The sequence below is a fragment of the Rhinatrema bivittatum genome, chromosome 3, assembly GCF_901001135.1.
Source record: "Rhinatrema bivittatum chromosome 3, aRhiBiv1.1, whole genome shotgun sequence".
NCBI classification, from domain to species: Eukaryota; Metazoa; Chordata; class Amphibia; order Gymnophiona; family Rhinatrematidae; genus Rhinatrema; species Rhinatrema bivittatum.
In genome coordinates, this window is record NC_042617.1 from 464792652 (window position 1) to 464936830 (window position 144179).

The window sequence follows — 144179 nt, forward strand, 5'->3', positions numbered from 1 at the left end:
GAGAGATGTCAAATAGCTTGCACAAAGCCTTCCAGAAGTTTGCCATGAATTGCGATCCTCTATCAGAGACAATGTGCTTCGGTAGGCCATGTAGGCAAAAGATGTGGATGATGAAGAGCCTAGCAAGCTCCAAGGCTAAGGGTAAGCCAGGTAGCGCCATGAAATGGGCCATCTTACTGAAACGGTCAACCATCACCCAGATAGTATTCATTCCTCCAGAAAGAGGCAGATCAACTACAAAGTCTGTAGCGATGTGAGTCCATGGCTCCTCCGGAACTGGCAGCAGTTGCAGCAATCCCCAAGGCTGACCAGAAGTAGGTTTATGTTTGGCATAGTTGGAGCATGACGCTACATAGGAGTACGTGTTTTCCTTGATAGTAGGCCACCAATAGTACTTCTGTAATTTCAGCAGGGTATGGCGACCAGGATGGCCAGCCAGCTTGGAATCATGAGCCCAGTGTAAAAGTTTCTTTCTGAGGTTCTTCAGTACAATTGTTTTACCGGCAGGCATGGAATGGGTAGCCACCAAGATGACTTTCTTCGGGTCAATGACATGCTGTGGTTCTTCAGGAACATCCTCAGAGAGGAAAGAGCGAGACAGGGCATCTGCTCTGGTATTCTTGTCTCCAGGATGGTATTTGAGCACAAAGTCAAAGCGATTAAAAAACAAGGACCATCTGGCTTGTCTGTGGTTAAGACGTTACGCATGACAGAGATACTCTAGATTCTTATGGTCCGAGAATATGGTAATTTGATATTGGGCGCCTTTGAGCCAAGGCCGCCATTCCTCGAATGCCATTTTAATAGCCAGGAGCTCTTTATCTCCGATCCCATAGTTCTTCTCTGCAGGAGAAAAGCGCCTTGAGAAAAAGGAGCAGGGATGTAAGGCTATAGAATCTCCAGTTTGGCTCAACATGGCCCCTACTTCAACATCTGAAGCGTCAACCTCCACGATGAAGGGTCTGTTGGGGTCCTGGTGATGCAGACATGGCTCAGTGGAAAAGGCAGTATTTAATTTCTCGAATGCGGAAATGCCCTCCGCATACCATTTTGATGAATTAGCCCCTTTCCATGTCATAGCAAGTTAAGGGCACTGTCAAAGAAAAATAGTTCTTTATGAAGATTCTATTGCAGTTTGTGAACCCCAAAAATCATCTCAGGGCCTTCAGACTGGTAGGTTGAGACCAATTCTTGATACTCTCTAATTTTTGGGGATCCATCTGGAAGCCTTGTTTTGATACAATGTAGCCAAGAAAAGGCACAGATTCTTTGTGAAGCTCGCAATTCGACAATTTGGTGTAGAGATGGTGTTCTCGAAGTCTCAGTAATACTTGTTTGACATCTGCTAGATGAGTAGACATATCTTGTGAAAAGATCAAGATGTCATCTAGGTAGACAACGACACATTTGTACAGAAGGTCCTGCAGAATGTCGTTCATGTTCTGAAACACGGCGGGGGTGTTGCACAGGCCAAAAGGCATCACCAAATATTCGAAGTGTTGAAAGCTGTTTTCCGCTTGTCGCCTTCGCGAATGCGGTGCTCCCTTCAGGTTAAGTTTTGAGAATATCTTGGCTCCTTGAAGTCGATCAAACAGCTCCGAGATCAGAGGTAAGGGGTATCGGTCTTTAATCGTGATCTTGTTCAGACCTCAATAATCGATACAAGGACGCAGTGTACCATCCTTCTTCCCCATGAAGAAGAAGCCTGTGCCCGCAGGAGACTTAAATAGTCTAATGAAACCCTTTTGCAAATTCTCCTCAGTATACTCCGACATGGCTTTGTTCTCCACCACTGACAAGGGGTAGACACGTCCTTTAGGAGGTTCAGCATTAGGTTTCAGTCTTATGGCGCAGTCATAAGTTCTATGTGGCAGAAGGATGTCAGCAGCTTCTTTGGAGAAAACATCATGAAATGATGCATACTGAGGCAGCAGTCCTGGCATCACTGGAGAGTAGACATACAAACAATAGGAGTAACCTCCTTTAGGCATTTGCCATGGCATTCTGGGCCCCAACGGGAGAGTTCCAACGTGGACCAATTGAATTGCAGCATATGCAGCTGCAACCAGGGTAACCCCAGAACAATAGGGTGCATGGCCTTCTCCAATACAAAGAAAGAAATTGATTCAGTATGGAGAGCGCCGGTGCGGAGGGAAACCGGTTCGGTACAACAGGTAACAGCACCCAGTAAAGGCTCCCCGTGTATAGATGATAAGAGAAATGGAGTCTTCATAGTGATGAGGGAATCCTCAAGTGTTCCACTAGACGTTGAAGAATAAAATTACCTCTTGCCCCTGAGTCCACCAGGGCAAGGGTCTGAAACTCCAACAGTCCGCAGATCAGAGAGACAGGGAGAGAGCGCGGAGGAGAGGGCGTAGTGAGGCCTAAGAAGAGTCCTCCCACAAGACTTAGGCCTGTTCATTTCCCGGACATATTGGGCATGTTTGGACTGCATGACCAGCTTGTCCACAGTACATGCACAATCCATTCCTCTTCCGATGTCTTCTCTCTTATGTCAGGTGACTGCGACCAAGTTGCATCGGTTCTTCCTCACTGGCAACAGGAGTCAAAGGAACCATCCTGAGTGCCGGTTTAGCATGAACCTCCTTCTGAACAGGTCCTTTACAAGGCTTGAGCTCTAGCACCTTATCACAAAGCTGGTGATCAATTCTAGTAGCTAAGGCCACTAGCTCATCCAGCGAGTCAGGTGTTTCACGAGCAGCCAGCTTGTCCTTCAAGCGGGAATCCAAACCTTTGAAGAAGAGAGTTTTCAGGCATCTAGGGTTCCAATGCAATTCAGTCACAAGAGTCTTGAACTCTATAGCAAAATAAGCCAGGGGTCAGTTGCCTTGCTTCAGGTCCACCAATGTAGAACCAGCAACAGTATACCGGGCAGGATCATCAAAAACGGATTTAAACAAGTCCATAAATCCATGGAAGCCCATGGAAGCCCATGGAAGTCCATAAATCAGTGGAAGCCCAAGTCAGAGCCCCTCCATCCAGGTAGGATAGAATATAAGTAGTCTTGGTGTAGGCTGTAGGGAAATGAGTAGGTTGCAATGCCAAATGCATACAACACTGGTTTAAGATGTTATAATCGTGGACCCTTGAGCCGGTTGGAACAGAGGATGGAGTGCTGTAGAGGTCCACAGCGAATGTCCCAACCAGGAGGTGGTTCAGGGGCTCGGTGCCGGCTGACACACTGGACTAAGGTGAAGTCTTTTGCGACCAAGGACTAAATACCCACTGGATGGGTGGGCGACGTTGGACCTAGGTGGTAGAAGACTCTTCACCCTGGAGACCGGCACTCCCCCGGGAGGAGCCCTTAGGAGTCCAGCCGCTGGGACTTTTGGAGATTCACCCTGGAAGCCGAAGTCCCCCCAGGAGGAGCCCGTAGGGACACGGCCGCTGGGACTTAGGTGACTTCCTGAAGATGAAGGTGGTCCGGATGCAGGCACCTCCTGCAGGTCGTGGTTCTGGATGGCTGGCGCCTCCAGCAGGTCGTAGGTAATCCAGAAGTCGGTCCAGAAGTCGGAGTCCAAGAGCGGTCCACAGCCAGTCCAGGGGTTGGTATCCAGAGAGCGGTCCAAAGCCAATCCACGGGTTGAAGCCGGAGCAAGGTTCAAAGCCAGTCCATGGGTCGAAGCCGGAGCAAGGTCCAAAGCCAGTCCATGGGTCGAAGTCCAGAAGAATCAATCAGCGAAGGGAAGGCAGAAGTGGGACGAAGAATAACCAGGAACGCAGCAACAACACACCAAACCAGGAACCTTGTTGCAAGGCACTGGAGAGGTGTAGGTGCAGGGTATTAATACCCTGGGGCGTCTGACGTCATCCCAGGCACTTCCTGACATTTTCCCGCGCTGGCCCCTTTAAGAGCTTAGCCCCCCCACGCGCGCGCGTCTAGGGGGCGGGGCCAGCGACGGGAGTCGGCAGCGTCTCCGACGCTGTGCAGGAGCCACGGTAGACAGCGATTCCGGCTCTGGAGGTCGAGGGGCTCCTCTACCGGGCCGGGCCGGCCTCAAGGTAGGAGGGGGAACCGAGGCACGGCCCGGTTTTGTAACAGTACCCCCCCCTTACGCCCCCTCCCTGGAGGCTTGGGCCTCCCCGGATGGTCAACATGGAACTGATGAAGAAGGTTCTTATCCAAGATACTGGAAGCTGGCTCCCAGGAGTTTTCCTCAGGACCATATCCCTCCCAGGAGAGGAGGTACTCCCACCAGCGGCGATGAAATCGGACGTCCAAAACCTCCTTTACAGTATAAATGCCATCTACTTCAGCTTCGGTGGTAGTAGGCATGGGAGGTGTGTTATGGAAGGGGGAGAGCACCAGCGGTTTAAGCAAGGATACGTGAAATACGTTATGTATCCGCAAAGTGGAAGGTAAACGTAGACGGTAGGATACTGCCCCTACCCGTTCCAAGACCGTGAATGGGCCCACATACTTGGGAGCTAATTGCATAGACAGAATCCGTAGGCGAAGGTTCTTGGTACTTAACCAAACTTTACTTCCTGGGAGGAAGATCGGAGCCGGGCGTCTTCGGTGGTCGGCATATTTTTTCGCTTTAGCCGAGGCAAGTTGGAGCTTCTCCTGAGTGGACGTCCATAGGGAGTGCAGCTGCTGGGCGGTAAGCTGGACCGCCGGAGAGGTGACTGATAGAGGCAAAGGCAAAGGAGGCATAGGGGTTTTCCCATAAACAAGCTGAGATGGAGACTGGTCGGTGGCTGAATGCTTATTACGATTATAGGAAAATTCGGCCCAAGGTAAAAGGGTGACCCTTTCATCTTGTAGATCCCCAACAAATGCTCGAAGAAAGGCTTTCAGTGTCCGGTTGGTCCATTCGACTTGGCCATTGGCCTGTGGGTGGAAGGCCGTAGTAAGATCTAGGCGCACCCCAAATTTCCTGCACAAGGATTTCCAGTACTTAGCTGTAAACTGCGGCCCACGGTCAGAGGAAATATGCGACGGTAGACCATGTAAACGAAATACATGCTGTGTGAAGAGGTTGGCCAGTTCCGGTGCCGAGGGTAGTTTGGCGAGAGGCACGAAGTGAGCCATCTTAGAAAAGCGGTCGACCATGACCCAGATCACCGTCTTCCCATCAGAAACAGGTAAATCCACAATGAAATCGGTGGAGAGGTGCGTCCAGGGCTCCGTAGGAGTGGGCAGCGGCTGCAAAAGCCCCCAGGGGCGTCCTTGGAAAGGCTTGTGTTGAGCACAGTTGGGACACGACTGGACATACTGTCGTACGTCTTCCTTCATGCTAGGCCACCAGTAGAATTCGGTCAGGAGTTCCAAAGTCCGGGCGATTCCAGGATGTCCGGCGGTCAGTGAATCGTGAGCCCAGGCTAAGACCTTTTTTCGAGAACGCGTGGGAACCACTGTCTTACCCGCTGGAGCCACCTCAGAAGCTGCTAACAAGACCCTGGCTGGATCCAGGATGTATTGAGGCGGGTTATCTGCGTCTTCGGGTTCTGATGTCCGAGAGAGCGCGTCCGCACGTAGGTTCTTGGCTGCTGGTCGATATCGCAGGGAAAAATTGAAGCGACTAAAAAAGAGTGTCCATCTTGCCTGCCGCGGATTAAGACGCTGAGCCCGACACAAGTACTCAAGATTTTTGTGATCGGTGTAAACTATAACTGAATGCAGAGCTCCCTCCAACCACTGACGCCACTCATCGAAGGCGAGCTTAACCGCCAGCAGCTCTTTATCTCCAATGCCGTAGTTCCTCTCGGCCGGAGAAAATTTACGAGAGTAGAAAGAACAGGGCAGAGGTTTACCTTTGGCAGATAACTGGCTTAGCACGGCCCCCACAGCTGTATCTGAAGCATCTACCTCTACGATGAACTGATGTTGGGTATCAGGGTGGCGTAGGCAGGTGTCCTGGAGAAATGCTTCTTTCAAGTCATGAAAGGCCTGTATGGCCGTAGTCGGTCAATTCTTGGCATCAGACCCCTTCTTGGTGAGAGCAGTTAGAGGAGCCACCCGCTGGGAGTATTGCAGTATAAATTGCCAGTAAAAATTGGCGAACCCCAGGAAACGTTGGAGTGCTTTCACCCCCTGCGGTTGTGGCCAAGTCTTGATAGCAGCAACCTTCTCGGGGTCCATCCGAAAGCCAGTGGATGACACAATATACCCTAAGAAAGGTAACGACTCTTGCTCAAAAACACATTTCTCTAATTTAGCGTAGAGTTTGTTCTCTCGAAGCTTTAGCAGTACCTGTCGAACATGTTGTCGGTGCTTCTCTAGGTTCTTGGAGTAAATCAGGACGTCATCAAGGTAGATGATGACCGAAGAGTGTAACATGTCTCTAAGAACCTCATTCATGAGGTTTTGAAAAACCGCCAGGGCGTTACAGAGTCCAAATGGCATAACCAGGTATTCATAATGGCCGTCCCTCGTATTGAAAGCGGTCTTCCATTCATCGCCGGGACGAATTCTCACCAAGTTATAAGCTCCCCGCAGGTCCAATTTAGTAAAAATTTTAGCCCCCTGTAGTCTGTCCAGGAGCTCCAGTATCAGAGGCAGAGGGTACCGATCTCTCCGAGTGATGCTATTCAGGCCGCGGTAGTCGATGCAGGTGCGGAGCGACCCATCTTTCTTTGCCACAAAGAAGAAGCCTGCCCCTGCCGGGGACTTAGAGGGCCGAATGAATCCTCGCTCCAGATTCTCCCGGATGTACGTTGACATGGCTTGAGTCTCTGGAAGGGATAATGGATAAACCCGGCCTCGCGGTGGAGTGGCACCAGGCAAGAGGTTGATAGCACAGTCAAATGGGCGGTGTTCTGGAAGAATTTCAGCTTTCTCCTTAGAAAAAACATCATGGAACTCCCGGTACTGAGGAGGTAATGCCAGAGACGCTGTCAATAGTGCCACCGGAGCGCGAGGTAGGTCCGTCAGACAGGTACTAAAACAGGTATGACCCCAGGATGCCAACTGGAGAGAATCCCAAGCAATGACTGGAGAATGTTTCCTAAGCCAGGGCAACCCCAGGATGATCGGATGCATGGATCTCTCTAAGACGAGGAATGAAATCTCCTCCTGGTGCAAGACGCCCGTACGTAACACAAGGGGCGAAGTACGTGTGGCAATGGTACCCGGAAGAAGTTTTCCCTGGATAGAAGATATCCAAAGCGGAGGTTCTTGGGGTTGTACCCCAATCTGGAGTTGCTGCACCAGTTCCTGGAGGATGAAACTCTCCCCGGCCCCTGAGTCAATTAAGGCTTGAGTCTCGAACTCCCCGTCTGGGAGTAGCAGCGTTACCGGAACAAAACATGGGGAGTCGGTGGCGGCATGACCTAGGGTTAGCTCCCCCACAGTCCCTAGGTCCGAGCTTTTCCCGGACGCTCGCTGCAACGGGCAATGAAGTGGCCCCTGCCACCACAGTACAGACACAGGCCCAGCGAGCGACGTCTTCTTCTTTCCTCTTGGGAGAGCGGCCCCTGGCCCACCTGCATGGGTTCAACATCCTGGGACCTCAAAGATGCTGGAGGTGAACTTCCACGGTGTACGGAAGCGGGTCCAGCGGTATCAGTTCTATGGGGTGCTCTCCGCTCCCGAAAGCAACGCTGTATGCGACAGTCCACTCGTCCTGCTAATTCAATCAATTCGGGAAGATCATCGGGAAGATCTAGGGCCGCCAACTCATCTTGTAATCTAGAGGAAAGACTTTCCAAAAAGATACTGTGTAAACTGTCACTTCCCCAATTTAATTCGGCAGTGAGGGTCTGGAAGTCCATGGCATGGTCGGCTAAGGGCCGGTTGCCCTACCGTAGCTGTAGCAGTTCAGATGCAGCAGTGGGTTTACGAGCGGCTTCGTCAAAGACTTTCCGAAAAGCGGAAATGAAGTGTACCAGATTATTTAAACGAGGATCCTGGCACTCCAAAAGGTTGGAAGCCCAGGCCAAAGGTCTCCCATCCAGAAGGGAAATAATAAAGCTGGTTTTGACCCGATCCGTTGGGAACTGAAGTGGGAGAAGGTCGAACCGGATATAGCACTGGTTCAAGAAACCTTGGCAAAGCTTCGGTCTCCTGAGAATCGCGAAGGTACTGGCATCTGGATTGGGGCAGAAGCGGTATTAGAGACCCCAGCTCCGGGTACATTGGAACTAGCAGCCGAGGCTCCACCAACGCGGTCAGCAAAGGCTTGTACTGTAGCCGTCAGAGTGTCAAGGCATGCTTGCTGTTGTTGCAGTCTCTGGGCAATGCCGGGAATGGCCTTCAGGCCTGCAAGGTCCGCCGGGTCCATGGCCTTCCAAACTGTTATAATCGTGGACCCTTGAGCCGGTTGGAACAGAGGATGGAGTGCTGTAGAGGTCCACAGCGAATGTCCCAACCAGGAGGCGGTTCAGGGGCTCGGTGCCGGCTGACACACTGAACTAAGGTGAAGTCCTTTGCGACCAAGGACTAAATACCCACTGGACGGGTGGGCGACGTTGGACCTAGGTGGTAGAAGACTCTTCACCCTGGAGACCAGCACTCCCCCGGGAGGAGCCCTTAGGAGTCCAGCCGCTGGGACTTTTGGAGATTCACCCTGGAAGCCGAAGTCCCCCCAGGAGGAGCCCGTAGGGACACGGCCGCTGGGACTTAGGCGACTTCCTGAAGATGAAGGTGGTCCGGATGCAGGCGCCTCCTGCAGGTGGTGGTTCCGGACGGCTGGCGCCTCCAGCAGGTCGTAGGTAATCCAGAAGTCAGTCCAGAAGTCGGAGTCCAAGAGCGGTCCGCAGCCAGTCCAGGGGTTGGTATCCAGAGAGCGGTCCAAAGCCAGTCCACGGGTCGAAGTCAGAGCAAGGTCCAAAGCCAGTCCACGGGTCAAAGTCCAGAAGAATCAATCAGCGAAAGGAAGGCAGAAGCGGGACGAAGAACAACCAGGAACGCAGCAACAACACACCAAACCAGGAACCTTGTTGCAAGGCACTGGAGAGGTGTAGGTGCAGGGTATTAATACCCTGGGGTGTCTGACGTCATCCCAGGCACTTCCTGACATTTTCCCGCGCTGGCCCCTTTAAGAGCTTAGCCCCTCCACGCACGTGCGTCTAGGGGCGGGGCCAGTGACGGAAGTCGGCAGCGTCTCCGACGCTGTGCAGGCGCCACGGCAGACAGTGATTCCGGCTCTGGAGGTCGAGGGGCTCCTCTACCGGGCCGGGACGGCCTCGAGGTAGGAGGGGGAACCGAGGCACGGCCCGGTTTTGTAACATAAGAAGCCTATTGTTCTGTGAATTTCTCCAGAAAAACGTACTGGAGCAGCAAGAAGCACAATAGTCTTTATAGTTACTTCAGGTAACTGACCTTCATTACTGGATATAGAATCTTGATTCTTCTGTGCGTGCAGCTGATGAAACGCAGAAGTTAATTTCTCCAATGCATCTTGCTGTTCAGCAACGCGCCAGGCCAGGCCTGGAATGGTCTGCAAGGCGTTTTGCTGAGCCGTATCCATGGAGTTATCAATTTTTTATGGTTATTGGTGTTTGAGTGGATCCTTGGACACTGTGGCAGTTGACCACGCCCACGGGGGCAGTCCCGTGAGGGACCACAGTGTCAGGCTAAACTCCGGACAGACAAACACAGAGCAGAGAGACTCAGTGGTGTTGTACTCACTAGCAGTAGCAGAGATTCCACTAGATGAGAGGTTTGTCACCGGAGCAGAGGGCAGGCCCTTGAGGAGCGAGTACCTGATTTCAGTGAAGCAGTACTGTGGAGAGAGATGGTGATTGTACTCACAGATGGAAACTGTAGTTAGTTCTTCCAAGTAGAAGGTAGAGATTGCAGGCAGCAACACAGGGAACATGGGCCCTAAAGGAGCGAGTACCGGTTTCCTGATAGTACCTGAAAGAAGCAGAGAGGCCCCAGAGGAGTGGGTACCCCGTTAGTGACCCCAAAGGGTAGTAAGAGTTCCAGATAGAGCTGGAGTGGCAGAGTAGCTTAGGAACGGAGAGCGAATCCCATCCATACAAATTCCGATGCTAACTCAATGAGCTAGCAAATGCTGTAGGCAGATATACCCTGGCGTCGTGACGTCAGAACAGAGGAACGCCCCTGAGGTTCGCACCAACGTGGAAATAAAGATGAGGGCGGCATGCGCGCGCGCGCCCTAGAGGTAGCTTGAAGGAGAATGGTGAGAGGCAGCACTAAAGCCAGTCCGGGAACGCTGGAGAGGTCAGCAAGCAGACGCCGTGGCGGCCATCAGTCCAAGGTGAGCGGGAGGAACCACAAGTAGAGAGAGGTAAGCGGGGCGAAGCCGTGGAAGATCGACAGACGCAACACTAGGATGGCAAGATCAAAGCTAATTAATGTGGACCCATTTAAGGAGATCTTTATCTTTAATGTCATTATTAATTTGGATAAGATATGAAACATGTGAAGATTTGTTCACAACTGGAAACTGAACTTTCCAAATAGGTAAAAATGTTTTCTCCTTTGCCTTGTTCTTGCCAAAAATGTAATAAAACATTTCAACACCAATTTTGTAGTCTTTAAAGATAGACCTCAGATCATAGTAGGCTATTCTACCTCTGGCAGATTTTTCCAGGTTCTTTTGAGCAAAGGCAAAGGAACTCTGCAGATGTTATTTTAGGTGAGTAACATATTTCTATGCAGTTGTTGCATTCCGTAGATTAGCGTCTTATCTCCTGTAAACAAGATCCATAATTAAAATTCTCTCCCTATCATCATTTCAAATGGTACCACTCATCTAGAGCTATGGGGAGTGGTTCTAATAGCCATCAGAATCTATAGCACTTGGGTGACATATAAGTTAGTCGGGCCACAGTCATAAACATCAGCAGTAAAGAAGTCTTTCTACTGGTATAACAATTCTTTTGCTGAGCTTTCTCAGACTCATCTGTGAGCTATGCAGGCTTTAACTTCTGAAAGCTGGTTGTTTATCATTTCCTCAAATCCAGGGAAGGGTTGATTCTGAGGAAGCTCACTCTTTTCTGCTAGTGGTATGTTACAAGTACCAAACTTCAACATCTGGTATTGGTATCTTTACCCAGACATTGGTCTATTTAACGGATTACAGTACTGTTTTGTCTTTCTGTTGGTGAAAGAAAACCTCACTAATTAGTAAATAATCATTGTTCAGTAACAGGCTGGAACCTTCGGATTGGTTTCTAACAGGCGAATTTTAAAAGTCTGGCACGTGCCAAAGCTGGGAGATAAGCTCAGAAGTCAGTCCAGTGAGTACTGCGCAGATTTTAAAAGGCGCTCATGTGCAAGCGTATCACCTGGTACATGCACAAACCTTTTTTCCTGAAAAAGGGGCAGGGAGTGGGCATGGCCTGGCCAGGGCATTGGCATTCCTGGATTTATCATTGAAACCAGCGCATAAATACTTATGCGCTCAAGCGTGCACCGGGTCTCCTACCACATAACTTTACTTCTGCTATGGATGGCGTGTAAGACCTAAGAGGAAAAAAGTAACGGGGTGAGTGGGGTTTTAAGGGTTGGGGCTAACATGAGACTTATGAAAAGTGGGCACAAAAATGTTTCCTTTTATGAATATTAAGTTGATTATGTATAAAGTTTCTGAAATGTTTCCTTTACTGTTTATATCTCTATTAACATGGTTCATTTATGTGAGTGGGGGTGGGGTGCGGCACCCAATCACAAAATAATTGATCCTGCTCTCCCATTATTATAGAGGAGGTAAGAAGTGTGGGAATAACAGGGGGAAGATGGGAAGGGAGAGGGAGAGCATGAGGGCAGAGGGAGAGGGAAGATGGGAATACGGGAAGGGAAGGGGTTGGGGAAATCTATGGGGATAAAGGATGTGTGGGTGCTAGATTAAGACTGAAGTCTAAGAAGGGGAGAGGAGAATGATTTCAAAGGGTGGAAGTTTTAGAAATGTTATCTGTTTAGGAAGTTGGCAATGTTTGGTGGAAATATAGGAAAGGAGAAAGGTATAGCTGGAAGCCCATAACCCAAAGCTGGGAGAGACATTATATTCTATTTTAAAAATTTGGCAGGGTAGATGGGGTCAGGATAATTTCTTGGAATTTATATGGTTTAGGTTCATCTGTAAAGAGGAAAAAATTCTCCAAGCTTTGAAGCATAATAAAGTGGATATTGCATGTATTCAAGAAACTCACTTAGACAAGGTTGGAAGTATTAAATTAAAAAGAGACTGGGTCAAGGCATGTCATTTTTCACCAGAGAATGGGGAAAAAAACAGAGGTTGCAATTTTAGTCAATAAGAGTATGAGTTTCCATATTATGAAAAAGTTGAAAGATCTGTAAAGACTTTACATTATCCTGGTTGGAAAAGTAAATGATAAAGTTTTACGCTATGTAATTTATATGGCCCAAACACATATAGTCACCTCTTTTTTCTCAATTTATCACATCTTCTGCTAGCGAATATATAAGGATTGTTAATAATGGTGAGAGATTAAAATTGCGTACATGATCAGCAACTGGATAAATCTTCAAGTATAAAGGGGCCCTCAACTAGGGAGAGACAAAGAAATACCTTTTCTTGTGTAAACAACTACAATTATTTGACATATGGAGGATGCTTAATCCAGACGTTAAAGATTATATGCATGTTTCTCGTGCTCATATGACAATATCAAGAATAGATTACATATTGATCTCTCATAGACTTTTCTCAAAAGTTAAGCTGCCAGAAATCAGTCTGGTGGAAATATCAAATCATGCCATGGTTTGGTTGGAGCATCGCTGGTGTAGAAGTTTGAGGCCTTGGTATCGCTTCGAGGAATGCGTCCCGTACCGCTTGACGTATGTACACATCAAGTTCCGCCCGCATGGATGGTGAGAACAGAGCACCCATGGGGGGAGGCGGTAGTGGCGATGCCGGTACCTCCTCAGAGCCCTGAGAAGGTACGGTTCCCTGCGCCGGAATCAGCAGGGATCACCCTGTCGATGGCTCCGAAGCCTGAACGTCGAGCAGGGGTTTCTTAGTCGTCAATTCGATTTCTGTCGATGGCTTCCCGGGAATCGGGTCAGTGGTCGCCGTATGAGGCCTACGATGCCGATGTCAATGCTTTTCTTTTTCCCGGGCTTTTTCGCTACCCGATGTCGATGCCTTTGACTATGGCGAGGGGGAGGAAAGAGGAGCATCTCCCGACTCACCTGGGACTCGTTTCTTCAACACCACCTTACGAATTGACCCAGCCGGAGACGATTGCGCTGAGGATGACGGTGCCGGTAAGAGCTGTATTTTGAACAGTTGTTCCGTCTTCTCCAGCTGGAGATGACGTCCCTTCGATGTCATGGTGGCACACAAGGGGCAAGCCCTAACATCGTGGTTCTCACCAAGGCAGAGAACGCAGTCTTGGTGGGGGTCGGTAATCGACATGTTTCTAGTGCACTTAGGGCACTTTTTGAATCCCGAAGCCATTTTAGGCTGGACAGCCGTCGACGACCAATGACCAGGGACAAAAACTCGGTCAAAAAATGGAACGGAACCGCGAGAGAAGGAGAAAAACTTACCGCGATGGTATACTAAGGGGAGACCCTTGCAGCTGAAATTTTTCTAAACTTTTTAAAAGTTTAAAGTTGTGGAGAATTCTCCACAGGACTCCTAGGAACCGTGAGGCTAACTGCTCCGCGGAAAAAAGAAGACTGAAGGGAGACCCCTGTGGCAGGGAATATCATGGCATGCTGGGCATGCTCAGTAGGCACTCTGGTGCCAGTGAAAAGTTTCATAGAAAGTTTGAAAGAAGTTTTTCCGTACTTAGGGCTCCATTACTGATGTCACCCATATGTGAGGACTAGCATCCTGCTTGTCCTGGGATAAAAATAGTTTTTATCTGTGGGTTTTTTAAGAGATAAGTCCGTCTGTACCCGTGTAACCAAATGTATGATAGACCCGACAGCGGCCAGTGTTTCGCATCACACGAGTTGCTTCTTCAGGAGTAACTATGGGCCTCATTTTCCAAAGCTATTGCAGGCTTGCGCTGTTAGCGCAAGCCTGCAATAGCTAGCAAAAGTAGCGCAGGCCTGCGGTACTGAAATCGGGACGGAGTCGGCCCCGGAAGAGGAGGAGTCGGGGGCGTCACCGGGGCCGACTCCGCGAGGACGGTGCGCACAGCGGAAAGGTAAGGCCCTTTTCACTGGCTATTTCGTGCCCAATAACTACACCTTCTATGGTGCAGTTATTGGGCGCGATGCCGGTAGCGATCGCATCGCGGAGGTACGATCGCTGCCGGACCGCCCCCCCCCCCGCTTCGGCCCCCCGCCCCCGTTAGCGCGATTTTCTAAAGTATTGCAGGTCCTGCGATACTTTAGAAAATGAGGCCCTATGACAAGAAAGGTTTCTGAAAATAAACAATTTTGAGAGGGGTAACCGGACTGATTAAACCATTCAAAAATATATAAAATACTTAGCTTAAATGTCGATGGCGGAGCCAACCTTTTCGTGTGGACAGCAAGTCTCAAATGAATTAGAATATGCGGGACAGAGACTGCCATAAACTGGTTGTCAGAGTTAAATATCCTGTGGTTTTCCAGTGTAATGACATGTGGATGTCTAGGTGTCGCATTGCTATGGAGACAACTGCCATTAAAGAAAAACACTGAGTTCCAATGCGGTGTTGAAGCCACCAGGGGTAAAGTACCCAGTCGATGTATCCATCGTTGTTCAGCTTGGAGCAATAGGGTATGAAATCTCCTCTGCGCCAATCTGGATGGAATTGTTGTAAGACACAAACTTTTAAATCATCAAAAGTGTGAGAATTTTCAATGCAATGAAAATAAGCTAAGTATTTTATATATTTTTGAATGGTTTAATCAGTCCGGTTACCCCTCTCAAAATTGTTTATTTTCAGAAATCTTTCTTGTCATAGTTACTCCTGAAGAAGCAACTCATGTGTTGCGAAACACCGGCCGCTGTCGGGTCTATTATACATTTGGTTACATGGGTACAGACGGACTTATCTCTTTAAAACCCCACAGATAAAAACTATTTTTCTGTCTATATCATTGGAAGTTAATTTACATGCCCACTCAAAACCACAAATGATTAGAAGACCGGACGGCTCTGCCTATGGCACTGCACGTTGTCAGGCTTGCTGATGCGGTTTTGAAAAAAGATTTTTTAACACTCAAAAAATCTTATATTTTGCATACAATATCCTTTTTTGTTATTTTGTTGAATCAAGTATATAGGATCGTGTTTGGCTCTTTGTTTGTTGTGTCTGATTGAGCTGGACCAGCAGGAGGAAACTGCTGGTCCAAAACAAATAAAAATAAATTGTTACGTGCTTTTTTCCTTTCAAAAATTAGGAAAGCTATAGGCCCATCAAAGTTTACTATTTTTGAAAATGCACAACAAAATAACCATCTTATACTTCAAAATATGTCTTTTACTTAAAGATGTGTCTATAATGTGCTTTTCACTATGCATGGAATAACTCCAAGAAATTTCCAATAATAGTGGATATTAAATTAAAAAACTTTTCTACTCTTTCATCATGAAAAATTTTCATAAAGAAAAATTGTTTTGTAGTATACTGGAAGCAATGAAATTAACATTTAACTATTTCTCCCCTTTTTGCTGTCTTTTATTTTCTTCAAATTTATAATTTTATCATTGGTGATTACCTTCTATTGAACCACTGCTTTGGCACTGGCTCAGCTTAGGGGGGAAAAATGGACTCAGTTACTAGTAAAATCTCAGCTTTTACACCTGATTTCTATTATGAGGAATTCCAACTCTGTTAAGAGAGTCATATATCTCATGATCGAATCTCTATTTAGGGTCTGATGCTATCTGAACTCACATTTTGGATTATTATTAATGATACTAGGAATAACATAAATACATTCAGAAAGGTTTGTAAAACATAAGTCTCCAAACATGTTCTTCAGATTGGTTTGTAAATTCTAGTAATGATGTAGAACGCCCATGGTATACACAATGATGTTGAAAAAGACACCATTTTTTTCTAACAGCGAAGGATAAAATATTGTACTATTCTATAATGGATGTGTGTAAGGCATTTCATTAATTTTGATTTCAGCATATGCAATAGATCTGTCTTCTACATGTTTTAGACTATTTATTGCTGAATAGAAACAACTAATTAAGTTATTCTATCTATACCATTTTGCATAGAAATGTTATACAGAATTCCTACAATAGGGTATTCCAGGACTACCTATAAAAGTGGGGAAAGCAATTTTCAAAGCAATTTAATCAGGTAAATTGGCTATCTGAAAATTGCCCTCCCTCTATCTAGCTAAAAGTGAACAAAGAGTTTCACAGAATGTGTACTTTTAGCCAGATTAGGGAGGTTTTCCCAGAGGCATGTTTTTTTTGGGAAGGGGAGAGTTGCAAAAATATGCATAGATTAAGGTTTCAAATATATGCACATAATTCTTCAACAAAATATTACCTACATGAAAGTAGGTGCAAAAGTTTGCAGATGCAAATCAAAGTGAAAGTGTTTGCACACTTTTCCTTTGAAATTTGGTTCAAAGTTCCCATGAACTTTGGTAAAAACTACCATGACGTTTGTACCAAGGTAAGCAGTTTGACAATGCTTCCTCTATGAAGTACAATATAATAGATGTTACTTTTAAGTGGATTCTATGGAAATGCATCACACATCTACTAGATAAGGGAGCCCTGACCGACGTGCCGCAAATGCGCAGTAGAGAGCAGCTCTACCGCGCATGCGAGCATGTCAGTCAGAGCGTGCCTGTTAAAATTGGTCCTGGAGGAGCAGTAGCAGCGGCCCGAAGAGCTGGAGCGGCAGGAGCGGCGGCGGCCCGAAGAGCAGGAGCGGCAGCGCCCTGAAGAGCAGGAGCGGCGGCGCCCCGAAGAGCAGGAGCGGCGACGGCGGCCCGAAGAGCTGGAGCGGCAGGAGCGGCGGCGGCCCGAAGAGCAGGAGTGGCGGTGCCCCGAAGAGCAGGAGCGGCAGGAGCGGCGGCGGCCCGAAGAGCAGGAGCAGCGGCGGCGTGCACGCAAGGGAGGGAGGGACAGACGGAAGGACCCCCCCAGAGATCTTCTGAGGGGGGGAGAGAGGAGTGACTGAGGGGGGAGGAGGGAGGGGGAGAGAGGAGTGACTGAGGGGAGGGGGAGAGAGGAGCGGGGGGGAGAGAGGAGTGACTGAGGGGAGGGGGGAGAGAGGATGACAGGGGAGGAGGGGGGGAGAGAGGAGTGAGGGAGGGGAGGAGGGGGGAGAGAGGAGTGACTGAGGGGAGGGGGGAGAGAGGAGTGACAGGGGAAGGGAGGGGGGGAGGAGTGACTGAGGGGAGGGAGGAGTGACTGAGGGGAGGAGGGAGAGGGGAGGGAGGAGTGACTGAGGGAGAGGGGAGGAGGAGTGACTGAGGGAGAGGGGAGGGAGGAGTAACTGAGGGAGGGGGAGAGAGGAGTGACTGAGGGGAGGGGGAGGGGGAGAGAGGAGTGACTGAGGGGAGAGGGGAGGGAGGAGTGACTGAGGGGAGGAGGGAGGGGGACGAGGAGTGACTGAGGGAAGGGGAGAGGAGTGACTGAGGGGAGGAGGGAGGGGGGAGAGAGGAGTGACTGAGGGGAGGGGGGAGAGAAAGGAGTGACAGAGGGGAGGGAGGAGTGACTGAGGGGAGGGGGAGAGGGGAGGGAGGAGTGACTGAGGGGGAGGGAGGTGGGAGGGAGAATGAGGGGGAAGGAAATGAACCAAAAAAAATGTTAATGTAGCCCGTTATTACGGGCTTAACGGCTAGTCTATAAATAATTTTTGACCTGCAATATATATTTTAGCTATTTATTGCTAGAAGTCAACATATTTCAATACTCTTCAATGGCACCCTCTGGTCATGTAGAAAATATATTTCTCTAGTTTGAGTTAGAATAAACAAACCAAATGCATTTCATGTTTGTTTATTAATCATTAATAAATTAAAGAAAATTCCATTATGCATAGTTATTAACATTGGTAGCTGAGACCACTTGGACCTTCCGCACTTTCCACTTTCCTTACAATCTCATATGAAAAAAACCCAGACAACATTTTGGGTAAATAAGGCCATAACTTTATTATGTAAGACACAACACAAGCCATAACAAGGAACACCTGTTCCACCACTACCCCAATGTCTGGGCATCCCATTGTCGTATCTCAGTGGGGAGTCCACCTATGACCTACCTGGGCCTCAGGCTCCTTCCATCAGACCACTGCCCACAGTAGAGTCCCTTCCTTGCCACAACCCAATAGGTGAAGCTCCTTAGGAAATAACTGCCCAGGGCCTTCCCTTGGCCATATATCCAAAGTGCAGCCCCCAGCATGCCCGTGGCATCCCCCAACCCTAAAATCACAAGATTAACTTCCAACTTATGCAATATCCCACAAAAATCAACAAGTTGGCTCAGGTCTAACAAAGTTAGTCCATGCCCCCCCCCCCCCCCCCCCCCCACACACACACACACCACACGCAAAAGGCTAGCAAGGTCTCAGACAAGATGAACGTTTCCCAAAAAAAATTGTACACTGCCCCTCAAAAGGCTGCATGCTTCTCTGCAAGACACTAATGTGGCTGATACCAGGGCCCTACCTCACACCCTCTAATCAGCACTCACTTTGTCTTCAACGCCACCTTACAAGTACTTCCAAAGATGAATTTTCACCTACTTTCCCCCCTGCCCAGTCTGACCTCACAAGGAACTAAACAGAAAACAAATTCATACTTATCGCCTATCACCTCCACACATAGCCCCCTGCATGGGTTCCTCAAATGACAGGCCCCCACCCTTTGTCCACCCTTAATTCCTCCAGACCAGAGCCTAAACCCATCACCAACCAAAAGGTCTCTGCCTCTCCAGACACCTTATACCAAATCCTCCCCCCCCCCCCCCCCCCCCCAATAACCTCAAACCCTCTAAACTCCCTTAATTGGCCCCTTGGTCAATAAGTAAATAAATAAGTAAATAAATAAATAAATAAAATACATGTAAACATAATTTACAGGTCACCATTCTTCACAACAACTCAAAATATTACTAATCTTGGTGATCCCACATTGCTCCCAATATCATTAGCTCACCAAGATCACCCTACACCCACTTTCCCTGAATGCTAGACCCCCGAAACACCCCCCTTCCCCCAACACTCCCGTGAAAAGCTACCCTGAGGGAGATATGGCACATTACTAAAATCTGCCAATAATAACCTATGAAATCCATGGATGGAACAAATAAACAATGGATGGTTATTTACCTATGCAGATAGGACTAAAACAAGGGGATTCTCTATAAAACTAACACCAGCAGATACAAAACAGATTATAGAAAGCACTATGTACTCAGTGCACTTGTAAGCTGAGGAAAACATTGCCAGGCAGGTTTCAAATGAGATTTGGACAAGTTCCTGGAGGAACAGTCCATAATACATTAATTAGCCAGGTATACTAAAGAAAACCATTGTTATCCCTGAGAGGGCGCAAGAGGAATTAGATACACTTCATTGGATCTGTCAGGCACTTGTGACTGGAATTGGCTATCATTAGAGACTGAATACTGAACTCGAAGGACCATGATCTGACCCAACCTGTCAACTCCCATACTCGTATGCCCTATTTCCGAGGGAACTGAAGAATCCCGTTCCCTATGACATAAATAGCTGTGCAACCACTCAATCTCTCTGAAGAAGCCCATCAAGGAAAAAGGTGCTGCACTCTGTTCAGCCATCTTAGCTGCCAATCACCTCTGAACACTCAGTATTACCAGCCTCATAATTCATGTAGGAGTCACAGACTTCAAGGCATGATACCAGTGATAAGGGTGTAAAGCAATTATAGAATTACATTGCTGTGCACAAGTTATGCTTAGGAAAAAGAATACCATGGATATATCACCTGCTTATGGAAAAAACACACTAAATAAACATCAAGAAATTTAACTATGCAAGATTATAAAGGAAATGTGCAGTGCCAGGATATCCCAGTCAAATAAAAAAGGGATAATAAAATACCATTAAATATATTAGGTAGAGAAGAAAATAAGTTCTGCATTATAAATGATAGGTTTTTTTTTTACCTGTGGTGGCCTTAATCAACAGCCCCTAGATTGCTGCAATACAAGACAAGCAAAATATCTAATCTTCAGAGATACAACACAGCAAATTCTGTAAACCACAAACCCTCTACTCCCACTTCACCTGGAATTACTCTTGATTAAAGGCTTGCACATAACCTTCTCCAAATGACAGTTACTATGTCTTACAGAAGGCTTGGAAGGAACCCAAACCATATCAGTTACTACCCCCAATCAAAAGCCTGAGTGTAACATGCATGGATAAGTAGAAAATACCCTTAACAGAAAGCTTGGGTCAAAATCTGCACAGAGTGGCACTTACTACTTCCCAAAAACTCTCGCTGGGTAGACTAAATAAACCATTGTGTGCTTACATTGTAACATGACAAGTACCACCTGTAGATAAAAATGCCCTGTGATGCCTGCCACTTCCCCCACATGGCCACCTAGGCCCTGAATCCACCAAATCTAGCCACTTCACTAAAGGGAATCTGATGGCCTGTCTACTGCCCCTTCCCAATTTGTCTACCCATTGCCATCTCCTTCCTTCACACATAGCAATGATGTACTGAAATTCAACTCCCACCTCTAGTGGGTTGAGAACAGACTCATTACAATAAAGAAGAAAAAGACTCTACTAAGCAATGCCATTAACATGGTGGGGTACTCCCCTCCTCCTTTTCTGTGCTCCAAGTTGCCTAGCAAGACTCTAAGCATATATTTCTATCACCCTGTCGCACCCCATTGCCCTAACAGCCACCTCCCTGATAGGTACCATGCCCAACCAAAAGCAGGTAATCGCAATAGGTTATGAGACACTACAATACCAACCACCAATCCTCTCCCCCCAAAACCCCATGTCACCAGCCCAAGCAAAGCTGCAAAACCCTATCACAGAATAAAATCCCCAGGAGCCCCAACGGATAGTAAGTAATCACACTGGAGATTCTGACACAGTTCCTTACCAAGGCACCCCATCCCCCAGCTGGATCTCCCCAAACTGTACCCCACTTCGAACTTGACCTTGCATGTCACCCTGCCAATCCAAGCTACTCATCTATCCTCCAGCTGCTCTTCACCCCTCATACTCTTACCCTAACCCTGCTCCCTCTAGTCCACAATGCCCCCTCAACCCAAACCTGAGTGCCATGCTGATACCTGTAAGGAGACCTCAAAGCTCAACAAATGGTTTTCCATGGCCATATTAATTCATAATGCCTCTCGCTCCACCCTGGTGTGACATACCTTTGACCCCTTACCCCCATAGAGCTGCTAACCCAAGACTATGGGAGTGGTATATAATACTTGCAATGGCCCTCAACACCTCATGGCAGAAAAGGACAACACACATCCAAATGTAGAGCAGCTAACCCCATACCCTCTTCCTATCTACCACACAACCTAGGAAGGGAGAAAGGAACCCAGCAAATAGGCATATCTGCGAAGGACCCTACAAACTGACAATTGCAACTGTGATTCCCATTATCCCATACTGACCCTGACACCCCATACCAACCCATCAAATACAATCATCCCCTCCAGAGGAAACACCCTTCCACCCTTGTAACCCACCACCAACCCCCAAAACTCCCATCCTGCCCCACCACTGCCATGGCCTCCATTCTACCCCCACCTCAGAGTCCCAGGGTACTCACACTGAAATGGACTATAGGCACCCACCCCATAGCCCAAGAAAAACTGCATCCCAACTCCTTCCTGGGATGTACACATAGCCACATCAGCCTGCCACCATAAAGCCACCAGCATGGGCATAACAGGAGCATGCTGTGCGAGTATATGCCCCATTCCCATCAAGTCCCAACAATGCATCCACACTTACTTCTCTGGCCTACTCCCTAACACTATGCCAGAAATGCCTGACCTGCACTGCAATTCTCCCATCAGTCCCCCAGCTATCCATCCGCACCACTGAATGACAAATCCACCATCTCATTGCTGCCCTCCCAGCATCTGCACTCCATGGTCTAGCCTGACATCGCAATGACATAGGACAGCTCAACATACACTCCCATGCCTTCCCCACTCCCCTTCCCCCACCTGCTGCCCCATTTGAGACAACCCCTGTCCTCCCCCCCCTCCCCCCGAATGATCATACTTTAGACCTTCCCCCACCACAAATCAGCCATTAGAAAAGGCAGTTCCTCAACCACCTCAGCACACCCGGAGCCTCAATCCCCACAACTTCAGGGCCCCAAACTGATTTTGCAGCCCGAGCACCATCCAATACCAAAGCAAGACAGAATGCTGCTTCCCAACTAACCATCAGGCCATTGTGTGCTGTTCCCATTCCCAGAGGCCCACCATCCTGCCAAGTAAGAACACTTGCCTGATGCCAGATGAACCGATCAAAGAGGGAGTGCCTAACTGCTATCCCTAGTTTATAGTAGAAAATTTCAACCTTAAATCCCACCTCCTTGCCAACCAATGATGTCCCCTTCCCTCAGGCCATAATCAGCCCATAAGGAGGCACGTGAATATCTTCTCCCTTATTCCCCCACCCCTTTTCATTCTTTCTATCTCAGTCATGAAGAGAGGGGTACAGGCCAGGCTTGGCACCATGTTAATTATAGCTGCTGAGACTGGGCTCAATAGCCTCTCACATTTTAACAAAGGCACTAATAAATATTCATCTTAAAATGCTAAACATAACATTAGTAGTCAATATCTAATTCTATTTTATTTTCATTAGCAAATATTCATTCTATAAACTGAAAACAATAACAAGATTATTCTTTACAACTAGATATTTCAATGTGATTTATGTTAGCAACCAAAAACTGTAAATATTATGGCCGCAATTTTACAATATCAATAAGCAGTACAATTGGATGAACATCTAGCAATATCTGTTTCACAGAATTTTTTCTTATGCTGCAAGGAAGGTATTTGGGCTATTTCATTGATATTCAGCTCTGTATTCCTGTGCTTTTTGCTTTGCACATCTTTGAATTTTGCAAAATAAAGACCTAAAACATTTATTTACAAGGGTAACAAACCATATTTTTCACAATGTTTTAGCAAAAAAAGATTTTTGAATATATAAGTAACATCTGTGATGGATAGAATTAACTTATTTCAGATATGGATGAAGCTGTTTAGTTTTAGCCTTTTTTGAAAGACCAATCCGGATTGGGCCATTGCACGTTATAAGAGGTTGCACTCTTACAATTCCATGTGATAAACTGTACCCTAAACAGAAATGTAGGAAATAATTAGTGAAAATCTCAACAATATAGATTTCATTACAAACCATTATAAGTAATGTTTTCCAGTCACAGATTGGCTGCCCCTAAAAGTTCATTACAACTAGCAAACTTCACTATCCAGAAGGTGAAGCCCATCAGTAACACATTAAAACCTAAGACCTTCCTCTCCCACATGCATTTATTAACTTTTTTCTATTTTTATTTTTATTATTTTTAATTATTTTAAATATATTAACTACTTTTAAATATACAAAAAAATGTTTAATAATTGATTGGACAAGGTTGTAGGTTTCATATATTATCCATAAATAAATTAAATGTGTGTTTATAATCATTAACCACCAACCTCCTTCCAATTGGGCTGATATTGTCAGTGTGTTGGCAAAAAACAAATTTTTAATATTTATTTCAATTTTGTAAAGCACTTAAAAAATGTGCACATATCTTTTACTTGTTTGTATTTTTTTATTTTTTTTGTCCTTCTATTAGCTAGGTAAACTGTTGATAACTTAAACAGTCCAAATCTTCAAAATAGAACAAAAGAGTCCTTACTTTTCAACAAATGTTAACAAAATGACACATTGTGCAACATTTCAGACATCAGTCTTTCTTCAGGGGATATCGCTCGTCACAAAATCACAACACAACTTCGTGTCGCAAATGATCTCATGCTCAAAATTCCAAACACCGCTCTTGCTCTCTACCTCGGATGCCATTCATGGTAGAGAGCTTACTGTTGGGAGGGCAGCAAGCTTTTTAGTCATTGTACAATGTGTCATTTTGTTAACATTTATTGAAAAGGGGTCGATTTTAAAAGGAGTGTGAATGCGTCCATGTACACACAGTTCTCAGTGTGTTAGAGTGCAGGTGGTACGTGCAGGGGGGCAAATTTTCGAGCATTACACATGGTGATGCAATCAGGCCTCCTCTAATTCCTCCTCTAGTTCTCTACCCCCCCCCCCCCCCCCGCCTAACCTTCCTTCCCTTTCCCCTCTCTACCCCGACCCCTAACGCCTACCTAGCTACCCGAAATTTTTTTTATCTTCCCACTTAATTCTTCTCTGGAGCAGAAGTAGTTTCCACGTGCTGGCCGGCTGCCAGCACATGCTTCCCAGGGACAGTGGCTAATGGCTGATGTCTTGGCTGGCCTCCGTCCTGCCCCACCCCACCCCTCTCCACCCAGACCACACCCCCGACCTGCCTCTACTTTAGGACCCAGCATTTGAGCACATACTGGGGTTTATGTAAGTGGCCGGATCCATTATAAAATGTGCACTGCATACACAAGGCCTGACCCTGGTTTTTACGCATGTAGGCCTTTGAAAATTTGTCCGTAAGGACTCTCTTGTTCTACTTTGAAGATTTGGACTGTTTAAGTTATCAACGGTTTACCTAGCAAATATAAGGACAAAAAAATTTTAAATTTTAAAGAAGTAAAAGATATGAGCACATTTTTTAAGTGCTTTACAAAATTGAAATAAATATTAAAAATGTGTTTTTTTCCAACAAATTTTGGAAGGAGGTTCGTGGTTAATGATTATAAACACACATTACATTTATTACCAGGTGGTAATATAGAAACATAGAAATGACGGCAGAAGAAGATGACTAGGCTCATCCAGTCTGCCCAGCAAGCTTTCACACTTATTTTTTCATAAGAACATGCCATACTGGGTCAGACCAAGGGTCCATCAAGCCCAGCATCCTGGGTTTGATGGACCCTGTTACTCCAACCACTGAATTCAGGGCCCTTATTGGTAGCTTTTTTATTCTAATTTCCTTCCACCCCCGCCATTGATGCAGAGAGCAGTGTCGGAGCTGTATCAAAGTGAAGTATAAGGCTTAATGTTTGATGGTAATAACCGTTGTATCGAGCAAGTTACCCAGATGTTTGTATACTCATACTGCTCAGATCAATGCCTTGTTAGGTGTTGACTGGATGTAAATCCTATTTCTTCATTCCCCCTGCCATTGAAGCAATGAGCTGTGCTGGATATGCATTCAAAGTGAAGTATCAGGCTTAATTTGTTAGAGGTAGTAACCGCCACAATAAGCAAGCTACTCCCACGCTTATTTGTTTACCCAGACTGTGCAATTCAGTCCTTGTTGGTTGTTGTCTCTATGTCAGAAATTCAGTATTTCCTTGAGCTACACCTTGGCCTATCACTCTCAGGCCAATGGGCAGGCCAAGAGAAGGAATCGGACCTTGAAAGCGTTCCTAAGCTCATAGGTCAATGATCAACAGAATGATTGGTCAGACCTCCTCCCTTGGGCCGAGCTGTCACATAATACTCATCTCACAGCAGCCACCAATGTGTCTCCCTTTTCAGTGGTCTTTGGAAGGCAGCCCCGTCTGCCCCTTCCTGTTCCTGTTTTGGTTCCGTCTCCTGCAGCATAATCCATGGCTCAAATCAACTGCCAAGTATGGACCCAAGTAAGAGAACGTCTCTCGCAAGCTGCTGAGCACACTAAATGCACCTCGGATCTCCATCGACGACCTGCTCCACTCTTCCGACCCGGCCAGAAAGTTTGGCTGAGTGCCCGCCATATTCGTCTCCGACTTCCATCTCATCGGCTGGCTTTAGTGTCGATGGCACATTGATGAAGATGATGTTTTGATAAAGATTATTGAGGTCGGTAAATTTTGGTTTTAACCTGGATATAAAGAATATGAACGGGTAGTACCGGCGTTTTGTACTATAGGTCAGTATCTATCTAGATGTTATTCCGTGAGAGGTATAGGAAATTTGGAAATGTTTATGGGGGTTTGTTTTGATTTTTTAGAAATCTGTGAAGAACAGTGTATCTCAGATTGATGAATTGTCTATTTTGCACGAGTCCCTGAAGAAGCCCTGATTGAGGGGAGAAAGAAAGATCTTTTGTTGGACAGCTGAGTGTGAGCACACTGTGGCGAGCAAGAGTTGGTGTCCACAGTGTTAAGGAAATAATCAATGAATTGAAAAAAAACATCTGAAAAAAAAATGGATAGTGGATTATGACCCAATTGAGGTGAGCAGTGGTGGTTATCCACTGTATTAGAAACATATAGAAACAGAAATGACGGCAGAAGAAGACCAAACGGCCCATCCAGTCTGCCCAGCAAGTTATGCACTCTTTTTTTTTTCTTTCCTCTTACTTGTTATGCTTGGCTCTTAGTACCTTTTAGTTCTATTTCTCTTCCACCCCACCATTAATGTAGAGAGCAGTGTTGGAACTGCATGTAATTGAATATGTAGCTTAGTTAGGGGTAGTAACTGCCTCAATAAGCAAGCTACACCCATGCTTTTGTTTACTCAACTATGTAATTCAGTTCTTGTTGGTTGTTGTCTATATATAGATCCTCTTTTCTACATTGCCCCTGCCGTTGAAGCAGAGAGCTATGCTGGATATGCTTTGAAAGTGAAGTAACAGACTTTCTCCCCTGCCATTGAAGCAGAGAGCTATGCTGGCTATGCATTGAAAGTGAAGTAACAGACTTTCTCCCCTGCCATTGAAGCAGAGAGCTATGCTGGCTATGCTTTGAAAGTGAAGTAACAGACTTTCTCCCCTGCCTTTGAAGCAGAGAGCTATGCTGGATATGCATTGAACGTAAAGTATCAGGCTTATTTGGTTTGGGGGTAGTAACCACCGTAGCAAGCAAGCTACACCCCGCTTTTTTGTGAATGCAAATCCTTCTGTTTTTCCACATTTCCTCTTACTGTTGAAGCTTAGAGCAATGTTGGAGTCACATTAACCGTGTGTATGTATATTGAATAAGGGTATTATCTCCAGGTAGTAGCCTTCATTCCTGCGAGCCACCCCTTCTTCATTCACGTCCTCTAGACTTGATGGATCCACAGTGTTTATCCCACGCCCCTTTGAAGTCCTTCACAGTTCTGGTCTTCACCACGTCCTCCGGAAGGGCATTCCAGGCATCCACCACCCTCTCCGTGAAGAAATACTTCCTGACATTTGGTTCTGAGTCTTCCTCCCTAGAGCTACAGCTCATGACCCCTGGTTCTGCTGATTTTTTTCTGATGGAAAAGGTTTGTCGTTGTCTTTGGATCGTTAAAACCTTTCAAGTATCTGAAAATTTGAATCATATCACCCCTGCTCCTCCTTTCTTCCAGGGTGTACATATTTAGATTCTTCAATCTCTCCTCATAAGTCATTTGATGAAGACCCTCCACCTTTCTGGTCGCCCTTTTCTGTACCGCCTCCATCTTGTCTCTGTCTCTTTGTAGATACAGTCTCCAGAACTGAACACAGTACTCTAGGTGAGGCCTCACCAAGGACCTGTACAAGGGGATAATCACTTCCCTTTTCTTACTCGATATTCCTCTCGCTATGCAGCCCAGCATTCTTCTGGCTTTTGCTATCGCCTTGTCACATTGTTTCGCCGACTTCAGATCATTAGACACTATCACCCTAAGGTGGCGCCGGCCATCCAGTGCTCCCTCCATGTGACAGGGGCCGACCAATGGCACGGATACCCTGTCACATGGTAAGGGCAAAGGCCATCGGCGCCATTTTTATTAGTGGCAGCCGACGGCCCGAGAGCGGGAGATCGCTCCCGGGACCCCCACTGGACCACCATGTACCTGTAAAATGTTTTTGGGGGGGGGGTCAGGAGGGTAGGGGAATCTAATGGATTCGTTTTAAAGGGTTGGGGTGGGTTTTTTGTTTATCGGCTCGGGCGCAGCTGATAAACAAAACCGCGATTGGGCCGGACGAAAAAAACCCACAATGTGAATTGGAACCAGAATCCGAACCAATTCCGGTTCCGATTCACATCTCTAGTGTTTTGTATACCAAGGGAGGTATGTTGCTTGAAGTGCCCATTCCCAAATTTAAAGGGTTTCTTGACATAGGATCCAAGATCCTTTACCTCCTTGTTTGTTGATATAAAACATGGCAACTTGATTGTCCATGTGAATCATTATGTGTTTCCTATGTAGTAGATGTTAAAAAGATTGACCTCCACTCTAGTAAATTGATCTGTAATTTCTGTTCTGAGAAGGTCCAGGTACCCTGTATTTTGTGTTGGCTGGTGTGAGCTCCCCAGCCCATCGTGGAGGCATCTGTCATTAATATCATCTTATGCTGAATCGTGTGGTGCGGTGCTCTATTCTGCAGTACTTCTTGTCATAGCCACCAACATATTTCTTATTTCAGTGAAAAGGTTGAAGAAGTTGATACCATTGGATCTGCAGATCCCATTGAAGATGACACACATGCAAGCATATTAGAGGGACGACGTGAATAATTACTGCCTTGTGTCCTAAAAGTACTATTATGCAAATGGGAATCATTGACTTTTTCAGTATTCCTTTTCCAATTTTGCATAGGGCAAGTCTTCTGTCCAAGGGTAGGAAAGCCTTTGACAAAGTTGTATCTATTTGGGCTCCTATTGAAGTCACCAAGTTGTTTGTAGTATGGCTTTCTTCTAGTTGAGGAGAAATCCCAGAAAGTGAAGCCAGTGTAATGTGATCTGAGTATGAAACAAAAGTGTTTTCCTTGTCAGGGCTACTAGTAGCCAATTATCCAGATAAGGGACAGTCTAAATCCCTTGACAGCACTGATGTGCAAGGCATTTTGTGAAGATACTGAGTCTGAAGAGAGTCCAAATAGAAGAATCTTGTATTGGTAGTGTTTTTTCCCCCAACTCTGAAACAGAGGAATCACCAAGAATATGGGTTTATTGGAATGTGTGTGAAGTCATTCTTGAGACCTAGGAAACACATCAAATCATTGTGCTGAAGGAATGGAAAGATTGTAGACAGCGAGATCATTTTGAATTTCTCTTGGAGATGGCAATTGATTCTTCTTAGGTCTAGGATGGACTGAAGATCTCCTGTCTTGTTCGAGATAAGGAAGTATTTTTGTGAAGTGTAAGTGGCAACTTCTGAATGGCCTTTTTTTTGTAAAAGTTTCTGTATCTCTTATTTCAGTATAAGGAGATTGGATGGGTTGTTGCTTGGCACTGCTAGGTGTGGAAATATTGGTTGTTCTGAAACATTTTACTCTATTTTTAGAATCTATAGATTCGTAGTTATTTGTCTACAGGTAGGCAAATAATTGAAGATTCTGTCTCCCACTGGTGACTGGGGTTCATATTGGATCAAAAACTCAGAGCCAGTTTTGCTAGATGTTGTTGCTGAGGTTTTTGTTGATGGCATTCTGTTGTATGGTCCCTAATTTGCACCATTTGTGAAGGTTGTCTATGGGATTGGAAAGCAGGTAGACAATATTGAAGATATGGCCTGTACAATCTTCTCAGATAGAATGGTCTTTTATAGGGTATGAAATGTATCTTCCTGTAGCATAAGTTCAGAAGCCACTGATAAAGACTATCTGGTAGGGGTGTGCATTTGTTTTGAACTTATAGGTAAAACGCAACTTTTTTTTTTTAACTTAAAAAAGTGATGAGGCGAAAACGATCGGATTTCCAACTTATTCAACATAGCTATGTTGAATACGTTGGAAATCGCGATTGTTGATCCTAAATAAAAATTTAAACCCCTCACCCTCCTTAATCCCCCCCCCAAGACTTACCAAAACTCCCTGGTGGTCTAGCGGGGAGTCAGGACGCCATTTCTGTACTCCTTTGCGAGGAGCACGTGACGTCGGCGTCACGTCGGAGTGACGCGGCCGTCACGTGATTCCCCGCGCGTTCGCTCCGGGACCCTCGTTGGACCCAAAAGGAACTTTTGGCCAGCTTGGGGGAGATACTAACAATATCTGACAAATAGAAACTGGCTTAACGTTTTTTAGTGGTGTATAACTTTAATGATTGCCTAAGTTTCTTGCCGTGGAACTAAAGCCACATTTCTTGCATTTAAGAAAGATTTAAGTTGTTCTACAGCTGTAAATGCAAAATTTTCACCTTTTCCTTTAATGAGACACCTACAAGGATATCTCAATAGAAACGTGTACCCTAAGGCCACTACTTGTGGTCTTAGTTTAATAAATTCCTGCCTTCTTAATTGGGTAGGTCTAGAAAAGTCAGGGAAAATCTTAACCAATTGACCGTAGAAATTTTCTGCAGCATTTTGAAAGTATGTGTTACGATCCCCCCTGTTGTGCGCTACAGGTGGTCTCTCACCTTCCACCGGAGGCCCCTCCGAAGCCAGGGCCTCGCCTGTGTTCCATCCGGGACTTGCTCCAGGGTCTGAGAGGCCTAGCTGTTCCTGTGGCTTGCTTGGCTGTTTGGACTTCCTGGTTTCCAGCCACGCCCGTTTCCCTAGGGGCTGGCCCGCAGCTCTCCACCTTACTTATAGGACCAGTGAGGGGCGGTCCTGGCAAACTCCTCCCAGGGAGTTGCCTACAACCTCCAGTATATAAGGACTTTCTTGTCACTTGCAACTGGCCTTCGGATCGGGCTCTACAGTTGCCTGTAGCCTTCTCCTCGATCCAGGTCATCCGTGGTCTTGCCTGTGTTGATGGTGCCTTGTCCTGTTTTGATGTCCGCTACCTGATGTTACTGATGTCTGCCTTGATGTGTTACCTGATGTCTGATCCAGTTCCTGCTTTTCCTTGATGTCCTCGTCTGGCTCCTGAGCCTTCTGGCCTGTTGGGCCCTGGTGTGGCCAACAGGAGGGATTCGTCCCCCGGGCTCTTGAGCTTCTGTTCCTGCCAGCCGACGGGGCTTCGGATGTCATTGGTCCCGGCATCGGAGTTCCTTCTCGACTGGACCTTTCCTGGTGCACCCTCCTTTCCTCAGCGTGGTCCGCGACCAGCCTTCCTGGGCTGTGTAGGGCGCGTCTGGGACGGGGTGGTCCGCGACTCAGTCCCACGGGTGGGCTGAGTAGGGCGCCCTGATGGACAGTGCCTTGTCTTCCTCCCAGCCCTCATCTTCGTTGTCTGCACTAGCCTTGTCTACGATGTCTGCACCTGCCTTGTCTACGATGTCTTCAGTGTAAAGGACTCTGTCTGCCCTCGCCTCTGTCCGGCCTGCCGCCCATTGCCGTACCCAGCGGCAGGTCCGAAAGGGCCGGGAACAGTTGGAGGACCGTTCATCAGTCAACTTCCCAGTGTTGGCTACCATGGGCGTGCAGGTCCGGCTGAGGGTCGGACTCCCTGCTTTTGTACCCACCTGGCTCCCCATGCCTGCTCAGCTCACCTCCCACGGTGTGGCTTTGGGCTCCTCCTTGAGTCCTGCCGTGGCCCAAGGGCTCACCACCCGCTGGAGACGACCGCGCCCGCGCGCGCTCGTAACAGTATGCCTTCATTACATTACTGATATCCTTTTCCATGACAAATGATACTAATAAAGTACCCCTGCCCATTATCTCGATGGCAGAACTTTCTATAAATTGTGTAAGATTATCTAAAAGACCTAATTGGTTTTCAGTGATTCTCCTTTCAATCTTAGTAAGAAAATAGGCTTTATTGACTATTGGTAGATTAGATTCTCCAAATTTTAAATTCTCAAGGAAAAACTTTTTTAATGTGCTTTGTACATCCTCCCCTAAAGCACGCAGAAAGTTCAGAAATCTCAAGTTCAAATGTCTACTATAATTCTCCAATGATTCCAGTCTCTTTGACTGATATCCCAGATCTTTTTTTTTTTATTTTATTTTATTTTTATTGCATTTCAATATTTTAAAAAACAAACAATCAGGTTTATACAATCCATGGACAATTCACAAGAATTTCTAATTCAATACAATAGTTTTCTTGTTACCCTGAGTTATAGGAAAATCAACAAGAAAGTTAGAGAACTATTTAAAGTTAAGTAAAACCTGGAGCATCATCACAAAGAATTCTTTAATACCTTCATCATGTCTATTTCCCACAAATAATATAAATACCTTGCAAACATTGATTAAGAGTGTGTATCTAAATATGCTCGCAATTGGTCTGGATGGTTGAAGATGTATTTAGTATCCAAATGCTTTATATGGCACCTACAATCCCAGATCTTTAATCATCTTAACATTCACTGTTTGAACTTGTATAGATGTTTTCTCAATGTCTGTTAGCCTTTTTCCAACTTCTTTAATATGACCTTCCATTTTAAGAGTCAGGGAATGCATTTCAGCTTCCACTTTCTTGTATCTAGTGTCTGCTTCTTTCACAAAATGACCAATGCTGGCCATTAGTTCCCACAGAACATCCAGAGTCACCGTTGCCGGTTTAGGGGGGATAAAAAACTCACCCCTTTCCCGTTCACTCGACAACCCTGAAGAATCCACCGTCAAAACTTCCAGTAGCCTCTGTCCTTCCTCACTCGGGTCAACAGGAGACAGGGAAGGCTCCAGGTCTTCCAAACCCGGCGTCGCTGCTGTTCCTAGCAGGCTTGAGGAAAGTCTCGAGGGCAGCACTGCCTCCCGGTCTCGGCGTCCCCCATCCAGGGAATGAGTGATGTCATCGGGAGGCGCCGCTTGCTGGAGGTCTGCCCGCAGCATGGGCGCCGGTGGAGGTCGACAATCTGGGGGATTGAGAGTGACTTCCCCAAGCGGTGCTGGAGCTCCCTCTCCAGCTACCGAAGCGGGGATTTCGTCGCCCGTTTTCGCCACTAAGGCAGTAGTGTAGCTTGTAATCCGCGTCTGAACAGCAGGTAGGGATGGCTCGGGGGGGAAAACTCGAACCTTGCCCTTCCTTTTCACCGGCATCCTATGCGAAGTAGAACTAAATTCAAGAGCGGCTAACCACACGACTGCTCACGCCGCCATCTTGGCCACCTAATTGCCACTTGCTACCACTAGGTTATGCAGTAGCTGAATGACTGCATATCTGGTATATATGAAGAACTTGCACAATTTTTCCACAATAAAATTAATAAAATCATGTCACTCTTCTCCAATACATACACACCATCACCCACTCTTTGTACTAACACATCTGCCATTATTAATTCCTTTGAGACAACCTCATCATTAGAAATAGCATCCATCCTAAAGAAAATTAAACCCTCACTGCACCCCACTGACACCATCCCCACTAAAGCCCTCCTAACCATACCTGATGTAATCACCAAACCCATCTCCAATATCATCAACAGATCCATCACACTGGGCACAGTCTCCAGCCAACTTAAAGAAGCTATAGTGAAACCGATCCTAAAAAAAACCCACACTAGACTCCACTGACCCAGGCAACTTTCGCCCCATTTCCAACCTTCCCTTCTTAACAAAAATCCTTGAAAAAGTCATTAATAGCCAACTCACTGACTATCTAGATGAACATCGCATACTCTTCCCCTCACAATATAGTTTCCGAAAAACACCCCAGCACCGAGACCCTCCTCACCTCCCTTACTGACCACATCCTAAAAGGTCTTGACAAAGGCCAATCATTCATCTTGGCCCTGCTTGACATATCTGCAGCATTTGACACTGTCAACCACACCATTCTAATAGAACGCCTTAAAGAAAATGGCATCTCTGGCACTGCACTCTCCTGGTTTCAATCATACCTCAACGACCGACAATACAGCGTAAAAATTGGGAACTGCAAATCTACCCCCACTAACCTTAGCCAAGGCATCCCGCAGGGCTCTTCATTATCCTCTACCCTATTTAATATCTATCTACTCCCCCCTCTGCCATCTACTCTCTGATTTGGGTCTTCCACATTTCATATATGCAGACAACGTTCAGATCCTGATTCCAATTAAGAACACATTATGCGAAGCCATTAAGACCTGGAACTCTGCCCTCGCAGCAATCAGCACCCTCCTTGCAAACAACTTCCTGACACTCAATACTACTAAAACCGAGCTCTTACACATCACACCCCACAATATGGACCTTAGCCCCCACCCCCCCCCAGCCAATCAATCTCCCCACTGACCTCTCCCTGTCTCAACATGTTCGCAGCCTCGGTGTCACCCTGGATAACCATCTATCATTAAAGAAGTTCATCAGCGCCACCCTAAAAGACGGCTTCTTTAAACTACACATGTTAAAAAAACTAAAACCCCTGTTATATCTCAGTGACTTTCGGACAATCCTCCAATCCTTCATACTGTCAAAAATCAACAACTGCAATGCCATCCTTCTGGGCCTCCCTAAAAATGCTACTCAACCCCTCCAATTGCACCAAAATGCTGCTGCCCGTATCCTCACCAACACACACAGAAATGACCACATTACCCCCCGTCCTCAAACATTTACACTGGCTACCAATATCTTCGAGGAGCCAATACAAAACTCTTACACTCATCCATAAAGCACTCCACAACCAAAATATGAACTGGTTCAAAGAACTCAACTATCGCACCAATACCAGACCTACTAGAAACCAATATCTGGCTACATTACACACCCCCTCACCCAAACAGACCTCACTTCCACCATGAACCATGCTTTCTCCATTGCTGGTCTTCCCTATTGAACAACATGCCCTCCACTCTTCACCAAGAACCATGCCCAAAAAAATTCAAACAGAACCTCAAGACCTGGCTGTTCAAGCAGGCTTACACATAAACTACTTTTCCCCCTGCATGTACAAGCTCACCATCCCTCCTTTGGCTCCTCCCTGGCCCGACTCCTCCTTACTCTTCCCCCTAGCCTGGCTCCCTGACCCGGCAGTTCCCCTCAGCCCTTCCCCCCCCACCCCCGCCCTTACCCCTCCTTCACGCTCCTCTCACTCCCTCCCCAGTCTCCCACTCCTACCTCCCTCATAAGACCTGTTCCTGTTCCACCTATGCCTGTCCCACCTTCTCCCTTCCATGATCTCTTGTGTATACTTTTCCCCGCAAAACGCTCCCCCAGCTTGCACTGTTTACCTGTCACCCTAGTTTTTATATAAAACTGGATATAATTCCTGTTACATAGTTTTGATATAACAATTGTAAAAATACGGTTACATAGTTCTCGATACAACAGTTGTACAATTTTTGTTACTACAGTCCCCCTTCCATAGTAACATTTATCTTGTTCCTTATTACCTCTAAAAGCCAGTTAGCGGCATTTCGTTCACATGTTAACTGATAAAATTTTATATATCCCCGTTACTTGTTATATGTAAAGCCTGTTTGCTGCATTTCGTTTTCATGTAAACCGATGAGATGTTCCCAATGATTGTCAGTATATAAAAGTCTTAAATAAATAAATAAAATAAATAAATATATCTTTATTTGAATTTTTAAATCCAGTGGAGCTGCCAGGACATCTCTAAGTACCCTTGGATGAATTCCATCTGGCCCCATCACCTTATGTACTTTAAGTTTAGTTAAATCCTCACAAACACATTGTTCTGAAAATTGCTTGAGCTTTACCTCACTTCCAATCTTGTTTGTGTTTGTTTTATGTGGTCCTGCTCCAGGCCCTTCCACCATAAACACTGAACAGAAATATTTGTTAAACAATTTTGCTTTTCCCTCATCAGCCTCTACATATTTCTCTTCTTCACCTTTAGAGTCTCACAATGCCACTTTTGTACTATCTTCTATCACGAACATATATATTAAAAAAAAAAGTCTTGTCCCCCTATTTTACTGTATTTGCTATTATTTTTTCTTCTATTCTAATGTTCACATTCCTGACTACTTTCCTAGCTTCTCTTAATTTTTCCAGATATTGTTGCCTGTCTTCCTCTTTCTGTGATCTCTTGTAATTTATGAATGCTAACCTATTCTCCCTTACCTTTTCAGCTACTATAGCGGTCTCTTTTTAGTCTTCCCTTTATTTACATTCCTAACAAAAAGATTAGTTGCCCTTATGATATCTGTTTTTTGTTTTGCCCACTGCCCTTTTACTTCCCCTAGATTTTCCTATCCAACTGATGACTCCTTGAGGTACTCCCCCATTTTGAGAAAGTTTGTTTTCCTGAAGTCTAGGACCCTCCTCTTAGAATGACCATCATCTCTTGCATCCTAATATTGAACCATACCTTCCAGTGGACTCTAATTCCCAGATGATAATCCTCTACAACATTAGAAATACTGTCCCTGTTGGTAAGCACCAGGTCTGGTATTGCCCCCTCCCACGTGGCTTCTGTTACTAGTTGACAGAACAGTTCTCCTTGCAGAGAATCCATCATCTCCCTTCTTCTAGAGGATACTGCAATTGGGATATCCCAATCAATATCTGGAACCCACTATGAAGCATTCTGAGCCAGTATGGTGATGTCAATGTTTTTGGCATTTTGGCAGGAAAAGGCACTGACTGCGTTGGAATCCCAGACCTTAATCTTTGTGGGTTTTTGCTTCAATTCATCAAATTCTTTTTAAATCAGAGTTGTTCTGGAAGATTTGCTGTGGCTGATCCTGGATGACTAGGAAGATCATTGATTACCAGAGGTGGATCTACTTCCTCTTTCAGAGCTGAGGGCTATAATTTTTGCTGCTCATAATCTCTGGGCCCTTGGCAACATTCTACCACAGTCTGGGTGATGCGAACATGGACCCCTGAGCTTAGACGAGCAAGGCCTACCTGAGAGGAGACTTCCCAGGTTCTCATCATAGGGGAGGCAGATCTCAGTTGTTAGTTCAGCAGCAGTCAGCAGCAGAGTCCAGTACACAGTCCAAAGGTCGAGGCAGGGAGAGAGCAACAGAGTCCAGTAACAATCCAAGGGTCGGGGCAGGCAGCGAGCAGCAGAGTCCTGTAGCAATCCAGGGGTCAGGGCAGGCAGCATGCAACAGAGTCCAGTAGCAATCCAGGGGTCAGAGCAGGCAGCGAGCAGCAGAGTCCAGCAGCAATCCAGGGGTCAGAGCAGCAGTGAGCAACAGAGTCCGGTAACAATCCAGGGGTCAGGGCAGGCAGCGAGCAGCAGAGTCCAAAACCAATCCAGGGATCAAAGCAGAAACCAAGACGAGGAAAAATCACGCAGCCAACAGCTTCAGGAGACCTGTTGCAGAAGCAAGGCTGAAGAGCAGGGACTAGGTTTAAATAGTCCCTGCTGGATGACGTTAGGGAGGAACCGCGGGAACTTTTCCCACTGCAGTTCCTTTAAGAACCGGCTTGGGGCGCTTGCGCGCACCTAGTCGCATCTGGCCTGGGCAGATTTGGAGGCCAGGAGGATCGTGGCAGCGTCTCCTCATCACCGCAAGAGAGGATGGCTTGGATCCGGGGTTTGGCCAGGTAAGCGAGGTCGGCCACGCATTGCTGTGGCTGGTGAACATAACACTGGGCAGTTTTGTTGATTGTGGTCTGGACCTAGACAGAGATAGAGGTAATTGTAGCCATCAGTAAGGGACATTATCTGTTCATGTGCAATATTTAAACCTGCAGGTTTTCTTCAAGGCCATTTCTATAGATAGCACTGAATAATTATGTTTTGAGGTTGCTTTCATGAGAAAAATGAGAATTTTTTTTTCCTATCAAGAGAAAGAGAAAGCTGTCTGTGCAAAGCGCAGACAAAATCAGACTCTGAGTCAACGTTAGTACGGGAACTCCCACACACGCTCAGTAGAATTTCTAGCTCGGAGAGAGAGATTTGTCCAGTACCACCTGATGACATTACCCACAGATCATTTATTTATTATTTTTATATACCAACATTCATCTCAATTGAGATATCACACCGGTTTACATTCAGGTACTGTAGGTATTTCTCTTTCCCCAGAGGGCTTACAATCTAAGTTTTTGTACCTGAGGCAATGCAGGGTAAAGTGACTTGCCCAAGGTCACAAGGAGCGACAGCAAGACTTGAACCTTGGTCTCCTGGTTCATAGTCCACTGCTCTAACCACTAGGCTAATTCATCCTGCTTAGTGACAGAAAAAGCGGGTGTAACTTTATGTATTTGTACTTATTTTGCATAATTTTCAAAGCAAACTCATGCACATAAATTCACTTTGAAAATTGTAATTTATGTGCAAAGCTGCCACATAAATTACCCAAAATGTTATAAATTACCCTTAAATAGTGTAATTAACTAGAAAATAAATACCATTACCTATTGTTCTAGCCAACTGTCAACTTACCTTTGTCCTTATCCATATTACTATTTCTTTCTTGTATAACACCAAAAGGCAAAAATGCAGGGACCCATAGTGTAGAACTTTTACTATTAGACTGAGTATTTTCTTTAACTAGAAATGCACAAATAAAGTATTAAGATCATTTCATTTATATATTAATACAAATTCTAATACTCTGAAAAACAATAACCATTTTTCAAGACATTAACCTCAACTATTAAGCTAGAGGATGAATACTTTATTTATTTTTTTAATTCTATTACTGACTATTCGCCAGCAAAGGGCCCAGCAGTAATTCATGGGACCACCATCTTCACATTTCTGTCTGCTGCCTTCAGTTTCCTATGTAGGTAGATCTTTAAACTTCTTCTAGGTAAGCATGATCTTAAACACTAAGATGATGGTGATCCCAGAAGGTATCTTTATGGATGGCTGCTTGCTAATGCAACAACAGCAAAAAGGTATTATTTATAATAATTTAATACATTGATAAACACTACAGCGACTTTTATCCAGCTATTCTTAGTTTGCCTTAACTCTGCTATAATTTGCTACTATACCATACCCTATTATCTCTAGCTATGAGTCTTAAATTAAGATTATATTGGTTTTATAAATATAAATATGTGGAATGTAGCTGACAAAACAAAGGACTTGAATTGAAAAAATATAATTTGTCAGGAACGATTCCGCTCACTCTAGGTAAACTTACATTTGTACATGACATATGTGTGTAGATTTACCCATATATTGGGTGGGCAATTCTGCAAAAGGTCATTACTGTGTATAAAACACTTTTAACTTACAGAAGCACCTCTGAAAATTACCATCCCTGGGGCTGATTCACTAAAAGCTGCTCAAAGTTTGCATGACACTAAACCAGTTTAGCATGAATGACAAATAGCACTGTATTCATTAAAGCCTTAACCTGTAGGCTAAAGCACCTGACACTTTAGAGAATAAATACACCATCATTTCTAGGTTTATGCTAATACACATAATGAGATGTAAATGAATGCATAATGAGCTTACAAACATATCACGCTATTCACTAAACTATGTACTAGTGACATCATTCTAATGACTAAAATTTAGCATCCTCTCAGGACCACATATTATTGACTGCACATGCTAAAAAAGCTACCTGATGACCAAAGGTAGTTTGTTGGGGAAAACACAGGCATTTTGGTTGCTGCAGCAGGAAATGCTGCAACAGTCATGAAGAAAACATGAGCCGAAAGGGGACAAGCATGCAAGAGATAGAATGGAAGAAAAAGGAGCGAAGGCTGTGGAGGTAAGAGGAGAGAGAGAAACACCAGGGCAGAGTAAGAAGGCTCACAAGCAACCAGAAAATAAAGACTGAATAATAAGAAGAGAAATAATAAAGGAAACAAGAAGCATAAGACACAGCATACAAATGTATTCACCACCTATTTCTCCTTAATCAAATCTTCCACACCCATATCCAGTTGCTTTCTTCCCTCTCTACACAACTCTGAGATGGAAAGCAGGTGCTAGCTTTCTTTTGTTATGTGTTTTATGTTTTTGGAAGGAAGGAGTAGAGCTAGGAGAAAAACTGCACTGCACCCAAATTCTGGTAAAAAAAAATATGTCCACTCACTAACATCCCTCAGAGGATATCCCCCTCCCTCTACCATAGTAGAAACTAGAGATGTGAATCGTGTGATCGATCGTCTTAACAATCGATTTTGGCTGGGGGGGGAGGGAATCGGATCGTCGCGGTTTTGTTTTTTTTTAAATCGTGTAAATCATAAATCGGGGGAGGGCGGGAAAACCAGCACACTAAAACAACCCTAAAACCCACCCCGACCCTTTAAAATAAATCCCCCACCCTCCCAAACCCCCCCCCCAAATGTCTTAAATTACCTGGGGTCCAGTGGGGGGGGTCCCGGTGTGATCTTCCACTCTCGGGCCACGAGTGCGTTAATAGAAATGGCGCCATTTTGCAATACAAAATGGCGCCGACCATATGGCCATTTTGCAATACGGCAAATACGATTCGAGTGCAGGAGGTCGCTTCCGGACCCCTGCTGGACTTTTGGCAAGTCTTGTGGGGGTCAGGAGGCCCCCCCAAGCTGGCCAAAAGTCCCTGGGGGTCCAGCGGGGGTCCGGGAGCGATCTCCTGCGCTCGTGACGTCGGGGGACAGGAACCAAAATGGCGCCGGCGCCATTTCTATTAACGCACCCGTGGCCCGAGAGTGGAAGATCACACCGGGACCCCCCCCACTGGACCCCAGGTAATTTAAGACATTTTGGGGGGGTTCGGGAGGGTGGGGGATTTATTTTAAAGGGTCGGTGTTGGACTCCGGAAGTGGATCCTTGGGCCGGCCGCCGGGGAGGCGGACGGGAGGCAGACTACCGAGCCGACGTTGAGTCTTCACCTGGAAACCCGAGACTCCCCCAGAGGAGCTGTTGGAGACCGGGTCGCTAGGGCTTAGGTGGCTTCGCCCTGGAAGCCCGAGGTCCCCCCAGGAGGAGCCTGTAGGGACCCGGACTGCTGGGACTTAGGTGAGCGGCAATCTGCAGGGAAAACCAGGACCGGACCGGAGTCGAGGCAGGCAGCAGGAGGCGGAGTCGAGAGACGGACCAGGATCAAGGCAGGCGGCTGAGGGCAGAATCGGTGAGACGGACCAGGATCAAGGCAGGCGGCTGAAGGCAGAATCGGTGAGATGGACCAGGATCAAGGCAGGCGGCTGAAGGCAGAATCGGTGAGACGGACTAGGAGGGCAGGAACAAGCAGGCAGGAACACAGGAAAAACTGGAACAGGCAGACAGGAACACAGCGGCAACTAGCAAGCTCAAGAGCGACCACGTTGCAAGGCAAAGCAGGAAGAACAGGAGCCCGTTTAAATCCCCCGCCGGCATCTGACGTCAGTCGGGGGGCGGTTCAGCACATCCGGGTGCTGGACCTTCAAAAGGCCGGCCCTCGCACGTGCGCGCGTTCCCCCGCGGGGGGAGGAGTCTTCGGCGGCATCTCCCTCGTGGAGACGCCACTGCCACGCGGCTCGGGAGGCCCAGGAGCCCGCAATTCGGGGCGCAGAACCGGCCCGGAGGGCAGGTAAGGACCCGGTCGCTAGCGACCGGGATCGCAACAGGTCGGGGTGGGTTTTAGGGTTGTTTTAGTGTGCCGGTTTTCCCGTCCTCCCCCTTCCCCTCCCCCTTCCCCCGATTTACGATTTTTGACTATAAATCGGGGGAATTCCTATTGTATATCGCCTCTAACGATTTTTGACGATTTAAAATATATCGGACGATACTGTAAATCGTCAAAAAACGATTCACATCCCTAGTAGAAACATCCTCTGCGAAGTCCCTCCATCACCACTAGATCCCCTCTGCCACTTAAGAAATATCCCCCCTTGCGCACAGCAGTAACTCCCCAGCCTCTGAGACTCATCAGTGGTAAAGCAAATGTTGTTTACCTGTAACAGGTGTTCTCACAGGACAGCAGGATGTTAGTCCTCACATATGGGTGACGTCAGTGGACGGAGCTCTGTAACAGAAAACTTTTCTGTCAAAGTTTCTATAAAGCTTTGACTGACACTGGCACACTTGAGTGCACTGAGCATGCTCAGCCTGCAATTATCCCTGTGACCACAGGGGTCTTCCCTCAGTCTCGTCTTATAGCAAAAAGCACAAGCGAACTAAAATAATGAAACGTATGTAGACCCAGCTCCGCGTGGTGGCGGGTGGGTTTCGTGAGGACTAATATCCTGCTGTCCTGTGAGAACATCTGTTACAGGTAAGCAACATTTGCTTTCTCACAGGACAAGCAGGATGGTAGCCCTCACATATGGGTAAGTACCGAGCTGAGGATGCCCGAGAGTGCACCAAATGCACCCAAAGAAATGCAAAAGGTGCAATGATGGGGGTGGAATTTGGTAAGGAGGGCATCCTGAAACCCTTAATGGGTTGGTGGAAGGATGTTGGTAGTTAAACCGAAAAGAAGATGAGTAGACAGACTGACCAATTATGGAAACATGCCGACCAGTCTTATCTAAGCAATAATGGGCTGCGAAAGTATGGAGAGAGCTCCAGGTCGCAGCCTTACAAATATGTACAAGCGGCACCGGCCAAAAGTGAGCTATTGAGGCTGGTACGGCCCTAACAAAGTATGGTTACACACGGTGTTGCAGTGAAATGCCTGCTTGTTGGTAGGAAAAAGAGATACAGACTGTCAATTAGGAGGAAAAGGTCTGTTTGCCCACTGGAACTCGCACCTTGGCTTTTGCCACAGAAGGAAAGAGTTAGGTGTAATTCCTATGGAGTGCAGTGCGCTCTAGATAGAATGCAAGTGCACTTTTACAGTCCAAGGAGTGGAAAACCCTCTCGCCCTGGTGAGAGAGAGGTGTTGGGAAAAAGTGGGAAGAGTATATTCTGAGTAAGGTGAGATGCTGTGTCTACCTTAAGAAGGATATGAAGTTGAATACGTAAGACCACTCGGTCACGGAGGAATGAAGGGTCAGGTTAGTATGTAACAAGGTGTGAAACTAACTGACCCTGTTGGCAGAAGTGATGACTACGAAGGAAAGAATTTCCCATGCCAGACTGTTAAGTGAGAGGAATGGCAAGGCTCAAACGGGGAACATATGAGTCTTATAAGCACTAAATACAGGCCCCATTCTGTAACCAGTAAAAATAGAGGCGGCTTAATCAGTGGATAACCCATGGTAAGCTGACTCAGAAGGGGTTGAACCATTAATCGGGTATCCCCACTCCCAAGTGGTACATCAATTGGAACCGAGGTGTACACATGTGGAGGATGTCTGGGGAGCAGAATCCGAGGGAGTAAGAGAAAAGAGTGGTGTAGAAAAAAAAGGGTAATACCCTTTTGTATGCGCCATTTGGTAAATTATGCCATTTTGAATGGTAAGATTTATGTTTGGAAGGTTTTTGTGACGCTACCAGTACCTGAGAACATCAGTGAGTCCATGATATGAGACTGACCTGTGAGAAGGCGAATTGTTTACTGGTGTGATAGATTGAGAAATATGGGAAAGCATACTGGTCTCGGCCAGGATGTGGGTCTGAGAAACAGTGAACCCCATCCCGGTGCAGTATAATAAGAGTGCTGGCTATGAGAGGCATCAAAAGAGACACATATAAGAGGCCTTTGTTGCAGCAAAGGTGTCCATGGGAACGCATTCGAGACATGTGTAGGCAGTAGAATCTGTCCACCATATGGTTCGATTCAGACGTAGAGGGCAAGGTCGGTTGACCTCAGCACTAGAAGATTTTTCTCGCTACACATGTAGTCCGAAACCATCCGAGAGGATGGAAACCTATATGGACAAGGTCTGCTAGTGCATTCATTAAGTATGTTACATAAGTGGACTAGGGATGCATGAAGTGAGCAAGGGCCAAGGGTGGAGCTGCGCAGCTTCCTAGCAGAGCAGCTAAGAGGTTGTGCGTGCTTGTGTGTTGGAAATACCACATTGTCACTATGCTGTCTGTCTGTATGCACAAAGGTTTGTTGCAGAGGCAGTATTGTAAGGCATAAAGGCATAACTCATGGCTCGAAGCTCCAGGAAGTTGATGTGAAACTGCATGGAGCGGAATAGACGCATATTGGGTTGAGAAGATGTTAGTTCGAACTCTGCAACCCTGAGTAAATGTGAGCATGAGCAGGATCAGCCTAGGTTTTGGTTCTAGATCTGCAATATGGATCAGGGATGAAAGCGGTTGAACAGCTTAGATCCACTGATAATTAAAATTTCACTGAATCTTACTCATAGCAAATCTGGACCTATGAGTAAAGTGCATGGTGAAAAAATCCCGTGGCCCAGCAATGAAAGAACTGAGGGGCTGAGGTTATGTTGTATGCATGCAGAGACATATAGGAATTTGTCAGAATGTCTGCGCGGTTGTTGGACAGGAAGTTCATTGTGACTGTGGTGTCCAGAAGTGTTCTATAGGAAAATTAGTTCTTACCTGATAATTTTCGTTCCTGTAGTACCACGGATCAGTCCAGACCATGGGTTGAGCCCCCGTTCCAGCAGGTGGAGACAGACCAGAGTTCTGAGGCTAGTCCATATAAAGACGAAACGCACCCAGGAACCCTCAGGATAACCATCGTCAAAGCAGAAAAGGTATAAGATCAAGCAAGTACCAGGATAAATAGTAAATTTAATTTAAACCAACAAAATAACACAACAATTGAATGAACTGTGTAACTAAACACTCTTGTATATCTACCCCTGATCATCGCGAAGATGCTTCCGGTGCCTAACAGTAAATTCCAGAAAAATGATGCAGGAGACAAAAATAGAGAAAAATCTGTAAGAAGGAAAAAACCAAAAAATAACAGGAACGAATTTGAGTGGACAGAATAAGAACAGGTGGGTGTCTGGACTGATCCGTGGTACTACAGGAACGAAAATTATCAGGTAAGAACTAATTTTCCTTTCCCTGTATGTACCCGGGTCAGTCCAGACCATGGGATGTCCCAAAGCTTCCCTACAAAGGGTGGGACACAGACAGTCCCGCTCGAAGAACCTGCCGACCAAAGGAACCAAAAACTGGAGCCTGAACATCAAGGCGGTAATGACGAGCAAATGTATGAAGAGATTTCCATGTAGCCACCCTACAGATTTCTTGCAGCGATACCGATTGAGACTCCGCCCAAGAATTCGCTTGAAAACATAAAGAATGAGCTTTAAGGCTGTCAGGAACAGAGCGGCCTTTGCAAATGTAAGCAGAGGAAATCGCAGCCTTTAACCAGCGAGCGATCATAGCCTTAGAAGCTTTCTTCCCCCTGTTGGGTCCACTCCACAGGACAAACAGATGATCAGAGACACAAAAATCATTGGTAACCTCAAGATAACGCAACAAGACTTGCTTGAGATCGAGACGATGAAGATCGCTACCACCAGAGGCAGTGATATCCTCTGGTGAAAAAGCGGGGAGTTCAACGGTATGGTTAATATGAAAAGAGGAAACAACCTTAGGTAAGAAAGAAGGTATGGTCTTTAGGGAAACGCCCGAGTCCGAAAAATGCAAGAAAGGGTCTCTACAAGATAGAGCTTGAAGCTCAGACACTCTCCTGGCTGAACAGATAGCAACCAGGAAAACAGTCTTGAGAGTCAAGTCCTTGAGAGTGGCACAACGAAGAGGCTCAAATGGAGCCGTACAAAGAGCTCGAAGCACCAAATTCAAATTCCACGAAGGACAAATAGACCGGACAGGCGGCTTTAAATGCTTAGCGCCTCTGAGAAAATGAACAACATCCAGATGAGAGGTGACCGGCCGACCTTCAATGGTGCCCAGGAGAGAACCAAGAGCTGAGACCTGAACACGCAGAGAGCTAACCGAAAGACCCTTGAAGAGACCACCCTGAAGAAAAGAAAGTAAAACCGCAACAGAAGGCGAGCGAGCCGAAACGCCCAACTCTTCACAGACATTTTCAAAAACCTTCCAGACCCTAACATAAGAAAGGGATGTTGATTGTTTGCGAGCCCTGAGAAGGGTGGCAATAACTTCATCTTTATATCCTCTGCATGTCAAATGTCTCCGTTCAAAAGCCATGCCGCTAGACAGAAGCGATCCGCCTGGTCGGAAAATATGGGACCCTGCTGCAGAAGATGGGGCAGATGACTGAGATGAAGAGGTCCATCCACCGAGAGATTCACCAGGTCCGCGAACCATGGCCGTTGGGGCCACTTGGGAGCCACGAGAATGACCGGACTGCGATGGAGCTCTATTCTCTGAAGAACCTTCCCCACTAACGGCCACGGTGGGAACACGTAGAGAAGAACGTTGGAGGGCCAGGGAAGAACCAACGCGTCCACCCCTTCTGAACAATGCTCCCTCCACCGGCTGAAGAACCGGGGAGTCTTGGTGTTGGCTAGCGTCGCCATGAGGTCTAGGTGAGGGGGACCCCACCTGCGCACGATTAGATCCATCGCTACGTCTGATAACTCCCACTCGCCGGGATCGAGATGTTGACGACTGAGGAAGTCGGCTTGAACGTTCTCCTTTTCTGCTATATGGGAAGCTGCCAGGTGATCCAAGTGCCTCTCTGCCCAGAGAAAAAGCTTGCTGGCTTCTAACGCCAGTAGACGACTTCGAGTTCCCCCCTGTCGATTTATGTAAACTACCGTGGTGGAATTGCCTGATAGCACCCAGACAGCTCTGTGACGAATCAGAGGAAGAAAAAACTTGAGGGCCAGGCGAACTGCTCGGGCTTCTAGACAATTGATGTGCCACCGAGACTGGGACAGGGACCAGAACCCTTGAGTCATTTGAGATTGGCAGACAGCTCCCCATCCGGAGAGGCTGGCGTCTGTCGTTACTATGACCCAAGAGGGAGTCAAAAGAGGCATTCCCCTGAGAAAGTGAGCCGGGGAAAACCACTATTGTATGCTGGCGATGATAGAGTCGGAGAGAGGAAGAATCTCCTGATACTGCTCAGACATCGGCTTCCAACGGGACAACAATGCTTTCTGTAAAGGACGCATATGAGCAAACGCCCAGGGGACGAGATTGATCGTGGAAGCCATGGTCCCTAGAACCTGGAGGTAATCCCACACTGTGGGAAGAGGTAGAGAGACAAAAATGTTCAACTGATCTATCAGATTGATTGTCCGTGAGTCTGAAAGAAAAACTTTCTCGATCCGAGTGTTGAAAACTGCACCCAAAAATTCCAGCTCTTGCGAGGGCCGAAGAGTGCTTTTGGAGTAGTTGATTATCCAACCGAGAGATGTGAGAAGGGCTAAAACTCTGTCTACCGTGAGCGCGCAGAGAGAGATGGACTTGGCCCTTATCAACCAATCGTCCAGGTAAGGATGGACTAAAATCCCTTCCCGACAAAGAGCTGCTGCAACAACTACCATGCTCTTGGTAAAAGTGCAGGGTGCAGTGGCGAGATCGAACGGGAGAGCCAGAAACTGGCTGACCTAGGATCTGAAAATGAAGGAACCTCTGATGTTCTTGACAAATGGGGATGTGAAAATAAGCCTCCTTCAGATCTAGGGAAGCGAGAAATTCCCCGGGACGAACCGCTGCAATTACTGCTCTCAGGGTTTCCATCTTGAAATGGGGAACCTTGAAGGCCCGATTGACCCTTTTGAGATCCAGAATGGGGCGGAAAGAATCATCTTTTTTGGGAACATCAAAGTAAATTGAATATTGGCCGGCGCCCCTTTCGTGTACCGGAACCAGAAGGATCGCCCCCAGAGAACCCAGAGGTCGGATGTGATTTTGGCCCACTCCTCGAGAAACAGAGAAAGACGCCCACCAAAGTTTCGTGCGGAGGAATGGACAGGCCGAATCTCACTGGGTTGCTGACTTAGTGGTAGTGGACTGCTGATGGTCATCTCGGAAACCTCGACGGCCACGAAAGGAATGGGACCAAGACTGTGATCTGGATACTCCTCCCCTGGGGAAGGATCCACGGGCCCTGTTACAGTAATGGCGATTCCCCCTGAAGCGACTGCGAGTCAGGAAAAAAGACTTCGACTGTTTGAGACGGTCCTCTGGTAGCTTATGGACCTTGTTTTCCCCCAAGGACTTAATAAGCTGTTCCAGGTCCTCAGCAAAAAGCAACTTGCCCTTAAAAGGAAGAGTGCCCAACTGAGCCTTAGAAGAAGCATTAGCGGACCAATTGCGTAACCAGAGAAGACGTCTGGCAGATACCGCCGAAACCATAGCTTTAGCTTGGACTCGAAGCAAATCATATAGTGCATCCGCACCATAGGCTATAGCACCCTCCAAACGTTCAGCTTGCTCAGCCTCTGCGGACGGGAGGTCCTGGGTGCTGAGTAACTGCTGCATCTACCTAAGGCTTGCCCGCTGCATGAGACTGCTGCAAATTGTCGCTTGGACACCAAGAGCTAAAACTTCAAAAATGCATTTCAAATAAAATTCAAGCTTACGGTCCTGTACATCCTGTAATGCTGTAGCGCCCACTACCGGAATGGCGCTTTGTCACAGTGGTGACAGAAGAATCCACCTTAGGAATTTTTAACATATCCAGGCAGTCCTCAGGGAGCGGGTATAGTTTATCCATAGCTCTTCCAACGCGAAGACCCGTCTCTGGAGACTCCCATTCCCTGAGGAGGAGCAAGCGATGCATAGGATGAAAAGGGAAGTACGCGGTAAGGCCCTAAGTTCCGCCAGTACCAGGTCCGCATTTGGCGTCATCGCCGCCGCCACAGAATCATCTGGGGGGCATCAATTCCCAATTCCTGAAGAACGAAGGGAATAAGAGGCTCCAGCTCCTCCCACCGAAATAAGCGCAGGACACGGGGATCATCACTCTCTAAGGGGGGGGGGGGCAGTGGAATCATCATCCCCTACATCAAAAGGGTCCAAAGGAGGCTGGGGAGGGGCGTCTACCGGGGGAGGGGGGTCCACCGGAGGAGGGGGAGCTCCCGGGATTACGCGGACCCTAATAGGCCCTGAGGGTCCAGAACAACCTCAGGGGAAGGCACCGGAAAATTAGGAGGGTTTGGAAGGGGGGGAACAATAGGAGGGGGGTCCACCTCCCTCTGTAAACTGGCCAGGTAAGAATCATACATTAACATTACAAATTCTGAGGAAAAACGGGCCCGGACCGAATTTTTTTACGGGGGGGGGGGGGGGGGGGGGCGGGTGAGGTGAGGGGGGGTCAGAGACAACACCCTGAGAGCAAACCGGGCTCAAATTGGGGGGAAAAAGTGGAGAAATCGAGTCCCCTGCTCCCGGAGAAGCAGGAAGAGAAGGTTCAGAAAAACCTAAAATGGCCGCCGCTCCCACGCGATCCCGGGACGAAAACAGCCTGGCAGCACATCGGGGAGTCCTTCCCCGTGGTTTAATTGCTGGCGATTCGAGAGAGGAGCCTTCACCCCCTGAAAGGCACCTAGAACAAACCCCCTCGCGGGAGAGTCGGGAGGCCGACTCTCCACAAGCAACACAGCAAAGTGGCCGCGGCATGAGGAAGGAGCCGAGAAACTAATTAAAATCAGCTGAGCTGGGAGCCCCAAAGGAGGTAGGCGGGAGATTGAACCCCGCTCTCTCCTCACCAAATAAAACTGCTGCCTGTTTTTTTTTTTTTTTTTAAACAAAGGAAAGAACTGTAAGAATAAAAAAATTCAATAAATAAATCTCTGTGTACTTTAAAGTAGAAAATTATTTTATTTTATTCACAGAGTCAGGGGAATGTAACCTTCCCTGAAAGGCACAATCGAGGAATGGGCATCTCGGGGCACGGCAGCAGAGAAGTGGGGAGAGTGACTGGCACCACCAGTATCACCCACACAGGACACCGGGAAGGGAACCTAGGCTGATAAATATCAAGGAGCAAAGCCCCCCTAGGAACCCCAAGAGCGAGGGAGACAAAAGTGTCTACCCTAATACAGGCAGTCAGAGAAAAAAATTCTGTGTTTTTTTTTTAATATATAAGAAGCAAATTAAAAAGGTACTTGCGTGAGCTTGCCCCTAAGAAAGAAGAAACCCAGAGGCCAAGCTAACAGGGAACCAAAGGGTGAGCTGTTCCACCTGCTGGAGACAGACAAATACTGAGGGGTTCCTGGGTGGGTTCCGTCCTTATATGGGCTAGCCTCAGAACTCTGATCTGTCTCCACCTGCTGGAACGGGGGCTCAACCCATGGTCTGGACTGATCCGGGTACGTACATGGAAATGGGACTTATGGTACTTAACAGCAATCCCAGTGTTATCGATCTGCTCCTCCAGAGGGGAGGAGTTAGCAATCTGTTATAAATCTGCTGCTCGGAGTTAGCTATCTGTTATCGAGCTCCTCCTGTAGAGGGAGGAGTTGGCAATCTGATATGGATCTCCTCCTGAAGAGGGAGGAGTTAGCAATCTGTTGTCAATCCCTGCTGCTAGGAGTTGCAATCTATAGGAACTGCTCCCCAGGGGCGGAGTTAGAATCTGTAATACCTTATCCCGCCACAGGGAGGCGTTGGCAATCTGTTATAAGTCTGCCAGGGAGTTAGCAATTGGTTATGGAACAACCTGTCAAGGGGAAGAGCTAACAATTGTAATACTTCGTAGGCGGAGTTAGTGTTCTGTAGTGGGTTGGCTTCCCACAGAGTGGCAGTCGTATAATACTGCTCTAGTAGTGTAAGGGATGAACACTTGAGGTAAATTGGTGAATCCCTGGGCCACTGGCAGATGATAGAACCCTGAAGAGGATGTCCTGAGAGGGACCACCGGCTAGGCTGGAATATGGAGACAAACACAGTTAGTTCTTTATTAGACAGGAAGTAGAACCACCAGAGGTAGCAGTAGTGAACTGATGTGCCCTGCAGGGCTGAAGTCCCTCTGATACTGGAATTGTGGTCTCTGGATTGCTGAGCTGTAGAGAGAGACTATAGATAGTGAGTAGCCAGAGTATGCTGGATACACAACCAGTAGTAGATGATACACTCACAATTGTAGATATCTGTAATGGCCTCTATGTAACAGAGAGTATTCAGTATTCAGGAACAGGAGCCGTAGGCGAGTGCTGGTTCCTATATGCAGTCTGGAATGAGAACTCACAATATCTGTGTATGAGATGGCTTATGGAATAGAAGATAGTCTTTGGAGAGATTTAGGAACATAGGCCCTCCTGGAGCGAGTACCGGTTCCTATCTGCAATCTATAATAGTAATACACAGATATAGATATATAATAGCTTCTGATATAGAAGAGAGTTGAGAAGGGATTTAGGAACATGGGCCCTCGTGGAGCGAGTACCGGTTCCTATCTGCAATTTATAATAATGACTCACGATCTCCGTACCTGCAATAACATCTTAGACAGAAGGGAGTCTTTGGAGATTAGGAATATAGGCCCTCATGGAGCGAGTACCGATTCCTATCTGTAATAGAACTCACTGTGTTCACGTCTGTGATCGCTTCCAGACAGTAAGGAGTCTTCTGAGCATTCAGGGATGTAGGCCCTCGAGGAGCGAGTACCGGATCCCGTCTTAGCAATCTGAAATCAAGAAGAGAAAGAGTGGGGTCCCGAGGAGCGGGTACCCCCAAGTAAGGAGGTGGTTGCAGAGCAGCAGAGGATGAAGTGGGTCGGAATGATCCCCGCAATCAAACCCCTTGCTAACTCAATTCGTAGCTGCAAGTAAAGACCTTTTAAAGTGGAAGAGGATGACGTCACTACAGGGGGACGCCCCCGAGGTTCACGCCCTTGCCGGTACAAACTCTGGAGCACGCACCCTTACGTCATCAGGAACATGGCGGATCCACAGCGTCAGGACAGCCCGGGGATTCCAGGAAGTACGGCGAGGAGAAGCCGCGGCAGCATGTGTCCGTCAGATCCGAAGGGAGTGGCCTCTAAGGTAGAGAGTGTGGAGCGAGGGCGAGAACAGGCACAAACGCAACACCCAGGTAGTAGGTTTATAGTGAGTTGTGAAGAAGATAGAGCTCCTTGCTTGGATTGACTGTTGTTGTGCAGCTGTCCATGCAAGGAAAAGCGTGAATGATGTTTTACTCCGTAGAGAAACAGCAGTCACTGCTAGTGATTTAATGAATACTAGGGATGTGAATCGTGTGCCCGATTGTTTTAACGATCGGGTTCGGCTGGGGGGGGGGGGGGGAATCTGATCGTTAGAGATGTGAATTGCGATCGGTTCCGATTCCAATTCACATCACTAATTTCTTTTAGTTAGGCCCGTGCCGATAAAAAAAACCCCACCCCGACCCTTTAAAATTACCCCCTTAGCCTCCCCCACTCTCCCAAACCCCCCCCCCAAAAAACTTTTTACACATACCTGGTGGTCCAGGGGGGCCGTGGGTAGTGATCTCCCATTCCCAGGCCATCAGCTGAGCTAAAAAAAAATGGCGCCGATGGCCCTTTGCCCTTACCATGTGACAGGGTATCTGTGCCATTGGCTGGCCCCTGTCTCATGGTAGGAGCACTGGATGGCCGGCGCTGACAACGGGAGGATGTCCTGATGCAATCCCAAATGATTGGTAGAGAGGTTCTCTTGGTATTGTGTCCGACATAGCTGGCAATAGCGATATGTGACACTAATACGGTTCTTGGAAGACAAGACGACCTAGAACCTTTTGAACCATATGGCCCGATTTAGAGAACAGGTCTCAATGGGATTGTCGCTGAAGCGGGATTAGAGTACTTTCCATCCATCGTGGATCGCAGAAGGACGAGCCGGTGAAGATCGTTGGCTCCGTGGATTTCAGGAGGCATCGAGGGACAGCCTGAAGGACGTAAACGTCCGACTCAACTCTGTAACCTGGTATGGTAGCACAGGTACAGAGGAGACAGGCTGAGCGTGTCTGGCGCTACCACAGTAATTTGTGGAGGGTCAGAACCCCGCACTGGTGTCGGTGGGGAACACCTCAGGTACAGGGGAGCCATTATGACTCATGAACCTGGCCCTCTTTGCAGCGGCTCGATGTATCGTGATGCCAGAGCAGAATACCTCGGAACTCAATCCGGTCATTCTGGAGCACCGAGGACTGCCAGCACTGTGTGGAACAGTGGCAGTAGCGATGTTGCTCAGCCCGGGCATTCTCCAGCACCGAGTAGGATAGCACCGATGTCTTGGATGGCGTCGGTGGCAGACGGTCACTGTGCAAGTGACAATGAGTGAATGGTGCTCGGCCCGGTTTTTCCCCAGCGCCGAGGTGAATGCCCTTGCTGTCTTGGATGGTGAATGATGACGGACTGTCAGCATGCCTGCACTGCTCCTGGCACTATGTAGTGTCATAGGCTGATATGGGGCTTTAGTTAAGAACCCAAAGCATGGAGCACTGTGTATAGGCCAGGGCATTGTGTGTAGGTGCTATGTCAGTATTGACGGTATCGATGGCGGCATAGAAGTGGCCTCGAGGGTATCGTCAAAAATATAGATGAAATAAACGTCGATGGCCCGGGCAGAACAACGATAAAAGTGACAGAGGCACCGATGGCATCGGCGTAGGTATCGATGGAAACGATGTGGCATCGAGAATCGAATAGACATCAATGGCATCGGGAAATTGATACCGGCATAGACGGATTTGATGGCCGCATCGATAGGAACGACGAGGATATTGATGTAAACAATGTGGGTGTCGACAGCATCGATGGATGGAGATGGGTGCCGATGGCATCGGTGGCATGGCCACAGGCATCAACAGCATGGCCACGGGCATTGACGGCATCAACTTGGGCATCGACATGGGCATCAATAGCATCAACATGGGCATCAATGGCATCGATGGCACTGCCATGGGCATTGATGGCACTGACATAGTCATCGACGGCATCAATGGCACTGACACGGGCATTGATGGCATCGACCTAGGCATCGATGGCACGGATATGGGCATCGATGGCATCGACCCAGGTATCAATGGCATCAATGGAACTGACTCAGGCATTGATGGCATCAATAGAATCGACCTGCGCATCGATGGAATCGACGATGGCATCGATGGAACCGACCTGGGCATTAATGGCATCGATGGAATCGACGATGGCATTGATGGAATCGACCCGGTTATCGATGGAACTGACCTGGGCATCATTGGCATCGACCCAGGCAACGATGGCACCGACACCAAGGTGTGCATCGATGGCATCCACCCAGGAATCGATGACATAGATGGAAAAATCAGCGCCATGGATGAAAATATTGATGGCACTGAAAGAATCAATGCGGGGATTGATGGCATTGAAGGACCGCGGGGGGAGGGGTATCCATGGCATCAAAAAAGGCAGGACAGCCTGGATGGGGGTACCAATGGTAGCGATAGGGGCATCGACTGCACAAAGGTACCGAGGTATGAATTCAACAGAGGCCCTGGCAGCAATGGTAACCGTGGAAGTCCCTATCCATCTAGCACTAATAAACAGGCAGAGGGTCACAGGAGGACACTCACAGGCTATGTGGGGCTAACTGTGAAAACATAGGGAGAGGGAAGGCCGCAATTTGGTTGGTAGGCCATGGAAACCGTAATAAGGTGACAGGAACCGACCTAAAAACAGGGCATAGTACTCACCGAGCATCAATTAAATGTACGCAAAGGGAGACCCGTCCAAGGAAAAAGCATTTGTGAAGTAAAAGTTTAAGTGTTTCCGTGTGGAAAAATTGTGAGAATTTCTCACAGAGCTCCTAACCGCTATGCCTACTGCAGAGTGGAAAAAAGAAGACTGAGGGGATACACCTATGGTCACAGGGATAATTGCAGGCTGAGCATGCTCAGTACACTCAGAGTGCCAGTGTCGGTCAAAGCTTTATAGAAACTTTGACAGAAATGTTTTCCGTAACAGGGCTCCGTCCACTGATGTCACCCATGTGAGGACTACCATCCTGCTTGTCCTGTGAGAAAGTATTTTCTAATAGTGTAATTCACATTGTGGGCAGGAGGGCTTTGAAATCCCTGCTGCCCATGAAGATTTTGTCTCTCTAAATTGCATGCAAAACAGCTTTAATGTACAAGGTATTACATATGTTCCAAAATCAATATCACCTAGGGCTGTGTTTATGTTGGGAGGGGGATGGGGCGCCAGTAGCAAGACAAATGTGTTTATATTTACTGATGTTTTGGCTACTCTGTCAGAGGCCTCTGGCCCTGCCCCCAGACTGCCCCTTTTTGTAAAGCCCCGGGACTTACATGCATCCTGGGGCTATACGCGTGTCGCCAGGCCTTTTTAAAATGGGCCCGGCGCGCGTAGACCCGGTTACGCGTGTAAATTGTTAAGCATGCCACCCGCGGCAGCCCTGCAGCATGGCCCTCTCACCTTTTCAGTGGACTCCAGCTCCTGGCTCCTCTTCACTGGCAGCAGTGGGCCACCAGCTCGGACCTCGGGTTCCCTCCACTGCCTCTGGCCCTGCCACGCTACCCAGTGTTGCCAGCTAAGATGGCAGTAGAAGAGGCCCGGAAGGCTCATCTGCATACTGCTCCCAGAATCCCCTGGGAGAGGAGTCCAGAGGTCATCGCAAGCGAACCAGGGATTGTCTTCCACAGCCCCAGCTTCCAGAGGCCCCACACCCTTTGCAGTAGAGGAGGACCGGAAGCACGCGCCATTCTCAAACCCTTCCGTTAACTGAGTGAAGATTAATTTAACGGTGGTTAAAGAGGATTGGTAAGTATAGCTATCAGAAATTTTTGGGCTTAGAAATGTTTGGTGAAAGGTGAAATTAAGGGATATATTCTTTAGAGTTTGTGTGTCTCTGAGGTAATAAGCAAGCCAAAGATAGTTAATTCTAGTGTCTGTCTTTCCCACCCACTCAACCTTTGATTTTTAGGCAAGAGACACTTTCTCATAAAAATCAATCAGGGTCTTATCTGTATCATACTGTTGAACCAGCCCTTATTGAAAGTTTAATCATCCCCTTGTAGGACACTACCTGATTAATTAGTAAATTCACCTGTAAATTTAAAGTACTGTAATTCCAATTCCCTTAGAATTCTAAACCTAACTAGGAACTCAATAAAATTAAGATGAAGGCAGCAGTCCAGCAGCAAGAGGGGGGGCTTTCCAGTGAGTGTTACATGTATGATTTTTTACCCACCGGTGAGAGATTGTATGTGTCCACTCGGTGCAAAGAGCTCCTGGCTCTCAGGGAACAAGTCCGATCTCTGGAGGCTAGAGTAGCAGACTTGGAGGAGCTGAGGCAGACAGAGAGGTACATTGAGGATACCTTTAGGGACATAGTAGCCAAGTCCCAAATCAAGTCTGGCAGCCCCAGTGCTGCCTTGGATCAGAAAGGTCTCCCAGTAGGAGAACATCACCCTGGTGTAGCAGGAAGTGATCCTGTAGCAAGGACCTGCTCTTCAGGTAATGTATTATCCTCTTGCACTGAGGACAAGTCTCCCAGGGCTACTGCCCAGGAGGGAAGGGTAATGCCGGCCATCAAAGTTGGTGATTCGATTATTAGAAATGTAGATAGCAGGGTAGATGCTGGACGTGAGGCCTGCCTTGTAACTTGCCTGCCTCATGCGAAGGTGACAGACCGCACGCATCACCTAGATAGGAGGAGCCGGCTTTCTTGGTACATGTGGACACCAATGACACAGGAAAATTTGGGAGAGAGGTTCTGGAAGCAAAATTAAGGATTTTAAGTAGAAAGCTGAAATACAGAACCTCCAGGGTGGCATTCTCTGAAATGCTTCCTGTTCCACGTGCAGGTGCCCAGAGGCAGGCAGAGCTCCAGAGTTTCAATGCATGGATGAGACGTTGGTGCAGGGAAGAGGGTTTCAGTTTTGAAAGGAACTGGGGAAACCTTTGGGGAAGGGGGAGACTTTTCCGAAAGGATGGGCTCCACCTTAACCAGAGTGGAACCAAGCTGATGGCACTAACTTTTAAAAAGGAGATAGAGCAGCTTTTAAACTAAAACAAGGGGGAAAGCTGACAGTCACTCAGCAGTGCATGGTTCAGAGCAATGTTTCCTTGAAGGATACTAATGAAACAGGAGAGTTAGGGCATCTCCCAACAGAGAGGTTCCAATAAAAGAAAACGTAGCCCATATGCCTATATGTAAAAAATCTCCGAAGCTAATGATTTCCGAATTATCCCTAACAACTGATAAGCAGATTATTAATACAAACAAAAAACACACTTTGAAATATCTGTATGCCGATGCCAGAAGTCTAAGAAGTAAGATGGAAGAGTTAGAGTGTATAGCAGTAAATTATGAGATTGACATAACCAATGGGACAGTGCTATATCAAAGTACAAATTATTTTGCAATGATAGGGAGGATCAACTTGGTGGGGGAGTGGCACTTTATGTCCGGGAGGGTACAGAGCCCAACAGGATAAAGATCATACAAGAGACTAAATGCTCAGTAGAATCTATATGGGTAGAAATCCTATGTGTGTTGGGTAAGAGTATAGTGATAGGAGTATACTACCGTCCACCTGGACAAAATAGTCAGACAGATGATGAAATGCTAAGAAAAATCAGGGAAGCTAACCAATTTGGCCGTGCAATAATAATGGGAGATTTCAATTACCCCAATACTGACTGGGTAAATGTAACATCAGGACTTGCTAGAGACATAAAGTTCCTGAATGTAATAAATGACTGCTTCATGGAGCTATTGGTTCAGGAACCAACAAGAGAGGGAGCTATTTTATATATAATTTTTAGTGGAAAGCAGGATTTCATGACAGAGGTAATGGTGGTGGGGCCACTTGGCAATAGTGATCATAACATGATCAAATTTAAACTAATAACTGGAAGGGAGACCATAAGTAAATCTACAGCTCTAACACTAAACTTTCAAAAGGGAAACTTTGATAAAATGAGGAAAATAGTTAGAAAAAAAAAAGAAAGGTGCAGCTGCAAACGTTAAAAGTGTTCAACAGGCATAGACATTGTTTGAAAATACAATCCTAGAGGCGCAGTCCAGATGTATTCCACGCATTAAGAAAGGTGGAAGGAAGGCAAAACGATTACCGCCGTGGTTACAAATTGAGGTGAAAGAGGCTATTTTAGCCAAAAAAAATCCTTCAAAAATTGGAAGAAGGATCCATCTGAAGAAAATAGGATAAAACATAAGCATTGTCAAATTAAGTGTAAAACATTGATAAGACAGGTGAAGAGAGAATTTGAAATGAAGTTGGCAATAGAGGCAAAAACTCATAATAAAAACATTTTTAAATATATCCGAAGCAAGAAACCTGTAAGGGAGTTATTTGGACCATTAGATGACCGAGGGGTTAAAGGGGCTCTTAGGGAAGATAAGGCCATTGCAGAAAGACTAAATGAATTCTTTGCTTCCATGTTTACTAATGAGGATATTGGGGAGATACCAGTTTCGGATATGGTTTTCAAGGATGATGAGTCAGACGAACTAAACCAAATCACTGTGAATCGAGAAGATATAGTAGCCAGAATGACAAACTATAGAGTAGCAAATCACCTGGACCGGATGGTATGCATCCTAGGCTACTAAAGGAACTCAAAAATAAATTTTTGATCTCATAGTTAAAATTTGTAACCTATCATTAAAATCTAGGGATGTGAATCGTTTTCCATATCGTCTTAACGATAGAAATCGTGTGGCAGGGAAAGAAAATCGTCTTAGGCACGATTTTTTAGTTAAAAAATCGTTAAAAATCGTTTTTTCCGATTAGTGCGCACTAACTCGAGTTAGTGCGCACTAACGGGAGTTAGTGCGCACTAACTGGGAGTTAGTGCGCACTAACTGAAAATGATACAATTTGACACTTTTCAGGTCAGTTAAGGTCAGTTTAGGAATGAATATGTATTCCTATTGGCTGCCCTCTTATTTATTCATGTTACCAAGTTTCCTACTGACAGTATATGGGGGATGGGAAATGGAAACAGTTGGTAGCTTGACAAAACAAGTAATGTGATCAGTCAATGTGACTAGAACTTGTGCCCTAACCCTGATACCAGGGGTATTGTGATCTTCCTGCACACAGTGCCCTATCCCTATTAATACCAGGAGTGTTGTGATCTTCCTGCACACAGTGCCCTATCCCTAATACCAGGGGTGTTGTGATCTTCCTGCACACAGTGCCCTATTCCTGATACTGGGGGTGTTGTGATCTTCCTGCACACAGTGCCCTATTCCTGATACCGGGGGTGTTGTGATCTTCTTGCACACATCCCGGTATCAGGGATAGGGCACTGCATGCAGGAAGATCACAACACTCCTGGTATTAATAGGGATAGGGCACTGCATGCAGGAAGATCACAACACTCCTGGTATTAATAGGGATAGGGCACTGCATGCAGGAAGATCACAACACCCCTGGTATCAGGGATAGGGCACTGTGTGCAGGAAGATCACAATACCCCGGAGGAGTGAGGGTCAGGCAGCTCCCCCCTGTCTGTGAAGCCAGCCTCTCACTAGTAATGCAGGGAGGGAGCTGTCTCAGACTTCACCATCCTCCCCCCCCCCCCCCTCACCCACACACCATTCACTAGCTGGGACATGGGGGAAGTCAGGAGTGAGGGTCAGGCAGCTCCCCCCTGTCTGTGAAGCCAGCCTCTCACTAGTAATGCAGGGAGGGAGCTGTCTCAGACTTCACCATCCTCCCCCCCCCCCCTCACCCACACACCATTCACTAGCTGGGACATGGGGGAAGTCAGGAGTGAGGGTCAGGCAGCTCCCCCCTGTCTGTGAAGCCAGCCTCTCACTAGTAATGCAGGGAGGGAGCTGTCTCAGACTTCACCATCCTCCCCCCCCCCTCGCCCACACACCATTCACTAGCTGGGACATGGGGGAAGTCAGGAGTGAGGGTCAGGCAGCTCCCCCCTGTCTGTGAAGCCAGCCTCTCACTAGTAATGCAGGGAGGGAGCTGTCTCAGACTTCACCATCCTCCCCCCCCCCCCTCACCCACACACCATTCACTAGCTGGGACATGGGGGAAGTCAGGAGTGAGGGTCAGGCAGCTCCCCCCTGTCTGTGAAGCCAGCCTCTCACTAGTAATGCAGGGAGGGAGCTGTCTCAGACTTCACCATCCTCCCCCCCCCCCTCACCCACACACCATTCACTAGCTGGGACATGGGGGAAGTCAGGAGTGAGGGTCAGGCAGCTCCCCCCTGTCTGTGAAGCCAGCCTCTCACTGGTAATGCAGGGAGGGAGCTGTCTCAGACTTCACCATCCTCCCCCTCCCCCCCTCACCCACACACCATTCACTAGCTGGGACATGGGGGAAGTCAGGAGTGAGGGTCAGGCAGCTCCCCCCTGTCTGTGAAGCCAGCCTCTCACTAGTAATGCAGGGAGGGAGCTGTCTCAGACTTCACCATCCTCCCCCCCCCCCCCTCACCCACACACCATTCCCTAGCTGGGACATGGGGGAAGTCAGGAGTGAGGGTCAGGCAGCTCCCCCCTGTCTGTGAAGCCAGCCTCTCACTAGTAATGCAGGGAGGGAGCTGTCTCAGACTTCACCATCCTCCCCCCCCACTCACCCACACACCATTCACTAGCTGGGACATGGGGGAAGTCAGGAGTGAGGGTCAGGCAGCTCCCCCCTGTCTGTGAAGCCAGCCTCTCACTAGTAATGCAGGGAGGGAGCTGTCTCAGACTTCACCATCCTCCCCCCCCCCCCCCTCACCCACACACCATTCACTAGCTGGGACATGGGGGAAGTCAGGAGTGAGGGTCAGGCAGCTCCCCCCTGTCTGTGAAGCCAGCCTCTCACTAGTAATGCAGGGAGGGAGCTGTCTCAGACTTCACCATCCCCCCCCCCCCCCCCCCCCCCCCCCCCTCACCCACACACCATTCACTAGCTGGGACATGGGGGAAGTCAGGAGTGAGGGTCAGGCAGCTCCCCCCTGTCTGTGAAGCCAGCCTCTCACTAGTAATGCAGGGAGGGAGCTGTCTCAGACTTCACCATCCTCCCCCCCCCCTCACCCACACACCATTCACTAGCTGGGACATGGGGGAAGTCAGGAGTGAGGGTCAGGCAGCTCCCCCCTGTCTGTGAAGCCAGCCTCTCACTAGTAATGCAGGGAGGGAGCTGTCTCAGACTGGTATCAGGGTTAGGGCACTGTGTGCAGGAAGATCACAACACTCCTGGTATTAATAGGGATAGGGCACTGTAAGAGATGACTGTAGTAGATTGAATAAAGATCTGATGTTTCTGCTCTCCTCACACCAAACAAAAACAACACACAAGCAGAGAAGCCCTTCTTACAAAGCTGAGCTAGTGAGTTAAGTAGGAGGAAAAGTAAACATACTTGTGCCAGTGTGGCTACTTAAAAAATACACTTACCAACAATCAATTACATATATTTGAACTGTGTACAGTTCCAGCCAGGACCACCTTTCTAAAATGCACAGTGATTGGCAAATTCAACATGCACTAGCATTTCAGGTGCCTGCTACAAAAATAATAAACAAACAAGTTCTAGTCACGTGAGTGCTGATCATTACATTACTTTTTTTGTCAAGCTTCCAACTGTTTCCATTTCACATCCCCCCAACCATTACCTCAGTATTAGCCTTGGTAACATCAATAGATAAGAGCACAGCCAGCCAATAGGAATACATACATACATATTCATTCCTAAGTGACCTTTACTGACCTGGGAAGTGTGAACACTTTGTTTCATTTTCTGTTGGTGTTCGTTAGTTTCCAGTTCCATTTCCCATCCCCCCAACCATCACCTCAGTGGTAACCTTGGTAACATCAATAGATAAGAGGGCAGCCAGCCAATAGGAACACATATTCATTCCTAACTGACCTTCAGTGACCTGGAAAGTGTTTATTTGTATCATTTTCAGTTAGTGCGCACTAATCGAGTTAGTGCGCACTAACGGGGAGTTAGTGCGCACTAACTCGAGTTAGTGCGCACTAACACGATTTAACGATTTTTAACGATAAATCGTTAGAATTTCTATTGTATCGTGTTCTACAACGATTTAAGACGATATAAACATTATCGGACGATAATTTTAATCGTTGAAAAACGATTCACATCCCTATTAAAATCATCCATTGTACCTGAAGACTGTAGGGTGCCAATGAAACCCCAATATTTAAAAAGAGCTTCAGGGTTTATCCGGGTAACTATAGACCAATGAGCTTGACTTCAGTGCCGGGAAAAATAGTGGAAATTATTCTAAAGATCAAAATCGTAGAACATGTAGAAAGACATGGTTTAATGGAACACAGTCAACATAGATTTACCCAAGGGAAGTCTTGCCTAACAAATCTGCTTCATTTTCTTGAAGGAGTTAATAAACATGTGGATAAAGGTGAACCAGTAGATGTAGTGTATTTGGATTTTCAGAAGGAGATTGACAAAGTCCCTCATGAAAGGCTTCTAAGAAAACTAAAAAGTCATGGGATAGGAGGCGATGTCCTTTCGTGGATTACAAACTGGTTAAAAGGCAGGAAACAGAGAGTAGGATTAAATGGTCAATTTTCTCAGTGGAAAAGGGTAAACAGTGGAGTGCCTCAGGGATCTGGACTTGGACCGGTGCTTTTCAATATATATATATATATATATAAATGATCTGGAAAGGAATACAATGAGTGAGGATATCAAATTTGAGGACGATACAAAATTAGTCAGAGTAGTTAAATCACAAGCGGATTGTGATACATTACAGGAGGACCATGCAAGACTGGGAGATTGGGCATCCAAATGGCAGATGAAATTTAATGTGGACAAGTGCAGGGTGTTGCACATAGGGAAAAATAACCCTTGCTGTAGTTACACGATGTTAGGTTCCATATTAGGAACTACCACCCAGGAAAAAGATCTAGGCATCATAGTGGATAATATTTTAAAATCGTCAGCTCAGTGTGCTGCAGCAGTCAAAAAAGCAAACAGAATATTAGGAATCATTAGGAAGGGAATGGTGAATAAAACGGAAAATGTCATAATGCCTCTGTATTGCTCCATGGTGAGACCGCACCTTGAATACTGTGTACAATTCTGGTCGCCGCATCTCAAAAAAGATATAGTTGCGATGGAGAAGTAACAGAGAAGAGCAACCAAAATGATAAAGGGGATGGAACAGCTCCCCTACGAGGAAAGGCTGAAGAGGTTAGGGCTGTTCAGCTTGGAGAAGAGATGGCTGAGGGGGGATATGATAAAGGTCTTTAAGATCATGAGAGGTCTTGAACGAGTAGATGTGAATCAGTTATTTACACTTTCGGATAATAGAAGGACTAGGGGGCATTCCATGAAGTTAGCAAGTAGCACATTTAAGACTAATCGGAGAAAATTCTTTTTCACTCAATGCACAATTAAGCTCTGGAATTTGTTGCCAGAGGATGTGGTTAGTGTAGCTGGGTTCAAAAAATATTTGGATAAGTTCTTGGAGGAGATGTCCATTAACTGCTATTAATCATGTTTACTTAGGGAATAGCCACTGCTATTAATTGCATCAGTAGCAATTGATCTTCTTGGTATTTGGGTAATTGCCAGGTTCTTGTGGCCTGGTTTGGCCTCTGTTGGAAACAGGATGCTGGGCTTGATGGACCCTTGGTCTGACCCAGTATGGCAATTTTTTATGTTCTTATGTTCATCGGGCCTCTCCACGAGGTCCGCGGAGAGACACCACCATCAGCGCCGCGCCCCTTCCTAGGCGCGTGTATCATTGATTCTTTTAAAGAGCCCACGACGGGAACCTGGCCGCAGACCCGGATGCTGACATCAGACTCTTCAGCATACAAAAGCTCAGGCCTCGCTCCATAGTATTGCCTTTGCAATAGGTCTCCTCGTACTCCGAGTACTCATTGCTGATCCTAGAATCGTCTCATCGTTGTGATCCTGTTTTCCTGTGGTTCCCGGTTCCTGTTCTCCTTGTTCCTGTTATGTCTATGTGTTGGACTGAGTCTCTGGATTTGACCACTGCTACGCCTGACTACTCTTCCGCTTATCTCCAGCCCTGGAGCTCTGCTACATCTGACCACATCTACCTTCTCCATGCCCTGACCACTGCCTTGATTGATTACGCCTGCCTTCTCCGTGCCCTGACCCTTGCTTTGAACGACTACACTACAGAGTTTCCTATGTCCAGAGTTCTACGTTGCTTGCCACAACTTCCACTCGCCGCCGGCTCTGATCCTAGCCTGTCAGTGACGCCTCCTTTCACCTATCCTCTGCACGTGGACTTTCAAGGCTTAGGCCTTCCTTTGCTTGAGCACCTCCAGTTATTCATTGTTCCTTTAGTGCCTGAGTTCCAGTACCGAATCTAGTCCAGGATAGGACTATGCCATCTACCGGCTGCTATTATTGGGCTGAATCACATTTCATCTCTAGCTAACCTCGAGGCCCACCTAAATCCTGTGGCCCCGCGCCCAAAGGCTCAATCTGAGGGGAACCAGGTCTGGTATAGGTGAAGCTTCAGCAGTTTCTAGCTTCAGCCCACTCCACTTGCTGACAGTGGGGACCCTTAAGTCCTTGCCTACGGGTTGCATCAACCCCACCTCAGCCTAAGGGTCCACCTCTGATGCAACAGGTTACAAAGGCCATGGACTCAGTGGAGCCGCATGCCCTCCAGGCCATCCCAGGCCTGACATCCAAGGTACAAGAACAGCAGCAGTTCCTTGAGGTATTAGCCTCCTCCATGGATCGTCTTCATGCCTGGATTGATGCCCTTACTAATAATTGGGGTCCTCCTCCTCCACAGCCACCTCCATCGATTTCCTCAAGCCTTGTTGGCACTTCCAGCACCTCCACGCTTCAATGGCGACTCCAGTCTCTGCAAAGGGTTCATAAACCAATGCTACATGCAATTTGCTCTGCAGCCTTCCATCTTCCAGGACGAGTTGACGAAAGTCACATTCATCCTATCCCATCTTGAAGGGAAAGCACTGGCCTGGGCTTCTCCCCTGTGGGAGCGCTTGGATTCCTTGTTGAATGAACTGGCTCAGTTTGTGGCTGTTTTCAGGTGGACCTTTGATGATCCTGGGTGACATGCTGTGGCAAGCACCAGCTTACTACATCTCCGTCAAGGACAAAGAAGTCTTTTTGATTATACCATTGAGTTTCAGACTTTGGCTACCGAGATCGCTTGGCAGGAAGACTGCTTCCAAGCTATCTACCTAGATGGACTCTCTCTGCAGCTTAAAGATGAGTTGGCTGCATTGGAACTCCATTCCTCTCTGGAGGTCCTTATAGATTTGGCAGGTCGAATTGACCATCATCTTCAAGAGTGTCACCGGGAGAGTCGGATGCCCAAGAAGCCTTTGCGGGTTCGGTCCCCCTCATCACCAGTTACTAACCCTGCATCCTGCAGTGACACTAGAGTGGCCAAAGCGGAAGAACTTATGCAGTTGGGTCGTGGGCAGCTGACACCGGAAGAGTGCCTCCGGCGGAGACAAACCAGCCTGTGTCTGTATTGCAGAGCACCTGGCCACCATCTACAGACTTGCCCAATCCATCGGGAAACTCCTTGGCCCGAGTTCAATAGGTCCTGAACTTGGCTACAACCTATCTGGCCTCTCAATTGTCAGTACCGGTTACCTTAATCTGGGACTCTTAGGCCTTCCTGGTTCCTGCTCTGGTAGATTCCGGAGCAGGAGGTAATTTTATCCTTAAAGACCTTGTGTAGCTTTTGGGTATAAAATCCTGTTCACTCGATACGTCTTTATGCATTGCTTCCATCTATGGAGAGCCGCTTCCCGGCCGAATCTCCTTGACTCCGGAACCTGTCCAGTTATGTACTGGGGCTTTAAATATTGAGGAACTTGAATTACTAGTATTGGATAAGACTAGCCACTCTATAGTACTTGGGCTCCCCTGGCTATAGAAGCCTTCCCCCCAATTCAACTGGGCCTAATTGCAACTAGTAGAGTGGGGTCCTGCTTGCCATCAGTCCTGCCTCCAAAAAGTGATACCATCTCCTGTGGTTCCCCTGGCTACTACGTCCTCTGGCATACATGCTCCGTATGCTGCCAATGAGGATATGTTCTCTAAACAGAAGGCCGACCTCCTTCCACCTTTCCAAAGATTTGATTGCCCAATCGATCTCCTTCCTGGAACCACGCTTCCTCGTGGATGCACCAATCCTTTGTCGTTACCTGAGACAAAGGCAATGACTGAATATATTCAGGAAAATCTTGCAAAAGGATTTATTCACCCATCTACATCACCCACTGGGGCGGGATTCTTTTTTGTGACCAAGAAAGACGGGTCACTTAGGCCGTGTATTGACTACCGTGGCCTAAACACCATCACTCATAAGGATAAATATCCCTTACCACTGATTTATGAATTGTTCAGCCGCCTTCAGGGTGCCTCCATCTTCACAAAGCTGGATTTACGTGGGGCATATAACTTGGTGAGAATCCGCCCCAATGACATTTGGAAAACTGCTTTTAACACCAGGGATGGTCACTATGAATACTTGGTGATGCCCTTTGGCCTCTGTAATGCACCTGCAGTATTCCAACGAATGATGAACAAACGTTTTAGAGATCTATTGTAGACCAAAGTCATGGCTTATCTAGATGATATCCTCATCTTTTCCAGAGATCTGGAAACTCATCGCACCGACATACAAACTGACCTCCAGCATCTTCGTGAAAACCACCTGTTTGCAAAATTGGACAAATGTCTGTTCGAAAAGTCCAGTTTGCATTTCCTTGGCTATATAATCTCTCAGCAAGGCTTCTCCACAGACCCAGCTAAATTAAAGGGAATCCAGGATTGGCCGCAGCCAGTGGGTCTCAAAGCTCTCCAGTGCTTCTTGGGATTTCTCAACTACTATCGTCACTTCATCCCACATTCTTCGACACTGGCTGCTACTCTAACAGCCTTGACCCATAAAGGCCAAAACACACAGAACTGGCCGCCTGAAGCTATTGCCGCCTTCCATCGTATGAAGGAAGCCTTCCAGAAGGGGTCCTGTCTACACCATCCAGATCTGACTTGTCCATTTCTAGTCGAAGTTGGTGCCTCCGCCATTGGGGCTGGGGCCGTCCTAAGTCAACGCACTGCCTCTGCTACTGTAGTTCCTTGTTCCTTTTACTCCCATAAATTCTCATCGCCAGAGCAAAATTACAGCATCGGGGACTGTGAATTGCTCTCCATAAAGTTGGCTCTCGAAGAGTGGCACCCGTAAATTTATGTTGTGCACCAGTGGCTAAAGGACGCACAACATAAATTTACAGGGTTCACTGATCATAAGAATCTGGAACATTTGAGTCAAGCACAATGTCTCAACACCCGTCAAGATCGATGGACTTTGTTTTTCTCTAGATTTGACTTTTAACTCCGCTATCGCCCAGCCGACGAGAATCTCCAGGTAGACGCCCTATCACGGTCCTTTGAGCCTGAAGACATTCTGGAAGAGCCAACCCATATAATCAACCCGGCTTGTATCTTTTTGTCTGCCACCATCCAGTTTCTACTGGAAAAACAGTAGTGCCCCGATGACTCCGAGAAAGAGTTCTCCGCTGGGCACACGATTCCAAATTTTCCGGTCACCCAGAATGAGCACGAACTGTGGCACTGCATCAGCAGTTCTTCTGGTGGCCTACCTTGGTGTCTGAAGTGAAAGCATATGTCAAATCCTGTAATGTTTGTGCACAGCAAAAGCCCCCGGTTGGACGACCTTGGAGTCTTCTACAACTGCTTCCAGCACCCGAAGAACCGTGGACGCAGCTGTCTATGGATTTCATCATGGATCTACCACCTTCTAAGGGTCACACCATAATATGGGTCACCATAGACCGCTTTTCTAAAATGGCCCATTTTGTACCTCTACCAGGCCTACCATCTGCTCCAGAGCTAGCGTGATTATTCTTCCACCATATTTTCAGATTGCATGGTTTACCCACAGATATTGTTTCAGATCGAGGTCCTCAATTTGTCGCCAGGTATTGGCGCTCTCTCTGCCAAACATTCGGTATTAATATCAGCCTTATGACCGCCTATCATCCCCAGGCCAACGGGCAAGCTGAAAGGATGAACCGCTCTTTGAAGGCTTTCCTGCGCGCTTACATCAACAACTGACAAGATAACTGGTCAGACCTCTTATCCTGGGCAGAGTTTTCTCACAACTCTCACATCGCCACAGGTACTGGACGTCCCCATTTTCAATCGTCTAAGGGAAACAACCACGACCACTGTTACCCATACCTCTAACCATGCCGTCCCCTGCGGCACAGGCTACTGTGGATGCCCTTAAGACGCTATGGGAGCAGACAAATCTTCGCCTGCATCAGGCTGCCTCCTGGGCCAAGAGAACTGCTGACAGTCAACACCGCTCGGCTCCTGAATTCCTTCCTGGCCAGAAATTCTGGTTAAGTACTAGATACATCTGTCTGCGAATTCCATCACAGAGATTTGCTCCTAGATTCATCGGCCTTTCCCTGTTACCTGACGCATCGGACCTGTTACATACCAGCTCCAGCTGCCTCCTACACTGGGAATATATAATACATTCTATGTATCGCTTTTAAAGCCTGTGATTTTGTCTTGGCCTGCCCGGAAAGCCCTTGAGTCACCTCCTTTGGTGGCAGAAACCAACACGACCTACAAGGTCCACGAAGTCCTAGACTTCCGTCATAGGGGTTTCCGATGGGAATACCTCCTTTCCTGGGAGGGACACAGACCCGAAGAGAATTTGTGGGAACCAGCTCAAAACATCCTGAATAAGAACCTCCTCTTGAACTTCTACCATGCTCATCCGGGCAAACCCCGACCTCCAGCAGGGGGTGGTAAAGGGGGGGGGTTACTGTTATGCATTCTGCCCACAGCAGCCCCGCAGCGCAGCCCTCTCACCTTTTCAGACGGACTCCAGCTCCTGGCTCCTTTTCACTGGTGGCGGTGGGCCACCAGCTCTGACCTCGGGTTCCCTTCAGTGCCTCTGGCCCTGCCACACTACCCAGTGTTGCCAGCCAAGATGTCCCTGTTTGTCGGGCCTCTCCGCGTGGCCCGTGGAGAGACGCCACCATCAGTGCCGTGCCTCTTCCTAGGTGCATGCACGCGCATCATTGATTCTTTTAAAGGGCCGACGGCGGGAACCTGGCCGCAGGCCCGGATGCTGACGTCAGACTCTTCAGCGTATAAAAGCTCAGGCCTTGCTCCATAGCGTTGCCTTTGCAATAGGTCTCCTCATACTCCGAGTACTCATTGCTGATCCTAAAATCGTCTCATCATTGTGATCCTGTTTTCCTGTGGTTCCCGGTTCCTGTTCTGCTTGTTCCCATTTCGTCTATGTGTTGGACTGACTCTGGATTTGACCACCGCTACGCCTGACTACTCTTCAGCTTTTCTCCAGCCCCGAATCTCTGCTATGCTTGACTACTCTTCCTCTCCAGCCCCGGACCCCTGCTACACCTGACTACTCTTCAGCTTCTCTCCAGCCCTGGACCTCTGCTATGCCTGACCACATCTGCCTTCTCTGTGCCCTGAACACTGCCTTGATTGACTACGCCTGCCTTCTCTGTACCCTGACCCTTGCTTTGAACGACTACGCTACAGACTTTCCTATGTCCAGAGTTCTACGTTGCTTGCCACAACTTCCACTCGCCGCGGGCTCTGATCCTAGCCTGTCAGTGAAGCCTCCTTTCGCCTATCCTCTGGACGTGAACTTACAAGGCTTAGGCCTTCCTTTGCTTGAGTGCCTCGTTATTCATTGTTCCTTTAGCACCTGAGTTCTAGTACCGAATCCAGTCCAGGATAGGACTACACCATCTACCAGATACTGTCTCTGGGCTAAGTCACATTTCATCTCTAGCTAACCTCAAGGCCCACCTATATCCTGCCGGCCCTGGTACCCAAAGGCTCAACCTGAGGGGAACGAGGTCTGGTATAAGTGAAGCTCCAGCATCTTCTAGCTTCAGCCCACTCCACTTGCTGACAGTGGGGACCCGTAAGTTCTTGCCTACGGGTTGCGTCAACCCCACCTCAGTCCAAGGGTCCACCTCTGATGCAACATAAATCCTTCAGATTTACTCTCGTAACCCTTTTAAAATCCAGCCCTTTATGTCAGTTTTCAAAGAGAAATATTTTCCTTTAAAAACTGAATATGACCCTATCCAGATATTATTATTTAAATTCAGCAGCACTTCAAAGTGGATTACATTCAGGTACTGTAGGTATTTCCCTATCCCCGGAGGATTTACAATCTAAGTTTATACCTGAGGCAATGGAGGTTAAAATGACTTGCCCAAGGTGCAACAGCAGGACTCAAACGTTGGTCTCCTGGTTCATAGTCCACTGCACTAACCACTAGGCTACTCCTCCAATGTTAGAAACACTTTCTCCATTTGTAAGTGTTATAGTCATACCTGTGAACTTTTGCATTGTGGTCACACTGAAATTGCTGTTGATTAGCAGAGGGTGGGGGGAGGGGGAAGGAATGGAATAATATGCATCAGTTTTCCCTCATCCACTGCTCGCCACTCAACTAATCCACAATTTCTTTATCTCCCATCCATCACCATCACCTAACCCCAATCCCAAGATGACCCAGCAGACTTTTCCTTCGTCTCCTCCTGACCCCCGCACTCTGCTCTCTCCCCCTATAAGTTTCAGCTCCATGACTTATGCATCCTCACTCTACCCTTAGCTGAGTGATTCCCAAGTCCTGAAAACACAGCTGCAGACTGAGTTTTCTGTATATTTCAGCCCCTCTCCAGTTTCTTTCCATATGCTGCTTGCAATGTCCACTCCAGGCTCACTTTCTCTGCAGGCTTGCTGTGGAAGGGGATTGGCTGAGTTGTATACAGAGAAGCCCTGAGATTTCTAATGTTTCCCCTGACACTGTGCAGTGGATGTAAATTCCGTGAGTCTCTGTGAAATCCTGAGAGTTCCCAGGTATGTTTATATTCAGTAATACCCCTTTCCTTGTGGTTTATAATAATAATACTAATAATATAACACTACTATTTGTCTTAAGAGAGCACTAGGAAGAAATTTGGCTGATTAAAATCCCCCATCAACATCCCTTTATTTTTGCCTTTTGGATATCTTTGACCAGATTTGTCCAGTTCTTCCATTGGTGTTGGAGGTCTGTAGACCACACCAGTATAGACTGAAGATTCATCTCCCTTTTCCATGATGACCTATGTTAGCTCCTTCTTTCCTGATATCCCCTGAATTTTTATAATTTTGATACTATATTATTTTTACATAAAGAGTTATAATCTTCTTTTTCTGCCATCTCTTTCTTTCCTGAACAGAGTTTGGAATGTTCATATCTCATTCATGGACTCACTGAACCACTTCTCTGTGATAGTAATAATACCCAGGTCTGATTCTAGAAACTGGACTTGCAGATCTGGGATTTTATTGCTTTGGCTATGAGAATTTATGCTTATGGTCTTCCAGCTATTTCTCTTCTCCTTATCTGCTCTCTGGAAAACCTCATTCTTGCTCTTTTTCATCCTGTTGATCAAGTGTATTCTTATGAGATCCTCACGTTTTTTGTTTTGTTTTTTTTGTCACTAGATTCATTTGTTTCTTGGGAGTGACAGCACAAATCAATCAGCTTTCATCCATCACACATCTCCTGGATTTAAACTCCTATCAAGGTAAATTATGTACGTAAGATCCTCTTTCTTTCTACAAACAATCCCATCAATACATTATATTCCTTTATTGTTCCATATAGTGTCCGAGTCCACAGTATATCTAAAGCCCTCTTCTTTACATCAGATTTTGTGCCAGGTGTTAAATTCAGTGATAAGACATAGCCTTTACTTACCCTTATCATGAACAAGTAATATCTCAAAAAAGCTATGGTCTTTTTCACATATCTATGTCCCTATCCTACATTTCTGAACTCCTTCTATACTTCTTTGACTCAGATTCTTGCCAGACCATTGGTCTCCAAGTGGAGCATGACTTCTCTTCAGAATTCCTTTTTTCTAAATCTAGTATACTAAGAAACTGTTCTATAGGGATGTGCAGAGGGACGCCATACGTTGAACATAAGAACATAAGAACATGCCATGCTGGGTCAGACCAAGGGTCCATCAAGCCCAGCATCCTGTTTCCAACAGAGGCCAAAACCAGGCCACAAGAAATTGGCAATTACCCAAACACTAAGAAGATCCCATGCTACTGATGCAATTAATAGCAGTGGCTATTCCCTAAGTAAAATTGATTAATAGCCATTAATGGACTTCTCCTCCAAGAACTTATCCAAACCTTTTTTGAACCCAGCTACACTAACTGCACTGACCACATCCTCTGGCAACAAATTCCAGAGCTTTATTGTGCGTTGAGTGAAAAAGAATTTTCTCCGATTAGTCTTAAATGTGCTACTTGCTAACTTCATGGAATGCCCCCTAGTCCTTCTATTATTCGAAAGTGAAAATAACCGAGTCACATCTACTCGTTCAAGACCTCTCATGATCTTAAAGACCTCAGCCGTCTCTTCTCCAAGCTGAACAGCCCTAACCTCTTCAGCCTTTCCTCATAGGGAAGCTGTTCCATCCCCTTTATCATTTTGGTTGCCCTTCTCTGTACCTTCTCCATCGCAACTATATCTTTTTTGAGATGCGGCGACCAGAATTGTACACAGTATTCAAGGTGTGGTCTCACCATGGAGCGATATTGAGGCATTATGACATTTTCCGTTCTATTAACCATTCCCTTCCTAATAATTCCTAACATTCTATTTGCTTTTTTGACTGCTGCAGCACACTGAGCTGACGATTTTAAAGTATTATCCACTATGATGCCTAGATCTTTTTCCTGGGTGGTAGCTCCTAATATGGAACCTAACATCGTGTAACTACAGCAACGGTTATTTTTCCCTATATGCAACACCTTGCACTTGTCCACATTAAATTTCATCTGCCGTTTGGATGCCCAATCTTCAAGTCTTGCAAGGTCCTCCTGCAGTGTATCACAGTCTGCTTATGATTTAACTACTCTGAATAATTTTGTTTCATCTGCAAATTTGATAACCTCACTCGTCGTATTCCTTTCCAGATCATTTATATATATATTGAAAAGCACCGGTCCAAGTACAGATCCCTGAGGCACTCCACTGTTTACCCTTTTCCACTGAGAAAATTGACCATTTAATCCTACTCTCTGTTTCCTGTCTTTTAACCAGCTTGTAATCCACGAAAGAACATCGCCTCCTATCCCATGACTTTTTAGTTTTCGTAGAAGCCTCTCATGAGGGACTTTGTCAAACGCCTTCTGAAAATCCAAATACACTACATCTACTGGTTCACCTTTATCCACATGTTTATTAACCCCTTCAAAAAAATGAAGCAGATTTGTTAGGCAAGACTTCCCTTGGGTAAATCCATGTTGACTATGTTCCATTAAATCATGTCTTTCTATATGCTTTACAATTTTGTTCTTGAGAATAGTTTCCACTATTTTTCCCGGCACTGAAGTCAGGCTCACTGGTCTATAGTTACCCGGATCGCCCCTGGAGCCTTTTTTAAATATTGGGGTTACATTGGCCACCCTCCAGTCTTCAGGTACAATGGATGATTTTAATGATAGGTTACAAATTTTAACTAATAGATCAGAAATTTCATTTTTTAGTTCCTTCAGAACCCTAGGATGCATACCATCCGGTCCAGGTGATTTGCTACTCTTTAGTTTGTCAATCTGGCCTACTACATCTTCCAGGTTCACAGTGATTTTGTTCAGTTCGTCTGACTCATCACCCCTGAAAACCTTCTCCGGAACTGGTATCTCCCCAACATCCTCATTAGTAAACACGGAGGCAAAGAATTCATTTAGTCTTTCTGCAATGGCCTTATCTTCCCTAAGAGCCCCTTTAACCCCTCTGTCATCTAATGGTCCAACCGACTCCCTCACAGGTTTCTTGCTTTGGATATATTTTAAAAAGTGTTTATTATGAGTTTTTGCCTCTATGGCCAATTTCATTTCAAATTATCTCTTCGCCTGTCTTATCAATGTTTTACACTTAGCTTGACAATGCTTATGTTTTATCCTATTTTCTTCAGATGGATCCTTCTTCCAATTTTTGAAGGATGTTTTTTTTGGCTAAAATAGCCTCTTTCACCTCACCTTTTAACCATGACGGTAATCGTTTTGCCTTCCTTCCACCTTTCTTAATGCGCGGAATACATATGGACTGCGCCTCTAGGATTGTATTTTTAAACAATGTCCATGCCTGTTGAACACTTTTAACCTTTGCAGCTGCACCTTTCAGTTTTTTTCTAATTATTTTCTCATTTTATCAAAGTTTCCCTTTTTAAAATTTAGTGTTAGAGCTGCAGATTTACTTATTGTCCCCCTTCCAGTTATTAGTTTAAATTTGATCATGTTATGATCACTGTTGCCAAGTGGCCCCACCACCGTTACTTCTCTCACCAAATCTTGCGTTCCACTAAGAATTAAATCTAAAATAGCTCCCTCTCTTGTTGGTTCCTGAACCAATTGCTCCATGAAGCAATCATTTATTACATCCAGGAACTTTATGTCTCTAGCAAGTCCTGATGTTACATTTACCCAGTCAATATTGGGGTAATTGAAATCTAAATCAAAACAGTGCAGATTATAGAATTTTGTGTCCTGATCAAAGGAGGATTCCAAACATTTTATGTAAAGACAACTTATAATTTTTATTGCGGCAACTCCACTGCATAATATTATCACGGCAAATAATTTTCAAGGTGCCCCAACACGGTCCCGTGTTTCGCCGGTGGCTGCATCGGGGGGACCAACAAGGAATTCATTTAATCTGTAATTCAAAAATGGTTAAAAATCAGGACAATAACAATGGACTAAAGCCGATGTGCAACTTAAAACAGTAAACAATGAACATACCTTGGTACGAAATATTCAAAAAGTGGCAGGGAGTGCGTTTTCCCTCAGTACGACCAGGTATTTTAAAGCAGAATTTAGGCGCCAAACTACAGGTGAGATGATCATCTTTCTCGAGGGAGCCAATCGGCGGTTCCCAAGATGCTCAGCGCCCCGCAGGTACACAGACGGGCAACAAATGACAGTCTAATCAGTGAACAGAACTACGAGAACAAGTGCCATTCAATCTCGCGATTCAAACCTTTGGGGAAGACTGTGTCCAAAGTAAAAATCCATTTTTGCTCTTGTCTGCCCAAATGTTCTAAATAATTACCCCCCCGGAATGGCTTTGGAACTACCTCAATGACAGCGAACCATAAGTCAGCGATATTATGAGACAAACTTATCCAGTGAGAGACCAAGGGTTCTTGGTCACGAGATGTACGGATATTTGAACAATGTTCAAAAATTCTGGTTTTAATTTTCCGGGAGGTTTTGCCAACGTATAACATGGGGCAGGGACATTTGATCAAGTAAATGACACCCTGTGACGTACAATTGGGGCACCTTGAAAATTATTTGCCGTGATAATATTATGCAGTGGAGTTGCCGCAATAAAAATTATAAGTTGTCTTTACATAAAACGTTTGGAATCCTCCTTTGATCAGGACACAAAATTCTATAATCTGCATTGTTTTGATTTGGATTTCTCTGTAGTGCAGAACCCTGCTTCTGGTAATTGAAATCTCCCATTATTATTACACTGCCAAATTGGTTTGCTTCCCTGATTTCTCTTAGCATTTCATCATCTGTCTGACTATTTTGTCCAGGTGGACGGTAGTATACTCCTATCACTATACTCTTACCCAACCCACATGGGATTTCTACCCATATAGATTCTACTGAGCATTTAGTCTCTTGTATGATCTTTATCCTGTTGGACTCTATACCCTCCCGGAAATAAAGTGCTACACCTCCACCAAGTTGATCCTCCCTAACATTGCGATATAATTTGTACCCTGATATAGCACTGTCCCATTGGTTATCCTACTTCCACCAAGTCTCTGTGATGCCAATTATGTCAATCTCATCATTTGCTGCTATACACTCTAACTCTCCCATCTTACTACTTAGACTTCTGGCATTGGCATACAGACATTTCAAAGTGTGTTTTTTGCTTGTTTTAACAACCTGCTTTTCAGTTGTTTTGGATAATTCGGAAATCATTAGGTTTGGTGATTTTTTACATATAGGTATATCAACTGGGGTAGATTTTCAAATAGCGCGATTTGGCGTGCTTTTGTTGGCGCATCAGGCGCAAACAAAAGTACGCTGGATTTTAGTAGATACGCGCGTAGCCGCGCGTATCCGCTAAAATCCGGGATCGGCGCACGCAAGGCTATCGATTCCGTATAGCCGGCGCGCATCGAGCCGCGCAGCCTACCTCCGTTACCTCCGAGGCCGCTCCGAAATCGGAGCGGCCTCGGAGGGAACTTTCTTTTGCCCTCCCCTCACCTTCCCCTCCCTTCTCCTACCTAACCCACCCGCCCGGCCCTGTCTAAACCCCCCCCTTACCTTTGTCGGGGGATTTACGCCTCCCGGAGGGAGACGTAAATCCCCGCGCGCCAGCGGGCCGCTAGCGCGCCGGGACGCGACCTGGGGGCGGGTCCGGAGGGCGCGGCCACGCCCCCGGACCGCCCCGGGCCGTAACCAAGCCCCCAGGACCGCCCCTGAAACGCTGCGTCCCGCCCTGAAAACGCCGCCCGGATCGGGCCCGCCCCCCTCGACATGCCCCCGACATGCCCCCCTCGGAAAACCCCGGGACTTACGCGAGTACCGGGGGCTGCGCACGCCGGTAGGCCTATTGAACATAGGCGCACCGACGCGCAGGGCCCTGCTCGCCTAAATCCGGGCGGATTTAGGCGAGCAGGGCTCTGAAAATCCGCCCCACTATGTTTGCATTTAATGGAACCTCACTGTTGGGATGCCCTAACTCTCCTGTTTCATTAGTATCCTTCAAGGATACATTTCTCTGAACCATGCACTGCTGAGTGACTGTCGGCTTTCCCCCTTGTTCTAGTTTAAAAGCTGCTCTATCTCCTTTTTGAAAGTTAGTGCCAGCAGCTTGGTTCCACTCTGGTTAAGGTGGAGCCCATCCTTTCGGAAAAGTCTCCCCTTTCCCCAAAAGTTTCCCCAGTTCTTTACAAAGCTGAATCCCTCTTCCCTGCACCATTGTTTCATCCACGCATTGAAACTCTGGAACTCTGCCTGCCTCTGGGGACCTGCACGTCGAACAGGAAGCATTTCAGAGAATGCCACCCTGGAGGTTCTGGATTTCAGCTTCCTACCTAAAATCCTAAATTTGGCTTCCAGAACCTCTCTCCCACATTTTCCTATGTCGTTGGTGCCCACATGTACCACGACAACTGGCTCCCCCCCAGCACTGTCTATAATCCTCTCTAGGTGACGCGTGAGGTCTGCCACCTTCGCACCAGGCAGGCAAGTTACCAGGCGGTCTTCACGTCCACCAGCCACCCTGCTATCTACATTTCTAATAATTGAATCACCAACTATGATGGCCGGCCTAACCCTTCCCTCCTGGGCAGTAGCCCCGGGAGGTTTTGCCAACGTATAACATGGGGCAGGGACATTTGATCACGTAAATGACACCCTGTGACGTACAATTGGGGCACCTTGAAAATTATTTGCCGTGATAATATTATGCAGTGGAGTTGCCGCAATAAAAATTATAAGTTGTCTTTACATAAAACGTTTGGAATCCTCCTTTGATCAGGACACAAAATTCTATAATCTGCATTGTTTTGATTTGGATTTCTCTGTAGTGCAGAACCCTGCTTCTGGTAATTGAAATCTCCCATTATTATTACACTGCCAAATTGGTTTGCTTCCCTGATTTCTCTTAGCATTTCATCATCTGTCTGACTATTTTGTCCAGGTGGACGGTAGTATACTCCTATCACTATACTCTTACCCAACCCACATGGGATTTCTACCCATATAGATTCTACTGAGCATTTAGTCTCTTGTATGATCTTTATCCTGTTGGACTCTATACCCTCCCGGAAATAAAGTGCTACACCTCCACCAAGTTGATCCTCCCTAACATTGCGATATAATTTGTACCCTGATATAGCACTGTCCCATTGGTTATCCTACTTCCACCAAGTCTCTGTGATGCCAATTATGTCAATCTCATCATTTGCTGCTATACACTCTAACTCTCCCATCTTACTACTTAGACTTCTGGCATTGGCATACAGACATTTCAAAGTGTGTTTTTTGCTTGTTTTAACAACCTGCTTTTCAGTTGTTTTGGATAATTCGGAAATCATTAGGTTTGGTGATTTTTTACATATAGGTATATCAACTGGGGTAGATTTTCAAATAGCGCGATTTGGCGTGCTTTTGTTGGCGCATCAGGCGCAAACAAAAGTACGCTGGATTTTAGTAGATACGCGCGTAGCCGCGCGTATCCGCTAAAATCCGGGATCGGCGCACGCAAGGCTATCGATTCCGTATAGCCGGCGCGCATCGAGCCGCGCAGCCTACCTCCGTTACCTCCGAGGCCGCTCCGAAATCGGAGCGGCCTCGGAGGGAACTTTCTTTTGCCCTCCCCTCCCCTTCCCCTCCCTTCTCCTACCTAACCCACCCGCCCGGCCCTGTCTAAACCCCCCCCTTACCTTTGTCGGGGGATTTACGCCTCCCGGAGGGAGACGTAAATCCCCGCGCGCCAGCGGGCCGCTAGCGCGCCGGGACGCGACCTGGGGGCGGGTCCGGAGGGCGCGGCCACGCCCCCGGACCGCCCCGGGCCGTAACCAAGCCCCCAGGACCGCCCCTGAAACGCTGCGTCCCGCCCTGAAAACGCCGCACGGATCGGGCCCGCCCCCTCGACATGCCCCCGACATGCCCCCCTCGGAAAACCCCGGGACTTACGCGAGTACCGGGGTCTGCGCACGCCGGTAGGCCTATTGAACATAGGCGCACCGACGCGCAGGGCCCTGCTCGCCTAAATCCGGGCGGATTTAGGCGAGCAGGGCTCTGAAAATCCGCCCCACTATGTTTGCATTTAATGGAACCTCACTGTTGGGATGCCCTAACTCTCCTGTTTCATTAGTATCCTTCAAGGATACATTTCTCTGAACCATGCACTGCTGAGTGACTGTCGGCTTTCCCCCTTGTTCTAGTTTAAAAGCTGCTCTATCTCCTTTTTGAAAGTTAGTGCCAGCAGCTTGGTTCCACTCTGGTTAAGGTGGAGCCCATCCTTTCGGAAAAGTCTCCCCTTTCCCCAAAAGTTTCCCCAGTTCTTTACAAAGCTGAATCCCTCTTCCCTGCACCATTGTTTCATCCACGCATTGAAACTCTGGAACTCTGCCTGCCTCTGGGGACCTGCACGTCGAACAGGAAGCATTTCAGAGAATGCCACCCTGGAGGTTCTGGATTTCAGCTTCCTACCTAAAATCCTAAATTTGGCTTCCAGAACCTCTCTCCCACATTTTCCTATGTCGTTGGTGCCCACATGTACCACGACAACTGGCTCCCCCCCAGCACTGTCTATAATCCTCTCTAGGTGACGCGTGAGGTCTGCCACCTTCGCACCAGGCAGGCAAGTTACCAGGCGGTCTTCACGTCCACCAGCCACCCTGCTATCTACATTTCTAATAATTGAATCACCAACTATGATGGCCGGCCTAACCCTTCCCTCCTGGGCAGTAGCCCCGGGAGGTTTTGCCAACGTATAACATGGGGCAGGGACATTTGATCACGTAAATGACACCCTGTGACGTACAATTGGGGCACCTTGAAAATTATTTGCCGTGATAATATTATGCAGTGGAGTTGCCGCAATAAAAATTATAAGTTGTCTTTACATAAAACGTTTGGAATCCTCCTTTGATCAGGACACAAAATTCTATAATCTGCATTGTTTTGATTTGGATTTCTCTGTAGTGCAGAACCCTGCTTCTGGTAATTGAAATCTCCCATTATTATTACACTGCCAAATTGGTTTGCTTCCCTGATTTCTCTTAGCATTTCATCATCTGTCTGACTATTTTGTCCAGGTGGACGGTAGTATACTCCTATCACTATACTCTTACCCAACCCACATGGGATTTCTACCCATATAGATTCTACTGAGCATTTAGTCTCTTGTATGATCTTTATCCTGTTGGACTCTATACCCTCCCGGAAATAAAGTGCTACACCTCCACCAAGTTGATCCTCCCTAACATTGCGATATAATTTGTACCCTGATATAGCACTGTCCCATTGGTTATCCTACTTCCACCAAGTCTCTGTGATGCCAATTATGTCAATCTCATCATTTGCTGCTATACACTCTAACTCTCCCATCTTACTACTTAGACTTCTGGCATTGGCATACAGACATTTCAAAGTGTGTTTTTTGCTTGTTTTAACAACCTGCTTTTCAGTTGTTTTGGATAATTCGGAAATCATTAGGTTTGGTGATTTTTTACATATAGGTATATCAACTGGGGTAGATTTTCAAATAGCGCGATTTGGCGTGCTTTTGTTGGCGCATCAGGCACAAACAAAAGTACGCTGGATTTTAGTAGATACGCGCGTAGCCGCGCGTATCCGCTAAAATCCGGGATCGGCGCACGCAAGGCTATCGATTCCGTATAGCCGGCGCGCATCGAGCCGCGCAGCCTACCTCCGTTACCTCCGAGGCCGCTCCGAAATCGGAGCGGCCTCGGAGGGAACTTTCTTTTGCCCTCCCCTCACCTTCCCCTCCCTTCTCCTACCTAACCCACCCGCCCGGCCCTGTCTAAACCCCCCCCTTACCTTTGTCGGGGGATTTACGCCTCCCGGAGACGTAAATCCCCGCGCGCCAGCGGGCCGCTAGCGCGCCGGGACGCGACCTGGGGGCGGGTCCGGAGGGCGCGGCCATGCCCCCGGACCGCCCCGGGCCGTAACCAAGCCCCCAGGACCGCCCCTGAAACGCTACGTCCCGCCCTGAAAACGCCGCACGGATCGGGCCCGCCCCCTCGACATGCCCCCGACATGCCCCCCTCGGAAAACCCCGGGACTTACGCGAGTACCGGGGTCTGCGCACGCCGGTAGGCCTATTGAACATAGGCGCACCGACGCGCAGGGCCCTGCTCGCCTAAATCCGGGCGGATTTAGGCGAGCAGGGCTCTGAAAATCCGCCCCACTATGTTTGCATTTAATGGAACCTCACTGTTGGGATGCCCTAACTCTCCTGTTTCATTAGTATCCTTCAAGGATACATTTCTCTGAACCATGCACTGCTGAGTGACTGTCGGCTTTCCCCCTTGTTCTAGTTTAAAAGCTGCTCTATCTCCTTTTTGAAAGTTAGTGCCAGCAGCTTGGTTCCACTCTGGTTAAGGTGGAGCCCATCCTTTCGGAAAAGTCTCCCCTTTCCCCAAAAGTTTCCCCAGTTCTTTACAAAGCTGAATCCCTCTTCCCTGCACCATTGTTTCATCCACGCATTGAAACTCTGGAACTCTGCCTGCCTCTGGGGACCTGCACGTCGAACAGGAAGCATTTCAGAGAATGCCACCCTGGAGGTTCTGGATTTCAGCTTCCTACCTAAAATCCTAAATTTGGCTTCCAGAACCTCTCTCCCACATTTTCCTATGTCGTTGGTGCCCACATGTACCACGACAACTGGCTCCTCCCCAGCACTGTCTATAATCCTCTCTAGGTGACGCGTGAGGTCTGCCACCTTCGCACCAGGCAGGCAAGTTACCAGGCGGTCTTCACGTCCACCAGCCACCCTGCTATCTACATTTCTAATAATTGAATCACCAACTATGATGGCCGGCCTAACCCTTCCCTCCTGGGCAGTAGCCCTGGGAGATTTGTCCTCAGTGCGAGAGGACAATACATCACCTGGAGAGCAGGTCCTTGCTACAGGATCACTTCCTGCTACACCAGGGTGATGTTCTCCTATTGGGAGACCTTTCTGATCCAAGGCAGCACTGGGGCTGCCAGAATGGATTTCGGATTTGGCTACTATGTCCCTGAAGGTCTCATCAATGTACCTCTCTGTCTCCCTCAGCTCCTCCAAGTCTGCTACTCTAGCCTCCAGAGATCGGACTTGTTCCCTGAGAGCCAGGAGCTCTTTGCACCGAGTGCACACTTACAATCTCTCACCGGCGGGTAAAAAATCATACATGTGACACTCAGTGCAAAAGACTGGAAAGCCCCCTCTTGCTGCTGGACTGCTGCCTTCATATTAGTTTTATTGAGTTCCTAGTTAAGTTTAGGATACTAAGGGAGTTGGCATGAGAGTAGTTTCAATTTACAGGTGAATTTAGTAATTAATCAGCTAGTCTCCTACAAGGGGATGATTAAACTTTCAATAAGGGCTGATACAATATTATGTTTTAGATAAGATCCTGATTGATTTTTAATGAGAAAGTGTCTTGTGCCTAAAAATCAAGGGTTGAGTGGGTGGGAAAGACAGACACTAGAATTAACTTTCTCTGACTTGCTGTTTACCACAGACCCACACAAACTCTAAAGAATATATCCCTTAATTTCACCTTTCACCAAACTTTTATAAGCCCAAAAATTTCTGAAAACTATACTTACCAATCCTCTTAAACCACGGTTAAATTAATCTTCACTCAGTTAATGGAAGGAATTGAGATTCACGTGCCGTTAGGCGCGCGCTTCCGGTCCTCCTCTACTGCAAGCCTTGCGAGGCCTCTGGAAGCTGGGCTGTGGAAGTCAATCCCTGGATCGCTTGCGGTGACCTCTGGACTCCTCTCCCGGGGGATGCTAGGAGCAGTATGCAGATGAGCCTTCCAGTCCTCCTCTACTGCAAACCTTGCGGGGCCTCTGGAAGTTGGGCTGTGGAAGTCAATCCCTGGATCGCTTGCGGTGACCTCTGGACTCCTCTCCCGGGGGATGCTGGGAGCAGTATGCAGATGAGCCTTCCGGTCCTCCTCTACCGCAAACCTTGCGGGGCCTCTGGAAGCTGGGCTGTGGAAATCAATCCCTGGATCACTTGCGGTGACCTCTGGACTCCTCTCCAGGGGGATGCTGGGAGCAGTATGCAGATGAGCCTTCCAGTCCTCCTCTACTGCAAACCTTGTGGGGCCTCTGGAAGCTGGGCTGTGGAAGTCAATCCCTGGATCGCTTGGGGTGACCTCTGGAATCCTCTCCCGGGGAATGCTGGGAGCAGTATGCAGATGAGCCTTCCGGTCCTCCTTTACTGCAAACCTTGCGGGGCTTCTGGAAGCTGGGCTGTGGAAGTCAATCCCTGGATTGCTTGCGGTGACCTCTGGACTCCTCTCCCGGGGGATGCTGGGAGCAGTATGCAGATGAGCCTTCTGGTCCTCCTCTACTGCATCCTCTGTTGCATTCGTGATTCGGATTCGTCGGGTAGCAGATACGTTGCATTCGGCCGTATGGCGCCCCGATGCGTTAATACGGCGATTTCTATTCGTGTCCCAGCTAAAACTAAAATTAACTATAACCCCCCACCCTCCTGACCCCTCAAGACTTACCAAAACTCCCTGGGGGTCCAGCGGGGGGTCCGGGACCCATCCCCTGCACTCTCACACCCTCGGTGCCAGTTTCATCATGCCGCCGATAGCCTTTGTCACAGGGGCTACCGGTGCCATTGGTCAGCCCCTGTCACATGGTCATCGGCGCCATCTTGTGCTCCTACCATGTGACAGGGGCTGACCAATGGCACCGGTAGCCCCTGTGACATTGTATGGGCAAAGGCTATCGGTGCCATTTTGAGTACTGGCATCGAACGGCCGGCGTGCAGGAGGTCGCTCCGGGACCCCCGTTGGACCCCCAGGGACTTTTGGCCAGCTTGGGGGGTCCTCCTGACCCCCACAAGACTTGCCAAAAGTCCGGCGGGGGTCCGGGAGCGACCTCCTGCACGTCGGCCGTCCGATGCCAATACTCAAAATGGCGCTGATCGCCTTTGCCCTCACTATGTCACAGGTACCGAAGGTCGGCCCCTGTGACATAGTGAGGGCAAAGGCGATCTGCTGCCAGTATTCAAAATGGCGCCGATCGCCTTTGCCCTCACTAAGTCACAGGGGCTGACTGTCGGTACCTGTGACATACTGAGGGCAAAGGCGATTGGCGCCATTTTGAGTATTGGCATCGGACGGGCGACGTGCAAGAGGTCGCTCCCGGACCCCTGCTGGACTTTTGGCAAGTCTTGTGGGGGTCAGGAGGCCCCCCCAAGCTGGCCAAAAGTCCCTGGGGGTCCAACGGGGGTCCCGGAGCGACCTCCTACACTCCAGCCGTCCGATGCCAGTACTCAAAATGGCACCGATAGCCTTTGCCCATACTATGTCACAGGGGCTACCGGTGCCGTTGGTCAGCCCTTGTAACATGGTAGGAGCACAAGATGGCGCCAATGGCCATGTGACAGGGGCTGACCAATGGCACCAGTAGCCCCTGTGACAAAGGCTATCGGTGCCATGATGAAACCAGCACTGAGGGTGTGAGTGTAGGGGATGGTTCCCCCCCCCCGCTGGACCACCAGGAAGATTTGGTAAGTCTTGGGGGTGTTCAGGAGGGTGGGGGGTTTGTTTATATTATTATTTAGGTGGCCATATAATTCGGCGAATATTCATGTATTCGTGGGGAATCGCGATTCGTTTCACTTCCCCATGAATACTACGAATAGTGCAGTATACGTTGCGGATCGCCAATATGGCGAAAACGAATGCACACCCCTACTGTTCTATATTCCTGATAGCTTATGATCCTGATAGGCATTTCACCTTTGTGTTTCCCTTCATATCTGTCTCTAAGTTAACACCTTTGATAACAGTATGCCCTAGAAAAATGACTTCCTAAACCCAGCAGGCAATTGTCCGCATCACCTATGCTCCCTGCTTACCTCCATCATGGAGCACAAACAGGTGATAGCAAATGTTGCTTACCTGTAACAGGTGCTCTCACAGGACAGCAGGATATTAGTCCTCACATATGGGTGACATCACAGGATGGAACCCTGTACGGAAAACTTTTCTGTCAAAGTTTCTATAAAGCTTTGACTGACACTGGCACACTGAGTGCACTGAGCATGCTCAGCCTGCAATTATCCCTGTGATCACAGGTGTCTCCCTCAGTCTCGTCTTATAGCAAAAAGTGCAAGCGAAACTAAATAAAAGTAAAAACGTATAAAGACCCAATTCCGCGGGGTGGCGGGTGGGTTTCGTGAGGACTAACATCCTGCTGTCCTGTGAGAACACCTGTTACAGGTAAGGAACATTTGCTTTCTCACAGGACAAGCAGGATGGTAGTCCTCACATATGGGTGAGTACCGAGCTGAGGATGCCCGAGTGTGCACCAAATGCACCCAAGACGTGCAAAAGGCAAAATGACGGGGGTGGAATTTGGAACGGAGGGCATCCTGAAACCCTTAACAGGTTGATGGAAGGATGTTGGGTAGTTAAACCGAAAAGAATAGGAGTAGATGGACTGGCCAAACATGGTGTATGCCGGCTAGTCGTATTTAAGCAATAATGGCTGTGAAGGTATGGAGAGTGTTGTGCTCCATGGCCTTGGCGCCCCACGACCGCGGCCCACTACCTGTTTTTGTGGCACCACAAGAGCCCCTGGGGAGGGCTCCAACTCGGGCCATCAGGCCCGCGCAGCCTCCGGCACTGCCGGTTGCAGGGGAAGCCATCCTGCTTCCCCCAAGCGGCATCTCCCCTCCGCAGGAGAAATCCAAAATGGCCGCTGCCATGCTTCAGCTCGAGGCCACGCCCCCTCCCTAGGTCCACCTAAGTCCCAGCGGTCAGGTCCCTACGGGCTCCTCCTGGGGGGACCACAGACCACCAGTGGTGAAGACACAGCGCCTTATCTCGTCTCTTCATCGCCTCCGTGTTTGCCTCAGTCTCCAGTGCCAAGAGTCAGCTGGTCCTGCCTCCTGTTCTGCCTCACCACCCAACAAGAGAAACTACCGACCTCCTGAAAGGTATACCATCATCTCGCCGGCCAAGGGTCCACACGCCTGAACATAACAGAGAGAGCTCCAGGTCGCAGCCTGATAAATATCTACAAGCAGCACCGGCCGAAGGTAATCTATGGAGGCTGGGACGGATGGAACAGAGTGTGGTTACACACAGTGTTGTAGTGAGAAGCCTGCTTGTTGGTAGGAAAAGAGATACAGACTGTCAATTAGGAGGAATAGGTCTGTTTGCCCACTGGAACTCGCAACTTGGCTCTTGCCACAGAAGGAAAGACTTAGATGGAATTCCTATGGAGTGTAGTGCAGTCTAGATAGAATGCAAGTGCGGGTCAGGCAGCTCCCCCCTGTCTGTGAAGCCAGCCTCTCACTAGTAATGCAGGGAGGGAGCTGTCTCAGACTTCACCATCCTCCCCCCCCCCCCCTCACCCACACACCATTCACTAGCTGGGACATGGGGGAAGTCAGGAGTGAGGGTCAGGCAGCTCCCCCCTGTCTGTGAAGCCAGCCTCTCACTAGTAATGCAGGGAGGGAGCTGTCTCAGACTTCACCATCCTCCTCCCCCCCCCCCCTCACCCACACACCATTCACTAGCTGGGACATGGGGGAAGTCAGGAGTGAGGGTCAGGCAGCTCCCCCCTGTCTGTGAAGCCAGCCTCTCACTAGTAATGCAGGGAAGGAGCTGTCTCAGACTTCACCATCCTCCTCCCCCCGCCCACCTCACCCACACACCATTCACTAGCTGGGACATGGGGGAAGTCAGGAGTGAGGGTCAGGCAGCTCCCCCCTGTCTGTGAAGCCAGCCTCTCACTAGTAATGCAGGGAGGGAGCTGTCTCAGACTTCACCATCCTCCCCCCCCCCTCACCCACACACCATTCACTAGCTGGGACATGGGGGAAGTCAGGAGTGAGGGTCAGGCAGCTCCCCCCTGTCTGTGAAGCCAGCCTCTCACTAATAATGCAGGGAGGGAGCTGTCTCAGACTTCACCATCCTCCCCCCCCCCCCCCCTCACCCACACACCATTCACTAGCTGGGACATGGGGGAAGTCAGGAGTGAGGGTCAGGCAGCTCCCCCCTGTCTGTGAAGCCAGCCTCTCACTAGTAATGCAGGGAGGGAGCTGTCTCAGACTTCACCATGCTCCCCCCCCCCTCACCCACACACCATTCACTAGCTGGGACATGGGGGAAGTCAGGAGTGAGGGTCAGGCAGCTCCCCCCTGTCTGTGAAGCCAGCCTCTCACTAGTAATGCAGGGAAGGAGCTGTCTCAGACTTCACCATCCTCCTCCCCCCCCCCCTCACCCACACACCATTCACTAGCTGGGACATGGGGGAAGTCAGGAGTGAGGGTCAGGCAGCTCCCCCCTGTCTGTGAAGCCAGCCTCTCACTAGTAATGCAGGGAGGGAGCTGTCTCAGACTTCACCATCCTCCCCCCCCCCCCCTCACCCACACACCATTCACTAGCTGGGACATGGGGGAAGTCAGGAGTGAGGGTCAGGCAGCTCCCCCCTGTCTGTGAAGCCAGCCTCTCACTAGTAATGCAGGGAGGGAGCTGTCTCAGACTGGTATCAGGGTTAGGGCACTGTGTGCAGGAAGATCACAACACTCCTGGTATTAATAGGGATAGGGCACTGTAAGAGATGACTGTAGTAGATTGAATAAAGATCTGATGTTTCTGCTCTCCTCACACCAAACAAAAACAACACACAAGCAGAGAAGTCCTTCTTACAAAGCTGAGCTAGTGAGTTAAGTAGGAGGAAAAGTAAACATACTTGTGCCAGTGTGGCTACTTAAAAAATACACTTACCAACAATCAATTACATATATTTGAACTGTGTACAGTTCCAGCCAGGACCACCTTTCTAAAATGCACAGTGATTGGCAAATTCAACATGCACTAGCATTTCAGGTGCCTGCTAACAAAAATAATAAACAAACAAGTTCTAGTCACTTGAGTGCTGATCATTACATTACTTTTTTTGTCAAGCTTCCAACTGTTTCCATTTCACATCCCCCCAACCATTACCTCATTGTTAGCCTTGGTAACATCAATAGATAAGAGCACAGCCAGCCAATAGGAATACATACATACATATTCATTCCTAAGTGACCTTTACTGACCTGGGAAGTGTGAACACTTTGTTTCATTTTCTGTTGGTGTTCGATAGTTTCCAGTTCCATTTCCCATCCCCCCAACCATCACCTCAGTGGTAACCTTGGTAACATCAATAGATAAGAGGGCAGCCAGCCAATAGGAACACATATTCATTCCTAACTGACCTTCAGTGACCTGGAAAGTGTTTATTTGTATCATTTTCAGTTAGTGCGCACTAAATCGAGTTAGTGCGCACTAACTCGATTTAGTGCGCACTAACACGATTTAACGATTTTTAACGATAAATCGTTAGAATTTCTATTGTATCGTGTTCTATAACGATTTAAGACGATATTAACATTATCGGACGATAATTTTAATCGTTGAAAAACGATTCACATCCCTAGTATGTAACAAGGTGTGTAACTCACTGACCCTGCTGGTAGAAGTGATATCTATGAGGGAAAGAGTTCCCCATGGCAGACTGTTAAGTGAGAGGAATGGAAAGACTCGAACGGAGAACGTATGAGTCTTGTAAGCACGAATTACATGTCCCATTCCGTGACTAGTGAAAACAGAGGCAGCTTGATCAGTGGATAATCCATGGTAAGCTGACTCAGAAGGGGTTGACCGTTAAACTGGTATCCCCACTCCCAAGTGGTACGCCAATTGGAACCGAGGTGTATCCATGTGAAGGATGTCTGGGGAGCAGAATCCGAGGGAGTAAGGAAAAAGAGTGGTGTAGAAAAAAGAAAAAGGGTAAAACCCTTTTGTAACCATCATGTGGTAAATCATGCCATTTTGAATGATAGGATTTGGGTGTGGAAGGGTTTTGTGACACTACCAGTACCTGAGAACATCAGTGAGTCTATGATATGAGACTGACTTGTGAGAAGGCGAATTAGTTACTGGTGTGATAGACCGAGAAGTATGGGAAGCATACTGGTCTCGGCCAAACCTGGGTCTGAGGAACAGTGAACCCCGTCCCGTTTCAACATTAGAAGAGTGCTGGCTAGGAGAGACAGCGGAAGAGACACATATAATAGGGCCTTGATGGAACAAAGGTGCCTATGGGAACACATTGGAAACACGTGTAGGGAGGAGAATCCATGCACTGTATTGGTTCGATGCGGATGCAGAGGGCAAGTTAGGTTGATCTCAGCGCTAGAATGTTTCTTTCGCTACACATGTAGTCCGAGTCCATTCAAGAGGATGGAAACCTAAATGGAGAAGGTCTGTTAGTGTGTTCAGTAAGTCTGCCAGATAAGTGGCCCGATGATGCATGGAGCGAGCAAGGGCCAAGGGAAGAGCTGCGGAGCTTCCTAGCAGAGCAGCTAAGAGGTTATGCATGTTTGTGTGTTGGAAAAGCACATTGTCCCTATGCTGTCTGTCTATATGCACAAAGATTTGTTGAAGAGGCAGTATTGGAAGGCATAAGAGCATAACTCATGGTTACAAGCTCCAGGAAGTTCATGTGAAACTGTGCTTAGAGCGGAATAGATGCATATTGGGTTGAGAAGATGTTAGGTCAAACTTTACAACCCTGAATAAATGCGAGCATTAGCAGGAGCTGACTAGGTTTTGGTTCTAGATCTGCAATATGGATGAGGGATGAAAGCGGTTGAACAGCTTAGACCCACTGATAATAAAATGTCATTGAACCTAACCCATAGCAATTTTGGATCTATGAGGAAAGTGCATAGTGAAAAAGCCCCATGGCCCGACAATGAAAGAATTGAGGGGCTGAAGTTATGGAATATGCGCGCAGGGACATATAGGAATTTGTTAGAATGTCTGCGCTGTGGCTGGACAGGAAGGTCGTTGTGACTGTGGTGTCCAGAAGTGTTCTATAAGGGATTTATGGAAGTGACAGCAATCCCAGGTAGTAGATTTATAGTGAGTCATGAAGAAGTTAGAGCTCCTTACTTGGATTGACTGTTGTTATGCAGCTGTCCATGCAAGGAAAAGCGTGAATGATATTGTACTCCATAGAGAAACAGCAGTCACCGATAGTGATTTAATGAAATACCCCAGTTGCCGGAGCTGGTGCAACCAGCAGAGCTTGGGAATGTAATATTGTTGACTCACCATGAAGCACATAGAAAGATTAGAGGCAATCTACTTACTGCGATATGGAAGCATGGAGAGATACCATTTTACCTGTGCCTTCTGAAGAAAGTTGGTATTTCTGAGGTCCAGGATGGGTGGAGAGTAACTACTTTCTGTTGAAAGAAAGAATAGTGAAATTAAAACTCCCCAACCCCACTCCCCTCCCTCCTGTGCTTTGTAGCATCTGGGGGAGTATACCGTGAATCTTGGTACAGAGTGGGGTGGCTGCTCTGACATATGGCAAGTTGAGAGACCCGGAGGTGTCCAACTGGTGGGGCTGATGTAACCTGGATATCATGTAACCTCCCAAGGGAGCGTGAGCGGTAAAGTCTTACCCGCATTTCTGTGTGCTGTACAAGAAAACGTCGAGATCTGTCACCAGGTTTCGAGGTGGACTTGCACTTGAGGCAGTATTTGCTGGATCTCATGTTTAGCAGATCAGCGAATCCATCTGGAACTTTGGTCCTGAATTAGAAACCAGAAGCCAGAGTATTAATCAGTATAGGGTCCCATTGCTGTCAATGGGTAGATGTCCTGATGCAATCCCAAATAAATGGTAGAGAGGTTCTCTTGGTATGGTGTCTGACATAGCTGGCAATAGCGATATGTGACACTAACATGGTTCTTGGAAGACAGGCGACCTAGAACCTTTCGTACCATGTGGCCCAAATTAGAGAACAGATCTCAATGGGAATGCCGCTGAAGCGGGATTAGACTACTTACCATCCGACGTGGATCGTCAAAGGATGAGCCAGTGAAGATTGATGGCTCCGTGGATTTCAGGAGTCATCGAGGGGCAGCCTGTCGGATGTAACGTCCGTCTCAACTCTGAAACCTGGTATGGTAGCACAGGTATAGAGGAGACAGGCTGAGCATGGCTGGCGCTACCACAGTAATTTGTGGAGGGCCACAATCCCACACCGATGTCGGTGGGGCACACCTTGGGTACAGGGGAGCCATTATGACTCGTGAACCCGGCCCTCGTTGCAGTGGCTCGATCTGTCGTGATGCCAGTCCTGAATTCTTCGGAACTCGTTCCGGTGTTTCTGGAGCACCAAGGACTGCCAGCACTGTGCAGAACAGTGGCGATGGCAGTGGTGATGTTGCTCAGCCCGGGCATTCTCCAGCACCGAGAAGGATAGCACCGATGTGCTGGATGGCATTGGTGGCGGACGTTCACAGTGCCGGTGACAATGAGCGCCACGGTGCTCGTCCCAGTCTTTCCCCAGCACCAAGGTGGATGCCCTCGCTGTCTTGAATGGTGAATGTTGACAGACTGTCAGCATGCCTGTACTGCTCGTGGCACTATGTACTGTCGTAGGCTAATACGGGGCTTTAAGAAGAATCCAAAGCATGGAGCACTGTGTTTAGGTGAGGGCATTATGTAGAGATGCTATTTTGGTATTGACGGTGTCGATGGTGCCTGAAGCGTCCTCGAGGGCATCGTCAAAAATATATATGAAAAAACGTCAATGACCCGGGCAGAGCAAGGATAACAGTGATGAAAGCACTGATGGCATCAGTGTAGGTATCTATGGATATGATGTGGCATCGAGAAATTGAAAAACATCGTTGGCATGGGAAAAAATGATGCCGGCATCGATGGAGTCAATGACCGCATTGATAGGAACGTCAAAGACATTGATGGAAACGATGTGGGCGCCGACGGCATCAGTGGAATGGCCACCGGCATCGACGGCATGGCCACGGTCATCGACGGAATCAATGGGATTGACTTGGGCACCAATGGCATCGATGGCATCGATGGTACCAGTATGGGCATCGATGGCACCAACATGGGGGCCGATGGCATCGACATTGGCATCGATGCTATTGATGGAATTGACCTAGGAGTAGATGGCATCGACCTGGGCATTGATGGCTTCGACCTGGGCATCGATGCCATAGATAGAATCGATTCAGGCATCGATGGCACCAATGGAATTGACCCAGGCATCGATGCCACCGATGGAATTCACCTGGGCATCAATGGAATCAATGATGGCACTGATGGAATCCACCTGGGCATCAATGGCACCAATATAATCAATGATGGCATCGATGGAAGTGTCCTGGGCATCGATGACATCGATAAAATAAATGATGGCATCGATGGACATGACCTAGCATCGATGGAAGTGCCCTGGGCTACGATGGCATCAACCCGGGTAATGATGGCACCAACGACACAATGGTGTGCATCGAAGGCATCCATCTAAGCAATGATGGCATCGATGAAACCCAGGGAAAAATCAGTGCCATGGATGAAAAACATGGATGGCACTGATAGAATCGATGCAGGGAACGATGCAGGGAACAATGGCATCAATGTACCGTGAGGGAGGGGTACCGATGGCATTGAAGAATGCAGGCCAGTCTGGAAGGGGGTACCGACGGTAGCGATGGGGTCATCAACTGCACGAGGTCACTGAGGAAATTGAAGGACCTGATTCGACAGAGGCCTTGGTGGCAATGGAAACTGTGGAAGTCCCTGTCCCACTAGCGCTAATAACCAGGCAGAGTGTCACAGAGGGACACTCGCAGGCTATGTGTGGCTAACTATGAAAACATAGGGAGAGGGAAGGCTGCAGTCGGTTGGCAGGCCAGGGAGGTGACAGGAACCAACTGAAAAACAGGGCATACTACTCACCGAGCATCGAATAAATGTACGTGAAGGGAGACCCGTGCAGGGAAAAAGTGTTTGTGAAGTAAAAGTTGAAGTGTTTCCGTGTGGAAAAAGTGTTAGAATTTCTCACAGAGCTCCTAACCGCTATGCTTACTGCAGAGCAGAAAAAAGACTGAGGGAGACACCTGTGGTCACAGATATAATTGCAGGCTGAGCATGCTCAGTGTACTCAGTGTGCCAGTGTCAGTCAAAGCTTTATAGAAACTTTGACAGAAACGTTTTCCGTACAGTGCTCCATCCTGTGATGTCACCCATATGTGAGGACTACCATCCTGCTTGCCTTGCTGGCAGAGGTGTATAACCCACTCATTGGGATTAACCTGCCCGAACACTGAGGAAGAGTAATTTTCAGAAGGACACCACAAAAATGTACCTTTTGAAAACTGCCTGGCAGGTGTGTGCATAAAATTACATACATATACCCTTTATGTATGTAATTTTAAGTACATCAAGGGGAGAAGCATTCAGAAGGGAGAAGCAGAGTCTGGACATTATTTGCAAGTATGCACTTAATATTCAATTTTGAAAACTATGCACATACATTTCCCAAAACCCTTCCCCATGCAAGGTAGCAGATGTAACTTTGTGTTGGTAGTTTTTGGGGATAATTTTTAAAGCAAACTTACACTTACTTAGGTGTATAACAGCTTGTAAATGTATGTGGGCTGTTATAAAATTATTCCCTATGGGGCGGATTTTAAAAGGCGCGCGAATAGCCTACTTTTGTTTGCGCTCCAGGCGCAAACAAAAGTACGCTGGATTTAGTAGATACGCGCGGAGCCGCGCGTATCTGCTAAAAACCTGGATCGGCGCGCGCAAGGCTATGGATTTTGTATAGCCTGCGCGCGCCGAGCCGTGCAGCCTACCCCCGTTCCCTCCAAGGCCGCTCCGAAATCGGAGCGGCCTCGGAGGGAACTTTCCTTTGCCCTCCCCTCACCTTCCCCTCCCTTCCCCTACCTAACCCACCCGCCCGGCCCTGTCTAAACCCCCCCCTTACCTTTGTCGGGGGATTTACGCCTCCCTCCGGGAGGCGTAAATCCCCGCGCGCCAGCGGGCCTCCTGCGCGCCGGGCCGCGACCTGGGGGTGGGTACGGAGGGCATGGCCACGCCCCCAGACCCCCCCGGGCCGTAGCCACGCCCCCGTACCCGCCCCAAAACGCTGCCGACACGCCCCCGAAACGCCGCGACGACCGGGCCCGCCCCCCGACACGCCCCCCTCAGAGAACCCCGGAACTTACGCGAGTCCCGGGGCTCTGCGCGCGCCGGGAGGCCTATGTAAAATAGGCTTCCCGGCGCGCAGGGCCCTGCTCGCGTAAATCCGCCCGGTTTTGGGCGGATTTACGCGAGCAGGGCTCTGAAAATCCACCCCTATATGAATTACAGTTTTTAACTACAGTTTTTAACTCTTTGGTATTTTCTCTATACTGTTTGTTATAGAAATGAGCCACAATGATATTAAATGAGGCATTGTGAATTTTGATATATGAGTAAACTTTCTTTTCTTTTTTCCCTTAGTTCAAGCTGACATCACAGTGCTTCCTCTGCCCCATTCCAGATGTTGCTGACATTAGTAGAGCACATCGGCATACCTTAAAATAGATAATGAAGGCCACACATATTTTTTTCTGACCTGACAGTTTTCTCTTGGCTCTTTTGAGGCTTCCAGTTCAATTGGAACTTGCCTTCATTGGGCTATAGTGCCATGTGCCTTTATTTGCAACTGCCATTTAGTTTCCCCCTCCTATTTTTATAGCCACCTCCTAACTCAGTTCATCTATCACAGCAACAGTTCTCAGCCAGGGATGGCAAGTATTGGCTCCCTCCAGAACCTTACTAACCCTAAATCTGGCTACAAGGTGTTATTCCTTCCCTTAGAGGCTGGGAATTTTGCTTTTACAGCATCCTTAGCCTTGACTGGCAGAAGAATCAGAACCTGGCCCAGCTGTTGAAATAGGGTCTTCTGCATTGCCTTGCAATCAAAAAATTATTGTCTTTGCAAAATCAATATTTTAACTTGGACATTAAACATTATATTGGATAAGATTTTGAACTATCAAGCCGCTTTCTACATTGCTAGATCCTAAGAATATTGGATCACACACCTGATTATTGGCTTGCATTGCACTTGCCATTGAGCCACCAAACTGGCCACTCATTCATATTTTAATAAAAGTGATAAGTTATTATTCATTATAATTGTCTAAACCTACAGAAAGATGGCTAATATCCCTTTTCTCTTGTTAAAACAAACAAAAAACACACTTTGAAATGTTTGTATGCCAATGCCAGAAGTCTAAGAAGTAAGATGGGAGAGTTAGACTGTATAGCAGTAAATGATGAGATTGACATAATTGGCATCACAGAGACTTGGTGGAAGGAGGATAACCAATGGGACAGTGCTATATCAGGGTACAAATTATTATAAAATCTGTAACCTATCATTAAAATCATCCATTGTACCTGAAGACTGTAACCCAAATATTGAAAAAGGGTAACTGTAGACCAGTGAGCCTGACTTCAGTGCCGGGAAAAATAGTGGAAACTATTCTAAAGATCAAAATTGTAGAGGATATAGAAACACATGGTTTAATGGAACACAGTCAACATAGATTTACCCAAGGAAAGTCTTGCCTAATAAATATGCTTCATTTTTTTGAAGGGGTTAATAAACATGTGGATAAAGGTGAACTGGTAGATGTAGTATATTTGAGTGGAGGAGTAGCCTAGTGGTTAGAGCAGTGGGCTATAAACCAGGAAACCAGCGGTTGAGTCCCACTGTTGCTCCTTGTGACCTTGGGCAAGTCACTTTATCCTCCAGGTACAAACTTAGGGGGTCATTTATCAAAATGCGCTAAGATGTTTTTGCATGCGTTAAGGGCTTATCACATGCGAAAAAGCAAAATTGCTTACCTTGTAATAGGTGTTATCCCAGGACAGCAGGATGTAGTCCTCACATATGGGTGACATCAGTAATGGAGCCCTATGTACAGAAAACTTCTGTAAAAGTTTCTATGAAACTTTTGACTGGCACCAGAGTGCCTACTGAGCATGCCCAGCATGCCATGATATTCCCTACCACAAGGGTCTCCCTTCAGTCTGGTTTTGTAGCAATTAGCGTTAGCCAAAAATAAAATAAGAAAACGTATCGGACCCAACTCCGCGGGGTGGCGGGTGGGTTTCGTGAGGACTACATCCTGCTGTCCTGGGTTAACACCTATTACAAGGTAAGCAATTTTGCTTTATCCCAGGACAAGCAGGATGCTAGTCCTCACATATGGGTGATTAGCAAGCTAGAGGCTGAGTCATTTTGTAGTGAAGCAACAGTGAAGTATTGTTGATGAAATGAATCAGCCGAAGATCACAGCAGGTTGGATGTAAAAGGAGTTGGGATTATACTGGAAACAAGTTCTTTAAGACGGATTGTCCATAGGCTGAATCTTGTCTTCCTTCTTTGCCTAACAGTAGTGAGCTGTAAAAGTGTGAAGAGAACTCCATGTTGCTGCTTTACAAATGTCCAGAATAGGTACAGAGCGGAGGTGTGCTACTGAAGTTGACATTGCTCTGACTGAGTGTGCTTTTACTCGCCCTTAAAGAGTAAGGCCTGCTTTTTCATAACAAAATTGTATACAATCTGCTAGCCAGTTTGACAGAGTATGCTTACCCACTGCTTTACCTGGTTTGTTTGGATCATAGGATACAAACAGCTGACTGGATTTCCTTTGGGCTGTTGTGCGGTTTAAACAGAAGGATAACACACGCTTACAGTCCAAAGTGTGTAAGGCTCTTTCACCCTGATGGGAATGAGGCCTAGGAAAGAATGTTGATAAAACTATGGATTGGTTCAAGTGAAATTCCGTGACAACCTTAGGAAGGAATTTTGGATGTGTACGGAGGACTACCCTGTCATGTAGGAACTTTGTAAAAGGTTCGTATGTAACTAGCGCTTGTAGTTCGCTGACCCTTCTAGCTGATGTAATGGCTATGAGAAATACCGTTTTCCAAGTAAGGTATTTAAGGTCACAGGTATTTATGGGTTCAAATGGAGAACTCATAAGCCTAGTTAATACTACGTTCAGGTCCCATTGTATGCTTGGGGAATGAACAGGAGGTTTAATGTGAGTTAGGCCTCTCATGAATTTACTGACGAGAGGCTGTGTGGAGATAGGTGCATCCCCCAGCTTGTTATGGTAAGCTGAGATTGCACTTAAGTGTACCCTTACAGATGACGTCTTAAGACCAGAGTCTGAGAGATGGTAAAGGTAATCTAGTAGTGAGGTAGTGGGGCAAGTGAAAGGATCTAAATCTTTCTGAGTGCACCACTATGTAAACCGTTTCCATTTGTAGGAATAATTCTTTCTAGTGGAAGGTTTACGTGCAGCTATCAGCACTTGAGATATAGTGGTTGGAAGGTTGAGTGGTTGTAAGATCAAGCTTTCAACATCCATGCTGTCAGGGACAGGGATTGAAGGTTGGGATGGCGCAGCTGACCCTGTTCCTGAGATATGAGATTGGGAGCTACTCCCAGGCGAATGGGATCCCTGACTGAAAGATCTAGAAGCGTGGGGAACCATACTTGTCGAGGCCAATATGGGGCTATGAGAATCATGGTCCCCTTGTCCTGTTGAAGTTTCACTAGAGTTTTGGTTATGAGCGGTATCGGTGGATACGCATATAACAGACCTGAGTTCCAATGGCGAGCAAAGGCGTCCCTTGGCAGGCTGTTCTGCTGCCAGAGGAGAGAGCAGTAATTGTTCACTTTGTAGTTCAGATGGGATGCAAAGAGATCTATTGTTGGTTGACCCCAGCGATGAAATATCTTGGTTGCTAGCGTTGGGTCTAGAGACCACTCGTGTGGTTGGAAGTGACGGCTGAGGCGATCCGCTACTGTGTTGTGGATGCCTGCTAGGTAGGTGGCCCGTAGTAGAATTGAGTGTGCTAGGGCCCAGTCCCAAATTTGAGCTGCTTCCTGACAAAGGAGGTAGGAACCTGTTCCCCCTTGTTTGTTGATGTACCACATGGCTACTGTGTTGTCCGTTTGGATCAGAACAGTCTTGTGTGAAAGGCAGTCCTTGAACGCATGTAGTGCATAGCGTATAGCTCGAAGCTCCAGAAAATTTATTTGAAAGGAGGCTTCTTGCTTTGTCCACGTGCCCTGCGTCTTTAGATGACCAATGTGCGCTCCCCAACCTAAGGTGGATGCATCTGTAGTTAAAGTCACTTGTGGAACTGGTTGCTGGAAAGGTAGGCCTTTTAGCAAGTTGATCTTTGATGTCCACCAGAGAAGGAAAGATCTCAGATCTTGTGTTATCTGAATGGGAGTGGACAATGGTTAAATGGCTTGAATCCATTGAGATTTGAGTGTCCATTGCATTAGTCGCATGGTCAGTCTGGCCATGGGAGTGACATGAACTGTTGAGGCCATGTGTCCGAGTAGGGTGAGGCACTGATGAGCTGTAACTCGAGACTGATTGCGAATAGAGTGCACTAGGAGAACGAGCGTTTGAGCACGGTCTCTTGGAAGAAAAGCTTTTGCTGTGATGGTGTTGAGATCTGCACCTATGAACTGCAACTGGTGAGATGGTGTGAGATGGGATTTCTCGTAGTTGATGAGAAAACCCAAGGAGTGAAGCAACTTTATTGTGAGCTGGAGAGAAGTGAGAGCTCCGCTTTGTGTTTGACTCCTGATGAGCCAGTCGTCCAAGTAAGGAAACACATGCACTCTTTGTTTATGAAGATGTGCGACTGCTACTGCAAGACACTTTGTGAATACTCGAGGTGCTGACGCTAGGCCGAATGGTAGTACTCGATATTGGAAGTGTTGTCCTTCCACCAGAAATCGCAGGTACTGTCGATGAGGAGGAAAGATGGGAATGTGAGCGTAAGCGTCTTGAAGATCCAGAGAGCAGAGCCAATCTCCTTTATGAAGAAGAGGTAACATGGTGCCCAACGATACCATCCTGAATTTCTCTTTCTTTAGAAATTTGTTGAGATTTCTGAGGTCCAGAATAGGACGTAGGCCCCCGGTTTTCTTTGGAATGAGGAAATATCGGGAGTAGAATCCTCTGCCCCACTGAGGCCTGGGTACTTGTTCTATGGCCCTGGCATTCAGAAGGGTGGATAATTCTGCTTGTAGAATTGTGGAGTGATGAGACACTGTCCAAGATGAAAGAGGAGGATTTTCGTTTGGTACAGTGAGAAAATCCAAGTGGTACCCTTGAGATGTAATTGAGAGTACCCATTGGTCTGTTGTGATGGAGGTCCAAGTGTGATGATAATAAGCTATTCAACCTCCGACTGGTAAGTGTGGAAGAGGATTTTGAGAGGGGCTTCTGCTCTCTGGCTGATTTTCAAAAGCCTGATGTGGATGCAGTAGGCACAGGCTGCTGGGGTCTAGCAGGCCTCTGTCGAGTTTGGGAACGCTGTGTAGGGCTTTGCTGTCTGGCTCTGGTAGCAGGAGGATAATATCGTCGAGGGCGATAGTATGGTTTCCTGACTTCTCTTTTAGGAGGCCTCCTAGAAGGTTGATGTGTCTCTTGAGGAAGTTGAGACAACTGTTTCAGGGTTTCCGTGTGGTCCTTTATGGTTGCCACTGCCTCTTTGACCTTGTCTCCAAAAAGGTTTTCCCCTAGACAAGGTAAGTCTGCCAACCTTTCTTGCACTTCTGGCCTTAGTTCAGAAGATTTCAACCAGGCCCATCTTCGAGCTGTTATACCTGAAGCTGATAACCGGGAGGCTGTCTCGAAGGAATCGTAAGTGGCTCTCACCTCGTGCTTGCCTGCTTCTAGGCCCTTATGCACAAGGCGGAGGAAACCTTCTTGAAATTGGTCTGGTAAATGTTGGGAAAGAGTTTCAACCTGTTTCCACAGGTCACATTGATACTGGTTCATGAATAATTAGTACAAGTTTATCCGTGAAACCAGCATTGCTCCTTGGAAGATCTTCCTTCCTAAACTGTCAAGGAAACGACTGTCTTTCCCTGGAGGTGTGGAAGCATGTTGTTTCAACCTCTTAGCCTTTTTCTGGGCTGATTCAACCACTACAGATTGGTGTGGCAATTGAGACTTTTGAAACCCTGGAATGGGTTGTACGAGATATGTGGCATCAGCTCGTTTATTAACTGCTGCCACAGAGCCAGGGTGCTCCCACATCTGGTACATTAGCTCTTGCAGGACCTCGTGCACTGGAATAGCTAGTATTTCTTTAGGAGGATCCACGAACTGAAGGACCTCCAAGGTCTTCTGCCTAGTGTCTATTTCCGAGAGGAGAGAGAATGGGATAGTGTCCGACATCTCCTTTATGAAATTAGAGAAGGAAAGATCTTCTGGTGGTGATTTCCTTCTGTCCTCTGGTGGTGAAGGTTCAGATAGGATATCTTCTTCAGAAGATAGATCATTCTCTGAGTCTGTACCAGTATCCAGTGGATGTCCAGATGGTCTAAGTGGCTTAAATGGGACCTCAGACATTGGTGTACGTGGTCTGACAGGCGGAATAACTCCTGATGGACCAGGCAGTGGTTCTTGATGTGGATCCGAATCGAAATCCTAATGTGATGTAGAAAAAGCCTGAATCAGAGAATCCAATTTATCCATTAATGGTTGAAAAATGGAGGATTTTTGAACTGTCATCGATGGTGGCATTGGTGCCGATGGCCGAGTAGGAATCGACGGCATCGTTGGCACAGACGCCGGAACCGGCGGCATCGGCATCGACGGCATCGAGGGCACCGGTGTTGGAACCGGCAATGGCATCGGGATCGGTGTCGAGGGCATCACTGGCGTAGACGGATGAGGTCGTGGCATCGCCTCCATGAAAGCATCTCTGACCGCTTGACGTATATATACATCAAGTTCCGCCCGCATGGATGGTGAGAACAGAGCACCCATGGGGGGAGGCAGTGATGGCGATGCCGGTACCTCCTCAGAGCCCTGAGGAGGCACGGTTCCCTGCGCCGGAATCGGCGGGGATCGCCCTGTCAGTGGCTCTGAAGCCTGATCCTGGAGCCGAGGTTTCTTAGTCGGTGTACCGCCCTCTGTCGATGGCTCGCCGGGTATCGAGGTCGCGGATGCCGTATGCGGCCTACGGTGCCGATGGCGATGCTTATATTTTTCGCGGGCTTTTTCACTGCCCGATGTCGAAGCCCTGGACGATGATGAGGGGGAGGAAAAGGGAGCGTCTCCCGACTCACCTGGTAGGTGCTTTTTAAATACGACTTTTCGAATCAACCCAGCCGGAGACGATTGTGTTGAGGTGGATGGAGCTGATACAAGCTGTATTTTAAACAATTGCTCCATTTTCTCTAGTCGTAGACGACGGCCCTTTGATGTCATCGTGGCACACAAGGGACAAGTTTTTACATCATGCCCTTCACCGAGATAGGACACAGTCCTGGTGAGGGTCCGTAATGGACATGTTCCTGGTGCATTTGGGACACTTTTTGAAGCCTGAAGCCATTTTGAGGCCAGACAGCCATCGATGGCCAATGACTCAGGACAAAAAATCTGGAAAAGCGGAACAGAACCGCGAAAATGGAAAACTTACCGCGATCGGTGACTACTAAGGGGAGACCCTTTGCGGATAGAAGTTTTCTAACTTTTCCTTAAAGTTTAAAGTTGTGGAGAATTCCACAGGACTCCTAGAGACCGCGAGGCTAACTGCTTCGCGGAAAAAAGAAGACTGAAGGGAGACCCTTGTGGTAGGGAATATCATGGCATGCTGGGCATGCTCAGTATGCACTCTGGTGCCAGTCAAAAGTTTCATAGAAACTTTTACAGAAGTTTTCCGTACATAGGGCTCCATTACTGATGTCACCCATATGTGAGGACTAGCATCCTGCTTGTCCTGGGATAATGCCTTTAATGCATGCGATAGCACCATATTGTATGGTGCTATGCAAATCCGAAAAAGAGGAGTAGTTAGGGCATTTTGTGATGTCTCCTGAAAGGCCTGTTTCAGTAGGTTTGGAGGAGAGAGAGAGAGAGAGAGAGCAAGCACCTAGCCATAATGTCTGCTCCCTAGATAGGTATTTATATCCCTAAGGGAGGCCCACCTAGTAACTTGAGGTGAGGTTTAGGTATTATTTCACTTGGATGCAGCTCCATCACTGCTCTCTACATTAAAGGTGGGGGTGGAAGGGAAATAGAACCAAGTGCTAAGAGAAACAGATAAGTATGAGAGAAAAAATGTGTGAAGCTTGCTGGGCAGACTGGATGGGCCATTTGGTCTTCTTCTGCTGTCATTTCTATGTTTCGATGTTTCTATTAGTGTAGGGGGTTAGGGGCCACTTTGACATTCAACGTGAGACGTACGAACAGAAGAGTGGTCTCTTGTGAAGATATGATGACCTTCGCAGAGAGGAAACTCACCCAAGGATGAGATTGGTGCAAAGTTCTCTCCACCTAGCTTGATGGACTCTCTACCTAGGCAAGACTTCTTTATTGAAGAAGTTACACCTGCCTCCGGGCAGGCGTAACTTGCGCGCGCCAGCTCTCCATCCCCCGGCCCAGTGGCTGTTTCGGAGGCCTCGGTCCCACCCCCGGAATGCCCCTGGGCCGGCGCCCTGCCCACAGCCCTGCCCCAGGAATTCCCATTTTTTCAAGCCCCGGGACTTATGCACGTCCTGGGGCTTGCACGCACCGCCGAGCCTATGCAAGATAGGCTCGGCGCGCACAGGGGGAGGCAGGGGGAGGTTTTTGGGGAATAGCCACTGCTATTAATTGCATCACTAGCATGGGATCTTCTTGGTGTTTGGATAATTGCCAGGTTCTTGTGCCTGGTTTGGCCTCTGTTAGAAACAGGATGCTGGGCTTGATGGACCCTTGGTCTGACCCAGCATGGCAATTTCTTATGTTCTTGTATATGATATGATTATTCTTATTCATGTGACTTGGTGAATATCTTTTAGCTAGAAATTCTTCTAAGTTCCAAAACTGGCTGAAGCAAGTTCTTAGAAGTTGATACTTAAATGATTTGTCTGGATAACTTTGGAAGTTAGATAGACAAATCTTCAAGATGGAAAGCCTCATCCTCCCATGCCTGAGCAGTTAAATTTTCTCTGGGCAAATTGTTACTTGCACAAAATTTACCCATATAAAAAGGGTGGGCTAGAGATGTTCTCAGGATGTGACTAACTTTATCTGGTCAACACAGACCAAATAAAATTAGGTGGATAAGTCTAGTTGCTGAAAAGGCTGTTCTAAAGTTATCTGAATAAATTTAACTGGATAACTTTATCTGGGTATATTCAGTGGCAGACATATCCAGATTCATTCTACTAAGTATCCAGATATGCATAATTTTATCTGGATATCTTATTTTATGGACCTCTTAGTGCATTGCCAAAATTTTGAGACCATTCAAAAACCTCACAGCTTAAAAAACAGGGTTTGCAGGGCTGCAGATATATTCAGATTTTAAAGTATAGGCAGCCTAACTTTCAAACTATAATGCAGCATTTCTAGCATAAGTGGATGTGCAGAGATTAATACTAGTATTTTACAAACAGCTTGGTGGGAACTGCACAGTTTATAAAATATTGCATAATTGCTCCAAAACTATACCCAAATGTTTCAATATACACAAATATTTCCAAAGCAAGAAGATGCATACTTTCTCTACCAATTTTATGAACATACGCACATATATTTTAGTTGTCTACAAATATATAACATGTATGCATAATAACCCCAATTTATATGCAAAGGCAGGTATTATATAAAGGATATGCATATACCATTGTGAAAATACTTGTTGCGTACTTGAAATCACCAGTTCGCTGATTCTCTGTCTACTTCACTTTGTCTTTCTCCAGTTCACCTAGATCTTTTAGCATTTTACCTGGAACCCCCATCAATTCACCCAGACCTCCCATCCAAAAACTGCAGACAACAAGTACAATTTCACTTTGCAAGTCAATTAACAGGTGTAAAAGTATATGACTAAGTTCAGTTCAGTAATATATTTGCATATATTTCTTTCAAAATAGCAACTACCGCATGTAGCCAGATTGAGCCTACTGCAGGTTTTTACTCATGTTTTAGTGTGGGTTTTTCAGCACTAAATTTCAACCCATGCTATAACCCACAGTATGATTAACACAGATACATGCAAATTCCATGTAAACGAAGGCATTAGCTATTCCCCAGTAATGCAGGAAGGTGTGTTAAAGGGCAAACAGGTTAAAGCACATTCTCTTATGCTGGAAATATAACTCCTGATTATATATACATTGAGTTCTCCAAAATATCACCATTCCTCAAGCAGAGACACTGTCATAATGGAGTTATAAGAACAGAATTTGTCAAAAAGATTAGAAAACCACGATGATACAATACAACAGTGGATAGCCCCTGAGGCAGATCCTTTTCAAAACATGGACTCGTGTTGAGGTGTATGAAGTGAAAGCTACTAGAGACTGAAAAAATGCATTTAACTAAAAAGATAAGCAAGTTTGCTTACCGTAAGCGGTGTTTTCCATAGATAGCAGGATGAATTAGCCATGCTTTCAGGGAGCAGCTAATTTTTTGCTGCTGCACGCCTGTGCAGTGCCCTTCCCGCGCAGCTAACAGTCTCCTGCCAATTCATTCCAAAGCTCTTCAGAGTTCCTGACCCAGCATTCCTGATCCAGCTTCCCTGATCCTGCCCTCCTACTCCTGTTCCGGATTCCTCTTCCCTCGGACTGGTCTTGGCTCTTGACCCAGCTTGCCTCTTGACCTCATCTTCTGCAGCCTGTCTCTGACCTCTGGACCAGACCTCACCTCGTCTTCTACTGCCTGCCTCTGACATCTGGACCGGACCTCACCTCATCTTCTGCCAACTGCCTCTGACCTCTGGACCTGACCTCTCCTCACCTTCTGCCACCTGCCTCCGAACCCTGGTCCGGACCTGACCACGCCTTCTGTCTACTTCATCCTTTGGGCCCTCTTGACCCTCGCCCGGCCATGCCATCGGGATCATCCAAGCAGGGGCCTACCTAAGACCAGCCGGCCCCGGTACCCAAGGGCTCAACCTGCGGGGAATGTGGGCTGGTAGTGGAGAAGCTCCAGCTGGTCCCTGCTTCCCATCTGGCCTCGCCTCCTGATGGTGGGGACCTGTGGGGGTCTCCCCCCCAGGTAAGAAGAAGAACATAAGAACATGCCATACTGGGTCAGACCAAGGGTCCATCAAGCCCAGCATCCTGTTTCCAACAATGGCTAATCCAGGCCATAAGAACCTGGCAAGTACCCAAACACTAAGTCTATTCCATGCTACTGTTGCTAGTAATAGTAGTGGCTATTTTCTAAGTCAACTTAATTAATAGCAAGTAATGGACTTCTCCTCCAAGAACTTATCCAATCCTTTTTCAAGCACAGCTACACTAACTGCACTAACCACATCCTCTGGCAACAAATTCCAGAGTTTAATTGTGAATTGAGTGAAAAAGAACTTTCTCCGATTAGTTTTAAATGTGCCACATGCTAACTTCATGGAGTGCTTCCTAGTCTTTCTATTACCCAAAAGAGTAAATAACTGTTTCACATTAACCCATTCTAGACCTCTCATGATTTTAAACACCTCTATCATATCTCCCCTCAGTCGTCTCTTCTCCAAGCTGAAAAGTCCTAATCTCTTTAGTCTTTCCTCATAATGGAGCTGTTCCATTCCTTTTATCATTTTGGTCACCCTTCTCTGTACCTTCTCCATTGCAAACACCACCTCAATCCAAGGATCCATGTCTGATACCAGATTTGTAACACCTGGGCCTCTTCCCTGTGGGAGCACGCTGACCCAGTCTTGCAGGACCTACAAGGATTCTTGGCCCTCTTCTGCACTGTCTTCGATGATCCTGGCCGGCAGACCACCTGTTGCTCGTCTCTCTTCCACCTAAGCCATGGTTTCCGTTCCTTAACAGACTACGTTATCGCGCTCCGGACCGTAGCCTCGGAACTTCACTGGGGCGAGGACTGCCTACGCTCTATCTTCCTAAATGGACTGGCTGCCCGGATAAAAGACGAGCTGGTGGCCTGCGAGTTACCTGCCTCCCTAGATGCCCTCATAGATCTAGCCCGTCGCATAGACCGCCAACTCCAGGAGCGGACCTGAGAAGTACAATCTTTGAAGAGGCATCCACCTGCTTCCCAGCGCTGCTGGCGTTCTCTCTCTCCTAAGCAGTGCCCTGCCCTGACTGGGGCCACCGCAAAGGAACCTATGCAGCTGGATTGCGGCAAGCTAACCCTAGAAGAACGTCTCCGACGCCGACGATCCAGGCTCTGTCTGTATTGTGGAGAGGCTGGGCATGCGATAGCCAATTGTTCGGTGCATCTGATAAACTCTCGGGCCTAGGTCACAGTGGGGGACTGTCCCCAGGCCTGACTTCACCAGCTCCCCCACTTACCCTTCCCATGACACTCTCAGTGGGTAACCATGACTTTCATACCCTAGCACTTGTGGACTCCGAAGCGGGAGGCAACTTCATCCTGAAGCAGCTGGTGAAAAACCTCCAGATTCCCACCTGTCTCTCCCCAGTGCCGCTCATGTTCTCCTCCATAGTCCGACAGTAGTATTGGTAGTGGTGAAGAAGGTACCTGCTTTGAACTCTGGGGGGCTTGGTGTTTCTTATGAACAGATGCCCCATGTTCCATGTGATGGGTCTTCTTTATTGCCGTGCCCTATTATTTAATGGGGTGCGTTGGATCACATGATGCACCTCGATGCGTCAGGCACGTCAGTGGTTGCGTCTGCATCAGGGAATATGCGCCGTACGTCGAGCGAGTCGGTTGAGGTCATGTGGTGGTCGAAGTTCGACATACTGGATCTTTGTCTTGGCTCAGCACATCTCCCTGCATCGACGGTGGTCGTCCTGACGCAGACAATGCATCATGGTTCCAGGAAGAGCTGGAAGTCTGGCTTTATGGGCCTTCTTGGAAGGGGGTTGCCCAATCTTACTTCACCTTCCCTTTCCCTCTGGGTAGAGAAGGGTTGAAGGGAAGAGGCTCTTTTTGTGTCCCTCGGCCTGTTTGTTTCCCTGGCCGGAGAAGATTGGGTAGAACGTTGCAGGGCATAGGACTCTGATATGTCCCAGACACTCTCCCTCAGAAGTGTTATTTTCACGGCCTGTTGTCTTTGGGCCCTGGGAAATATCTTTCCACAATCATGGCAGGCTGCCATGTTGTGGTCAGGCCCGAGACAGATATAACAAAGTTTATGTCCATCTGTGGACATGATTTTTCTGCAACGGCAAAACTTAAATCCTGGGGCCTTTGGGGCCTTAATTAGCACTGAAAAGTGCCGTTTGGGGCTCTCAGTTGAGAGGAATATATATATAAAAAAAAAAGGCAGGAGAAGAAGAAGCCACATCCGAATTGCGTGCAGTGATAGAAACTGGCAGGAGACCATTACTGTATGGGAAGGGCACCGTGAAGGCGTGTAGCAGCAAAAAATTAGCTGCTAGAAGAAGTTCCCACCGAGAGCCGTCAGGGGGTGCTCCCTGAAAGCATGGCTAATTCAGCCCTGCTTATCTGCGGAAAAAAGTCTTTTCATTTTTATATGCACATACAAAATTCTCTAAATCAATCTGTGAACTGAAGGAGTTGATTTAGTATTGATGCACACAGACCAAAGATTAAAAAATAAGACAAACAAAGGTGATGCACCGGAAGTGGCTATTATAAAGCTTGCAATTCTATCTAAATAGTCCTTATGTAAAGTGTGATATTTTGGAGAATTCAGCATATATATCCTTTATTCTGATTCTTTTCAAATATAACTTCTGAGTCAGAGTAAAACTTAGCACATATTTTTGATGGCCATGTTATACTATTGCTATACCCAGCTTCTTCTACGTAACTGGGTACAGCAATAGAATAACTTTGGCCACCAGAAATCTAGTTTACGCCACCTTAGACTCAGAAGCTTAATTTACATACAGGCTGTTAGCATGCTCTTGGACGCGCGTTTTCCCTTACCTCTTATTCAGTAAGGGAAGGAAAACGTGCGTCCAACCCGCGGCACCTAATAGGGCCCTCAACATGCAAATGCATGTTGAGGGCCCTATTAGGTATGCGCGCGGGATACAGAAAGTAAAATCTGCAGCCAAGCTGCACATTTTACTTTCAGAAATTAGCGCCGACCCAAAGGTTAGCGCTAATTTCTTCCGGCACCGGGAAAGTGCACAGAAAAGCAGTAAAAACTGCTTTTCTGTGCACCCTCCGACTTAATATCATGGCAATATTAAGTCGGAGGTCCCGAAGAGTAAAAAAAGTTAAAAAAAAAAAATTTTTTGAATTTGGCCCGCGGCTGTCGGGCCAAAAACCGGACGCTCAATTTTGCCGGCGTCCGGTTTCCGAGCCCGTGGCTGTCAGCGGGCTCGAGAACCGACGCAGGCAAAATTAAGCGTCGGCTGTCAAACCCGCTGACAGCCGCCATTCCTGTCAAAAAGGAGGCTCTAGGGATGAGCTAGTGTCCCTAGCACCTCCTTTTGCCCGGATCTACCGCTGGACCTAATTTAAATACTGCATCACGTGCACCGGCGAGTGGCCAGTGCGCGCGCCGGGGCGGCCGCTCTCCCGCGGACTTTACTGTATCGGCCTGAGTGTAAGCTTTCAGGGCAGGCATTTTGGCATCCTGACTTTGGCGTATTATTTAACTATAGATGCCCAACTCAGAGAGCTTACATTTTCTTCAGCTAGATGTAAGTGATCACTCAAGAGCAAATTCCTGCATCCAAGTCCATTTTGGAAAGGAATGGCAAGAAAAGTCAAACCTACAGCTAGTTTAACAAAACATAAACTTTTGGGGAAGGCACTTGCAGCGGAGCAGGACACTAAAGTTGGATGTACAGCATCAAAGTGTATACTGTTAAGTTGACGTCACCTGCCCCAGAGAGATTATGTTTTGATTTTTCTTGTCATGCCAAAATGGCATTGCATGTGAGATTGGTATTCTACATCTTGTGAGCTCAATCTTTCAATCTAGGCCATTTTGACAAGCAATGGCAAGTAAATAAAAGAATAAGTTCTCTCAGGAAGGCACCTACAACTAGATGAACAAAGTATAGACTGTTTGGGTGGGCACCAACAGTTGAACAGTATACACTTTAACACTGTGAATGTAGGGAGATAGTGTTGCATTCGCGGCTGTTCTTGGCCGTCACTCTACCCTCTCTACCTCTGTTGCGACTCCCACCGGGCTTGATGGATGGCTTGCTGCCGCGGCATCTCCATGCCGCCTCTCTCCAGCGTACCCGGACTGGCTCGACGCTGCGGATCCGCCATGTTCCAGATGACGTAGGGCGCGCGTGTGCGCACGCTCCGAAGTATGTACCAGGAAGAGCACGAACCTCAGGGGCGTCCCCCTGTATTGACGTCATCCCTTTTTGAACACGTCTCTGCTTAAATAAACATTTGGAAAAAGATCAGGCATCTATTGTTTGTGTTTATCCTTACGGCTATCATAGATCGCCTACCTCTCTGTTTTCTTTGACGTCATCCCTTCCAACATAAAAGGTCTTCACTTTTGCTAACGAATTGAGTTAGCAAGGGATTCGTTCCAAGTTACTCTGCCTCCTCAGACTTACCAGAGGTACCCGCTCCTCAGGGGCCTCGCTCTCTTTTTCTATTTCAGATTGCAGATAGGAACCGGTACTCACTCCTCGAGGGCCCATGTTCCTGAATACTCTGAAGATTCGTTTCTGCCTGGAAGCTATCGCAGATACAGACATTCATGAGTTAACACCACTCTCTCAGTGCTTTCCCTGGAACCAGGTACTCGCTCCTCGAGGGCCTAACCCTTTCCAGCTACTGAGCCTTAAGAACCTATGTGAGTTTGTCATCTACTACTGGCAATGTATACAGCATACCCTGTCTATTACTATTTATAGTCTTTCTACAGCTCAGCAACCCTGGGATCGTAGTTCCAGTATCTGAGGGACTTCAGCCCTGCCGGGCATATCATCTCACTACTGCCACCTCTGGTGGTTCCACTAACCTGTCTAATAAAAGAACTAATTGTGTCTGTCTCCATAACCAAGCCTAGTCGTTGGTCCCTCTCAGGATATCCTCCTGGGGGCGGTCATCTGCCATTGGCCCAAGGATTCACCTAATTACATTCCTTTCCAGCAGAGTACCCTCTCTAGCACTCCGCTGGTACAGATTGCCAATTCAGCAGTCTATATCATAACAAGATTGCTAGTTCCACCTACGGAGCATATCAGATTGCTACACTCCATCTTCAACGGGAGCCAGTCCCTAACAGATTACAACTCCGCATGGTGACTCATAACAGACTACTAACCCCTCCCACTACAGGCAGCAGATTATAATAGATCACTAATTCCTCCCCTCTGGGGGAGCAAAGTCTAACAGATTGCTAACTCCAGTGAATCCGGCTTAATTTTGGAGAAGCAGTACTCCTGGAAATTCATCTTATTGTATGGGATGTCAGTAACCCATGGACTCGGCACACCTCTCCGCTTTGCAGGCTATACCGGGCCTGGCTCAACGCATCTCAGAACAGCAAGAAATCTAGGAGAAACTTACTGCAGTATTTCATCAACTTCACACACAGAAAATACAAGACACAGCTTCTACACAAGAAGGTCAGTTACAGGAGGTAACTTTAAAGACAGCTGTTCCACTGGCGGCGCCTATTCGATTCTCCAAAGAACTGCAGAAGACTCGGGGCTTTTTGAACCAGTGCAGCTTGCATTTCACCTTACAACCTTCATTGTTTCCCATGGGCCTCTCTAAGACCAGCTACTTCCTATTGTACTTGGATGGGAGAGCCTTGTCATGGGCATCTACCTTGTGGGAACGCAAGGACCCTATTCTGCAAGACATAGAAGGATTTATGGACTTGTTTAAATCCGTTTTTTATGGCCCTGTCGTATGTCGGTTGCCGGGTTTGCTTTAGTGAACTTGAAGCAAGGCAACAGATCTCTGGCTGAATTTGCCATAGAATTCAAGACTCTTGCAGCGGAACTTCGCTGGGACCCCAGATGTCTCAAGACACTCTTCTGCAGAGGCCTGGATACCCGAGTGAAAGACGAGCTGGCCGCTCGTCAGACATCTGACTCGCTGGAAGAATTGATAGCCTTAGCTACTCGGATTGATTGTCGGCTCCGAGACAAGGTGAAGGAATTCCGGCCTAAGGTGTTACCTTGGTTGAAACAGGCCAGTACCCCTGCACCTCGGATGGATCCAACAATTTCTGCTGTTGATAAAGAGGAACCAATGAAAAGTGGTCATTGTCACTTGACCTCTAAAGAGAGAAGATTCCAGAAGAAACGCGGCCTGTGCATGTACTGCGGCCAGCCCGGCCATGATGACTATACATGCACCTTACCTCTGGGAAATGGACAGGCCTAAGTCCCGCGGGAGGATTGTTCTTGGGCCATGTGACGTTATCTCCTCTGCTCTCTCATTTAGTCTCTGTGACTTCTGAACCAGCGACGGTTCGGACCCCTGCCCTGGAGGACTCAGGGGCAGGAGGTGACTTTAATATCAGACGTTTTGTGGAAAACTTGAGGAGTCCCTTCGTCAAGTTAGGAGATCCATTATTGTATTACAATTTGAAGTGGGCCTTGTACATTTCTTTACATCTCCACTTCTCTTGAAGATCTTATGACATCCACAGCAGTTCTACTGGCTGCTGATACTCATAGCGGTTGCTATGCTCGCCATGGCTAGATGGCACTCTACATCTTTATTGTCTTCACAGACTATTATTGGGAGATATCTGCTATGATTGGTTCACTCGGAAGTCGTGCTTGAAGGATTACAGCACCATTGATTCCGAAGAAGATATCTCTAGCTACCAACATTTATGATTATTTCACTCGGAAGTCATGCCCGAAGGACTACGGCACTGTTGATTCCAAAGAAGATATCTCTAACTACCAACCTTTATGATTATTTCACTTGGAAGTCATGCCCGAAGGCCTACAGAACTGTTGATTCCGAAGAAGATATCTCTAGCCACCAGCCTGTTTGATTGCTGGTGCTGCCACCATCTCTCTTCCAGCAATTCTACAGAAGAGTTATCCAGAAGTGGGTTTTGGACGTACATCAGCTTGCCACTTCTGTTGAGGTTTATTGATGTCCATAGCAGCTAGATGTTGCTGCTGAAGTTCATTACTCATCCAGCACTGAAGATATTCCTTGAGAACTGGGGTTGGACGTACCCCAACATTGATGCTTTTGCTGAAGGTTCAGTGACGCCATAGCTGTTGAGCTATGGCTGCAGAATTCTATACTTCATCCAGTTTCATGACTGAAGAAATTACCCTTAGTAGTGGGGATGGATGTTACCAACATTGCCACTTTCACTGATGGTACACTGATGTCATGGCAGCTGAGCTATTGTTGCTGTATGCGACAGCTCATTCCGTATTACTGAAGAGATGCCTTTAGACATGGGGTTGGATGTACCCTATCATCGCCATTTCCATTGAAGTTTCAGCGGCATCTATAATAGTTAGCTATTGCTGCTAAATACTATCAACTCTCATCCAGCTACATCTACTGGAGAGTCATCTTTAGAAGTGGATTTTGGACATTCTTCAACACCACCACTTCCACTGAATTCCTCAATGACGTCCACAGCAGCTCCACCCATTGCTGCTGATATCATCAATAACACTCTGAAAGATTCTTCCAAATCTCAGGATCCATCTGTCATCTTTGCAGAAGACGAAGTAGAACTCAAGATCGAAGAGATTCTGGATGTTCGTAACAGAGGCAAGAATCTTGAATACCTTCTGGTTTGGGAAGGTTCCGGCCTCGATTTGATCACTTGGGAGCCTCAGACCAATATCTTGGATAAAGAGATGCTTCATCAGTTCCACCTAGCACATCCTTTGGAATCTAAGCCTGGTACCCGAAGAGGAGATCGCCCTTTGAAGGTGGGTACTGTTGCAATCATGGCTGTTCTTGGCCCTCACTCCACCCTCTCTACCTCTGTGGCGACTCCCTCCGGGCTTGAAGGACGGCTTGCTGCCACGGCGTCTCCATGCCGCCTCTCTCCGGCGTACCTGGACCGGCTCAACGCTGCGGATCAGCCATGTTCCTGATGACGTAGGGCGCGCGCACACGCATGCTCCGAAGTATGTACCAGCAAGAGCGCGAACCTCAGGGGCGTCCCCCTGTATTGACGTCATCCACTTCCAACATAAAAGGTCTTCACTTTCGCTAATGAATTGAGTTAGCAAGGGATTCGTTCCAAACTACTCTGCCTCCTTGGACATACCAGAGGTACCCACTCCTCGGGGGCCTCGCTCTCTTTTTCTATTTCAGATTGCAGACAGGAACCGGTACTCGCTCCTTGAGGGCCCATGTTCCTGAATACTCTGAAGATTTGTTTCTGCTTGGAAGCTATCACAGATACAGACATTCTTGAGTTAACACCACTGTCTCAGAGCTTTCCCTGGAACCAGGTACTCGCTCCTCGAGAGCCTAACCCTTTCCAGCTACTGAGCCTTAAGAACCTATGTGAGTTTGTCATCTACTACTGGCAATGTATACAGCATACCCTGTCTACTCACTATCTATAGTCTTTCTAAAGCTCAGCAACTCTGGGATCGCAGTTCCAGTATCTGAGGGACTTCAGCCCTGCCGGGCATATCATCTCACTACTGCCACCTCTGGTGTTTCCACTAACCTGTCTAATAAAAGAACTAATTGTGTCTGTCTCCATAACCAAGCCTAGCTGTTGGTCCCTCTCAGGATATCTTCCTGGGGGCGCTGTCATCTGCCATCGGCCCAAGGATTCACCTAATTACATTCCTTTCCAGCAGAGTACCCTCTCTAGCACTCCGCTGGTACAGATTGCCAATTCAGCAGTCTATATCATAACAAGATTGCTAGTTCCACCTATGGAGCATATCAGATTGCTACACTCCTTCTTCCACGGGAGCCAGCCCCTAACAGATTACAACTCCGCATGGTGACTCATAACAGACTACTGACTCCTCCCACTACAGGAGTATCCAGCAGCAGATTACAATAGATTGCTAACTCCTCCCCTCTGGGGGAGCAAAGCCTAACAGATAGCCCATGTTTAACCACTTAAAACACTAAACATGAATCATAAAAGCCAAAGAGAGATGCAGACAAATATGCTGACAGGCTGAAAAACACTGTTACAGGTAAAGAAAGGAAACTTTGCCCAGATGAGAACTTTAAACCAGACGTGAAGGATCTTATCAAGATTTGCCTGTTTTTAAACTCCTGTGTAAAACCAAGGCAGAAGGACAATGCAGTAACTTGAGCTCATAAGCAGAAGTCATAGACTGGCCAAGGGAAGTCCAGAGGTCAGAGGGACCCCCACCCTTGGATAAAGGGGGAGCATTCTGAAACAGAGAAAATGCTGACATTGGCACACAGCTTGGCTTACGTGGCAGGACCCCCCACTACCACCACCACCAAAAAAGAGGGGGGAAAAGACCTGCAATATGGCAAAGACCCTCCACCCATTACATGATTATGCATGAGCTTATGCATATTTATCAGCTGGAAAGTATAAGACAGGGGGGCAAATAAGGAAAAAGAGGAGCGGAACTGAAGGAGCCCAGCAACCCCTGCTATAGAGGAAGGAGAAGATTAGGTGTGGCCAGGAGACTGGAGAGAGGAGACACCTTGCTTAAGGTCAGATGGTAGCACACAGTCTGAGAAAGGTGAGGAGCCAAGAGCAGCCCAGCAGCTCTGCCAGTACCAGTCCCGGAAGCAAGCCCCAGGCAGCTCTGCAGCTCTGCCAGTACCATACCATGAAGGAAGCCTCTTTCCCTGTCCACATTCTCCAGATCTCCAGCCAGAGCCTGCTTCAGAGGTAAACAGGGAAATCGCCTGATGTTGGGACCAAGAGTAAGTAAGTTAGCCATAAGTATTAATATATTAGGCAGACTAAGGTTTATGGCATGTTTGAAACTACCCCTAGTACAGAACTTTCTTTAGGACAAACTGGTGCTTAGCAGCCAGGATGTTAAGAGCCAGGAATTTTTGTTATCTTCTAAATACTAAATCCTGCCAAATCTGATAAATAAAAGTCTAATTCTGAAGAGAACAGGTTGTCTTTTCCTGAATTTAGAATCGTGACTGAAAGTGGGAGGGGGTCTGGAAGTGTCCTGTAGCAGACAGGTCCCTGCACCCCTACACTTACTTACAATTGCATACTGTCTAGATGTTCAGGAAAACAAAGAAAACCTGTGACTGGTCAGAGAGCTTACTTAGGAAGTTTAACTCCTAAGTGTGAGGTGGAGTAAACTCACATTTCTGGTGAGCAATGTTGTCTATTGTTGTGCCCAGTGTGGTACTCCACCTCAGACCCAGGAAGGACTTAAATTTCCAACATAAGTTCTTTAGGGCTGGAGCTTACAGCTGAACAATGTATGCGCTCTCCTGGGAAGGCACCTATATCTCACAGTATGCCAAAGTCAGAATACACAACACTAAAGTGCATGCTATTCAGCTGAAACTGCCTGCCCCAGACAGCTTATATTTTGTTCAGGTGGAATCTCTAGATATCTTGAGCTGAAAATATAACTCCTTCTTAGGTCTGAGGTTAAGTAAACTCACATTTCTAGTTTCCAAAGATATTCTATGGAATGGGCAACTACAGTTATTAGGGATGCACTGCACTAAAGTGTGTACTGTTTGGCTGTAGATGCTCATCCTAGAGAGCTTGCTCTTTGAATTCACTTGACATGCCTTGCCCAAATGGCCTGGAATATGAGATTGTGCCCAAGTCAGGATGCCCAGTGCCAATCTTGCACGCAAGGTCATTTTGATCAAACTCCTTCCATCTTCAAGCATTTACCTCTTTATGCCTGTTTTAAAGCATTTTTTAAAGCACTTTTCTGCATTAGTGTGGATTTTTCAGATTAACTCACATTTTAACTTGTGTTTTTCATTTAGCATGCTTTTTTGCTCTTACTTGATTTGCATTCTATTAGCTTCTGCATCCTGTGGTGCACCCTAATTTTAATGTACTTATTAGTAAAAACAAAAATTTAACTCTGATTTTAGCATGGGTTTTATGACCAACTCTAAAAACGTCAATTCTATAGACATAGGGGTAGATTTTAAAAGAAGCGCGATCAGCCTACTTTTGCTTGCGCATCAGACTCAAGCAAAAGTACGCTGGATTTTAGTAGATACGCGCGGAGCCGCACGTATCCACTAAAATCCTGGATCGGCGCGCGCAAGGCTATCGATTTTGTATAGCCTGCGCGCGCCGAGCCGCGCTGCCTCCCCCCGTTCCCTCCAAGGCCGCTCCGAAATCGGAGCGGCCTTGGAGGGAACTTTCCTTTGCCCTCCCCTCACCTTCCCCTCCCTTCCCCTACCTAACCCACCCGCCCGGCCCTGTCTACACCCCCCCCTTACCTTTGTCGGGGGATTTACGCCTCCCGGAGGGAGACGTAAATCCCCGCGCGCCAGCGGGCCTGCTGCGCGCCGGGCCGCGACCTGGGGGCGGGTACGGAGGGCGCGGCCACGCCCCGGGGCCGTAGCCACGCCCCGTACCCGCCCCCAAAACGCTGCCGACACGCCCCCGGAACGCCGCGACGACCGGGCCCGCCCCCCGACACGCCCCGACACGCCCCCCTCCGAGAACCCCGGGACTTACGCGAGTCCCGGGGCTCTGCGCGCGCCGGGAGGCCTATGTAAAATAGGCTTCCCGGCGCGCAGGGCCCTGCTCGCCTAAATCCGCCCGGTTTTGGGCGGATTTAGGCGAGCAGGGCTCTGAAAATCTACCCCATAGTGAGCACATTACAAGTGTCATGATTATGTAACCCTATACACATTGTGGTCAGTTTTCCAGAAACAGAGTGTTTCTGGAAAACTGACCACAATGTGCTTCACTTAGGCACGTACATTTTAGATCCCTAAATGTAGGAAAATATCAGAAGAACTTTAGAAGCTTACATTTTAGAGCTGAAAATTCACCTAAATTTAGGGATACAATTCATTCACCTAGATTAAGGCCTGGATTCTCTAAGGTCGCAGAAACCGGCGGTAACAGGGGGGGGGGGGGGGGCGAAGCAGGAGGCGGTCCTGTGATAGCCGGCAGTAATCGTACCTCCATGGTGCGATCACTGCCAGCTTTTGTGCGAAACTGGTGGCGCGAAACTGGCGGTAATAAGGAATCTTACCTTTCGCCACCAGCGATGTGTCCGCAGCATCGGCCCCCAGTGCCGCCCCGACTCCTCTTTTGGGGCCAACTCTGCCCCAAGCTAGCTATCGCACACGAAAAGTCCCTTTTCACGTGCGATAGCATTAGAGAATGACCCCCTAAGGCATCTACGTTTGGTGCCTAGTGCAGAAAATCAACTATAGGCGCCTTACTTTTTTTTCCCTACCATGAGTTTGCCTATGTAACCAGAATAGCCTAGAGGTTAAAACAGCAGATTAAGGGCCAGATTCATTAAGGCCTTTCTCCCATTTTGTGTTGATGGTAGAAACCCTTAGTGAATCAATTACTAAGAGTCAAGGAAGACATGGGTTGAAATCCTGCTGATGCTCCTTATGATCTTGAGCAAATCATTACCATAGGTATGTTTTGATTGTAAACCCTCCTGGGACAGAAAATACCTGTGTGTAACTTGCCTTGAGTTATCAATGAAAAGGCATGAGCTAAATATTAAAAAAATCTCTTTCAAAATGAATCTCAGAGAAGTTATTTAAGCCCTCTATAATTATGCCTTATGCCTCTACTGTATCATTTAAACTATGTAATATCTTAACAACATGTTAAGTTTTATATTAGTGTGGTTCTTAAAATATGATTTTATTCAGTCATTAGATGTAATTATTTGCTCACAAATTATTTTTAACTACAACTAATAACCTATTAGTAAACTAGAAATTTTGTATGCTAACCTTCTTCATATGTTGAATAGAGAGAGTCTTCTGCTGCCTTTGAAGACCAGTATTCAAAAGGGACCTTCTTTTCTTCCTTTATAGTTACTACTTTCCCGTCACAAAATTCATGATTTTCATTTGATATATTTTGATTTACTGACTTAGCACAGGCAAATGAAGATATAAAAGCTTTATTTTGTGAAACATTATTGTGATCTTCTTTTATCAATGTAGTTATATCCCCAGGCTTATTACTTGTTTCAAGCACATATTTTTGTGTACTGTTTTTTTTCTCATCATATGGGTTTCTCTCTTGTTCCCTGCTAATTTCATGAAACATACGAAGTTCTTCAAGTACTAAATCAAATTGAGTTTTCAATTCAAAGTCATTATTTATTCTGTCTTCTGCAGGTGTATACATTAATGCCATATTGTGAGAGCATCCATCATTCATTAAAGTAAAATTTGTTTTTGCATTCTCTGAAGACTTGCAGAGAGAAGATCCATTTGGTAAAATTTTGCCTTTCAATATAGCTTCCTGTTCTATAATTTGATTTTCATTTTTTTCACTACCACGGTTTGTCTTAAAAACTATTTCTTTTGTCTCTGCTGAACATTGACCAATAGGCTTCATATTTAAATACTTAGAATTCCAAAGGCAAAAGCTGCTATGTTGTATATTGTCTAAGAAAGATAAAGATTTATTAAAATGTCCTTCAGGTTTAGTTTGAAATGTAAAGGTCACACAATTATTAGGTACTTTAGAATATGCTCTTTCATTTGAACACTGGGAAGAGTATATGCTCATTTCTTCATTTCTAGGATAATAGTTATGTTCAGTTCCTTCATTCAAGCATTCTTGAGCTACAGAATTATGACTATAGATTGTTTCGTTGTTCTTTTCATAGTATCCTGTACCAAACACTGTGGATCCACTGTGTTTACTATTTGAAGGAATATGAAATGTATTTTCAGAATTTGAATCATAAAACAAAGTTTTCATATCTTTCCTTTTATTCTTTCCATTTTGACTATGTATGTTTATTGTCCTGAGATATTGAGAGTCAGCATCTTGTCCATCCTGTAGCAAACCAGAATCACAATTTACTGTATCTGTACTTGAACATCCAGGTGATATCCACAAACCTTTTAATTTATCTGTGCCATTGTGCTCACTTTTTATTGTACTATTAACTTTACTGACCATACTATTTTCGGAATATCCATCACTAACAGAATTTTGTGTTACAAATGTAATTTTGTTCAATTCTTCAAAATCAGTACTGAGCGAAATTTTTTCAAAAGTGTCAACAACTAAAAGAGGAGAATTTTTTGCAAAACAAAAGTTAGCATTTTTTTGCATTTCACTTAAGTTTCTATATTGCTTTGCTTCCAGTGATGCTATATTACAAGTTCTTGGATATTGTGGAAAAACATATGTAGTTTTCTCTGCAAGTGTTATATTGCCAGTATTTATGAAATTATGATTTTCATATTTTTTATTTTTCTTGATAGAACCATACAATGTTTTCAACATTTCTCTAGCAAACAAAGGATTGCATTTATTCTTTTCTTTCTTCTTATGCTCTATTTGTTTTGATGACCTTACAAGCACTGGCATACCTGAACAATTTTGATTGGTTAACTTTCTCAATTTCATTTTTGAACCTACAGAAACATACTTTAAAGATTCATTGTATCTTTCTGGAAGAAGTTGCATTTTGCCTGTGGTACAAATGTTATTCTCTTGCAAGGACATACTACACACGTCAGGATTCTCTTCTAATGAAATCATAGTACTAAATAAATGTTTTACTTTCATATATTCTTTTTCTTCCCACAGTTTTGAAAATTCATCAGATTTTCTTAGAAATACATTTCCATTGCAATAGGCATATTTTTGTTCTTTTTTTCTCTTTGGTAACTTATTTTGTTCTGTGTGAAAAGTAATTCTTTCAGTTAGTAAAGAAGCTCCATCTTTAACTGGTATACTATTCAAATTATGGGGGTACAGATCTCTGCAAAGTAATTCTAAACCATATATTTTGAAGCAGTCAAAATTTACAGTATCTTCTTGTAAGTTGGGATCAGCTATGTCTCTTTCTTGGGATTCGTTATTTTGTTCTAGATTTGTGTCAGAGTCAATAAGAGGACCATTTGGGCAGTATTGCTTTAAGTTGCAAGGAAGATCACCAGTTTCAAGATACTTTGGATCTTCTTTTTTCAAAATGATTTTATTTTTAGTGCAGTAAATTTCACTATGTAAAGTGAAACTTCCTTCAGCTGAAATATCTGATATAAATGGTAGAGTTGTTTCTTCTATTTGGTCTTCCAGCCTTTTATATATTGGCACAGACTGATTACAGATCATCTCATTCATTTCACTGCCTTTTACTAAATTACTTTTCAAAATATTTTTAATGTTGTTACATTTATTATTTTCATTTCTGCTAAGTCCTTTGTACATGTAATGATTAAGGTACTTTTTTTCCTTCTGATGTCTATTATATTCTGTATTCTCTACTTTTACTGGTAGTTTTTGCTTCATATTCTTCCAAATAGATACTTGCTTACATGTATAACAGTCTTTGCTATGGCTGCCTCTTTGTTCTTCTTCCATTGCTAAAGGCCAGGTATCTTGATTATTGACAGAATATAGTCTCTTTTCTTTACAGTCATTTGTTGAATTCACACTATTTTTTTCATTTTGCAAAATTTGTTCCTCAGCATCAAAATTATGCTGGCAATGGTAAACTTTTGAAGATGTCATGGGATGTGGATAACCTTTAATGTGTTTTTGCTCTATTTTCTTAAAATATTCTGAAGAAATATCATCCCTTAATTCATGTAAATTGCTAACTGTGTTTTCATTGCAAAAATGTCTTTCTTGAGTAATTTTCAAGGTTAGGAAGTTTTCAAATGTTTGTCTTTGAAGAGGAAATGAAGTGCAAATTCTCTTTTTATATGATGGTTTAATTGATTCAAAATTATTATTATTATTATTATTATTATGTATTTCTTCTTTTACTTTCCTTTTAAAGGGTTTATCTGAGTAGCAATTTTTAACTTCAGTCTCCATTTCACCAAATGTACAATTAATACTACATAAAGGATTGGTATTTAAAGGCTGCCATTCTTTGAGGATTTCATTCTTGCTTATTTTCTGCTTTAGAATTTCAATCTGAGATAAATCTTTATTCAAAGAAGAGCTTAGTACTTTATTTTTTGTATTACTGACTGTGAATGTAGTTTTTTCACCTGTGCTCAGCTGTCCTTGGCAAAGTTCTGATTTAACAGTGCAGTTGCTGTTTACATTCCATATGTGGCACAGTTTTGTTCTTGGGAATTCTGTTACATTCAAGTTAAAATCATCTTTTTTCTTGTTAGTATCATAGGCTTCATTTTCTTTGTTCCTTTCTGTGTTAAATAAGTTATTTTCTAAACTTAGTCCACAATGAAAACTGGCATTACTGTTTTGATTATGGTTTCTAAATTCAAAATCCAAAGTACTCTTCAAATTTACCATTGCTGCACTTTGTGTTCTGTAATATTTAAGTTGGTTAGATGATTCCCAACAATTCATCTCAGTATTTTTATTTAAAATAAGTAATTGATTGGTTAAATGTTGACATTTACTAAGTAAGTATCCAGATTCATCTACACTGCAAATACTATGTTCTAGTTGATGATATTCTTTCTCCTCTATATCTATGTTATTGATTTCTATTTCATTGTGTTTTTGACCTGGATAAATTTCATTTTTATGAAGCAACATGTTTGAAAATGTTTCAAAGCATATGTCTTCCATCCTAAAAAAGAGATAAAATAATTTAAGTACAGTGATTTTGTTAATTATAACAGGTTTTTAAAGATTTTAATAACGCTTCTATTGATACTAGTATCCCATGTAAAATAAAATTGTTTTCCCTAATCCATCAAAATGCTATAAGGCAAATACCAATAAAGTACTCTAAGCCCGGCTACCATAAATCTGGAGATCGATTGATATATACATTTATTTTTCCCTATATCTATATGTATTGTTGTTGATATGACTGATAATTTTTTGCAATATATAATAACATAATGAGAAATTACTACTTACCTGATAATTTCCTTTTTAGGATAGACAGATGAATCCAGAACCAGTGGGTTATGCAACTCTACCAGCAGATGGAGACGGAACAAAGCTAACATCACAGTATATATATCCCTGCAATGACATCAGCCTGCCAGTATTCTTTACAAAAGCCAACTGTGGACAAACTAACAAATAGTTGATTAGTAACAGACAACCATTCTAGTTCTCAGTCAACAGAAAACACTGAGCTCAGACAAAGAATGCATTAACACTAGAGACTGGTTTAACACTTACCAGTAACCCCTGGAACATGTAACCTCACAGGAGGACCATAGCACAATCATTCATCAGCCAAGAGTGGGAAGCTGGATTCATCTCTCTATCCTAAAGAAAAGGAAATTATCAGGTAGGTAGTAATTTGTTATTTCTTAGCATCTAGACAGATGACTACAGAACCAGTGGGATATACCCAAGCTACTCCCGAATAGAGTGGGAGGCTGCTTGTGGTCCAGTCAAAACCGCAAGTGCAAAGGCTGTGTCCTCCCAGGCCTGCACATCCAGATAATAATACCTGTAAAAGGGGTGTAAGGAGGACCATGTTGCAGCTCGGCAAATGTCGATGGGAGACAACAATCTATCCTCTGCCCATGACACTGCTTGAGCCCTAGTGGAATGAGCCCTAACCTGGCTAGGCAATGGCTGTTCAGCATCCACACATGCAGCCATGATAACCTCCTTAATCCAGCAAGCTATTGTAGCCTGCGAAGCTGGCTCAACCTGTTTACTACCACTGTGGAGAACAAACAGGTGATTCATCTTCCTGAGAGGTCTAGAAACCTCCAGAATCCTCATGATATGTCTCTTAACATCCAAGGACTGCAACAAGTAATATTCATCTGCATCTCTCTCCCTATCCAGAGAAGGCAGGGAAATAGATTGACTCAAATGAAATCCTGAGACCACTTTTGGTTTGAGTCTACTCCAAAGACCGGGAACAGGATTCAAGACTCAGGATTCAAGACTCGGATTCAGGAACAGACCTCGGCATTAAAAACAAGAGCCTTCCAGAGACTTGCACTGCAGACATGAAGATAGGCCTTGTGCCACGAAGTGCCCTACACAGCCCCCCATGGGCTGGTTACGGACCACAATGGTGGCACACCAGGAAAGGTGGACAAGCAGGAAACCTGGAAGCAGGATGAAGAACCAGACATCAGGACCAGGAATGGAACATGGAATTTCAGGAACATCCGGAACTTCAGGACATGGAACATCGGAACTTCAGGACATGGAACATTGGAACTTCAGGACATGGAACATCAGTACGCCGAAGAGACAACGAAGGAGCTCCAACGAAGAACAGGACCAGGAACATCAAACAAAGGAAACCAGGAACATCTAGAACATCAAACAGCCATCTAGACAAGAGAAGACCATGGAGGACCTTGAACGGAGAGAGAAGCTTGGATGACCATGGATCCGGTTCGAAGTCCCCAAGGAATGAAGGCTGAGCCCTTTTACAGGGCTGGTTGAGGCAAATACTGATGATGTCATCCATTGGGGCTGCGGGCTTTTCCCACTGCTGGCCCTTTAAATGTTGAACTGAGGTGCGCGCATGCACCTAGAGGCCTGGGGAAGCAGGAGCAGGCAGCGGCGTCCCTGCCGCTTAGAGGAGCAATAGCGGTGGCACCAGGGCCAAATTAAGATGCAATCCTGGCAGTGGCTCCTGCTGCAGAGGTGAAAGGACGGTGGCGGCGGCTTCCATGCTGCGTGCAGAAGCATTCCGGCAGTGGCTCTTGCCACGAAGAGGAGTCCCAGTAGCAGATCCTTCCACAGAGCTGGAAGGACAGCGCTGGTCTGGGCGGCCAAGGCCATGAGAAGGGGACATCCTGCGGCATCGGGCTGGTGTGCCGCAGAGGTGAGAAGCTGCTCGCAGGATGGGCTCCGCGAGCAGGATCGTAACAGCACCCTCTCTTCAAAGCTCCCTCTTCAGCCTCTTCTCTATGGCTGAAGACAAGAAGGCATATCCTTTATAGAGATGTGAATCGTGTGCCCGATCGTCTTAACGATCGGGTTCGGCTGGAGGGAGAAAAAAATCTGATCGCTGGAGATGTGAATCGGAATCGTTTCCGATTCACATCGTTAATTTTTTTTTAGTGAGGCCCGACCCTTTAAAATTGACCCCTTACCTTCCCCCACTCCCTGAACCCCCCTCCCCCCCAAACTTTTTACGAGTACCTGGTGGTCCAGTGGGGGCGCAGGGACCGATCTCCCGCTCTCGGGCCATCGGCGCCATTTTGACTGCCACTCAAAAATGGCGCCGATGGCCCGATTAAAAAAAACCCACCCGACCCTTTAAAGATGACCCCTTAACCTCTCCCACCCTCCCGATCCCCCCAAAACATTTTTAAATTACCTGGTGCTCTAGTGGTGGTCCCGGGAGCGATCTCCCATTCTCGGCCGTCGGCTGCCACTCATTGGCCAGCCCCTGTCACATGGCTGGCGCCATCTTTAAAGATGGCGCCGGCCAGCCAGTGCTTCTACCATGTGACAGGGGCCGGCCAATGGCACGGATACCCTGTCACATGGTAAGGGCAAAGGGCCATCGGCGCCATCTTTATGATTGGCAGCCGATGGCCTGAGAATGGGAGATCGCTCCCGGGACCACCACTAGAGCACCAGGTAATTTAAAAATGTTTTGGGGGGGATCGGGAGAGTGGGAGAAGCTAAGGGGTCATCTTTAAAGTGTCGGGTGGGTTTTTTTTTAATCGGGCCATCGGCGCCATTTTTGAGTGGCAGCCAAAATGGCGCCGATGGCCCGAGAGCGGGAACGAGAGCGGGAACGGGAACAAGAGCGGGAAAGGGAACATCCAGGACGCCAGATGCATTGGTATGTGCGAATAAGCATCCTTGAGATCCAGGGAACACATCCAATCGCTGGGTTGCAGGAAGGGCAGAATGGACTCAAGTGGCATCATCTTGAATTTTTCTGTCGTCAAATGTTTGTTAAGTGCTCGAAGATCCAGGATGGGACGTGATCCTCCTGACTTCCTGGGTATGAGGAAGTATTGGGAATAGAAATCCTTGTGGGACTCCGATGCAGGCAGCTTGTAAATGCACTGTTGTTGGAGTAAGCTGTTGATCTCCAGGTGCAGTTGGGTGCAGTGCACTGATCGGTGTGTTTAGCACACTAGGTAAGGAGCAGGAGGGATGGAGTGAAATGTTAGGGAGTAGCCCTCCTGTACTATACCAAGGACCCAGAGGTCGGATGTGATTGTTTTCCATGCTTGCAGAAAATGGGAGAGTCTGCCCCCAACCGGGACTGGTAGCGGTGGGTATATGCACCCTAAAAACCCTGGGAAGTTTAGGGGGATTGGGATCCTGCGATGGTCGAGATTGCCTCTGAGCATGCTGGCATTGTCGAGGACCTTGTGTCAGGGAAGACTGAGGTCGAGAGGTAGCATATTATGGAGGCCGGGGGGGCAGGATGCGGTTTGAAAGGATGCCTCTGATAATAAAGTTTGCAGTATGATTGGAAATACCGCCTCAAGGATGTCGGGTCCACAGAAGAAGTCAGGGACATGACTGCCGTCTTTTGTTCTTTTAGCTGGGCCACTATTTCCCTGAATCTGTCTCCAAAGAGGTTATCAGGGAGATACGGTAGGTCTGCGAGTTTCTCGTGTACATCTTCTCGGATGGAACTGGCTCGTAGCCATGCGAGATGCCGGGCCGCGATTGCATTGGCCGTGGATTTGGAAGATGTTTCAAATCCCTCGTACACAGTTCTTATAAGATGTCTCAGGCCCTCTTCCATGTTATGGAATTCTTCTGGAAGGTGATGGTCCGGGGATGCCTCTTGAAGCAGAGGCTTCAAGGATTGCAAACCCTCAAAAAGATATTGGGTGATGACGAATTGGTGTTGCTGTATTTTTGCATTAAGCATTCCAGACTGATAGGCCTTTTTGCCAAAGTGGTCTAAACATTTTGAGTCCTTCCCGGGAGGGGTGTTGGAATGCAGGCGAGACTTTCTAGCTTTCTGCATGGCGGACTCTGCGACCACGGATGTATGCAGAAGCTGTACGTTAGAGCAATATGCAGACTGTCACATACGAAACTTCAGGTCCTGCTTCCTAGAGGTGGATGGCCCTGAAAAAGGAATCTTTGAAGCCCTACTCACAATGGAATCCAACACCTCGTGTGAAGTTAAAGCTGTGGGTTCCGCAGGGTTTTCAAATATCTTTAGGATGCCCAGGACATCAGCTCTTGGGTCTGGGACCTTTCTTGTTTCTATGTTGAGGCATTGTCCTACCTTTTCAAGGAACTTCGAATATGTCAAGTCCTCTGGAGGAGAGACTGGCTCAGGCTGGTCCTCTGGCAGATCGGAGAGGTACCCTGTTGAGGATCCTGGTGATGTTGATGTTTGGGGCAACTGATCCCCAGGAGGAGGAGATGGCTGAGGCTGTGCGGGGGAAGATCCTGGGCTGGGACTGTCCTGTGGGGATGTGGGAGCTTCCCGTGGCACTTTAAGTAGATGTCCACTCTGTTGCTTTACCGTGGTGAGCAACTGGGCAAGGATTAGTGAAATTTGAGTCATTACCTGTGAGGCTAAGGTGACCTGAGGTGGTTCGCTGGGCTGAGATGCTGCATCCCTGAGTGGAGGCTGCGGCGGTAATGCAGCTTGCTGAGTGTCTGTGTTTGGACTTCTGGGCAAGGGCATCAGGGTTTTTTCTGCCTTTTGTGCGAAGTCTCATATAGACCTGATGTTCTAGACGTTGAGAAAGTAGGAGAGGCATCCAGTGAGGAGGATGCCACATCCAAGTCGACTGTTAGGAGAGGCGAGGGTTCCCTAGGCCTCTTGTGCCCTAAGATATGCTTCTTTGGAGCCTTTGTTGATATATGCGTTGATGGAGTCTGCGTTGATGTAGACTGGCGCTGGTGCGTCAGCGTCGATTTGCTTCGAAGTTTTGATGGTCTATGCGCATGCTTCGAGCCCGAAGCATGAGTCCCACTTCCTGCGTCAGATGCGTCGGTGGTGCGTCGGAGCCCCAACTCCTCTAGATGCAGATGACATCTTCACCGTGCATCAGCGCCAGAGTTGTTAGCCTCGGCGTCAACGCGGATGAAGCTTGAGGCCCCACCAAAGTGGCCCATGGATGCATTAACTCCTTGGAAGGTCGGGGCAGGCCCGGGGAGGACAGTGCCGATTCCTCTGAGGGGGCATATGACCCCAAAGCTGCCTCCTTCAATTTTTAGATTTTAGCCGCTCTTTGCCTCTGGGCATGGGGGGGGGGGGACATGTGGCTGCAGTACCTACAGGCAGCCTGGTCATGGTTGGGACCCAAACAGAGGTAACATCGGTCATGTCCGTTGGTGACAGAAATGATCTTACCACATTGGCAGAATTTAAATTCTGGTGGTTGCGGCATCTCGGGTAATCTCAACAAAATATATCAGGTTTAGATGAAGAAGAAACCTGAGCTATCGAGATTTTGGAATAAAACCTCTTTTTGTTTTTTTATTTTACTTCAGTCAAAACTTTCTCTGAGGAGAATGAGAGCTCCGCGTGCTACTAGGCTCATGGAAAAAAATGGACTGGGGAGATTGAGGGAAGTGGGGGAGGAACCAAGCAGGCACACTAAACTAAAGGACTCAGTATTCTAAGAGAACTCCGCCACCTAGCCGCCCAGAGGATGTCCCACACAGCATGGCTAATTCATGCTGCTTATCTACAGGAAAAGTCCTCTTCTCCAAAAATGGATCTCCAGGGTATAAGATTGGTGGTCAGCTCCCAGAAGTACAGATGATACGGAACTCAAGGAGAACATGGAAGCGACAGCTCTCAACAGATCCATGGGTAGTGATGTTGAATCCCAAATAAAGGGAAGACATAGTGTCCTACAATGGAACTCCATCCTGGCTCAAATAAAAAAACTCCTATCACAATTATCACTCACCCTTAACCACTCTAAAACTGAAATCCTACACATCTCTTAACAATCCCCTCACATGGAATATCCAAGACCATTCTTCCACTCAAAACAAAAGCCAAATTGTTGCAACAGTAAGAGACCTTGGCATCACACTAGACTCTGAGCTCAATCTGAAAACCTTCATAAATACAATAATAAAAGAGGGCTATTTCAAACTTCAAGTCCTCAAAAAAATCAAACCCCTACTACTCACTCAAGACTACCAATCAATACTCCAGGCCCTCATCCTTTCTAAACTCGACTACTGCAATTCCATTCTCCTCGGACTCCCAGCCTCCACCCTCAAGCCACTCCAACTACTGCAAAATGCGACAGCCAATCCCTCTCAAACAGCAAGCGCACCACACATATCACCCCCAACTGATAAAAAGCTTGATGCTAAAAAAAAAACCAGACATTGTAGTAAAGAAGAAAAACACAAGAATAACATTGACAGAAATGCCAGTACCAAAAAAACTATTCTGTAGAACATAAGGTGACAGAGAGAAGATCCTCAAGTACTTAGAGATGTAATCAGGAACTAAGAAAATGTGGCAGAAAGATACAGAAATAGTCCCAGTGGCCTAATTAAAAAGAACTTCCAAGTGCACCTTGATATGTTGCCTATGCATATTACATTCTATGAACTCCAGAAAGAGGCTTTCTCTGGCATAATGCAAGTATTAGGAAAAGCATTAGCAGTAAATGTATTTATGTATTTAATTATTTAAAAGCTTTTATATACCGAAGATCATGTACAAGTACATATCGCTTCGGTTTACAGATAACCAGAATTAGAAATACCATGGGCATGGTGTACATGGAACAATAAACATTAAAACAAATAATACAAATATAAATTATATAATAATAGTAATTTGAGAAATTTAGATTATTCCCATCATATCCTTACTCTGGAATGAAGTTCTTTCCTATCAAGATATGCACAAAACAAGCCTATTTAGAGACACTGTCCCCATGAAAATAAAAGAATAACTCTTCAAGAGGAAGAAGACCAAGGAAATAAATGCCTATACTTTATGATGCTATGATCAGTACTACATATATTAATAATACATTGAGACCATCTTAAACACATTTGAACAGTTCCAAATACTTTATTTTAATGTGAAACAAAATAATAAAACTCAATAATTATATTTTTAAAAAGGAACTGAGATGTAAACTCAAGAGAACATAATCCTTTCAATGCTACCAGTTATGGTTATAGCAGCAGCCCAACTCATTTTTCTATATTTCAAGTAGATAACAGACAATTATATATTATTATAAAGAACACATAAAAAGAAGTGTTTGCCATGTTTATAATCAATAAACAACTGGCCTCAATGGTCCCTTGAGAGCCAAGCGAACCAGATCCGCGAACCACAGACGATGCAGCCACTCTGGAGCTACTAGAACCACCCTGCCTGGATGGAGCTCTATGCGCCAGAGAAGCCTTCTGATGAGGGGCCAGGGAGGAAAGGCATACAGTAGAATTCCTGTGGGCCAGGGGCACACCAGAGTGTCGAGCCCCACTGAGCCCTGCTCTCGTCGACGCTGAAGAAGCATTCCGCCTTTGCGTTCGCTCGCGTTGCCATCAAATCCAACTGCGGAATGCCCCACCTGGCGCAAATGAGGCTCTAGGCATCGGAGGACAGTTCCCACGCTCCCGGATCGAGCTGCTGCCTGCTGAGAAAATCCGCCTGTACGTTCTCCACCCCTGCGACATGAGACGCGGCAATCCTTTCTAGATGCCTTTCCGCCCAGGCGAATAGAAGGCGTGCCTCGAGTGCTATCGCCGGACTTCTTGTCTCGCCTTGTCGGTTGATGTAAGCCACTGTTGTCGCCCGAATCCAGGGCAGGAACGTCTGTAGAGCGAGCCGAACCGCCCGCGTCTCGAGTCAATTGATGGGCCAGGAGGCCTCCGTTGGAGACCAGAGGCCTTGGGCGGACCTGTCCGCACACACTGCTCCCCAACCGGATAGGCTGGCATCGGTGGAGATTACCAACCAGTTCGGTCTTTCCAAGTCCACCCCCCGCTCCAGATTGACACGAGATAGCCACCAATGATAGGCTGAGCCTGGACTCCAGAAGTAAGGGCATCGGCAGGTGAAATTGCTCAGACACCAGACACCATCAGGATAACAGCTCTCGCGGTAACGGAAGGAGGTGAGCGAACGCCCACAGCACTAAATCCAAGGTGGAAGCCATGGACCCCAATACCTGAAGGTGATGCCACACTGTGGGGTTCTGCCTGCAAAGGAGAGAATGGATCTGGTCCCGTAACTTTGTCACCCGGTCCGGTGCCAGAAACACCTTTCCGCGTATGGTGTCGAACCGTGCTCCCAAATAAATCAACTCCTGCGTGGGTTCCAAGTGACTCTTCTGCACATTTATGACCCACCCGAGCAACTGTAAGGTCATCATCACCATGCGCACCGATCTCTCGCAGTTCTCCCGGGACTTTGCGCGAAGTAGCCAGTCATCCAGGTAAGGATGGATCAAAATCCCCTCCTTGAGAAGAAAGGTCGCTACAACCACCATCACCTTGGTGAATGTCCGAGGGGCCATTGCGAGACCAAAAGGAAGGGCTCGTAACTGGAAGTGCTGTCCCAAGACCTTGAAACACAAAAACCGCTGGTGATCCAGTCGGATGAGGATATGTAGGTATGCCTCTGTGAGGTCTAGGGAGGCTAGAAACTCCCCCTTCCGGACAGCCGCCATTACCATCCTCAGGGTTTCCATACAAAAATGAGGGATCCGAAGACAGCGGTTCACCTTCTGATGATCAAGGATAGGACGAAATATGCCCTCCTTCTTGGGAACCACAAAGTAAACGGAGTATCTTCCCCATCCCTGCTGCGTATCCGGAACCGGAACTATCGCTCGCAGCTTGAGAAGCCGTTGCAGAGTTATCTGGACCACATTGTGTCTGGCTTGAGAGGTCACACAGAATTCCACAAAGACCTCCCTCACCGGTCGTGGAAATTCTAGAGCATAGCAGTTCCTGATTGCCTCCAGGACCCAGCGGTCCAAGGTAATCCTTTCCCATTCTGTGTAAAAGTTGGATAATCTGTCACCGACAGCATCGACGACGAAATGGGGACTCGTGGCTTCATTGTGCGGGTTTACTGGTTCCATTGCCGAGACTTCCCGAGTCTCTGCCGGTGTGACGACCCCCGCGAAAGGACTGCTGACGTCCTGGAGCCTGTTTGGACGCCGAAGATACAGAGTATCTGCTGGAATGAAAACAGTGATACTCCTGAAAGCAAGACCGAGAGGGAAAAACCTTCTTAGACGGTCTCCTATCTTCCGGTAACGTATGGCCCTTAGACTCCCCCAGCAGCTTAACCAGCTGATCAAGTTCCTCTCCGAAGAGGAGCTTGCCCTTAAAGGGGAGATTGCAAAGCTGGGACTTGGAGGACAAGTCTGCTGCCCAATTCCAAAGCCAGAGGAGGCGACGTGCTGACACAACGGACACCATACTCCGTACCGAGGTCCGCACGAGATCATACAACACATCGGCTACATACGCTATTCCCGCTTCTAATCTGGCTGAATACAGAGCCTCTCCGCCAGTGCCCCGGAGTTGGAATTAGACTCTTGCACCCAGCAGAGGCACGCCCTCTGCATGAGGCTAGCGCACAACGCCGCCCGCAAGCTCAAGGCTGCTACTTCAAAGACGCACTTCAACTGAATCTCCAGGATGCGGTCCTGCATATCCTTCAAAGCAGCCGCTCCCGCAACCGGGATCGTGGTCTTCTTTGTAACTGCAGAAACCGCCGCATCCACCTTCAGAATTTTTAGGAGGTCCAAAACATCTGACAACAGAGGATATAGTTTAACCATAGCTCTGCCTAATTCAGGCCCGCATCTGGAGTATCCCACTCACGGGTAACCAGTTTGTGAACCTTCTTAGGCAAGGGAAAGGCTGAAATGGGGCCCCGGATCCCATCAAGGACTGGATTTTCTCCCTCATTGTCAGATTCTTCCTGGGAAACCTTCAGCCCCAGGATATCCAACACCTGAGGGATGAGCGGACACAGCTCATCCCTCTTAAACAGACACACCACACTGGGATCGTCACCTTCATTAGGCTGGCTGTCGTCGTCCTCATTCGGGTCATCCGGATCCCCATCTCCCATATCTGGGTCCGGATCCAGATCCGCTGGACTCACGGCTGAGGCTGACGCAGCCCCTGCCCCAGGAGCTGGATCCCGGGGTTCCTCCCCTGTACGGGGACACTCTGCGGACCCTAGCTGCGGTTCCAAGCTCCGCCCCAGCTTGGCAGGCGGCTCCAACCGGTTCCCCGGCTGCCCCTGCCTCTTAAATGCTGTATGTTTCCTTGCCAGAAAGGCTTGGTGCATCAGCAAGATAAATTCAGGGGAAAACCCATCCGGGTCCCCCTTCCCCACCTGGGGATCGCCAGGTGCAGAATCGGCAGCCCCAAGGCTGAGATCGGACCCCACCGGGGCCAAAATGGGGGGTGCAGCTTCTTCCCCCGAGCCGTGATGAGAGGCTTCAGAACCCTCCCCGAGGGAGGGCACCGTCACTTCTGTCGAGCCCTCTATCCCTCAGGCCGCTGCCCAAATCGGGAAGGCCAAAAAAAAAACCCGGAGAAGCGCAACTGTCCCACGCACCCCCGAGAGGCTGACGGCGAAAACCGCGGGCCCAACGACCAAGCATGGCCCCATGCAGCCCGAACTGAGGAGGAAGGCCTGAACTGAAAAAAGTCGTGCGCCGAGCCAGAGCGGGAAAAAAATCCAAAATGGCCGCCCAAGACCCCGACGAGATCCCTAAGTGCGACGAACGCGCTGAAACTGATGCAGTTATTTACCTCCTCCCCCGGGCAGACCCTGGAGCCCCGGGAACCGAGGAAAGTGACAATTATGCTCCCCGAATGACTGCTGAAACATGGGCCCCCCTGCACCGACTCCTCACCTCAGTCGAGAAGACAGACTTTCCTTTTTATTTATTTATTTTTACTTTATGGAGACTCTTCCATCTGCAGGGAGCAGCTGAACCAGGTATGAGGGCGAGTAGCCAGGAGCCCCTGGCCTGCCCCCCCTGAGCTATCATGGGCGAAACCCTGGCAGGGGTATCTAACCCCTCGGACGCCCAGCTTCAACCGAGGGATGGCCCATGAAGGTGCCTAACACCTCAGGAAGCAATCGCAGAAAAAGGAAAAACTTCTATCTAAACTGAAAAAATCTACACAAAAAACACTAAGACTGCAGATGCATCCCTGTCTGCTGGAGTCAGAGAAATACTGAGGGACTGCGGGTGGCACTAGAGTATATATGGCAGTGCCCAAAGGTTTGCTCTCTGACTCCATCTGCTGGTAGGGATAACAACCCGCTTTTCTGGACTGATCCTGGTATGTACAGGGAACCACATTTCAAAATGTATGCACATACAGACATTCTCAAAAATTCCTAAAAAAAAAACCCATTCATTTCATGAATCCCAGTAGTACCATCAGTCATTAACATCTGTATGTAAAAAACATTCAAAAACGATTCAAAATCTTCTTACAAGAATATGTATCAGGGGGTTACACCCTGATACATATCTTGTGAGATTTACTATTTAAATGTCCCCCTGAAGAAACTTTTGTAAAGCGAACTATATTGTGATTGTGTATGTATAAGTTTTTATGTAGGAGTGACTGTTTAGGATGATTGGTGAAGTGTGGTTGGTAGTATGAATGATATGAAGATATTTGGGTAATTGTGGGCGGTTAACCTTTTATGTATTTTATATTTGTGAATTAATAATAAAGTGTGTTGAGAAAATGTTTTGTTATATCCTTTGTGTATGTTTATAATCAAGGCAAAGTTCAATTTTGCCATAAGTATTGAACTTAGGAAAAAGTACTATGAGTTCTTCATCAACTGTCCCAATATTAACCTTTTCTCATTTTGACTGGCTTTCTTATAGTTTATACCTTATCCCCACTGCCTTGACATTTTTACATTATGAGAGAAAATAGGTAGAAAGGATAGCATTAAAAGCATTAAACAAGATGAACCATTTTGGGCGTCAAAATAACATATTTGAAGGAAGAGAATTATCAGACACCATATACCTTAATTAGTTAAACAAGTGTTTTGGTAGACCTTTGGGAAAAGTGTCACACTTGTTTCCCTTAGTCACTGTTTAACTACTGGTATTTCCAGCAAAATATCTAATATGTTAGGTATTTATTCTCACTTTACAATTTATGGTATGTATGTTATACAACTACTTTCTGATAATGAAATTTATGTATTTTGCACTGTATGCTTTATTGTTATCATAAAATTGTTTTTAAAATAAAAATCATTTTTATTGCATCTTTGTGAGCTCCTGACTTTCAATGGGCACAATATGTAACGCACAATATGCTACCCCAAGGAATGAGAAAATTTCCAGAGCGTTTTTTTACTTTCAGCAAAAGATCTCAAAAAATAGCTGCTGAAAGAAAAGGAAATTTTGCCATGTACATATATACTGTGTTGATTTTGTTATGCAGAAGACATTTCCTTTTTCCTCAGAAACTAGACCTGTAACCATTTCATCTAAAGCGATTAAGATTTTTTTTCGGGGGGGGGAGGGGATGGCGGAGATCTGGAATTGCTTGTATTGGGCTGCAGGTAGTCTTTGTGAATTCTCCCTGGCTTTTAAGGTTTTTTGTTTTCAATCCATTCCTGTGAAACCCACCATGGACTCTATTCGTGACACGTTTTAGACGTTTGCTGCCAGTCGAGCGATCACAGGTTGTTTTCCCGCCCTTGCCTGAGCCTCCTAAGCTCCGGCTGTTTCAGTCCCTCCGCGCCAGCGCTGCCTCACCTTCCCTCACAGGAGTCCCGTCTCTGCCTTAACCGCGCGCCCCCTCTAGCTTCCCGCACTTTTTCAGCGCAGTGTGAGGGCGCGTGCTTGGGCGGGGAAAGCCGGCAGTTGCGTTCAGTTCTACATTCGCGGACCCGGCTCCGTCTATGCTCTCTGACAGCGAGACGAGCCAACTCTCCGCAGAAATGCATATATTTGACTTTGTGAGCCGCCGATATCACGGAGCCTTTCCAACTTCTTTATTTTAATTTCAACCAGCGAATCCCCCGACACTTCATAGCAATGGCATACATTTAAACAATGAGATATTAATAATTCATCTCTTCACGTGGTTCATAATTCAAAAAATAAAACAAAGCCTAATACTGACATATAGCGACTCTTTTAAGTTCTGGCAAATGACAACGCAAAGCTGGAGCATCCAGCTGTCCATGACACTGCGCTGAGATTGAACCGGAGATGGAAGAGTCAGAGCCCAACAACCGAAGCTGTCACACAGCTCTCTGAGCACACCTCACAGACCGCTCCAATTCGCTCCTTTGGGGGGTTGGTTCGACGGTAGCTGGTCCTTGGCCTCTTGCTGAGGATATATTCCCCTCTCGGGATTTCTACCCTTACCCTTCTGTGAAGGGAAGCCAGGGTAGAAAAAAGATGATGGGAGTAAAAAGAGAGAGAGAGAGAGAGAGAGTGTGTGTGTGTGTGTGTGTGTGTGTGTGTGTGAAAAGAGAGAGAGTGTGTGTGTGTGTGTGTGAGGGAGAGAGAGAGAGAGAAGAAGCATAGCAAGGAAAGATGGAGAGATAAAGGACTTGCTTCACTAAACTTTTTTTTTTTTTCCATAGACATGGAATAGAAGAAAAGTCTTAGGCCTACATTTTCTAAAACACAGCGGCGGCGTGAATCGCGCGGTGCGGGGGGGCAAAGGGGGGGGAGCAGGCCTGCGAAAGCCAGCAACGATCGCATCTCTGGTGTGCGATCGCTGCCGGCTTTCACACCCAATAGTGCCATCATAAAAGGTGGTGCTATTGGGCGCGAAATGGGCAGCGGAAAGGCTCCTTACCTTTTCGCCGTCCACGCTGTCTTCGCAGCGTCCGCCCCGACTCCTCCTCTTCCAGGGCAGACGCTGCCCCCGACTCTCCCCCTTTTTAGCTATCGCACGCGTCCCTTTTCGCATGCGCTAGCTTAAAAAATGACCCCCTTAGTGAATTAGATCCATAAAAAATAGCATGTGCAAGAACTGGGCCAGAGAGGAAGAAATGAAGCAAGGAAGGGAGAAAAATGAGAGTCTGCAGCATGGGAGGTGAAGGGAGATGAAACACTGGATATAGACAAGTGCACTAGAACCTTGGTAAAACTGTGTTATTGGTGGAGGGGTGAGGATGACACAAAGCCAAAGGGTCCAAGTGAAGAGGATATCATACCCCAGATATCACACTCCCCCACAGCCCCACCAAAAATCCCATTTTTACATCGCTAGAATACACAAAGGGAACCTGCCAAAAAATAGAAGAAATAACAGTTACTGTATATCAAAAGCAAAGTTGAAAAAGGCAACCAATCTTAAAGAATAAAGCAGGAAGATCTGACAATTGGGGCAACTATCGACCAATTTCCAACTTAACCTTCACCCAAAAATTCTTTAAAAAGCAGATTTTAACCAATTAGAATCTCATCTAGAAGACAATAAAACTTTATATCATAACCAATTCAGATTTAGAAAACATCACTCTACAGAAACTCTTCTAAAATCCCTAGCCCACCCTATATTATGGGCTTTGATTCAAATGAATCATACTGCTAGGTGCGGATTGATCTCACAGCAGCCTTCGATACTGTTGACCATAACCTACTTTGCCGACAACTGAGAAACATAGGGATTGAAGGAAATGTACTTAAATGGTTCACCACATTCCTTACAAACAGATCCTTCCAAGTTAAATTCAACAATCACTTATCTGATACATTCCAATGCTCTACAGACGTTCCACAAGGATCTGCACTATCTGCAACTCTATTTAATATATACATGCTGCCCTTATGCAGAACTAGGAATAAACTGCTTTCTATATGTTGATGATCCTCAATTTTACATCCCACTAACAGAATAATTCAATAAAACAGCATTGCTTATCTCTGAATATATGGTCACAATAAAAGAAAAGCTTGCACAAATGAAACTATCAATGAACCCCAACAAAACTGAATTAATCTGACTGAGCCGAAACCCACCTAAATCAATTTCACCAGGGATTGATCTTGGAAATTGCCAATTAACCCCATCACCTCAAGTGAGAGATCTGAGAGTTCAAATTGATGACAACTTAATGATGAAAACCCATATTAGCAAACTGATCAATCTGGTTTCTACAAGTTATAATACCTGAGTAAATTGAGACCTCTTCTAAACACAGCAGATTTTAGAACTGTTTTACAATCTCTAATATTCTCTAAATTTGATTACTGTAATTCCCTACTTCTGGGAATCCCATTCAGTCACCTAAAACCTCTTCAACCACTGCCAAATTCTGCAGCTAGACTATTGTCTGAAAAATGGAAATATGACCACATCATCCCAACCCTGATCGCTCTACGTTGGCTCTCTGAACAATCAAGAATAATCTACAAAGTTCTCACCATAATTTTCAATAACATTAATCCAAATAATGATCTGTTGGGAATAACATTTAAACCACATATTCCACTGCGAACGCTAAGATCACAAAACAAAGGCATCATAGAAATCCTGACCATAAAAAACTCTCATCTAACACAAACTAGAGAAAGAGCGATTTCAGTCGCTGGACCAAAACTATGGAAATCCATGCCAGAGGACCTGCGAACTATAAAAGACAATACAAAATTCAAGAGTGAGTTGAAGACCTGGCTATTCAAAAATGCCTACAGTCTGGTAGATGCCTCCAGTTCTCCAAAAACCTAAGATGTACTTATCTTTACCCCCACCCCTAACCCCTCTTAACCCACTTATGTTTCCCGAAATGTATCTGTCTTTGAATCCACACATTGTATCTAAATATTTCCCTAAGTTACAATCTGTTTTCATTATTTATTTATGAGTGTCTAACCTGTATACCATTATGAACTAGTGATTTTCACATGGAATGATGGTATATAAAACAAATAAATAAATAAATAAATAAATAAATAATTCAAAGTATCTCCACGGACTACCCCCTGCCCAATTGATCCATTTTGGATCTATTAATGCACAATGTAATGCACTCCCCACTTACCCAACACTGTCTAGGGAGAGACCAGATGTCTCGGGCACCCGGGCTGAAGAAGCCACCAATTCACTTACCCTAAAAGCCCCAAAAAATGTCAAAACAAAAGCCGTGTGGAATAATAATGTCTCAAACTCAGACCAACACACCAAAGGCAGGCAAGCAACCAACACATGCAAATACTTCAACAAGAAAGGCCTCCTCTTGTCCCACACCTTACCCACCAAACACTCCCAACCACTTAGAATGTTCCAAACAGTAAAAACCTAGTAGGATTCCTGAAACCCATTGCCTGTTGTATAAAAGAAAATCCTGCCACTCTAGAATGCACAGAGGCCAAGAAACATTCAGCCCATCCAAGACATACCGTGCCATGTCCCATTCTACAACTGGACCACCCTGTCACCCCAGTTACTGTAGAAAACCAGTCACCACAGCATAATCCTTTATATATGAGGTCTAAATTGACAGGGACTCAAAAATGTGAATCATTGCCCAGGCCTCATCAGCCCAATCTTCCATAGGTATCCAGGCACCAGAGTTCCCTGGAAGTCCATCTCCATGGTCAGTCTTCGGAACATGTCACACTTGAAATGAGAAAGTGCATCAGCTAGTAATTTATCAACACAGGGAACATGTCTCACATTAGCAGTAATATTCCACCGCAAACACAGCAAAAGAAATTCCCACAACATCGCAGATACCTCACTGCACCTAGCAGCTCTCCTATTGATTACCTCAACAACCCTCTAGTTATCGCAACAAAAAACAACCTGCTTGTTACACATTTGCTCCCCCCACATCGCCAATGCCACCACTAATGGAAACAGTTCCAAAAAGGTAATGTTGCGAGTATGTTTCACTTCTGTCCAAGCCTCTGGCCAATGCTCAGCACACAAAGCACCCTTCCAGTACACACCAAAACCAAATGCATCCATGGCATCTAAGTACAATTCCAAATCTCTGTTGAAAATTGGCTCCTCCTGCAACACTCAGATTCCATTAAATCCAGAAAGCACCAGTTCATCCTTTATCCATCTTGTGGCCTGTATAAAATGGTGTTCACTCGTAATCCTCACCTTAGCAGCTGACATACGTAGGTATGAAGGCCCTCCCCATGGGAATGACTCTACTGGCAAAGTTCAAGGACCCTATTAGAGTTTGCATCTGCCTCAGAGTAACCTTCCTGGATGCCCACACCTGCTGCACCAAAAGCACCAAGAATCTCACTTTCACCTCAGACAACCTGGCTACCATATCCACAGAATCCAGCTTGATCCCCAAAAATGTCAATTTGAAAACCATACTCTCTGTCTTCTCTTTGGCTATCAGGACTCTGAAATGACTCGCAATGTCAAAGAAGCCTGATCACAACCGAGCCTATGTCCCCTGCTGCTTTGGACTGACGAACAAAAAGTCATCCAGATAATGTACCATACTATCACAACTGGTCTCAGTGACCACAACCCAGTGCAGAAAAGAGCTGAGCTTCTCAAACAAGGCACACAAGATAGAACTGCCCATGGGGGGACATCGATCCAGAAAATACTGACCTCAAAAGGAAAAACCCATAAGCAGAAAACTGTCAGGATGCAATGGCATCAAGTAAAAGGTCAATTCAATATCTTGGCCATCCATGCACCCCGACCAGCTCTTCTCACCAAAGACGCAGAGTAAAGAACAGAGTACAAGGCTTCCAGAACAAAATCAGTCAAAGAAGGGTAGGACAGATTTACGATCGACCGAAACTTACCCACCTTCTTCTTTGGGATGACAGCCAAAAGTGACAGGTGCATTTTGTAGGAAATATCTGGTGGATATCTTACATTTGATTAACAGAATTTAATCTCTTAACCTTATGATACAAATTCATTAGTTTTATGGAACAGATACAGACACTTTTGTGAGGTAGACAATTAATTTATTTGCAGCATAAGTAAAACGAGAATCATTTGGTACAAGTATTTCTTTTCTTTCTTTGGTTTTGGTTTGTTACAGTTTTACAGCACAAGAACTGTCATGTAAGATAAACAGGATATAAGTGTTATCATTAAGTTCAACTTTGCACTTAAGAATTATGCAATTGCCAAACTAAATTAGCTCAACGAAAGGTAATTAAGGCCTGGATTTATCAAAATGCACTAAATATCGCATGTGATAGAAAAAGGGGCATGTTTATGGTAATAGGCAGTTTATCACAATTTGTGCTAATACCTATGTGAAGTGCTAAGTTACTACAAATTGTGATAACTTTTGAGATAAGTGCCAGAATTGTGGTATTTTCTACATACAACCACTGGGGGGGACCATGTTTACTATGGGAGAGAGAGAGAGAGAAAGAGATGGACTCTCTACCTGGGTAACATCAAGCTAGGTTGAGAGAACATTGCACAAATCTCATCTTTGAGTGAGTTTCCTCACTCTGATGGTCATCAAACATTCACAAGAGAGCACTGTTCTGTTCGTACATCTCACTTTGAATGTCAAAGTGGCCCCTAGCCCCTACACTAATACCTAAACCTCACCTCCAGTTACTAGGTGGGCCTCCCATAGAGATATAAATACCTACCTAGTGTGAGAGCATTATGGCTAGTCTCTCTCTCTCTCAGCTGGTGCTCTGGGAGCTTCAAAACCAGCATTTGAGAATGCAATACAACCTATCACACAGCTTAATGCTACTGAAAAGATGTAGCTAAAATCAGCTTTAAAGCTGTGTAGTAGGACTTCACAAAACAGTGTACCTAACTCCTCCTCATTTTCTGATTTGCATCGCACCATATATTGTGCTATCACATGCGTTAAAGGCGTTTTTGCATGCATTAAACACCTTTAACGCATGCAAAAACACCATAACGCTATTTGATAAATGACCCCCTAAACCAGTGTTCTCACCCTCTGTAGTACTGCACAAGTCTAGGGATCTGCCTCAACACCAAGAGTTAATCCAGCAAGGCCCCTTTTTGATGCATAAAACCGAAAATGTCTCACAGATATCTCCATGAGATATGACGGCAGGAAAAAGGATAAGATTCACTATTTAGCCAAAAGTTCTTCAAGGGAATAATTAGCAAAACATTTGCATTAACATTACGGAGCAACTGTGCTGAGTAAGAACTCAATCTTAGCTTACAAGTCACAATTATAGTGACCTACACTGTCAGTTCTCGCAGCAAAGCTCTCAAAACCAAGCTTTTGTGTAGTCCATGAGGAAAGCCACGGGGAACAGCCCTTAGCAAAGGCTCTTGCACATGGTGTCCCCAGGATAATGTCTGATGTCAAAAGTCCACCTGGGTAACTCAGAGTCCTTCTTGAATATTCAGTTCCATAAGGTTCAAATTTTGATCTGGATTGGATATTGCCACCTTTTATAAACACAGGATTGGTGGGATGGAAATGATGTCGTCTGGGTCCCGATGCATAGGAATATTCTCATGCGCTCATTAGAGTCCACCAGCAAAACAGGTGTGAGAACAATACCCATTTCATAGCTGCTCTCAGGCTGGATACAAAGTTTTACCAAGGGTATGTTCTCATTCCTAGTCCAAGGTTCTCCTCTCATATTGGGAGGTTATGACAACTCTCTTATATGAATAAACAAACACAATCTTTTCTCGTCTGTGTGAAAAACAATCTCATATAAAGTTGCTAAAATCATCATATAACAATGAAAATCTCCATGTTAGGCCTGCACGTTTTACTAAGTCTGTGAGCATAACAGTAGGCCTCAAGTTCATGATGCACATCCTGTTTAGGGTAACTGGCATTTACCCTACAATTTGGAGAAAACGAGCTGCAGAAAACGGACCAGCTATCCTACCCTTGACCAACTCAGCAGACAACGTATCTCACGCTACAGTCTCCAAATGTGATACTGGCTTTCCCCCTGCAACCTGGTCCACAGGAGCAAGATTTTTTGATGTCCTATTCTCATCTACCTTTCATTCTGGAGCCAGCTTTCACAGTTTACACTTTTTTCATCATTTTTGTAACACCCCCCCCCCCCTCACACACACATACACACTTTCTGTTCTTGTAGTTCTTGTATATCTAAGAGTCCAAGATGCAGAATTCCAAAACCTATAGTCAGCACTTCTGCTGTGTTTATCAGCAGGAATGGGCATAAATGCAGCATCTTCTATCCCCTCAAGAGCTGTGGGTTCTGCTTCAAGAGAACTCCCAATTAACTATATTTTGTCAAATAGCTGGTAGACATCTGTGACTAAATTCATACATTTTAAGGTAATAAAACTTGCAGCTAGCAAAGTGGTCAAAAACTATTCATTGTATTTGCACTTGAAAAAAAGAACAAGGTTACCTTCAGAAAGCTGTTTTAAAAGAGCCAAAAAGTAGTATATAAGATGAAACTAGCTTGGATTTATTTTTTTTAATTATTTAAAATTCCTTGCATACTGCATACTCCATAGTTCGAAGAAGTTTAAAATGAAAACACTCAAAAAAGCAATGTAGTTATAACAATACAATATAACACATTACATTAAAATGAACATCCATAGGAATAAAATGATCTTTAATTATCCATAGTACTCTCTGTATCCTTAACTACATTCGCTGACAATCTGTTTGACTAGCCAAGTTTTTAATTCTTTTTTAAACCCTTTTATGACTGGGATAAGTTGCAAATTCTCTGGCATTTTGTTCCATAAAATGGGGCCTGCAGTTGTGATAGCTCTGTCCTTCACCCCCCTGATCCCTTTCAGAAGTGCTTGGTAGATTGATGGTAGGGGTGTGCATTCGGATTGACCGCATTAGTAAAACGCAACTCATATTTTTTTTTTACTTAAAAAATTGATTCGACATAAACGATCGGATTTCCCACATATCGAACATAGATATGTTCGATATGTGGGAAATCGCGATTGTTGAGCCAAAATAAAAATATAAACCCCCTCACCCTCCTTAATCACCCCCCCCCCCCCGACTTACCACAACTCCCTGGTGATGGAGCGAGGAGTGAGGACGCCATTTCTGCAATCCTTGGCGAGAAGCATGTGACGTCGGCGGCACGTCGAGTGACGCCGGCGTCACGTGATTCCCGGCTCGTTCGCGCCGGATGGCTCGTTCGGCCCAAAAAGAAAGTGCCACCGACGTCACATGCTTCTCGCCAAGGATTGCAGAAATGACGTCCTCACTCCTCGCTCGATCACCAGGGAGTTGTGGTAAGTCTGGGGGGGGGATTAAGGAGGGTGAGGGGGTTTAATTTTTTTTTTTGCACATATGTACATATACCCAACTCATTGGATTTTTTTTATGTCCATATTGGCCGCAAGTGGGACCCCCTTTCGGACATAAAAAATATGAACATAAAATTTTGCTCTGCACATCCCTAATTGATGGTACATTCAGAAGTCCTTTGTTTGTCAAACATAGGCAGCATTGGGGGATATATATTTGTAATCTAAAGTCAAGTCAAGTAATATCAGTATTATGTATAATTTTGTGAACTAATGTAAGAACATTTACAATATTCTATATTGTATGGGTAGCCAGTGAAGGTTTGCTAACATAGGAGATATGTGGTCATAGCGCTATTTTCCAGTAAGGACTCTTGCAGCAGAATTCTGCAGCAGCTGAAGCAGCCTAATAGTGGTGAATGGAACACCTAACAGTAAGGAATTATAGTTAGGAGCTTGACTCAGTTTAGGTTTTAGTCCAAGTTGTTAAGCAAGCTATGACCTAGCTTGCACAGAGAACTTACAGGGTCATTCATCAAAATGCGTTAGGGCATTATCACCCTAACGCCTGCGATAACGCCATATTTCATGCATTATTTATTGCATCGTGAGATGTGTATGCAAGTTTTTACATTTTAGTTAAAGGGGAGTAGTTTGGGTGGGGTTTATGAAAATGAGGGATGTTTAATGTTGCGTGGAATAATGTAATGCATGTTTAACGCTGGAAATAGCTACACCTTTTTTACTGGTATTAAGCTGTGTGATATTCCTAAAATTGGATTTGTGAAAAATATTGCAAATCCTGTTTTGGGCGGGAGAGAGAGAGGGAAGAGGAGTAGAGTAGAGTGGAAAGAGGGAGGGAGAGAGAGCCTAAAGAATGGCATACACATTTAGTCAACTATTTAGATCACTGTATTTATTTATTTATTTATTTATTTATTTAGAATTCTTATATACCGACATTCCTATAAAGTATACAGATCATACCGGTTTACAGTGTAATATAACTGTCGCAAGTGGCGATTACATAGAACATAAGGCGTTAGAACAGCAAACATTTTTTACATAAAATATTAGAGCATCAGAACAAAGGGAATATTGGGAGAATGCAAGGAACAAATGGAAATCATATAAACTGAATGCGAGGTAACTATAAGATGTTAATGCCGTAATATTGTGAAAGACTGAGGCCTTGAAGCTAGGATTCAGGGGAGAAAAGGGGGGAGTAAAAGGGAGGTAGAATTGGAGGGCGGGGTAGGTCGGGCAGAAAGGGTCAAAAGGTGGGATTGAGCGGGAGGAAGAAACAGAGGAAAAAGGGGGCTCCCCGATGAGGCCTCGGGGGCTGTGTCGAGAGTGGAGTGTGAACAGTTTATCCTCGTGCCTTAGTCCATGTCCTTCGAGAAGCGTCGGAGTGAGCTTGAGATTCCAGGAAGGCTTGCATGAAGAGCCACGTCTTTAGATCTTTCTTGAAGGTTTGGTGATTAAGTTCTTGCCGTAGATCTGGTGGAAGAGTATTCCATAGAGTGGGCCCCTCTGTTGAAAATGCTCGTTTTCTTAGCAAAGATTTGGCCGGGGGGGGGGGAGGGATACAGGGAGCTAAAAATGTTAGGGAAATTGAGGAATCAAAGATTGAGATGCTTAGCTTGATTTTCAAAAATTTCCAAATATTGAGACAGGGAATTTGAGTCCTTAACAACTGCTGAATTAAGGGCTTGTAAATCCTGGATCTTCTTTTCAGCATAAACCAACTTTCCCTGGATATCCAAAAGTTGGGAATCACATTCAATCTTTGAGGACTCAAATTTAGAAGTTAAAAGGTCAATTTTATTGTTAGAGTCCTTAAGGGATTTTCCAAGACCTTCTAACAGAGTCCAAATGTCATCCAAAGTTACCACCGAAGGCTTGCTGAATAAATAAGAGGACTCACCGGAGAAGAGCTGCAAACTTGAGGCTGGAGCACCGGACAGTCCCTGCAAACCTGCAGGCACAGGATCATCTCGAACCGGCAGTGGTAAGGGAGACGAATGACCCACAAGG

General features: G+C 46.5%; 1 protein-coding gene across 1 annotated transcript; it reads right to left on the reverse strand.

Annotated features, from left to right (window-relative positions):
• Positions 1 to 22707: 22707 nt before the first annotated feature.
• On the reverse strand, positions 22708 to 119719 carry RAD51AP2 (RAD51 associated protein 2). Its single transcript, XM_029595941.1, has 3 exons — positions 116846 to 119719; positions 38051 to 38158; positions 22708 to 23180 (listed from the first exon to the last, which is right to left on the reverse strand). The coding sequence occupies exons 1-3, from the start codon at positions 119595 to 119597 to the stop codon at positions 23062 to 23064; spliced, it is 2979 nt and encodes a 992-aa protein (XP_029451801.1). The 5' UTR covers positions 119598 to 119719; the 3' UTR covers positions 22708 to 23061.
• Between the last annotated feature and the right edge of the window lie 24460 nt (positions 119720 to 144179).

What these genes read in the sequence shown, in the direction of transcription:
- RAD51AP2 (XM_029595941.1), bottom strand. Translation starts at nt 119,597, where the DNA reads ATGACATCTTCAAAAGTTTACCATTGCCAGCATAATTTTGATGCTGAG. An exon ending in CTATTCAACATATGAAGAAG is followed by an intron (nt 38,159 to 116,845) that starts GTTAGCATACAA and finishes GTGCATTTCTAG; the next exon opens with TTAAAGAAAATACTCAGTCT. An exon ending in TAATATGGATAAGGACAAAG is followed by an intron (nt 23,181 to 38,050) that starts GTAAGTTGACAG and finishes ATTTCTGTTTAG; the next exon opens with GGTACAGTTTATCACATGGA.